We start from the raw sequence: 137144 nt of genomic DNA, 5'->3' as shown, positions 1-137144 counted from the left end.
TATACCCTTTAGGCTAACAAACGCCCTAGCCTCGTTTCAGTCTATAATAAACGAGATCCTAAGAGATCTACTTTAGAAGAAGGTCGTCGTGTACCTCGACGACATCCTAGTCTTCTTAGACTCTAAGGAACAGCACGAAAAAGACCTAAAGGAGGTCTTCGACCGCCTAAAGAAAGCTAAACTGTTCTACTCCCCTAAGAAGTACGACATTAGAGTCAAGTTAGTCACCTTCTACGGGCATTAGATCGAGAAGAATTCGATTAGGCTACTATAAGACAAGATCGACGCGATCAACAGTTAGCCTACGCCTACTAATATATAGTAGATTAGGTAGTTCCTTAGCCTCGTAGGCTACTACCGCCGCTTTATTAAGGGCTTCGCGAAACTCGTAGCGTCCCTCTTAGATCTTCTTAAGGAAAGCGACGAGTCCCTTAGGCGGAAAAAGCGTCGCCTGTTACGATAGAACTCCTAGTACGTATACGCTTTGAAGAGCCTAAAGCTCGCGCTAACCTTAGGGCCTATACTAATCCCGCCTAACCCTAAGAAGCCCTTTACGATTAAGACTAATATATCTAAATAGGCTATAGGCGCTACTCTCTATTAAATAGGAGCTAACAACTAGCTACACCCTATAGCCTTCTCTAGAAGGAAGCTTTAGGGAGCCGAGCTAAATTACCTAGTTTACGAAAAGGAGGGCCTAGTAATTAAGGAAGCCCTCCGAACCTAGGACAACTACGTAGAAAATGGCTATACGGTCACGATCCTAACCGATCACTAGTCGCTTAGGTACCTTAATAGTACTAAGGGCTAGAGTAAGAGGATCGTACGATAGGCTAAAGAGTTTTAGTAATATAACTTAGACATTAGGTATTATAAGGGGGAAGAGGCGATCGTTCCCGATACGCTCTCCCGTCGGCCTAACTTTATCGGAGAAGGACCTACTAACCTAGCTCAGCCGGTTAAGCAACTCGTAGCTATAAGATTTAAAGCTAACGAGACCGACTTGTTCCCTAAACTAATAAGGTAGTTCAAGTTAACGGGATAGATACTAACTTGCGGTCCCTACCTCGAGAGCTTAATTAAGGTACGAGAAGAGGAATTCGAGCTGCTCCTACCGATCGACGAGTCTAAGGAACCTAGATTAGGCTTTATTCTTCTAGACGATAAGGGAACAGCGCCTTTCCTCGTACTAACCTAGCGTCTTGATCTAGTAAACTACGTATACTAGCGATACGGACACTTTACGGCGCCCGGGCTAATAGGTTAGCTCGAGATAAGAGCCTAGTAGCCTAGTATAAGAAAGGACGTACGAAAGTTTATCGAATCCTACCCTAGATACTAGCTAACGTAGAAAAAGAAGCCTAATAAGCCTAAAACACGCGAGCCGCGGTTTTACTAGGTTAACGATAAGCTTAGGCCCTTCGAGAGATAGGCGATTGATGTCGTAGGGCCTTTACCGAATAGTCTACTAGGGAACGAGTACATTATTACGGCGATAGATTGCGCTACGGGTTAGCTAGTCGCTTAGGCCGTTCCGCGTACGGATACTAAAGCGACTATAGTATTCCTATACGAGAGAATCTATTAGGACTACGGGCCACCCCGCGAGCTCCTCTTAGACAATAGTAAGAACTTCCTAAGTAGGGTTATAAGCTACCTAATAAAGTAGTTTAAGGCTAATTATCGTCTAGTATCCCTATATTATCCTATAACGAATAGGAAGGTAGAAAACCTAAACGGTATACTAGGATCAATACTAACGAAGCTATATATTAGTAACGATATTAGGCTATAGGATACCTTCCTACCTAAAGCGATCTACTATACTAGATGCCGCTAGTATATAATAACCTACCTTAGCCCCTTCTACCTTATATATAGCTAACACCTACGAATCCTAGAAGACGAGAACGAGCTACGAGCTAAGAATGTCTTAGATAACGACTATAGGAAGCGTATCGTCCGCGTCCGCTATACGGGTTAGCTCGTAAATAAAAGACTACTTTCTCGAGCTTAGACTAGGAACCTAATAAGTCTAAAGTTACTTCCGCCGGAGGTATAGCTAAGACGTAAAGTCGGAGAATAGGTCTTACTAATGAACCTAGATCCGCGTAAGCTAGAACTTAAGTACTTTAGACCCTATAAGATCCGTAAAGCGAGCTTCCTAGGGACGTATATACTTTAGACCCCTACGGGTAGGATTCTAAGGCATCTCGTCTATAGGAATAGGCTTGTATTAGCCGTGTATAAGGATCTAGCTAAATTCTAGTATCGGTATCTAGCTAGGAGACTTCTAGATAGGTCCGGTATTTCAGAAGATAAGCTAGAACTTAAGGAAGTTCTAGGTACTAGTTAAGACACGAGTCTTGATCTAAAGGACCTTTTAACTATGCCGGAGGCTAGGTAGTTAAAGAAACAAGTTGAACTCTAGACTACGAAAGAACGTAGCTAGCCTTACGTAGGAGCGTAAGGGTTCTTAGTAGGGGAGGAAGGTCAAAGAAGAGAAGCTGACTTGCTAGAGTAAGTTTAGCGAGACCTAAGAGTTACGAAGAATACTTAGAGGAAAAGAAGCGAGCAAAAGACTTTAGCTAAAGCACTTAGGTCTTAAAGGCGATCTCATTAGATTAAGTTAAGAAGAGTAGGCGAGGAGTAAGATCAGGTACATTCCCTACTACTCGAGAAGGACACTTAGGAAGATCGTTAGCCTCTATAATAAGAAAGTCCTTAGGAAGCTATCCCTACCCTAGCTAAACCCGCTAAGGTCCCGTAGGAGATGCCGGTTAGGGAGATTAAAGTGTTTAGCTCGACGCTCTATCCCTAGGCCGACGAAAAAGAGTCAGCCCTACCTTAGGGAACATTACTTAGATCAAGCGTAGCGGACGAAGTTATAGCCGAACCTAAAGCGGCTAATAGCCTTTTAGATATAGACATACCGGACTTAGTAGACCCGGAGGTTAGATAAGCTAACCTATCGTAGTAGCTACTTTAAGAAGCCGAGGTAGTAGCTAAGACCGCTCGCCTAAAGGGACTAAGGTAGCGGATAACGAAGAAGAAACTATAGGAGTAAGCCTAGTTACCGAAGCGGCGCTAAGGGAGTCAGGTCGTAAGAATTATCAATTAGGGTTATTAGTCTATAGTACTCTTAAGTCAGGCTACTCGGCTACCTATCGCTCGTATAAAACAAGAACGTAGTACTAAATTATAAAGTAGCCTCGGGCTTATTATTATCTAGGCTCTTAGAGCCTTACTTCTAACCTAGGAACCGGAAATTGCTAGGCACTACCTCTAGATCCTCTCTATTATTATCCTCTCTATTATTATCCTCTATTATCGGTATAGGCGAACGAGCTAAGGAGCTAGATAGAACTATAGCCCCTCTCGGCCTCTCGGTAATCGAGCCGAATCGTAAAGTACGTCTAGTCGCGATTAACCGCCTAAACCGCTTAGCTACTAGAAGAACGGGAGGACTAGCTATACGACCGTAGACCGTAGGCGAGGTCACGACCGCCTCGCCCTTACCCTTAGAGTCTTCTAGGAGAGGCGTCTATACCGGAATCTTACGGAGCTACCTAACGTAGTCGGAGGTATCGCTTAGACCCTCCTACGGCTTATTACGGTCTAGGGTATAGCGCGGCGATATCTACCGAGGGCTACGCCGAGTCCTAGGAGCCGACTTCTTCTTAGCTAAGGCCGCGGGCTTCTTACTAGCTAAAGATACGGGCTTCTTACTAGGAGGCTTCCTAGGTACCTAAGGTATACTAGCGGACTTACTAGGCTTAGTTAGTAATACGAACAAGCCGTCGTTCTCCCTATCTAAGGTGTTCTCCTCCTAGCTAGGTCTATTCGTATTAGTCTCGGCGTTCTCGCGAATAAAGGCGCGGACGTAAGCTAAGTTAGCCTTTAACGCGGCCTTTAGGCGGCTAGCGGCGTCGCGGGCAGTATAAGGCTTACGACTAACCTAGAAGACTAGACTATATATAGCTAGGGTCGGGGCGTTAATCTAAGCTAGATTACGATACTCAAACTTAGTATTCTAGAACTAACTAGACTCCGTAACCTAAGTAATATCGTAGGCCTAGGGAAGATTAGAGAAGTTAGCTACCTTACTAGGGGTAACTAGGCGCTTAGAGTCCTTTGACCGGGAAGACCGCTTAGTATAGCTAAACTTAGTACGAGACTAGCTACGGTCGTAGGTAGAGTACTTACTAGTCTAGAAATAATTAGTATAGCCGCCGCGCTCGATAAAGGTGAAGTCGCCTATAGTATTAGGCTTAGGATCCTCCTAGTCGCATTTCTCTAGCTTACTACTCGGTAGGCTAAGTTACTAGTACTTAGTAAAGGTTCCTAGCGGACGCTCGGTATCGCCCTTAGAACGGTAGCTTTATACGTATCGCGTAGATCTAGAGCGGCCGCTATAGTAGCTAAAGACGATCGCCGCTAGCCTAGTTTATACGGTATACGGTCTAAAAGCGACAGGCTGCCTTAGAATACCGCCCTTAGGGACCTCTTCGAAAACGTCGAAGTCGGAGTCTAACGCGGCTACTAGCTTTAGAATGCCGCTAAACTAGAAGCGGCTATAGCGCGAAGGGAGTATATAAATTATCTTAAAGAATCTAGCTCCTCCGTCGATCCTTAGACACTAGCGCGCGATACGGGCTAACTATAGCGCGATCTAATTGTCTAGCTTAATAACGTCGCGAGAGAACTAGACTTCAAACTAGAAGGCGTAGAGCCGAGTCTACTAACCGGCTAACTATCCGGTAGGTATATCCGGAAGGCGCGTCTTAGTACGAACGGGGAGCCGCGGGAAGTTATTAGATACGGCCGAAGTATAGGTGACGGTAAGGGCGTCTATCTAAGCTATCAACTCCTCGCCTTAAGGAGAGCGCGGGACAGGAGCTATAGTGAGCTATAAGGAAGAAAGGAGTCTAAAACACGTTAGTATTACTACGTTAACGCCGATACCGCGGCGCGGCTTATATACCTTGATCTGATTAAGAATAAGTTAGCTAAGGCTAAAGAAGGTTAAGGAAGAAGCTACCGAAGGGCGAAGAGGTTGTTAAAGACTTAGTAAGCTTAAAGGTTAATGTTCGTAGTTAGATTAATTTGGAATAGGAGCGTACTTTTATACTTACGTTCTGTACGAGCTACCTAATACTACGAGCTTCTAACGATATAGGAAGGCGTATATACGCGTAAGAAGCTCGCGGCGAGGTCATCTAACGGGGTCAGTGAGCTCGTGGTAAGCTTAGGTAGTAGAGTTAAGCCGCGTAAGGCAGTTATATATACGGAGTGAAGTAAGCTAAAGGGTCGTAGGCTAGGAAGCTACGACGAAGGAAGCTAAAGCTTTAGGATCTCTTTTGTTATCGATTTAAGTATATAGGCGATCAGGCTGGCCGCCTTAGGCTAACATAGGTGTATTAGGGTCTAGTAGGGGAGGATATAACGTTCTTATCCGAACATACCGCCGGCTTAGCGCTTAGCTTTATATTTAGATTTTTCTTAGGTAGCTTTCCTATATCTTAGATTCATACTCGCTAAGGTTCTTACATCTCTAGAGACAATGTCTAATAATAATAAGTATGATGAAGTGGCTTACTTAACTATAGAAGTCTAAGGCAAGTTCCCCTCGTTAGAGTAGTTACTTAACTTTTATACTTTATCCTATATAACTGACTAAAGCTGCCTCTTTAGATCTATAACTCCCTTAATAAGGAAGAAATAGATCAAAGTAGGAGGTAGGTTTTTATTGGCCACTTATATTAGGAATGTAGAGATAAGTAGGAGAGCTAGCAGAAAAGTTGTTTTAGAAGATGTCCTACTTATACCTAAGCTAGGAGTGAACCTGGTTTTATAGAACTAGTTTAGCAAGCAGTTTAGTATACAACCTCTATCATTTTCTCTTATTTCCCCCTCTAGTAAGACTATTGTCTAGACAAAGCTCCTTAGGGGGGTTCTATTTATTAATAAGATTTCTCCTCTCCTATAAGAACGGGCACATTACTCATTATGTACACTACTAATAGAGAATGCCTTTGTGACTGCTCAATTAGAGACCGACCTAAAGTAGTAGGAGCTTTGGTATAGAAGATTTGTACACTTTAGGAAGAATTTGCTCCAGAATCTTTATAAGGTAATAGACTTAAAAGAACCCATTCCTATCCCTAAGGATAGCTTTCACTAGTATAGAGTATGCTTAATAGTAAAGATAAAGAAGTACAAAGGCAAAGTTATAGAGAGAAGACCTAAAAGACTTGCCCTTATATCTATTAATATATGTGGCCTACTACTAATCTTAAGACTAGGATTCAAATACTAGCTTAAGATTGTTAACAACTTCTCTAGGAAGAAGTGGACCTTTCCTCTTAGGAAAAGAGAAGATGCTCTAGTTGCTCTCTAGGACTAGAAGATCAAAGTAGAGAGGAAATTATTAGCGTAGCTAAAAGTAGTAAGACTTAACAATACAAGAGAACTTATTGTATTAGTAAAGTAGTAGGAGAAGGATTTAGGGATTAGGCTCGAGCCGACTAAGGCATACAACTCTCTATAGAATAGACCAGTTAAGAGGTCAATATAAACCTTAGAGGACTCTATAAGGGCAATGCTTAAAGAGGCTAAGATGCCGGTTGAATTTTGGCCTAAAGCACTAGAGGCCCAAACTTATATAAGGAACAAACTGCTAAATGGCCTAGATTACGATAGGTTCAAGGTTTTACTAGATAAGGCTTTTGATAGTATCAAACCGACTATCAACCATTTGAAAGTTTAGGGATATAAAGCTGTTGTCTATATAGACACAAGATCCCAACCTTAATAGGCAAGAAGTGACAAGCTAATAAATAGGGGTAAAGAAGTAGTGTTTATTAGGTATATTGAAAACATAGCTAAAGCCTAGCTCTTTTAGGAACTAGACATAAGAGCTGTTAAACAACACACATATACAGACTTCTTTAAGGACTAGCCTAGAGGTGATATAGGTCTTAATGTTCTAACATTAAATCTACTAAGCAGTGTACTAGCTAGGAAGCCCTTAGGAAGGCCGAGGAAGAACGTATCCTTAGGACAATCTACCTACTATTTAGGCGTCTATTAGAGCCCCCCCCCCGAAATAGATTAGCTAATTAAGAGCCCTAAAGTCGCTTAGCCGAGAAAGCTGTTTGTGTAACTTCCCTAACCTCCGGAGAACGTAGGGGAATTTCAGAAAATCGATTAGCTAATTAAGAGAAGCTCCCTAGATCCCTAGGAAATAGACGTTACTAGGTCATAAGTAACGGTCCCTAAATTATCCCTTAGAAAGAGAAAGGCTAACTATAATGTTAAGGGCTATAACATAAAATAGAAAGCCCTAAAATCTATAGTCCCTAAGCCCGAACTAAATACTAAAGTAGGAGAAGTAATAGACCTCTTAGAGAACCTTGCTACTTTTCACTAAGCTTTCTTTATAGCTATGTAATTAGTGGACAGTTCAATACTATAGGATAGCGAATTCCTAGAAGAAGTTGAGGAAATGGCCTTTATAGCAACTATAGAAGCTATTATATATAAGCAAGAGGTCCTAATTCCAAAATCCTATAAGGATACTATAAATAACAAGAAATGGGGACATCTTTAGAAGGAAGCAATCTAAAAGGAACTAGATGCTCTATAGAGTAACAACACCTAGGAAAATTCTGTTCTACTAAAAGGAGTATATCTAGTTACATTAAGATAGGTCTTTGATATTAAGAGAAGCATTAGTAGAGCTATTGAAAAGTTCAAGGCTAGACTAGTTATAAGGAGCTTCTTATAGAAGTTTGGTGTTGACTTTATAGAGACATTTGTACCTATAGTAAGATAGGACACCCTTAGGGTGTTTATGGCTATTATGTATAAGAAGGATCTTCATCTTCACCAAGTGGATATAAACAATGCATTCACAGAAAGCACCCTCTATAAAGACATCTTTATGTTACCACTACTAGGAGTTGAGCTTCTACTAAACATAGTGTTCAAAATCCTTAAAAGCTTGTACAGACTTAAGTAAGTAGCTAGAGATTAGAATCAACTCTGTGTGTCAAAGCTTAGAGAGATTGTTTTTATACAGTCAGAAGTGGATCTATGCCTACTTATCTATAAGAAGAGGGAGATCATAATCCTTATATATGTGGATAACATTCTAATTGCTACACTAAAGTTGTTAGATGTTCTCTAGTTCAAAAGAGAACTTGGCAAGATCTTCAAGATCAAAGATCTAGGTGAACCTGAAAAGATCCTTGGCATGAGAGTCACAAGGGACAGGAAGAGAGGAATCCTGAAACTTGACTAAGGATACTTTGTTAGGGACAGCCTAGCTAAGATAGGAATGAACTATAAGAAGGCAGCACCTACACACTCACCTATAGACAGCTATAAGGCCCTCAACCCTTCAAGCCATATAGATAAGAGGTGTGACAAGGCAGAGTACTAGAGTATCAATAGTACTTAGATGTGGCCAGTAACAATCACAAGGCTAGACATTACTTTTGCCCTAGGAAGGATGAGCTCATTTGTAAGTGACCCATCCACCTACTACATAAAGGCTTTGAAGAAGATCACTAGGTACCTAAGATCATACCCTGATCTAGGACTTCAGTTCTTAAAGTCTAGAAAAGGACACCTTATTAGATACTATGATTCTGATTATATAATAGACAAAGTAGACAGAGTCTCAATCCTTAGGTATGTCTTCTTCCTCTATAGGGCACCAGTTTCTTAGATGAGCAAGAAGCAAAAGTCTGTAGCAACATCTATAATAGAGGCTAAATACATAGCTATAAATGTATATACGAAGCAGTCCCAATTCCTAGCTTCACTACTAAGGGAAATGGATTGTCTAGAGTTAGTAGGAGACTGTTCCTATTAACTAAGAATCACTAGAAACTAGGAGACTATATCAAATTTGAGACCAGTCCAATTAAGAGGTGACAATCAAGCTGCCCTTACCCTAGTGAAAGATGCAAATGTTTATAACAAGTCAAAGTATATTAACATTGCCTATAACGCTATTAGGAAACTTTAGTAGAGGAGGCTTATTGCTATTAAGTACACCCTAACCTCTGAGATAGTTGTAGACGGGTTTATAAAACCAAAGACTAGTCTATACTTCTAGAGGTTTGTAAGCTAGCTAAACCTATTATAAAAAGGTCCAAGTACTATTGATAGGAAGTGAGTAGACTATAACCTCCTATACGAGATGAGTAGGAGTGTTAAGATGTAGCATCTCAAAGGGAGTCAATAATTAGGAAGTGATCTAGTAGCCTAAGGCATCTACGATAACTCAGCTTATAGGGAGATACCTTCTCTCCCCTTTAGCTTAGATAGACATCCAACATAATCAACACATTAGTTCCTAATATATTGCTATATGCTCGTGCTATTAGTTAGTTAAAGATTGATCTCTTACTCCACTCCGCTACTATCTACCCGTACCTGTTTAATATAGCTCGTAATTAGGGTCCGTATTACCTATAATCTCCTTACGGTCTTCTACGGTAAGGGCATCTATTATCTACTACTATAGGGTGTCGTAGTAGTTAGTAGTGTTATATACTAACTACTATATATTGTCTTAAGTCACGTGATCTGTTACGTACTCGATTTACCGGTCTTTTTAGTTATATATTACTAACTCGCGGTGTTACGGCTAGTATAGTTCTTACCTAAGGAGCTTTTAGTAGGCGTCTCGAGGTTATTAGGTGTATAGCTACTAAGCCTATTCTTCTACCCCCTCGGCCTATACTATGTCTTACTCGTAATAAGCGATATATAGGTCGTAGTATTATTTAGGCTCTTTAGCCGGTTCCGCTATTACGATGTTCTTAATAGGGGTCGTATACCCTACTATTAGGCGTAATAGGTTATAGAACGTAGTCTTATCGAAGAGGACGTCCTTAACTCGTATAACCCTATCTTTTAATAGGTCCTATACGCGGTAGATATTAGTAGAGTCGTATCCTATAAGGTAGCCTATAAGCGCTCTCTCTTAGAGTTTCTCGCTCTTACTAGGCTGATCTGGTCTATAGATAAACACGTATATAAGGGAGCTATACACTACTATATAACCTACGTTTGGAATTCGTCCTATTACTAATTCGAATAGGGTCTTCTAGCCCTTCGACTAGATAGGGGATCGCTAGAGGATATATACCGCTACTATAGTATATTCTAGCTAAAGCTTTTCCGGTAATCGTACGTAGATACGAATAGTTCTACTTATAGTGATGATTAGAGCTCTAGCTCTTTCTACTAGGTCCTACGTAGGCGCGTATTCCGCGGTTACGTACTATTCAATCTTATTGTTATTAATAACTAAGCGAAACACCTTCCTAATAGCGGGCTCGTTATCGCTATAGAAGTATACGAACCTACGACTAATGAAGTTAATAAAGCTTAGTAGGCTATTAAAGTAAGCTAATACCGATTGCTAATCCCTATTCTTAATAGTGAACTAGAAGTGTCTATAGGTATCTAGATCGTAGAAGTAGACGAGGTACCTATTACCGTTATAGGCGACAGTGAATTCTACGAAGTCTATAGCTATATAGCTGTATAGGGTCATCACCCTAATAGGCTAAGACCGATTATATACCTTATGAGCTTTACTAAGCCTATATACTCTATAATGTGTAGTAAGGGGTACGCTTAGACTATCGTTAATAATCATTCCTATTAAATAGGTACGAGTTACGCAGTAGTAGAAGACGGCGGATCACACAAAAGACGAAGAAGGACCTAATAGGATAGCGTGTATCTACTGTTAGGGCGAGAGCCTGGCCTATAAGATATAAGGGTGAAAGCGAGAATGTAGGTACGAAGTGTAGATGTAAAAGGGTATAGTATGATTGCTACATAAAACAAAAGACGAAGAAAGCAAGAGAGGCCTAGGGAAGGCCAGATATTTATACGCGACCCTCGCGAGTGCGTGTCCCCGTATTAATAGGGCTAACCCGTGCGAAGCCGCGCTTAGTAGCTTTGCTCAAAACCTTATTCCAACCTGCCCTACGTTCCGAGTCTTCCACGTGCTTCTTCTAGGGTCTAGCGCAGTCGCGGGTGCTCGCGGGAGTGCCGTAAGTCACATAGTCACGAGCCGAAGTGAATCTGTCAAGGTTTAGTAGAGGGGTGAATTTAGAGGGCTAGGTCCCGTAGTGAATATTACGGGGTATGTGATTCTTAGCGCTCACACACTAAGCTAGACTGTCACTTCTTAACGACTTCTAAGCACTCTAAGGCTCTTCTGTCCCCACCTTCTGTACACTCTATAGGGAGACTATGACAGTAGCCCCCCCCCCCGAATAAAGCTAAGTTCCTACGAAGCCGTAGTAGTTCTATATATCGAGGATGTTCAGCTTTAGTACTAGGCCTAGGCCTAATGTTATAGTCGATACACCATTAGTAAGCCCCGTCGAAGAGCTTAGATTCGAAGAGCCTGCCGATGTTGACTTCTAGGCCGTCTACGCGGGCGTAGTATTCTTCGATTGCTTGACGATTAAAGATGATATGTTAGATAGGTTCCTATAAGGTATCCTACTTAGGGCAACCTTACTATTCGACTTTATACTTGATCGGCGGTAGTCCTTTAACGTCGTTAGGCTCTACGCGGATTCCCCGGATCTTGCGGACGGCATAGTCGTTAGAAGGTAGGTTAATAGGCTCGTCGACTTCTACTTTATCGGGAGGACCTGGTATGTCTTAGTTTTAGTTCGGGAATAGGTCCTTAGCCGACGGCCGAAGGCGTACGGGATAGAAGACGTCGTGGATCTTTATGTTCGTAGGAAGAGCTAGACGGTAGGCGTGTGAACTAATACGCTCGGTGATCTCAAAAGGACCTAGGTTCTTCTAGTTCAGCTTCTTGGAGGGGCGGTCCGTCTTAATGTTCTTAGAGTTAAGGTAGACTATATCGCCTACTTAGTAGTCGGGAGCTAGCTAGCGACGACGATTGGCTTGATCCTCGTAGATTACTTATACGTATACTATCTCGTCGTGAACTTCTTTATAGATCTGTAAGAGTATAGTAGCGAACTTGTCTGCTGCTTACTCGTTTACGTCTTCGGTAGGCGGGAGAGGTTCTTCTAGTTCTATGCCTATACGAGGGTAGTAACCTCTCGTAGTATAGAAGGGAGAGTAGCCAGTAGTCTCCGAGTCCTAGTTACGAGTAGCGAACTCTACCGTAGGGATATGCTAAGGCCAATCCTTCTAGTAGTAGTCGACGAAGTAACGAAGGACCTGCTCGAGGATAGCGTTCGTAATTTCGGTCTGGCCTTCGGTCTGTAGCTAAAAACTAGTCGAGAGGTTATGCTTGATGCCTAGGATAGCACATAGACGCTTCCAGAAGTACGAGATAAACTGGGTGCCTCTGTTAGAGGTGATGCTATCCGGGAGGCCTTGAAAGCGCTAGACGAATTCGTAGAACAAGCGAGCAGTCTCCTTTACGGTCATGCTCTAGCACGGGATCATGTACCGGTCCTTAGAGTGACGGTCCACGATCACTAGAAGGGCCTTTGCTTTCACGCCGCTAAAGGTCTTACCGTAAGGAAGATCGGTAATAAAGTCTATAGTAATGTGCTTCTACGGACGATCAGGAGCCGGGAGAGGGTGCAAGAGACCGTAGGGACGGTGGCGGTTAGCTTTGGCTCTTCGGCAAGTAGCGTAGTTTAGCACGTAGCGGCGGACGTCCTTCTAGGAATACGGCCACTAGTAACACCTAGCGAGGAGCTTGTGGGTCTTAGCTACGCCTAGGTGACCCCTAGAGGCGGAGTCGTGGATGATTTGAAGAATCTCAGCTCGGATATTAGAGCCTTCGGGCTGCGGTACGTAAAGCTTCTTACGGAAGTAGACGACACCTTCCTAGAGCTCGTACTCGGATAGCGAGAAGCCCGGGAATGTCCTCGCGCTAGATCTAAGGGCCTGAACTAACTCTTAGGCGTCTATGTCGGCATCGTACGCTGTTCGTACTCGTGCTATAATGCCTTCGGGCTGCTCCTTATTATCAAACCCCTCAAAGTCTGATTCGGATAAGCCGTCGGTCGTTACTAAGCCCTCTTTATCGTCGTTCAAGTCCTTAGCGTCCGAGGCGTATTCTTTAGGCTCGGATTCATCGTCACTCTCGTTAAGGTAGGCAGGAGCGAGCACGAGAGTAGTAAAGGAAGCGGCGAGCGTAGGCTGGCCGTTCGATAGGTACTCTCGAAGCTCGGAAGAGAGGTTGTGCTCTTTAATGACTTGTTGCCCTACGATTTGCCGGCCCCCTCTTCGATCAACTAGAGAGTCACTAGGGCGGCGGGTAAGGGCGTCGGCTATCGAGTTAGCCTTACCGGGCGTGTACGAGATCACGAAGTTGAACCGGGAGAGGAACTCGCTCTAGCGGGCCTGGCGACGATTAAGCAGCTTGCTCTTTATAAAGTAGACGAGGTTCTTATAGTCGGAGCTTACTTGGACGGGTATAGCAGAGCCTTCGAGCTCGGGGCGCTACTCTTCGAAAGCTTTAACGATGGCGAGAAGCTCCTTGTCGTAGATCTCGTAGTTACACTCCGTGGCGGTCAACTTCTTAGAGAGGAAGGCGATAGGTAACTAGGGGGATTTAGGCGAGCGGCGTTATAGCAGGACACCGCCTACTACGCCGTCGGATACGTCGGTCTCTACACGGGTCTCTAGTTCGAAATCGAAGTGCTATAGAAGCGGGTTCTTAACAAACTTCGCTTTGAGCAAGTCAAAAGCCTCCTAGCATTCGTCGGTCTAGGCGAACTTCTCACCCTTGCGCGTGAGCTTCGTCAAAGGGCGTACTACGCCCGAAAATACGTAGATGAAGCGGCGGTAGAAGTTAGTAAAGCCTAGGAAACCCTAGACCTCTTTGACGTTCGTAGGAGCATCCTATTCGACGATAGCGTCGATCTTCTCTTGGTCCATCTTGATGCCGTCTACGGTAATGATTAAACTAAGGAACTTGACTTCGGTCTTCTTAAACTCGCACTTGTCGATGTCGAGCTGTAAGCCGGCGTCTACGAGCTTCTAAAGGACCTTATAGACGTGCTCGCGGTGCTCCTCCTTAGTCTCGCTATAGACTAGGATGTCGTCGATGTAGGTAGTGTAGAACTAATCGAGGAACTCCTAAAGGATGTCGTTAATGAAGTTCTAGAAGGTACTAGGCCCGTTATAAACGCCGAAGGGCATAACGAGCGACTCGAACAGCCCGTAGCGAGTACGGAAGGCTATGAGATACTCGTGTCCTTCTGCCATTCGTAACTTGTTAAACGCAGCGATGACATCGAGCTTAGTGAAGTACTTGGCCTTAGAGAGGCGCTCGAGCGTCTCCTAAATTAACGGTATTAGGTAGCGGTTCTTCTTTATAACAGCGTTTAAGCCTCGGTAGTCTACGTAGAAGCGTAGACTACCGCCGGGCTTCTTAACGAACATAACGGGACTACTAGCGCTAGAACGGCTCGCTCGAATAAACCCCTTCTTTAGGTTCTCTTCGAGGTATCTCTTGAGGACGATAAGCTCTTCTCGGGACATAGAATATAACGGTCCGAACGGTGTCTCTACACCTTCTTCTAGCTCAATCTTGTGGTCGTAAGGGCGATAAGGAGGCAGCTCGTCTACGGCTTTAGCATCGAATACGTAGAGGATGTGGTGTGCCTAAGGAGGGACCTTCGTAGTAGGGTCGGTAGGTGTACGCTTCTTGTCGAGCTTCTCGAGGGCGATGTCGATATCGCGGAGAGAGGCGGCGAAGACTTGAGCTTTAGGCTACTTAGTAGCAGTAGTGAAGGTAGCGGCGTTCACCTAGAAGATCTTAGTATACTTAGGACCGCGCTGAGGCGGCGGAGAAGGCGGAGATGCCGGAGGAACTTCTAGAGGGAAGCTGACAGTAAGGGAAGTCTAGTCGATGATAGGTCGGTGTCGTCTAAACTAGGGGAGGCCGAGGATAAACTTCTGATACGGTAGGGACGTAAGGAAGCTAGTGATCGATATACGCTTGCCTCCGAGGGTGATTAACGTGTGTACAACATAAGTAATCTTACCAGTAGTAGTCTCCGTGCCGTTAAAGAGTTCAAGGGTGCGAGGGTACTTTAGTTCCTAGGGTTCGAGGTTGAGAGAGGTCGCGAGTTTATAGTCTATAAAAGACTCGCCTAGTACGCCAGTGTTTATAAGAGTGAGATTGGAAGAAGAGAGTTTCTTTAAGCCGATATTTACATTCGTGACGAACGGTTTGTAAGCGTAGTCCTTGCCCGTCTCGTCGTATAGGTCTAGCTATACTGTATTGATCCTTAACTTCTTTCCTCTCTTCACTTTCGGTAAACGTTATTCTTGGTCTTTATCGCGTCGATAAGGAAGACCTAGGCTTTTTCCTACTTAGCGGGAGTAGCAGGAGTAGGCTCGATAGCGCCGACAGCGCCGCGAACCGGGTTACGGGCGTTACGGGTAGCGAGCTACGGACAGTTAGCTACGATGTAGCCTAGACCGCCGCAGTAGGTATAGAGTCCGGCCTAGCGACGGCGAAGCTTCTCTTCGGGAGTGAGCTTACCGTTAACGAGGCCCTAGACTCGAGGGACGGCGGCACTAGCGCTAAGATCTATAGCGTCACCTACAGAGACGGGAGGGAGAGCCGTAGGAGCGGCGGCGCCTAGTAGAGTAGCGAAGTGGCTTCCGGGACTACGAGGCTAACGACCTTAAGAACGGGAAGCGAGGAGAGAGGCGGTGTGTTTCATGTTAGAGTCGAGGCGCTGGCAGGTCTCGACGAGCTCACGGAAGCTTATAGCACCGACGTCCTTATCCTCGAGGGCTCGAAGAAGCTCTACTAACAAACTACGGCGGAGAGTACTCTTCTTAGTCTCTTCGTTATAGCCGGTGAACCCGATGTCGCGGTTGAAGGCCGCGAGGTACTCGGCGAAGCTCTTGTTCTTCTGGAGGAGGTTGTAGATGGCGTTCTAGGCGGTAGCTCTACGGTCTAGATCACTAAAGGCAGTACGGAGGTCCTGTATCAAGGTGAGGACGTCCGGGTAGCCGATAGTCTACGTGGCGTTGTCGATGTAGTGTTGTACCTAAGCCGCGGCGTCTCCCCGAAGGAGGGAGAAGACGTACGTGACTTTGTCCTTCTCTTACGGAAAGTGGTCGGCATTAGCTAATAGCTTAATAGTAAGCTATGTCTCAAATGCCTCAAACTTGCTCTTGTTGCCGTCGAACTCGTCTGGGTCGTTGACCTTCTTAGAGAAGTGCTGGCGGCGGTTGTCGTCGGCGTGCGGGGCGAGGTTCTAGAAGGTGTTTACAATACCTTAAAGGTATGTTGCTTAGTTGTTTACTTGCTCGACCTACTAGGCGGTCTCGCGGAAAGAGGAGACGGTGCGGTTGATGAGAGCGTAGGCGGTGTCGGGGTTGGCGTTTGCCCAGGCACCGAAGGCAGCGGCGTTCGAGAAGGGGATGTCAGTCCACTTACTAAAGTAGAATAGAGTGTCTTAGTTGTCGAGGTTGACACCTCTATCGGTGGCGTGGTCACCCATGAGGATGACTCGAGTGGTTGACGGTTTGTTGGTCTTTTGTGATGTCAGGGCGAGAGCCTGGCCTGTGAGATGCAAGGGTGAAAGCGAGAATGCAGGTGCGAAGTGTAGATGTAAAAGGGTATAGTATAATTGCTACACAAAACAAAAGACGAAGAAAGCAAGAGAGGCCTAGGGAAGGCCAGATATTTATACGCGACCCTCGCGAGTGCGTGTCCCCGCATCAACAGGGCTAACCCGTGCGAAGCCGCGCTTAGCAGCTTTGCTCAAAACCTTATTCCAACCTGCCCTACGTTCCGAGTCTTCCACGTGCTTCTTCCAGGGTCCAGCGCAGTCGCGGGTGCTCGCGGGAGTGCCGTGAGTCACACAGTCACGAGCCGAAGTGAATCTGTCAAGGTTTGGTGGAGGGGTGAATTTGGAGGGCTGGGTCCCGTAGTGAATGTTGCGGGGCATGTGATTCTTGGCGCTCACACACCAAGCTGGACTGTCACTTCTTGACGACTTCTGAGCACTCTGAGGCTCTTCTGTCCCCACCTTCTGTACACTCTGTGGGGAGACCATGACATCTACATACAGTATCGCCGGTGTTGGTGTAGGTAGATGCTAGGTGTCCGGATGTTTGCCAGCCTATAGGCTGGCAAACCCTAGTCACGTGATCTAATCACATGACAGACCCACACCTACATGCTTGTCCTGCGGCCTGTATGTTCTCAACACTCCCACTCAGGCCACATGGTCTCCTACAATCCCTTTACGCAAGCTGGAGCTGCCTTACAAAGTTTTGGAACTGCTGGCCATTGAGGGGCTTTGTTAACCCATCAGCAGCCATGTCCTTTGTATGGCAGTAGTCCACTGCAATCTTCTTCTGCCACCAGAGATGTCTGACATAGTTATATGCAACATCAATATGCTTTGACCTTTTATGCACATGGGCATCTTTGACAAGTGTCAAAGCGGCTTGGTTGTCACCTATGAGCTTGACTGGCCTTAGCTCGTCAACAGTGCCCTTGCTTGCCCTTACACTCGGCTGGAAAGAGCTCTTTCCCACCAGTTCTGGGCACCCCATTTCCCTGAGGACAGCAGCAAGAAATTGTGACTGCTTTGCGGCTGCGTTCATAGCCATGAACTCAGCTTCCATTGTTGATGTTGCAACAGACTTCTGCTTCCTACTCATCCAGGACACAGGTGATCCACAAAGGAACCACACGTATCCCAGAATTGAGACTCTATCCACTTTGTCCATAGCGTAGTCAGAGTCCGAGTATCCCTAGAGATTGCCCCCTCCCTTTCTATACATAAGACCTAGGTCTGGGTACGACCGTAGGTATCGGGAGAGCTTCTTCAAAGCCTTCATATGCTGCTGCGAGGGATCAGCAACAAATGAGCTAATTCTTCCAAGGGGGAATGCTAAGTCTGGCCTTGTCATTGTCATTGGCCACATCCAGGTACTATTGTGGCTCTAGTAATCCTGTTTGTTGCACCTCTCATCCATAGGTGCCGTAGGCACTAAATGCTCGTAGCTCTCTATAGGTGAGTGGGTTGGCGTAGCCTTCTCTCTAGCCATGTTCATCTTGGCTAAGTTAGCGTGGACATAGTGTCCTTGATCAAGCTTCAAAGTGCCTTGGGACCTGTCTCTTGTAATCCTCATTCCAAGGATCTTCGTAGGTTCACCAAGATCTTTAATCTTAAACACTTTTCCAAGCTCAGCCTTAAACCACTGAACATCTGACAGCTTCGGAGCTGCAATGGGTATGTCATCCACATAGGTAAGGACCATAAGGTCTCTATCCGTATAGATAAGTAGGCATGGATCTACCTAGGACTGGGTAAATCCAATCTTCTCTAGCTTCGCAACACAGAGCTTGTTCCAGTCTCTAGCTGCTTGCTTAAGCCTATAAAGGCTTCGTAGGACCTTGAACACCATGTTTGGAGGTGCTTCAACTCCTGGGGGTGGGATCATATAGATGTCTTCAAGAAGGCTGCTTTGGGTAAAAGAATTATTCACATCCACTAGGTGCATCTCGAGATCTCTCTCACATACTACTGCCATGAATACTCGGAGAGTATCATGTCTAACAGTAGGTGCAAAGGTCTCTTCGAAGTCAACCCCATATTTCTGTGAAAACCCTCTTGCAACTAGTCTTGCCTTGAACTTCTCAATGGCTCTACTAATCATTCTTTTCACATCAAAGACCCACCTAGAAGTAATTAGATTCGCACCCTTTGGCGGTACAACTGCTTCCCAGGTGTTGTTGCTTACTAAGGCAATAAGTTCGTTCTCGATTGCCTCTCTCCACATATGTCCCCATTCGGGGTCTCCTACGGCTGCCTTATAGGACTTTGGGATTGGCACTTCCTGCTGATAGGCTATAGCCTGCCCAACAGCAGCAAATGCATGTTCTTCCACGTCGTTCAGAATCTCCTCTACCCAGCTTATTGTAGGGTCTAGATGGAACATCTGGGCGATAAGAGCCTTATGGTGTTTAGCCTCATGCTCTTCAGAGTTATCATCTCCGTCCCCCCTTGACCTCTTGTTGCCTGCAAACTGAGGTGGCGCTAGGTGTTCGGATGGGTCGAACTGAACGACATCTTCTTTTTCTTTCATTGGAGTACCCTGATCTCCAAACTTCTGGTATTCCCCAATGTCCTTTAGGGGAGGGGGAAGTTGTATAGACAGCGGTTACTATAGTGTTAATGACTCGGGTAGGTTCTGTATAGATCCACCGTTATCGGCCTTCGACAGTGTTGAAACCGCCTCAATATTTTCTCCTGGCCTTCGTAACGGTGTCTCTGATAATCCCCTATCGGAAAATTTCGCCCCAAAGGGCTTCCTCCCAACAGGATTGCGCTGTGGCGCTCGACTCGGCTGGTTAGTGAAGGTGATACCAAGATCCATATCTCCCCCCTTCTCATTCTCAAACCAGTCGACGTGACTATACGCTTTTATTGCTTTCATGTCGGGATCCCAGAACAGCCATTGTTTTGTAGTGTTTTCTGAGTAGCCCACAAACACGGCTTCTTTTCCTCGGTTCATCAACTTGTCTCTCCTCAAGCCTTGAGGTTGGGCTCTTGGGTCTACATAGACCACAGCTTTGCATCCCCAGACGCGGAAATGGTCGACTGACGGTACTTGGCCAGTAAAGGCTTCTTCTGGTGAAAGAGCAATACCATCAATGATCGGACCATTAGGCAGTCTGTTTCTGATCACAGTCTGTGCTTGCAAAGCTTCTGGCCAGAACTCAACTGGCATGCCAGAGTCTTCAAGCATAGCCCGGACTGTGTTCTCAGAGGCTTGAATTGACCTTTCCACAGGTCCATTTTGAAGAGAGTTGTAGGCATCAGTTGTGTCCATCTGAGTGCCAAACTCCTTCTCCCACTCTTTTAGCAAGGCGAGAATTTCCTTTGCACCATCACTGCGGATCGCAGACAGAAAGCACCTTGACTGCCGTTCTGCCTGGACCTTCCAATCCCGTAGGGCTGCAGGAGCGTCGCTCCTGGCCTTCAAAGGGATTACCCACTTCTTCCTAGAGAAGTTGTCTACAATCTCAAGCCAATATTTGTATCCTAGCCTAGAGACTGCGCCCTGAAAAGGCCCACAGATGTCAATGGAGATGAGGGCCAGCCTCTCCCCTTTCCTCTCTGTAGCAGGTCCTTTGAACTTCCTCATGTTTGCAAGGGAGCAGACCTTGCAATTCTGGTGTTCAGAAGGAACAGGAATGGGATCTTTCTTGTCAGTGACTCTATGCAGGTTTCTTAGCAGTCCCTTGCCAAGGTGTGCATATCTTCTATGCCATAGCTCCTACTGATCTTCGGACTCAGTGTTAGCCATAGCGGTACCGTCACGTTCTTGAGAGAGTATGCCAGCATGCTGTGGCTCAAGAATTTCCGAGATCGAGTGGATAAACGGTACTCCTCCTCGAAGTTTGGTCTGGACAACGGGTTTACCAGACAAGGATTTTAGGGTGAAACTGGGTGGTTGGACAGCAAACTGTTGGCTGAACTGATTCCACGAAACAAGACTAACTCCAAGGCCAGGAACAAACAGGACATTTTCTAAGACAATTTGCTTTCCAGAAGGACCACCCATTACTGCACTTCCTATATGTGTAGCTTGTAGATAGCCACCCCCAACCTTGATCCACTTCCTCTTTTGAAGAGGCTTCAGTGTCCTGAATAGTGAATCTTGGTCAGTCATATGTGATGATGCACAAGAGTCAAGCAACCACTCGGACGAGGGGTACTTGCCTTTGGCTTCCACAGTGGAATGGGCAACCTCATCAACATCATCATCTTCTAATGGTATCTCAGGGTCTGATGCGTCTTCCTGGGTCGCATGGGCCCTTGCAGGCTTACTAGAGGAGGCCTTTGGCTTGCGGCTCTCCTTCATCTGCTTTGCAAGGTCCGTCATCACCTTGAGGACATCACGAAGGTTTGGTGATGATGACCTCCTACGAGGTGGTGACGGTTGTCTCTTAGCAGGGTAGGTAACCCTAGCTAGTTTGTCCTTGTTCCTAACAGCCTGCTGAGCTGCAGAAAGGTGTGGGCACTTGCTCATAAAATGGTCACTACCGCAGAGATGGCACGTGAGCTTGCCCTAGAAACCCTTCTTAGCGAACATGGCTGTCCCTTGATGAATCATTGATTCTTGCTTCTCCCTAAGAATTGCAAGAATGTCTTGTGGTGAGAGATTCACCTGGGCATCAATTGTATCGCGAATTGAGCCAAATGAGTCTGGCAGAGCTACTAAGAGTTGCTGGATCTTTCTGTCCTCAGTCTTGATGTCTTGGAACTGAGGCGAGATTGAAACAGCCCTCCTTACAATTGAGCTAAGCTCCTACCAGGCGTCATCTATAGACTGGTCTTCTGTCATCACGAAATTGGTGTATTGCTGAAGCAAACTTCTTCTAGTAGCGAGAAGTCTTCTCTTATATTTAGCTTCAGCCCATTCCCACAACTCCTTCGTATGCCGGATCTCGTATGTCATCTCTTGGTCATCTGTCGACAGACAGATGTACATCTCATACAGGGCCGTTGCATTGTGCCGTCTATACGATGCCTTCCTTATCGCTTGATCTAAAGGAAGGGATGACTCCGATGATGTAGAGGGTGTCGCTATAGATAGGGTTGCAGCGGGAATGTCCGTGATGATGTCTTCGAGGACCTAGTCAACCTGCTTTAATACTAGGTGTATTCTCATCAGCTTGAACCATGTTTCGTAGTTCTCTCTTGTCAGAAGAGGTGCTGCTCTCTTTCTTATAAACCTAGTCTCGTTCTCCATTTTTTGTAAGTTGAGGGACAGGTTGGCTGCCCTTAGGTAAAAGGATGTATTCGGTCGTACGCGATCGGATCGAAATGGGATAAACCGAACGCGAGGTTGATAGCGGAGAGGATGGCTATCCGCCGGGAAGAGGAGGAAAGTCGGTCGGTAAGGATCGTGTTAGTGCTGAGACACTGTAGCGTAACTCTCTTAGTAGAGGGGGTTTCTGAGACACTGCGGCTCTCTCAGAATGAACAGTTAGTCGATGCGAACGCGATGTCCGGAGAGCGACTCTTCTTAGTAAGCTCGCCCACTTGTCTGAGGTATTGGCATAGGCTCCCTGACTCGGAGTCTGACAGTGCCTCACTAGGCTCTTTCACGTCTTATATACACCTACAGCACGGCTATAGCTTCCTGTGCAAGGCGGGTGCGGCCTCTAGTCTGCCTTCCTTTTGTTCTGAAGAGGAATAACTCCAATACGACTTTGTCGAGGGTGAAACACCGAGTTGCTAACCCGGGCTTATAACCTGTTAAACAGGTACGAGTTGCGTAGTAGTGGAAGACGGCGGATCACACAAAAGACGAAGAAGGACCTAATGGGATAGCGTGTATCTACATACAGTATCGCCGGTGTTAGTGTAGGTAGATGCTAGGTGTCCGGATGTTTGCTAGCCTATAGGCTGGCAAACCCTAGTCACGTGATCTAATCACATGACACACCCACACCTACATGCTTGTCCTACGGCCTATATGTTCTTAACAATCCCCTTAACTCTAAGCGGCAACTACTTAATACGTTTAGCGCTAATGTGACTAAAGATTTAATGCCACTAGCGGCTAGAGAGCTTTCGGTGTTTAATAGGGGTCCTACTAGACGTAGCTATACCTTTAGTGCCCCTAGTACTGTTTATAACTATAAGAACGGTACGGTTACTATCCTCTTAAGTAGTTAGAGATGCTACGCTATTAGTAGGTTTATCGCCGATGTTTATACCCCTACTAATAGTGCTAATAAAGTGCGCGTTACGCATCTTTTTAGTAACCTTCGGTAGTACTAGGCCCTCTTTTATAGGCCATTAGTAAATGATAGGTGACTTAGGTAGTATAACTACCTTAAAGAAAGGGATTAAACTAGTAGGGCGGTGTAGGTCTATCAATTTAGTGTCGTTGTGCTATATTGAATTACTACGTCCGTACTACTAGAGTCCGGCTCTTTCTATACGTATATAAGAGATAACGTTTATATAAAAGCCTAGGTAGTAAGCTATATCTAGTAAGGTAGATAAATAGCCCCTAATTGATATATAAACACGCCCTAACGCTATAATTAGAAAGGTAGTTGTTCTAGCCTAGATTTCTAAGGTAGTAAGGCGCTCTATAATAAACTCTATACTCTCCTAGTCATAATAATTGATTATATAAGTGTCTGAATAGTTATTATATACCTAGTAATCCCTAAAGTTAACGCTTAACTTGCTAATTGAGCTAGAAAGAACAGTAAGGCTAATAAAGCCCTTATCGCTTAGTAATACCTTCTTTGTATTAGTAATAGCCTTGTCGCGTTCCTAGTCCTTACGATTGTTACAATTTAATACGCTAAGTAGACGCTCGCCGTCGTTACTTAAGTAGTAGTTAATAAAGTTTTTCTAGTACTTCTTCTACTACTCTAAGCGCTAATCCTTTACTAGGCGCTTATCGGGGTTAATTATATCGTATAAGAACAGGCCCTTATAACAGGTGTCCTTAGGCTCGCCGGTAATGTTCTAGTAGCCACTTAGCCTATTGTTATCCTTATCTCTGTTCTTATCGCCGCGGCTACTACTACGACCCTTATTACCGCGGCTATTACTACGGTTATTATTACCGTAGCTACTACTACGGTCACCCTCCTTTTAACTAGTACCTATAGGTGCTATTTTATCCTCTACTAAGGTTTCTCCGGAGAAGGTTACGAAGACTAATCGACCGTTAGTTATTACTAGTATAGTATCGCGTATCTATTCGAGGTAACGCTTAGTAAGCTTTTATAGTAACATTTTGTTACGCTTCTACTTGTTATATAGAGAAGTACCGTAGGCTAGAGCCTACTTCTACTAAATAGTAAGTAGGAAGTGTCTACTAAGGTCGTCGTACTCGGCGTAGTTATACTTAAGTATCTTAGTCTATAAAACTAACTAGTCTAAGTACTAGTTATCGATTCTACGTACGCTAGCCTTCTAAAGCCTAGATAGCTTAAGCGTAAGCTACCGCTTACGTAGTATATCGTCTAGACTATACTGACCCTTAAGAGCCTAGTATTTCGCTCTAAGGGTGTTCTAGCCGTATATTAGCTCTTACCCTAGCTCTATCGCCGTACGGATAAGGTAGGTAATAAGCTTTAATCGCGTAGTAGTAAAGATGTCGTATATCCGTTACCTTCGGTCTACGTCTATTTATCGTAGCTTAATAAGGTCTCTTAATATAGCGTCTCCTACCGTATACGCTTATTAGATTTCCTTAAAGGTTAAGTAAGTAGGCTCTATTAGCTCGTTACTTAGTTAGTAAGGATCTATATACTTCTAGACATTTAAAGACTCTACGTAGAGCTCTAGCTCACGGTCAAACTTGTCCTATTAGTTATAGCTCTTTAGAACTACGGTACCCTAAGGTAGGGTACCGGTAGTTACCGGCGTCTCGGTAGTAGCTATAACTATAAAATAGGTTATAGGCTAGTAAAAGTTCTACGCGGGTTTACTAGGCCTAGGGGATACTACTGTACTAGTTATAGTAGTAGTGCTATAACGATATAAACTCTACTTTAGGGCTTCCTTGTCGTAGCGAATATTAGTAAGCGCTAACTAGGCTTATAACTATTACGTTAGAAGTATAGGAAGTTATTATACGGCCTTATATAGGGTGTTTCAAAAGCAGGTTGTGTATTATATATGTCTATCTAGAATGGACAAGTGTTGCTCTTAAAGAGGCTATAGGTGACTAATTAGTCACCTGATTCCTAGGGTACGTAGCCTTAAGTTTTAATAATAGGATATTACCTATATATACGCTCGGATCGCGATAAACTTGCCTTAGACTTCTACAGTTGAGTAAGCCACTTTATTATACTTATTATTATCAGACATTGTCTCTAGGGATGAGCTATATAAGTCACGTGACTCTTGGGCGGAAAAACCTTTTCTAGTCTTCTTTACTTTAGAGGTATAAGACTAGGCCTAGTTCTTCTAGAGTGATAGTATATTAGAGCTAAGTTTCTTTACTATTTTCTTAAGTTCTTCTATAGAGGACTTCTCTCTTAGTATCCTCCTTAAAGTAGGTAGTAGAGTTCTCTTCTTCTTAATATATGTTATATTCTAGGAAAATAGTAGTTAGGAATAAGATCTAAGGACCTTTCTTGCCTTAGGCAGACTAGGGCAGTCCTTGATTAGATAATCCTTCTTATAGAGAAGGCGGGAGAGTGGTCTTACTAGACCTAAGGGCTTGACCTAGGTAGCTACTATACTATACTTAGCCTTAGAGGGATCTAACCTAGCTTCTTAAGCTTTAAGGATCTTTAAGGTCCTTTTATAATCCATCTTTAGCTAGGTTATAATAGATAGATAGATTTGTCATTCCCCTGTTCTAGGACCCTATCCGGCCTATATAGGTATATATCTATTGTTATATACAAATGGAAACCCGAATAGGTGAAAACCCTTCCCGCCCCGACTACTCCTTATCTAGTTTAGCTTTCCCTCTGAACGTACGTAGTCTATGTCACTACCCCGTTAGCCCCCGCTCCTAGCCGGTCTCGTCGCGCTACGTCGTGTCCTCTCTTCCTATACTACTCCTACTAGGCGGTACTATTCTAGCTAGCCCTTCTCTAGTATCTAGTTCGTAATACGCCGTAGGTCCTTAGCGTTATTAAGAAGTGCCCTAATCGTCCGGTTCCTCGCCTTTGCTATCTACTCCCCCCTTCCTAGCGACTACCTCGGATAGACGAGGAGTGCGTGCCGTACGTTCTAGGAGCGATAGCCGTAGGGGCAGCTAGTATTCGTGTATCCTAGAACCTTCCTCTATAATAGGTACCCCTAGAGGCCGATGTGTTCGCTTCGCAGTTAGGTTACTATACTACTCTATACCCTCGTAAGGCGGTAGTAGATAAGCTTCGGGGGGTACTTGACCGCGGATTTTATAGCTAACTATTCCTTAGGTTGTCCCGCTAGCTAAGGGCGTCTACTATACCCTATAACCTGGTTGTTCCACCTCTCTTTCTATAGTTGCTCTATAAACGATTTCTTACCTTCCTATTATATTACTAGCTATTCGTCCCTTACCCGGTAGTTCGGCTCGTTTCCGGGTCGAATACCCCTATACGCTAGTACTAATTCGCGGGCCCTTACGACTGTACTGGCGATGACCTTCTATACTAGGTACTATGCCGACTTGCCTAAGTAGGAGGTCCGTAGTCCCTAGATATATAGGTCGATCGGCGGTATAGCGGTCTCGTGCTTAAGCATCCTCGTTAGTGTCGACTTATATACCCCGGTAACCTTCCTTAGGCATTGGTTTTGGATCTTCGCTAGCGGCGCGACGAGTCCCTTCGATAGGTAGGCCCTCTCGCCTAAGGACTATACTTGGCTACTATAGGTAAGGACTGGCCGTATAATAGCCGTATATAGTAGTCGTAACTACCGGAAGTCCGCCCCCTATATAGACGTAGTGAGCCTCTAGTATAATGCTATATTCTGTTTAGCTTTCCGTAATATTGCCTATACGTACTTCCTCTACCGTAGCGCCGGGTCCACCTATAGTCCGAGGATCCTAAGCTAATTTGCCGGGTTAGTCGTATGCCCCTATATCTAGATAGAAGCTTATATATTATAGAACCGTGGCCGGCGCGTAAAGTGTATTAGATTGTACTTTTCTAGGGCAAACCGAGCCCCGTGCCTCCTAGCCTAGTCCTCGCAGATCTTGTGCTTCTCTTCTAGTAGCCTATAGTTCTCCTTAGTCGAGGAAGACTACGCTAGGATGTTTGTGTCGTCTACGAAGCCGCTCGTAGCGGTGTTCTAGGATTCTAGGGCTAGGAGTAGCGTCGCTATAAAGAAGAGGAATAGAATAGGTACTAGCGTTAAGCCTTACGGGATTCTAGTATAGACTGCTTGAAATGGGCTTCTATACTAGCCGACTAGGATCGACGTACTACGGTTTTAGAGGTAGGACCGTACGAAGTTAACAAGCTACTTAGGGAGTCCCTTCGACCTTAGGATGTAGAGTAGCCGCGGGTATAACACGTAGTCGAAGGCTCCCGATATGTCTAGGCTAAGTAAGGAAGCCACCTTGTCCCTATTCTTATACTAGATAGCCTTTACCTAAGAGGTGATAAGTTCTATCGCGGATAGCGTCGATCGCTATAGGCGCGCACCTATCTAGGTGTCCGGGAGTAGGGAGTGTTCCTCTACCGCCTCGGAGAGTCTCGTTATAACTAGCTTCTTAAGCGCCTTCCTAAGAGTGTTAAGGAGCGTAATTAGGCGGTACGACTTCACCTACGTATAGTCTTCCTTCTACGGCTTACGTAGGACCACTGTCGTCGATTGTTTAAAAGCTATCGGGTAGTACCCGGTCTATAGGCAGGCGTTAAAGATCGCTATAACTACTAGGGCTAGTTGATCTCTACACTTCTTTAGTAGCTCGTTTGGGATCCTATCCGGCCCCGGGGCTTTCTTCGCCGGCAACTTCCTTAGTATAGCGGCAACTTCTCCCTTAGACACCTCCTATTAGACCGCGATGCTAGGGGCTAGGGGAGTAGAGTAGCTAGTAGACGCGCCTTGGCCTCGGGGTCGCTAACCGGGCTACTAGGCGATTATAGCGCTAGGATAGAGAAGGAGGGGCCCTATATAGGGTCCTATCGGGCCCATTTCGCTAGCTTCTATATCTTCTCTAGCTTGCCGGCGATTTCTTCTACTATAGCCCTCTAGCCGACTGCTTTCTCCCTTCGTATTATAGCTTTCTTCTATTAGTATGCCTCCCTATATACGTTCTAGGCCTCCTCGCTATAGCTGCTCGTCTATACCCGGCGGGCTCTCCTTGCTTCTCTTACTACCGTAGTGTACTCCGGCGTCTAGTATAGTTTAGACTATGTCGTTAGTTAGGCAAGCGGAACGTAAAGTAAGGTCGCTTTTCTTATTTCGTCTATTAAGCCCTAGACTACTTCGTCTATCTCGTCTTTACTATTATATTGCTACTACGCGATCTAGACTAGCCTCTTAGAGTTATCGAGGTACGCCTAGATATTGGCCTAGTAGGCCTTTCCCTAGTTTGGCTTAGGGGTTCTCGCTAGTATACGTTATATCTATATCGTAATAGAGGTCCTAACTAGTATATAGTCTGACGACGCCTCGAGTTTATGTTCGATCCTATAGTAGGTTACCGTATAGTAGTAGCTATCTAAGATCTAGGAGAGGTCGATCGTGCCTTAGAGTCCCCCTCTCTTCTAGGTACCTAGGTCCTTCGGGGTATTAAGGGCAATTACGTTACTCGCTATCAAGTCGAGTACTTTGTCGGCTATAGGGTGCGGCTATATAAGGCTTTCCTAGGAAGGGTAGTGTATATTGAAGTCTCCTACTACGATGTGGCACCCTTGTCTCTTAAGCGCACTGTCTAGGTGTCTGTAGACCCCTAGGTCGCGGCTAGACCTCGATACTAGCGGTTATATATATAGGTTGTATATCTAGGTGCTACCTACGTAGAGGGAGGTAATATCGCCCCCGCCTTCTTCGTCTACGTAGTACACTACCTCCTAGTCGGATTCTAGTATATCCTTGCTAATATAGAAGCACGTGCGGGGTCTACCGTCGCCTCGTAGGCATGTCGTATAGCCTAGTGACTTGTAGGTCGTTAGTCTCTTATAGTACGGATTAATCTATAGCTCCTAGATTGTAAGGACGTGGTAGACGCGCGGGTCCGCCTCGTATAGGAAATAGTTCTAGACTATATCCTTGCTATAGTTGACGTTATACTAGATGATGCTAAGCGTGTCGAGGCTAGTTATCGGCATCGATAATCATTTCCTCTATATCGTCCTATGTCCTACTGCCCTATACGTCCTAGTCTACGCCTATCGGCTATATACTAAAGGGGAGCCGGGCCTAGCTAGATTCCCTCGCCGTAGCTAGTAGAGTACGTAGCCTCCCGTACGCCCTAGGTTACGTATCCTTTATATCGTTCTCGGCCCTAGGGCGCTTATGCCCGACCGCCGCTATTTAGTTCCGGTATAGGCTAGCCTTACGGTCGCCGTAGAATCTTAGGGCGACGGTTCTATTTATAATTGCCTTGTTTTTCGCTAGTTTCCGCTATAGGCATTCCGTACTATACGATAGGTAGTACCCCGGACAGTTCGCGTACCGTCTCGTAGTCGATATACAGTCCCTAGACATATAGTCTCCTATATAGTTCGAGCAGGCCTACTTGTTTATACACGTGTAGGTTTGGTGTCTATACTATTAGCATTTGAAGCATTAGAGGACACGAAAGGATAAGGAGTGCTTTTCTACTATCTTGAGGCTATATTGCTAGACTAGGCCTTGTTCTATCGCTAGATCCGCCGCTTTCGCGTCTTATAGCTATACTATTAGCGCCGAGGCCTTCTTACCTTCTAGCTATTTCCTATAGAGCCAAGTCGCCTTCTAGATTAGAGAGTTAAGAGTGACCGGGTTGTCCTCTTAGAGAGCGCGTAGGTGACCCTAGTTAGTTAGGTCAAACTCCTTAGGCATATCGTGGACTAGGATCGTAAATTGTTTCGTTAAGACCTTCGCTAATGCCGTAACCTTAGATGCCTACTATGGCTATACCTCTAGGTGCCTCCTAGTAGTAGTAGAGCTAGTATAGATCTATAGAGTGCCGTTAGACTATTAGTTCACTACGACTACCCCTAGTTAGTTAATTCGTTAGGCGAGCTCCTTGTTCGATAGCTTCGTAACTTCGGCCTAGTCTTCCTTTGCTATAATACGGATCGTAACTATATCGTACGTTAGGCGGGGGCCTAGTATCGATACCGCGACCGATACCTAGCTATAGGGGTGTTGATTCCGGGTGGCCTTACTAATCGCCTAGGACGTCGTCCTTATTTCTTATTGCCCTCGGTAATACGATAGTATATGCGCCGTACGTAGCTAAGTGATCATTACCTATAGAGACCGGTAAGGGAGCTGATCGTTAGTTTCTATACTTTTTACGTCCTCTATAAGTTGCTACTAGTTGTCTTAGGGGGGCTTCGCCTATAGGGCCGTAGGCGCCGTTAATGCCGTAGCCTAGGCTACTATTACCTAGGAGTTGCCTAATGTAGCTAGGCACCTCCGCGGCGTTTGGAGCTGAAGAAACAGGGTGAAGAGAGCTTCAAGCTATCTAGATTGAATGAGGTATAACTCCCTTAGTCCTAGGGGTAGTGGCCTGCTTTATATATCGTTAGAATGGCCTTAATAAGAGCTTTCGAATGTGTCTTGTTTTGGCGCAGAGATCGATGAGCGTTTTTTAATCTAGCTAGGTTATAATAGTATCCCTAGCTATATAGTAGCTAGGTAGTAGTGAGCTTAAGAGCTAGGTCATCCTTATATTAGCTTTCCTATAATACTAACCCTCTAGGTCAACATTAGCGATCCTTTTTCTAAGAGAAACTAGGTATGTCTATACAGATCTAATAGTGAACTCTTTACTTATCTTAAAGGTCACAAATTGCTTTATAAGCTTATATATATAGGTTAGTAGCACCTAGCTATACTTGTTCTAGAGATATACCTACTTCTTAGTAGCTCTTCTAGATTTATATAAGCCCTTAAGCTCAAATTCATCTTCTTCTATAATCCTACTAAGGATACTAAAGTTGTACACTATATTATATCTTGTCTATATTAGCGTATTAAGGATCTCTTTAGTTATAGCCTCTTCTTAGAGTTTCAGAGTCTTGCCCTTAATATTGTTAAAAGACACTTCTATTAGGTCATTAATTGTAAAGAATGCTGATTAGCTCTCTATCTTATATCTCTAAAGGTTAGACTATCTCTTCTAACTGTCCCTCCTAAGAATTAGGATTTTGCCTCCCTTCTCCTCTATCTTCTCTTAGTATAGATCTATAATAGATTAGATGTAATAAAACAAGGTATGTATATTCCAAAGTAGTGGCTTAGATCCTACTAAGGCTTCTAGTATAGAATAGGAAAGTTCGTAGGTATAGATACTAAGGCCTACTTAGTAAAGTAAAGAAGGAGCGGTATAAGGTCTCGGGGCTAGGACATAGGTCTGTCTCTCCTAGTAGAGCTTCAAATGACTTACTTGAATTCCTTCTTAATAGTATCTCGATACAGTTCTACCTATAGAGTATCTTTAAGGTATTGGCTTTAAGTAAGCCGTATAGAGTCCTTGTCTAGGTTACCTATTACTTAGTATCAAACTAAGCTCCTTAATAGGATAGACGGGGTAGACTTCTGACTCCTAGATGTTTTCTACTACGATAGTAAGGGATATAAGTAACTTATACTAATATAGGTTGCTCTTATTCCTATATAAACCCGGGCTTATAACCTATTAAATAGGTACGGGTAGATAGTAGCGGAGTAGATTAAGAGATCAATCTTTAACTAACTAATAGCACGAGTATATAGCAATATATTAGGAACTAATATGTTGATTGTGTTAGATGTCTATCTAAGCTAAAGGGGAGAGAAGGTATCTCCCTATAAGCTAAGTTATCGTAGATGCCTTAGCCTACTAGATCACTTCCTAATTGTTAACTCCCTTTAAGATACTACATCTTAACACTTTACCCTATTTCTTTAGCTCTGAACGCCGTGGAGGTGCCTAGCTATATTAGGTAACTCCTAGGTAATAGTAGTCTAGGCTACGGTACTACCGGCGCCTACGGCTCTATAGGTAAAGCTCCCCTAAGACAACTAGTAGTAACTTATAGAGGGCGTAAAAAGTATAGAAACTAACGATTAGCTCCTATACCGGTCTCTATAGGTAATGATCACTTAGCTACGTACGGCGCTTATACTATCGTATTACTAAGGGTAATAAGAAATAAGGACGACGTCTTAGGCGATTAGTAAGGCCACCCGGATTTAATACCCCTATAGCTAGGTATTAGTCGCGGTATCGATACTAGGCCCCCGCCTAATATACGATATAGTTACGATCCGTATTATAGTAAAGGAAGACTAGGCCGAAGTTACGAAGCTATCGAATAAGGAGCTTATATAGCGAATTAATTAACTAGGGGTAGTTATAGTGAACTAATAGTCTAACGGTACTCTATAGATCTATACTAGCTCTACTACTACTACTACTAGGAGGCACCTAGAGGTATAGCTATAGTAGGTATCTAAGGTTACGGCATTAGTAAAGGTCTTAACGAAGTAATTTATAATCCTAGTCTACGATATACCTAAAGAGTTCGACCTAACTAACTAAGGTTACCTACGTACTCTCTAAGAGGACAACCCGGTTACTCTTAACTCTCTAATCTAGAAGGCGACTTAGCTCTATAGGAAATAGCTAGAAGGTAAGAAGGCCTTGGCGCTAATTATATAGCTATAAGACGCGATAGCGGCGGATCTAGTAATAGAATAAGGCCTAATCTAGTAATATAGCCTTAAGATAGTTAAAAAGTACTCCTTATCCTTTCGTAGCGCTACGGTAGAGGAAGTACGTATAGGTAATATTATAGAAAGCCAAACAGAATATAGTATTATACTAGAGGCTTACTACGTATATATAGGGGGCGGACTTTCGGTAGTTACGACTTCTATATACGGCTATTATACGGCTAGTCCTTACCTATAGTAGCTAAGTATAGTCCTTACGCGAGAGGGCCTACCTATTATAGGGACTCGTCGCGCCGTTAGCGAAGATCTAAAACTAATGCCTAAGGAAGGTCACCGGGGTATATAAGTCGATACTAATAAGGATACTTAAGCACGAGACCGCTATACTACCGATCGACCTATATATCTAGGGACTACGGACCTCCTACTTAGGCAAGTCGGCATAGTACCTAGTATAGAAGATCATCACTAGTATAGTCGTAAGGGCCCGCGAATTAGTACTAGCGTATAAGGGCATTCGACCCGGAAACGAGCCGAACTACCGGGTAAGGGACGAATAGCTAGTAATACGATAGGAAGGTAAGAAATCGTTTATAGAGTAACTATAGAAAGAGAGGTAGAATAACTAGGGTATAGGGTATAGTAGACGCCCTTAGCTAGCGGGACAACCTAAGGAATAGTTAGCTACGAAATCCGCGGTCAAGCACCCCCCAAAGCTTATCTACTACCGCCTTACGAGGGTATAGAGTAGTATAGTAACCTAACTACGAAGCGAACATATCGGCCTCTAGGGGTACCTATTATAGAGGAAGGTTCTAGAATATACGAATACTAGCTACCCCTACGGCTATTACTCCTAGAACGTACGGTACGTACTCCTCGTCTATCCGAGGTAGTCGCTAGAAAGGGGGGAGTAGATAGTAAAGGCGAGGAACTGGACGATTAGGGCACTTCTTAATAACGTTAAGGACCTACGGCGTATTACGAACTAGATACTAGAGAAGGGCTAGCTAGAACAGTACCGCCTAGTAGGAGTAGTATAGGAAGAGAGGATACGGCGTAGCGTAACGAGACCGGCTAGGAGCGGGGGCTAACGGGGTAGTAATATAGACTACGTACGTTTAGAGGGAAAGCTAATCTAGATAAGGAGAAGTCGGGGGCGAGAAGGGTTTTTATCTATTCGGGTCTCCCTTTATATATAATAATAGATATATACCTATATAGGCTAAATAGGGTCCTAGAATAGGAGAATAACAAATCTATCTATCTATCTATCTATCTATCTATATTTCGATACTTATAGCTTAGCTTCGGCTACTCGCTACTATTCTCGAAACTTAATACCCTCCTTATTCTTTAGATCGAAAGGTATAGGGGCCTTTAGATCGTATAATAACTTAATACCCGTTATTATATCGGGGTCCTATATATTATACCTAGAGATAGGTATATTTGAGTTGCTAGCGTTCTTACGCCTCGGCTTACTACTACTCTTACGCTTACCGTCCTTATTCTTATCGTTATCGTCCTTGTCTAAGGAGTCTAGATCGCCGTTTCCCTTCGCCGGCTTCCGACTAGGCTTACTCTTACGACGTTCTAGCGATTCCTCAGATTTAGTACGCTACGGTAGTAGATCTTACTTTTCTTATACTCGACTATACGCCTCTTACTCGAGTTTAGCGATACGCTATTTAGTAGCTATTTACTTATTTTCCGCGCCCTTATACTATATCCTATTTAAGGCTTTACCTTCCTTAGCCTTCGTTACTTCTTCCTAAGCTTTTACTAGCTTACCTAGATCGATAACAATCGGGGTGCTCTTAAGTCGAGCTACTTCGTCCTAAAGTAACTAGTTAGTAGCCTAAATAGTACTAATCTCGTCTTCGAGTCTATCTATCTAATCTCTCGTATCCTTAACCTTACGTATATTAATATAGTTAGCTATATCTAGTATAGAGATCGTCTTATATACGCGTCGATAGTCTAACTCGATATCGAGTAAGATCTTATATATCTACTATAGGTAGTCGTTAACTTACTTCTTAAACTTGTCCGCTAATAAGCTATTAAGTACGTCGAACGGGCTCTAGAAGTTATTAATCGTAACTCGGCGTCCTATTATACCGGTCCTACCCTTGTCGGTAGTCTCGTCCTCGACGTAGCTATTACCTACTAAGTTAGCTAGGTTAAGTTTAAGCTCGGCCTCGGTCTCGTCCTCTTCTTATATCTCCGCGAGTCGGTCGAAGACCTTCTTATACTACTTATAGTATACGTTACTCTTATCGACGAGTTTCCTTACTACCTCCTCTTCGCGTCCTTAGGTCTACGTCGCGTCGCCCTCGGTTCCGCTATCGTCGCTAGGGTCGGGTAGAAGGGTAAAGAAAGAGGATCTACTAATACTTACGCGGTTAACGCGACTATTAGTTATCTACGCGCCTAGCGCGCCGCCGTTATTATTAACTCTAGCTATCCTACGGTATTAGCCGTATAACCTACTTAATATACGACTCGATCGAGTACGATACCTAATACTTAGTACTCTTTATATACTATCGCGTTTCTCTATAATCTCCTAATCGTAGCTTCTTGTATCTCTCTATATATTAGTAATAATCTTTTTAAAGTGTTATAAGTAGGTATAAGTACGTGGTCGGATAAGGTATAAGTCGAATAGATGTTCTATCTAAGAGAGGCGCGGGGTACGCGAGGTTCTTATACGAGCGCTAAGCCCGCTTATGTAAGTAGGTGTCTAAGCCCGTATACGTAGATTAAGGTAAATGTTCCCCGGTATAGTAATACTCCGCCGCTTATACTTATTATTAAGTACTCTTCGAAGGTCGTTATTATCCTTAATAATAACCGGTTATAAAGGCTAAGATTAAGATACCGCTAGTACCTTACCCTTCTTATTCTTACGCTTCTTAGACGCCGGCTCTTCAGTAGGTATTATAACTATCTAATCGGCTAGCTTATAGAAGTCTATCTAGAGCTCTTATACTTACGCGTAGGTAGTATTAATCTAATTCTACTACTCTTTAGTACCGGCCGACTATATATCTTTAAACTACTCCTACTTCTAGATAGGATTGAGCATTATAGCGGCGTAATAGATAGGTATCTAATCTATGAGTCCGAAGTACTTCTCGGCCTTAGACTAGCTTATAGCGTAATACGCGGAGAGATATTTATAGGAGTCGTTATTCCTTACTTCCTCTTTAAATTACTCTTTACATATATCGAGTATATTAAGCACAAAGTATAGAGTCGGATACTAGTCGTATAGGTGCTTCTTCTCGCCGTACATATCTATCGTGCCTATCTCAAAGACCTAGAGGGTGTTATAGAGGGAATCTAGCTAGGCCTAATCGTTCGGGGAGAGTATATTCTTTTAGGTAGTCGTATCGTTACGGTATCGTATATAAAACGTATCGACACGTTCCTTAATAGTAAGCGCTCGTCCGATTATATAATAGAAGCTGTTCTATTGTATAGAGTTGTCTTAAATAAGCTATAAGATAATAGGTTAGCTAGGAGGTATTTTTAGGGAGATATTCGAAGTTACGAAGTACCGCCGGTAGAACGTCGGAGGCGTTTAAAAGCGGCCGAAAGCTAATAGATAAGCTTAGATAAGCCTTTTACGTATAAGATCCTACTTACCTTTAGCTTATTAAATTCCTCTAATCCTTTACTACCTACTACCTCTAAGAACTTATCTAACCTCTATATTAAGGCCCTAATCTACCTTATTATATTATATAGCTTACTAACCGCTCCTCGCTTTAACTAGAACTCGTATACTACGTCAATAGCGCCGCGTTCGACATCTAATTCAAGCTCCTTAAGCGCCCTTCCCGAGCCTTCTCCTAGGAGTAGCGATTTGGCGTAGAGATTAGCGATATAACCGAAATAATAAAGGCGGCGGCCCTTACGATAATAGGTCTTTATCTCTAGATATATCCGTTATAGTAGGACCTTAATTGCCGTATCGTTATTAGTAGTATTATCCGTAATAAAGAATTCGATCATACCTAAGAGCCGGTACTCCTAGAATACCTTCTATAGGGCTAATACGATATTCTTGCCTATATAGTCACTACGTAGTCTTCTAAAGGCTAAGAGCTTAGTATAACGCTTACCGCTACGGTAGATATAATAGCTATAAACACTTACGATAGAGTAATAGTTAGGCGAGGTCTAGACGTCGAAAGAGATATAAATATCGCTAAGGGTATATAGTAGCTCTACTACTAGCTAAGCCTTCTAATTCTCGTATTTATAGATAACCAACTTTCGAATCGTAGTACTAGCCTTCGGTAGGTATATACTAATCTTAAATAATAAGCAAGATACTAGCTCTCGAAAGTAGGTATTCTCTACTATACGGAAGGCTATATAACAATATATAATCTACCGGATAAGTAGGCGCTTAAATTTATCGAACTTTCGAACTAGGGTGAAGTTAATAAAGGTCTACGACTACGAGCTCTCTTTAGGCTCTTTAATAATATCAATAGGCTCACTACGCTTGTTCATCTAATAGCTCTAAAGATAGACAAATGGACCTTAATTACCGTTTATTATAGGTAGCGATTATAGCCTATTCTCGAGCTTATAGTTATAGTAGTAATACACCTCTCTTAAATCGCTATTACGTACTAACGCCTCTCTATAGGCCTATATTAGAGAGGTCTTCGTACGCCCTTTCTTTAGCTACTAGACGGCATTCTTACGCGTATACGTAACACTATCGACATTGAACTCGTCGAGCCGTAATTTAGCGTCGAACTTAGGCTTCTTAAGGTATAGAGTCACCTTCGTAGTGTTCTTCGAAGGTAAGGTAAATAGCTATCGAAAGGCTAGTATATTAGCGGTAGTGAGGTAAATAGGTAATAAGAAAGAGAGGTACGAGGATATATATAATACGCGTATTTACGCGACTCCGGTAATATACTATTTTAGTAGTGACCTACTACGGATAGCTATCCGACTAGAGCGTAGTAGATACCTTATTTAGATCTAGTTACCGGTACTAGTAAGGTAAGAATACTATACTACTACTACTAGCAACGACGGCGATACCGTACCTACTAATAACCGCGTAGTAACTAGTATTAACTAATAGGATACTATACTCATTCACTTACTATACTAAACGGCCGTTAATTATATAGTATCGAGACCTCGTTAGGTCGAAACTAGGGAACTACTAACGAGTAGCGGAGACTACTTCCTAATAATATAGCTATATAGGCTAGTAAGTATTACTAGGGTCACGGCGATCTCCGAAGTTACTACGGTTACGGCTATTAAATCTACTATAACCGCCGCGTAGTACGGACGGTATCTACTAAGCTCGGTAATCCTATCGAGGCGGCGTGCTTAGGCGATATAAGGTAGGAGCCGCTAGCTTAAGTTAACGTTACTAAGGCTAAACTTCCGTATTATAGACTATAACCTAGGCTAGTAGAGCTTTAAGCTATCGTTACTACGGAGGTACGTATTGTATTGTCTACGTAACCTACTAGATAGGCTACTAATAGGCTAGCGGCTAGTGTCTTAGCGGTACCTAAATATTTATTACCCTCGTAACCTAAGTACGAAGCTCTACTACTACGGGCTTATTACTAACGAATACTATCGCTACCCTCTTAAGAAGGGGGATGTTCTTACTAAGGCTATTACTCCTAGTCTTACGAGCAATAATCTCTATAGTCTCGCGACCGTCTTTAGCTTACTAATACGCCCTATTAAGGGTACGTAGTGACCGACCGCTATTCTATAGAAGCTATAGATATAACTTATAGTTATATAAACCTTACTAGAACTTAAGTACGGCGTACTTTAAGTTAGACTACTAAAGCCGTAATAGGGTAGGCTAGTCTCCTTCTTTAATATTATCCCCGCCTATACGGCGAAGGATCTACGCGGTTCGCTTATAGTAGTTATATAGAGTCTTATGTTCGCCTTACTTAAGCTCGCCGAGCTCGGTTATAGCGTCTTTCTCGGTAACGATATTAGTAGTACGAAAGTATAATTTGAACTCCCTACTAATAATATTAATACGGGCTTCGGAAGTATTTACCTACTCCGTGTCCTTTAGGTATAGCGTAATAATAGGGTCCTTATCCGCCTATACTACTATACGACCTTCTATATATAGGAAGAAGTCTTCCGTCTATATTACTAGTATAGTATCCGTATCGTCTTAAGCCCGGTTAAACCTTATTAACTATCTAATAGGGTTATCTACTAGACGATCCTCTTCGCCCTTCTTAGTTGCCTTAAAAGCCTTCCTCCTAAGGAATAGCTTTATATTAGGCCTATTAAGATCTACGCGCTACGCTATAATAACTAGTATTACTAAACGGCTACTTATTAATAACTCCGAAGATACGAGTACGCTAGAGCCTAATACTAGGGATGCTAGTACTAGACCTAGCGTAGAAGACTTTCTATAAGGAGGGTCCGTAGACTTTCTATAAGGAGGCTTCGAGTCTACTAGTATCGGTAGCGCTATAGTGATTACTAGACTCGCGGTAATATCTAACGCTAGTTTGTAGTTCTAACCGTCGGGCTTATCCTCGTTATCTAAAGAGTGTTCGGACCCTAGCTTACTAAGCGGTGTTAACACCTTAGTAATATTGCTTAATAATAGCGGTAACGCCTTACTAAGAATCTTCCGGCTACGCTGTCGTTCTGGGCTCTCGTACCGATCGAATGTACTAGCTAGTAACGACTGCGGTGTTCGAACGCGGCTTAGAACACTAGTATTATCCTACGGCGTGATCTCTTCCTTAGTAACTAACGCTAGCTCTCGGTGTGTGTCTGCTGCTGCTGCCCACTATTGACGCAAGGCTTCTCGCTCCTGCCTGTCCTTCCGAGCTTGTTCTCGTCTTGCTACAATCTCTGCACTGTTAGTGTAACCTGCTAAGCCCTTCAAATCGTACGTGCCCTGATCTCGCTAAAGCTCGCGTTGAGGACTGGTTGTTAGCAAAGTTGACGACGATGGATCTGGCGTAGGCAATCCGCGTGCTGCGTAGGGCTCGATAACGTAGGGGTGCTAGGGCTCACTAGAGGTCTCTGCTAGATAGTACTCGTTGACTGGGCTGTTAGTGCTAGATGCTAGCGACATAGGCCTAGCGTTGACTAACAATCGCTGACTGCTAGACTGAACGATCTGATGACTGGCGTGGACTCTGCTGCTGATCTGGCGACGTTGTAATGGCTTGCTTGAGGACTTTCCTGATGACTTTCCGGCGTTTGCTGTGATGACTTCCTAGCTTGGTGATGGCGATAGCGACTGGCACGCTGGAAACGAATGGATTAGCGACTTGAGTGCATCGTCGAAGAGAGCCTATATGACGCCACACTTCTCCCTGCGTCGGTCACCAGAAAAGTGGTAGTGATGTCGATGCTATAGAAGTGTCTACGAAGCTGTTCTGAAGATGGAGGTGTCCGGACCCTGAATAAGGTCACGTGACACCGCGTCGATCTCGTGTTTCTGCCAGACCACTTCCCTTAGCACACCTGCCCACCGGGCCCTTCAACCGCTTCTGCCTCTGGCCCTTGATCGCCCTGGCCACTTCCTCCGCGAAACCACCGACAACCAACTCTCTCTTCGCGAGCTGAGGCCAGATCGTCGGCGTGCCTCTGTGCCAGTTCCAGACCGGGGTCTTCGGCTTCGGTGGCTCGCGAACGAAGCATAGCCGTCTCAAGTTCCTCAAGCCAAGCTTCAACATGGCGTCCACGGAGGGGTGGTGGTTGAGGAATGTTCCTGCTTGCTCGAGAGTCGAGAGGGATGGGTAGGTACGGAGCGTGGACCAGATGGGTGAGAGTTGAGCCTTGGGTTCGAGATGGTCGGCCGCAGATTCGTAGGGCACGTCGTCGAGGATCCAAGCGGCGAGGCTGAGCTTCGTGATGAGGCGCTTCCAATATGGAGTGACGTTCGCAGAGAACGCGAGGAACGTACCACTATCTTCGAAGGCGAAGGTGTTGCGTGTGTAGAAGACGTAGGCGCCCTCTTCGTACCATTGCCTACAGACTAGCAAGACCTGCAAATTCTGCCGTCGAGCGCAGAGACAGGGTAGACTCCTCGCCCTCGGGACTGGGTCAAAGGTAGGTCGAACGCGGTCATCGTAGCAGGTGGAGCAGATGTAAGGATTCCTTTGCACGGGGGCCCACTGGCTTCGCCATGGAGAGGTCCAGGGTTCCATGCCGTGCGTTGTATCTCGACGCCACCGACGCCAGTAGCCTCCCACCGAGGTGGCGCAGTTTATGGGCTGGACGTAGTTGCGGCCTGGGATCTGGGGTGTTAGGTCCTCGTCTGAGGTTCTGCGTGGGCAGTCTGGGTTGTGTTCGAGGTCCCATTTGACGGGCTGGACGAGTAAGAAGGCGAAGATGTGGTTTCTGAGCTCGCCCGGGAGGGCGTAGAGGCGGTCTGCTAGGGATGGTGTTGACGTCGATGCTCTGGCTTGAAGGATCTTCTTGTGAGCTCGCTGCACCTTGTGCTCAGAGGACCTCCTTTGAGCTTTGAGCTCTTGTACTGGTACGGCAAAACGCGCCATTGGGTTGGGCTTGTCGGATTGATGCGAAGATGTAATCACGACAACTTCGGGGTGGGGTGAGGGACAGCGTCAAGGTAATCCCACCACGTGCGCGCTTTGCGTCTGTCTCCACGAGGCATCGGTGCGGGGTTCCTGTGTTGGTATTAAAGTCTCCAAGATGCCTCAAGGAGGAAGTGTAGTTGCACCAGACATGCTGGATGCAATATGGATCATATACCTGCGTCGAATGCACAGCCTCAGGCGTGCGGTATGCCATGTTCCACGTGAGTCACTACGCTAGTAACATGAAGTGAAGGAGTCAAGCATTGCGGTGTCTAGTTGCAGTCGAGGCTGTGTGTATGTGTGTCAATGGCTGATGGTCTCTTTGTTATGTGCATCTTGACCGGGATAGAACTACATGTGGTAAGACTGTCGTTGCAACGGTCGGGCAACGGCGCATGCTTGCTTGCTGATGCCAGATGGCCAGGGAAGCCATGTCCCGGCCGTTGTAAGTTGTAACTTGTGCATGCAGCATGACAGGCTCCAGGCTCGAGCTTTGACACGTCACACGCAGCTGCTGAACTTACTGTACATGTACATGCACGTCTTGACCACGAAGGTGGATCTTGTCGTCACCGAGCTTCCCCCGAATCCTCCACACGGCGAGCACAGCTAGAGCAGCACCATGAACATTGCCAATCTCGACCCGTTTAGCGCAATGGATGAAGGCAGTCCGTGGAGTGGTATGGAATGACGGCGATATGACAACCACAGCAGGATTGCATGGCTGATCGGAGTACCAGATGAGCCCTCGCGCTCACACAGCAACCAGAGCTTGGCCAAGCAGGCGGATGATGCGCAAACACCAGCGGGTAGGTGGTGTAGCGCAGACGGAATGGAGCATATGGCTGATGATTGTGGCCTAGCAGATCAGGAAACACCATCAAAGCTCTCCCAGTCCACCCCGAACATCGCTGCAGGCGTCAAACCCGCTCCATCCAAGACTCGCGGCCCTCGAAGACATGGCAACCTCACACAATCGACCACGCTCGAGACGCTCGACGATTCCATGGGACCGCTGGGACCACTGGGAGTCGAGCCTGTAGACGAACCACTTGCCCCGACACCACCCGTGAAAGAGCTCGCATCGAGAACAAGGCAGCCAGTCCACTCACGACCAGGCACGGCAGTATCCGGCGTTTCTTCTCGCAGCGCCGACTACGATGGAGATGGTGGATCGCTCAGTGGAGGGCCTCGTGTGCCTCCTCCTGTACAGCCACCGCAGTTCGACGGACGAGCACGATCGACACAACCCTCCATGTCTGTAGAACAGGCCGCGAAACCGACCTTCAACATCACAGTGGGCGATCCTCATACTGTTGGGAACGCAGCGACCAGCCATACAGTATACAGTGTCATGACAAGGACAACATCCAAGGCATTCATGAACCCTTCTATGACAGTAACGAGGCGATACCGGGATTTCCTATGGCTGTACGAACGCTTGCATGACAACAATCCCGGTGTGGTAGTTCCTCCTCCGCCTGAAAAGCAGCAAATGGGAAGGTTCGATCTCAACTTTATCGAGTCTCGACGGATGGCCCTCGAGCGCATGATGAACAAGATCGCAGGACACCCAGTACTACAACTGGACGGCGACCTGAAGACATTCCTGGAAAGCGAATCGTTCAACGTCGCCATCAAGCATTCTACAGGCAAGGATCCGCTTCTCGGCGCTACTGAATCGAAAGGCTTCATGGGCAGCATTGGTCTGGGAAGTTCCGGTGGCAAGTTCGTCGAGCACGATGACTGGTTCCACGATCGTCGGATATACCTCGACGCGCTCGAGAATCAGCTCAAAGCCTTGCAAAAGAGCACCGACGCAGTCGTTGCGCAACGAAAAGGTCTTGCAGAATCGTGCGGCGAGTTCAGCGCCTCGCTACACAATCTTGCCGCCGTTGAGCTCTCACCCAGCCTTTCCGGACCCCTAGATGCCCTTGGCGATCTGCAACTACGGATACAGGAGCTTTACCACCGACAAGCCCTACAGGATATCCTCACCATTGGTATTGTCATTGATGAGTACATCCGGCTGATTGGCTCCGTGAAGAAGGCTTTCGAACAGCGACAAAAGGCCTATCACTCCTGGCACTCGTCTGAAACGAAACTTCAAGAGGTCAAGAAGGGGCAAGATAAGCTCATGCGCGCTGGCCGCACGCAACAAGACCGCATTGGGCAGATGCAGGCAGATGTCGCCGATGCTGAGAGGAGAGTGCATGCAAGTCGTCTGCTGTTCGAAGATATGGGCAGGCTCATGCGAAGTGAGCTGGACCGTTTCGAGCGCGAGAAAGTCGAGGACTTCAAGAGTGGGGTTGAGACTTTCCTAGAGAGCGCGATTGAGGCACAGAAGGAGGTAAGCCACAGCCTTGATGCAAGCAACGAAGCAATCTTTGACCCATGCTAACATTACACACAGCTGATCGAACTCTGGGAGACATATCTCCTCCAACTCGACAGTGACGAGGATGGACCGCCACTTATGCCGGCTGGTGTCGTCGCCGACGATGTAACGGTCAAATCAGCCGAGCAACAACAAGGAAACGCATCTGATGAGCACACTGCCAGTGACACGCATGATCACGACGAAGACGAAGTGACTCGACTCTCCGGCACAACTGCTCGTGAAAGCGAGGAGGCTTTCGCTGAAGAACGACCCGCGCGTAACTCGGAACCTGAGGACTAAGCGCAAGAGCAGCGCATGTATCATCAAAGACATCACGTCCCAGCTTTTCAGAGACCAGAATCTCGATTGTAGATGTAACTTTAGCGTCTGCATTAGGTCAGTCTTATAGATAGGGTCCCATCCTCCAGAGCAAGATTCACCCCGTCACTTCACCCCGTCACTTCACCCCGTCACTTCACCCCGTCACTTCACCCCGTCACTTCACTCGGCCATTTTCTCCCCATCCTTACCTTCCTTCTTCAGAGCCCTTCTTCTCCGCGTATCCCTCTCGACAGCAGCAGCCTCCTGCACAGCTTTATTCTTCTCCATCCTCATCACTTGTCGAATCACCATCGAATCCGCTCTTACCTGGCTGGGACTTCCCAATGGCTTGGGCGGCGGCATCGGAGGAGGCATCGGCGTTGCAACGCGGACTGCAATTCCAGGACTCGTCTCAGTAGGTGAATGTGGGGCGCAAGGTACGAGTGCTGGAGGACTTTCAATGGCATGTGGCGTCTGCGGACTTGGTAGGGCTGAGGTGTTCAGGGATGGCGCCGTCGAGGCCGTGAATAATAAGGGTGATGGTGGGATGTCCATGTCCGTTGGCGAGGGACTGGTCATGTCCTGTGCGCGAAGGATGTGGGAGGGGAGCGTAGGGAGCCCGGAGGTTGATGGGGATGTACAGGTGGTAGTGATGTGAAGTGTTGAAGCTCGTTCAAGTGAGGTACAAGGAGCAGCCGCCCGTCGGTGTTCGTCCTCGACCATGATCGGCAGCGTCCTTGATCCTAGGTTTGGGTTCTGCATTCTGGTCGAGGTAGGGATCGATAGGGAACGATACTGCTGAGGCGTCGGCCATCGGTATCCTAGTCCTGTGGGTTGGGGTTGATATCGCCTGTCCACAGTCGCTGCTGCGGAGTCGAGGTATCCTTGCAGAGCGCGGTAGTCATGTTCAATGGATTGACGTATCGCCGCTCTTTCGATTTGGGAGGGTGTGCGTTGCAGGATCTCTTCGATGGTGTCTTCCTCGTCTTCCTCATTTTCTTCCTCCAGCAAGGGGCTCTCTGGGGGACCCTCGCCAGCGAAGTTCTTCATGACAATGTCCTCAGCAGACCCATCAGCCTGATGATGTAATTTCGTCCCTTGCGCATCTGCAGCATCTCTCAGCAAATGCTCCAGCTCCGCAACCGACTTTCGCCTCGCAATGATCTCATCAAGACTACCATCAGTATGCTCCCTGGGCCTCCGCTGCGGGTTCGTGGTCGAGATCGCCGACGAAACCTGCGACAGCTCTCTTGCCAATCGTGCCATGACTTCCGCGATAGGCCCTCCTTTGCGTGAGTTCATCACTACCCTCTCAAGACGTCCTCCGCGTTCCAAAATCATGGCATCGAGACCATCGCCAAGATCTCGCTGCACTACAATACCGTCATCGTGACTCTGGTCGCGTTCCTTGGAGCTCGACAATGCTCGGAAGTGCACTGCTCTCGGCTGGAGGTCTGGGGTGGGAGCGACGTTATTCTCGGATGCCGCGTATGTTGAGCTGTGAGAGCTGGTGTGAGATTTGGTTTGTGAAGGTGGGCCAGAGGACGTGGCGCGACGAGTCGACATGGGTGGCTCGACCTCTGCAGAGTCCCAAGAGAGATGGTGGCTTGGGCCTGGATTCTGCAGATCGATCTTATTGCGAGGCTGCTCCTGCAGGCTGGCCGGCGCTGGTCCTCCTTCAATGGGCATCTTTCCACCGTTTTTAATGTCTGACTTGCCGTGGTCGATTACCTGCGTCTGATCATGCCCGTTCGGTTGTGGCGTCTCACCCCTTTGCTGCATTGCCGACTGCGGGTCTGCCTGGTTCGTCGATGGACCAATGTTCTGCGTTTCGATTTGGCGTTGCACCATCGGTTCGTGGTTCACGCCGCTCGTGGGTGACGGTACCTTCTGCGCAACTTTCTGTGCCAGCTCCTCTTCATGTCTCTTCTCATCACTCTTCACCTTGAACTCCTTCCCCACCAAGCTCTCCGTCCCAAAATCTCCCTTCTCAACCAGTTCCTTCCTCTTGATATTCAGCTCAGCCACACAATCCGGACAAGCATCAGCGTTCGATTGAGTCTCGTCTATGAAGCACGTCAGCTTGCTGCAACTGCCAGTATAGACCCAAGGGCTCGTGGCTTCCATCTGTCGTCGCGCTGAAAGGCCGACAGGTATCAACATACCATTTCTGCCACGCTCGCACATGTCCTTTGTCGAGCGTGCACCTTTCGGACTGCGTTGACTGGATTTGCGGCCATGGCGGACGCAGTAGCCTCGTGTGCCGTGGAAATGGGCGAAGGGGTTTATGCGGGATGTCGGGATGGCGGCTTCTAGGTCCTTGCTTTTGGGTTGAGTGTTGCTTCTCTGCAGTGGAGCAGAGGTGGCACTCTTCGCTGACAGAGCTTCGATTTCACGTTGACGTTCAATGACTTTGTTGCTTTTCGTCCTCTTCAGCTGTGCTTTCTGGCTGGTCAAGGTTGCTGGCTCGGTCCTCGCGTCGGATGGTCGGTCAGCCTGCTTGCTTGACTGCTCAATTGCGGACTTGGCAAGGCTTGCTTGTGCGTTCGCCTGCTGTAGTGCAGTCTTTGCCACGCTTACAGCCGCTTCAAGAGGCGGAGGTGTACCAGGGAGCGTCTTTAGTGCAGGTATAGCACGTTGTGGAGATGGGTGATGCATGGTCGTGCCCTCATCGGCCGCAGATCGATAGAGTGGTGTGTCTGGTTTCTGTATCATCGCTGCTGCTTTGCTGTCCCGTCTCTGGAACTTTCTCACGTGTAGTGGAAAGACAATCGGCAACGACTCTTTGTCTTTGCCAGGTGACTCTTCAGCGGCGTCTTCATCGTACACAGCCTTGGAGTGCCTGTGTCTTTTCACAGGCTTCGGGAGTTCGCTATGTGTACCTCTCCGCTCGAAGCCCAGGATTCGATCTGCTACGGACAGGGAACTGGCTGCCTTTCGTCCTGCTGGGTCTGTTCGGGGTCCATCTTGCGCTCTTCCATGCGCCGACTCTTGCGACTGAGGTGTCTCTTGTGTGCCATCAAGCGTGAGCGCAACCGCTGCCTTTTGCTCACATTGAGCTTGTCCACCTTCTCCGTGGCTATCTCCGGCTTGATCATTGGCACATTCGATTCGCGTCGCTTGCGCGGTATAAACTTTGCATGGCGGCCGCGTGACAGAGGATAGACAGTTGGTCGAGCAGGCGGAGACCCGGGGGCAGTCTGAGAGAAAGAAGACTCGCTCCCCTGCATCCGGCGCTTTGTCGCAGAGTCGTCGTTGCTGCTGCTCATCACAGTGGACGGTATTGACGGTGCCAACGAAGCTGCTGATCTGCTCTTGAACAATGTTCTCACAGAAGTTGATCTGGCCCTTCCAGATCGACGGAGTATCGCCGCAATCGAGTCTACATCCGCGTTGTCCGCCGTGCTCGCTGTGTTGTCGCTGGCGTTTGCGGACTGTACTTCGCCACAGCTTGCGGGCGCTGGCGTCGTGCTCGAGGGCTCCGGATCCGCAGTAGGTTTGGACTTCTTCATCGTTGCTCGAGACAAGGCTCGACGCTAGGTGTGTAGGTCAGTGAAGAGCTAGCTGCTGAATGATGCCACTCACGAGCTTCGACTGTGGTACCGTCATGGCTGCTGCTCGGCGGGAAGAGAGGGTGATCGTCCTTGGCCGGAAGAGAAAGCATGTAGGCTGCACTCCGCCTGCGGCGGTGGTGTCGTTACATGGAGATTTCGAGATCTGTGAACGAATGAATGATGTCGTTGATGCAGGTGGACAAATCTCGAGACAAGTCACAAAAGATGCTCAGGGTGCGAGAGGTGTTTTGCCTCCAGCTGTGAGATGAAGGTATCAGGACATGGCGGGTAAGAAGTAGCTACATCGCGTGGCAAGCGTGCTTGTCTGTTCGTCACTGTAACAAAAGGGGAAGCTGCAACTGCACAATCTATGGCATCGCTACTTCTCGACTGTGATGCTCGAAAGGCCGCTGATGGTATACAATATGTACATGCGCAATCTCTACTTGAGGTTGGCTTGCAGACTCTCGAGAACCTGTTCGATAGTTAGTGGAAGAAGGTTCAGGTGCACAGGATGTTGATTCGATACACACCTCGAGCTCAATCTTAGCCTCAGCGACATCCTGCTCGCTACCGCTACCGCCGGCAATCTTCTGTGCCTCAGCGATCAGATTCCTCACGGCCTGTTCAAACATATCAGTGTCACGCATTGCACGAGCATCTGCCCTTCATCACTTACATCCGCGCTGAAGTCCTCGAGTGGGTATCCCTCGACGGCGTTGATGCTCAAGATCGAGCCTGGCTGGACGGTCGCGAAACCACCGGACACTATACACAGCGGTATTAGCCGTTACATCTCTTCATGTCCGACTTTCCCAAATCCAACTCCATGGCCCCAAGCATCCATGCAATGTCGCATTTCTTTTCCGCCTCATTCACTGAAATGGTGTCTCAACGTACAGAAGAATTGCTTGCTGCCACCGCTCTCCTCAATGACCTCAACAAGACCTGGCTTAAGCTGCTCGATGGAAGGAACGTGGCTGGCAAGAACACCCATCTCTCCGGACTCGGCTGGGATGTTCACCTGCACGCTGTATCACCGTCAGCCCTGTATTCTCATGCCGCCAGTCTCGTGTCGCGATATCGCTCTCGTGCTCTCGGTAATGGTTCGGTTCTAGGTGGAAGGGACATACACATCCTGCGACTTGTAGATAGCCTGCGCGCAACTGTCAGTATTTCCCTTCTGCATGTTTTCGTAGGGCCTGTTGCAAGAGGCCACTTTTGCGACTCTGCTCCTCCGAAGTCATGGTATAAACACACCTGGTGCGGCAGAGCCAAAGTCAACTGGATCTTGTCGGGCGCGACATCGGCATATGTGCGCTTCAGGAGCGGCTGGGCAGTCCTGAAGGTGGAGGAACGGGCTCTGAGAGCAGTTCGGGCGACACGGAGGGAGTTCATTGTGGTGGTTGATGTGTGTGCTGGTCGTCAATGCCTCCGGTTACCACAGGGAGAGCTTTGAACGAGGTTCAGGTTCGGAACAGCAGCGCGGATCCTGCCGAAGGAGTGATGGTCTGTGCGCAGAAAGTGTGGACGGGAAGCCTCGACGAATTACACGGAGAGAGCATCATATTGTGCGAGACAGCGCTGATTTATTCATTATCTATGTCTTGCCGCGAGAACAGTAGCTCGGGGTCTGGCTCATCATGGTCATCGTCCTCATGCTTGCGCTGTGGACTTCTGGCCTCATCAAGTCGTGCAGTCTCGAAGCTTTTGTCAAGCCCACGGATATCCTCGCCAGGACTGTCATCCTTGCTATCATGTCCGTTGGCGTCCATCAGGTCGGGCTCTGTCACACCGAGAACGCCGGCGAGAATTTCCTTGCCACGCTTGAGAGCGTCCAGCTCAGCCCCAATTGCAGCCATCAAAAGCGACCATCGGTTGTCTTCCGCCTTCTGAAGCTTGCCTTCTACCGATGAGATGACCGACTGCATCTTGCCCAAGGTATTCTTCAGCTGTCGAGAGTGATCGACTGGCTGGGAAGGCGGCGCATCGTCCCAAGCTGATGGCGATTCCGGAGAGATTGGTCTCAAGCCAGTCATCTCATCTCGAATCTGTCTTTCGAGATCTGTTACCTCCATCACAGTCTCCTTCCACAATTGAGCTCCCTCAACTAGAGCTGCTCTCTCCTGCTCATGTTGCTTGCGCATTTCTACAGTAGACTCACGTTGCTCGGTCCAATACTGCTTCGCCATGTCCAAGTTCCTCCGGTTCGGCGGAAGTTGCCACATAGATTGTTGACCGTCTGACGAGGTAGACCGCTCTTCCCGAGTGTATGGCTTCGCGCTCAGGAATCTCTGCACCTCTTCCTCAAGTAGATGCAAGCTCGATGTGTATGATGCCATTTTGGCCTGAACCGAATTCTCTACTGCCGCAGCTTGCTTGAGCAATTTTCGATGCCTCGACTTCATCTCCATAAGCTGAAGTTCGACCGTGTTGATTTCTGTCTGGAGAGTATCTGCCTCTTGCTTCAGTCGTTGCACCCTGACAGTCTCGCCGCTCTCGTCCACGCTATCGGAAACTTCCTCCAACCCTTTCCGTTTGGCCTCCCAGTCATCGATCTGAGCAAGTGTATTCTCATCATCTTGCAGCTGAGAACAGACATCCTGAATCTCATCGTCCTTCAGCGCCGACAGAGCACTTATTGCATTGTAGATACCCTTTCGTGCACTTCGTAGACCCAGCTGCCGACGAGCAGGCTTACGCGTCCGCCTGGCTGACGCACTCCTTACGCTTTGCGCAGTCGGCGTGGTGCTGCTTGTCGAACTGCGGTCGTCTACAGCGACGTCACCAAGGCCTCGAATCAGCCCTTCAGCTTGTGCATCTAGCAAGAACTGTAGATCTGCCTCCAGTTCCTGATGCCGATCTTCAATAGGTGACGGTCGCTCGATCACAGTCGACTGGGTGGGGGCATTACTAGGCAGTTGGGCGACGCTTTGTACGATGGGTGGTGGAATGATCGATGCAGAGGGCGAAGGAGATGTCCATCGCGGAAGCTCATGACTTGAGTTCGACAGCCGAGCCTTGCTTGATGATGCTTGCGCGTACCAGGACTTGCCGGAAGGCATGTTTGTCAATATAGGCGCGTAGGGTCGAATGTACGCGAAGGTCGAATCTGTAGTCGGGAAGTCGTCTGCCTTCGCCGGCTGTCACGAGGACTGTCGCGTCAGTCATCTGGTTCACATCTCGGCATGTTACGTTTCTGCCTCGCGACTACAATTCACGGCGTATGACTCGTCCCAGGAAGCAGCCTCGATTTCGTTGCATCAACAAGAGGAGAGCACACAGAGCAACAACGATCGAAGCCGTGGGACAGAGACACAGAGCTAGTGCTTCGGTTGTCAGATCCGACCACGGTCCAAGCATATGCTTGACAGGGATGATGTCCTGCATCCTGCATCTCAGCTTCATGTTCTGCTATACTTCTCTTTTCCCGTCATGCCCTGTACATGTCGAGCACGGCCGCACGGTCGCTTCCAGCGCCGTTCGAGTGCTTGTCGTCTAGTCTGTGCTGTGTCGTCATCATCATGCCTCTCTTGGATAGGTTACATGATGCCGTGTAGAAGGTGCCTTCCCTACGGATGCGTGCATACTGGGGCCTGGTAGCCACCTGCACTGTGCTTTGGTAGGCAAGAACAGACAAGTCGTTCGCGAGTGGATCGCTCACTTTTGTGCTTACCTCGACGACTCACTTGAGTCGTGAATCACTGCAGACTCGCGATCTAGGCATCAGCACCAGACATTGCTAAGATCAACGGCACTCGGAGCGTCTCGCACAGGCACACATGGACTTCCAACTCGTACCACCGACAGGCACAGCTGTCCCGCCGAAACCTCCTGTCGCTTCCGCCGGTCCTCCAATATGCATAATCTGTTGCGAACCGGCCAAAGCACTGATACGGGCATGTCGCTCATGTCCTGCGACCTACTGTCGCCAATGTCTGCTCGGCATGTTCCATGATTCTCTGACCGACCCAACAAGGTTTCCGCCACGATGGTAGGCTCACGCGTACTCGCCTGGCTTCATAGCTGACGTTGCCAGTTGCACCCTCATTCAGCTTTACACCGTACTACCCTGGTTCCACCCCGAAGGAACCAACACATTCAGACTCAAGTTCGAAGAATGGCTGGCGATTGATAAGCTGTACTGTCCTTCGCCAGCCTGCTCTGCGTTCATCTCTGAAAAGTAGTGAGTGGCAAAGCCACTGTTGGTGACAACAGGCTAACGTCCTCGCAGCAAGGTCCCGTCAAACGAGCCCATCGTAGAACCTGCGCCATCGAAGCAACAGGTGATGAAAGCTATCTTCCACAAACTCGACACGAGCGCAGAGGCTAGATTCTTTCGAACTGATGTTCATACCATTGAACTGCCGGGCTATACCAAACGCGTGCCGAAACCCATACACCTACAGCGAATACAGCAGAAGATCGACGACCATGAGTACACATCCTCGGCGGAAATGTCCCAGGACGTATTGCTGCTACATGCCAATACCAAACGCTACAACGGCCACCAACATCCAGTGTCGCTAGCAGCGGACAAACTCTTGTCGAAGTACCTTGAGGTACGATGAACCCACGCCTCGATAAGCAGCCACACATACAGAAGCGCACACGCTAATGTTGACAGGTCCTCTCTTCCACCGCCGACCAGCTGAGTGCAGTACGTCGGACTGTACAGCACGATATCTTCGCATGTCCTACCTGCCATATCGCAATCTGCACGTCTTGCAAGCACATCGAACATCGTGACAAAGGAGCTTGCGACACATCGACCAATGACGAAGAAGTCGCCATGCTCCAGCAATTTGGCTACAAGAAGTGCCCGAGGTGTAAGCATGGAGTCCGCCGTATGTACGGTTGCAGCCACATGCAGTGCACTTGCGGCGCACACTGGTGCTGGTGGTGTCTGCGCAGCATTGATGAGTGTCAGGGCGATTGCGCTGGCCCCGGTGAGTCTGACAGGGAGACCGTGTTTTGGTGTGCTGACTTGATAATAGCTGATGACGAGATCGATGACGAAGATGATGAAGACAGTGAAGAGGGTACGTTTCTGAAGACTACCAGACTTCGAGCAGTTGCTCAGACCATGGTGGATCGCGCGAGATATGCGCTGCACGACGCGCTTCATTTACACCACTGCCACGTGGTTCAAGGGGTATCGCTAACGTCCCCCTGTTTGTAGGGGAAAGCGATTCGGACGATGGCGTTGTTAGCAACAACGGCGACACTCCCATGCTTGATGCAGGGCCTCCTGCGCCGATAAATGACCCGACGCGAGTTCTGGCCTCTCCTATCATCCAAGCTGTCAATCTGGACGCTGGAGGATCTCGTCGCTGGGCCGGAGGTGGATACGATTTTGGCGATGAGCCAGAAGACCCATCAGTCCAAGTGTGGTCGTGCGAGCACTCCTGGATCGAGTTCAGAACTCCCACCGATCGTTTCGACCATGGCGACCTGAACTATTTGGAGTGTAATCGCTGCTTTGAGTCACTGCAGCCAGCGCCACCGTTGATGCCCACCCCTTCGCGGCCAGGAACGAAGGATCGACCCAGTAAACAGCCAGATATCGGGAAGGAGGCATGGGACTGCATGCGCTGCCGACTGATTGTGTGCACGGGTTGCAGAGACAAGTACAAATCCAGCGCACGAGCGGCATAGAATGTCGTTACGGTCCAGCCCGAATACCATTGTGATGCTATTTGCAGTGATTGGCCCAAGGGCTCACCACAAAAGAGGTGGTTGCTTGATGCCCGCAGATTGATGCCTCATCAGCGGCGACAATTGTACTGCAGCGCAGCGACTTCTCGCAAAGAAGCGGAAGCATTATTAAGAGCGCGCCTCTCTCCACAATATGACGAAGGCCAATGGTGCTTAGAGCCTCTCGTATAGGCTCTTGTTACTATCGCACTTCGAAGCGCGATGGCCATAATTTTTGTCAGGAGCCCTCGGTCTCAGTCGCCATTTGCTTTTCACCACTTCACCTCCCGGCACTTTAGCGTGCATTCTAGCTTTCGGCCTCAGTTCCGGCTGCATGAAGTGGTGTACGAGTGCATGCAGATGCCCAGGATCTAGGGCCGACCAGACTCGCAGCTCTTTGTTGCATCACTGCATCGCACTCATTCTGCAGCTGCCATGAAGGTAACTGCAAGGTTGCTCTGTGCAACATGCGCAGCGGGGTAAGATACTTCCGGCCTATACATGGAGCTCTATGATTCAAGCTCCTTGAAGATGTACCACATTCCTGCTGCAGAGGTAGGGATGGCAGAAGCGAAGGAGGGCAGTACATGATGTGCTTGTTGCTCCTCCTTTTCAAAGGTGGCGGTCTCTCTCTTACATTGTCACATCGACTCGTCGATGAGTGAGGATAGGCATATTGCTGCCACGATCAGGCCTTACAGCTTGGCCAATTCTTGAAGCGCGTATGCTGATCATACCATAACTCGCAACACCAGTCCACGATCAGATCAAAATGGCAAGCTTCAAACCCAACAGAAGACAGTTCATAACGATCCTCAGCATCATCGTAAGCTCCGTCCACTCCTCCCTGCTACCAAAACCACAACACAAATCTAACACATGCTTACCCACAGTACCTCCTCACCCTAACAATCCTCGCCGCCTACGCCCTCCACCTCAGCAACTTCTACTCCCTTCCCATCCCCAACGTCCACACCGCCCTAACCGTCGCCCTCCCTCCTCTGGCGGGCATAGCCATCGAGCTCCTAACCTCTTTCCAAAATCGCCTCACCTCCAAGTGGCAGCTTCAGACCTCCAAAATCTTCCAAACCGTCAACGTCTTCTTCCTCATCTATGAGACTGTCCTCGCTACTTTGGCTGGCACGCACATTTCTCCTTTGGGAGGGCTGTGGTGTCCACTGCATGATAAGTGGATGGAGATGTTTAAGACCAAGGATGGTGTGAATGTTGCCCGGATTCAGGACGCGTTGCAGTGTTGTGGGTTTAAAGGGGTTCAGGATATGGCGTTTCCATTTCCGGACCACAGTCATGGGAGTGATGCGTGTGTGGTGCGGTATGAAAGGGATGAGGCGTGTATTGAGCCTTGGAGGACAATGGAGAGGAAAGTCGCGATTATTTTGTTAGTTGTGCCGGTTGCGGTGTTCTTGTGGAAAGTTGCGTTGTTTGTGGCGTTGGAGGGAGGGGACGCCGGGTGGTTACCGAGTGCGATTAGGTTGCCGAGAGATGGGGAAGGGAGTGGAGAGGCGAGAATTCGGCCGGCAATCACGTTCAGGGATGTGGAGGAAGAGGGTGAGGCGGATAGTTTGAGGGAGGAGGTGACGAGATTGAATCAGGACAGTAATCTTGCGACGCATGTGGTAGGGAATAGCAGTAGGGTGAGACCCAGTCCGTTGATACAGCAGGAGAGTGGGGAGAATATGTGGGCGAGGGATTGAATCGATGGACGAGCTCAGTGGTAATCGGCGGTATTTGGTTTTGGGTATCTCATGTGGGTGTGACGTTGGCTGAGGTGCTTCTGCCGCCACCTTCTTTTCTCTTCCGCATGGAAATGCTCATTCTGGGTCGGGATCGCTGAGCGTGTTTGGCGACTTTCTTCTGGCCTGCGATCAACCAGGCGTTCATGGGCTGACGTATGCCGATGAACTTGCCTTTTGGTGTGAAAACTTCCACTTCAGGTAGAGCTTCTTTCTCAGGTGAATTGTCGCCGAGCTCAGCAGTCAAAGCATCTGGTATCAAGCTCTTCCGTCGATTTCGCACTTGACAGACCAGCTCTATCCAGCCCACGCCTTCAATCAATATGTCTGCACTGTATACGATGAATGGAAGGTTCTCCGCTTTCTGCTTGCCGGCCGCCCTGTCTGTCAATGGGCCTGCTCGCTTCTTGGTGACATCCCACGCCAGCTGGAAAGTTCCTGCGCTCTTTATACGTCCTTTGGCCTTGTCAGTGGCGATGTTCTCGACAGTGCCCGTGTAGAGTGTGCCATCTTCGTAGAGTCCAGTCTGGATCGCCACAGCCTTCTGGTCGCCAGTGACATGTGCTCTCAGTGGTGTGAATGCATAAGCCAAGAAGGTGACACCTTCAGTCTTCGGCGTTAGTCTAATAATGCCGCCTAGCAGTAGTGATTGACCAGCCTTTAGCGTGTGCTGCTCAGGGATGACTCTGCTCTTCATCACCAAAGCTGGTACGTGCTTGGGCTGAATGTGAGTCTCCATTGAGCTGCGCTGCACCCCCGGCAGATCGATTAGTTCGCCTTTGCCCTTGCCAAATGGAACTCGAATTGGCGAGGCAGTAGTGCCAGGAAGAGCTGATACAATCGGCATTTGAGGATACTGTCTTTCGGGCTGAACAGGCGGGAGCAGAGACGTGCTCTCTTCATCGTCCAGGTCTGCTTCCTCATCAACGTCTTTCGAGATCGTCGCCTGCTCACTCGCCGCAGCTGAGACATCAGAAGATTCCTTGACTCCTGTCGGGCTAATGTCCTCTGTCGGCAGTTGGCGTCCTGCGGACGCAGACAGTGCAACATTCTCAGCCGCAGACAAATCCTGCTCCGCGGCCGCTGCATCCTCAACTTCAGCCTTGGAGGCACCAGGAGCTAACATTGCCAGAAGCTTGGTGTCCTTGACGCCCACCGCTGCACGCCCTTTCGGGAAGACAACCTCGAACAGTGCACTTTTGCCCACATTCACCTTGCCAACAACCCAACCAGCACCGCCTCGATCCCATATTTCTTGCTTGACTTGTGGCGTCCACCATCCTCGCTTTGCGCTGACGCAGCGTACGTTACCCAGCCGCAGGTTTCTTTTCGTCCGACCAAGAGCATCTCGCAGAACGTCCTGCAGATATGGCATCATGCGGTCGACCTGTTCCTTCTGTGGCGCTAGCAGATCAGAGCGCGTGATGATGAATGACACATCTGCTTGACGGCCGTGGGCATGATTCATGGTCTTCGAGCGCCGGTTCTGGGATCGTAGACGGGGAAGTTTCAGGGTGGACATGAGGTTCGGAATGAGCGACAGAGGAAAATCGGCTGCATCGAGTACGTGGTAGATGTGATTGTGCTTGTGTGGACTTGACTCGATGATGGCTTGTATTGACTGCATAGAAGGATGCAGAATAGAGTTGCCTTTCGACTGATGTACGAGATCGTGACATCGATCACATATCAATATGTCTGAGCTTTGGTTCGCATCTCGATCTGGCCTTGTCGGTAGTTCTTTCGCGGATGCATCATCGCCTCCGGATAGACGCGACATTGCCTGCTGAAAGATGCTATCCTCATCTTCGGCCTTCCTCCTTTTGATGTTCCTCTGCTTCTGACTGTAGTAGCCTGGTGCCTCTAGTTCCACAGTCTGGCTCAGACCTCCGCACCCAGGGCAGACAACTGGTAGGGATCTCGCGAATGCGGTCGCATCGTCCCTGATATGTCTTGGGGGCTCAAGAGATGGCGACGGTGCCTCGCTAGTTAAATCCTGTCGCTGGTGCCTCGTGATGCTGAAGCATCGTCTTTCACGTGATGGACATTGTGTTCGCGAATGTAGCCGGAGCAGTCCAAGCCCAGCAGCGCGTTCGCTCGGTAGGAGTCGCTTGAGATTGAAGTGGTGCTGAGCAACACGACACGTCGTCAACATCAAGAGGCCAGTCGATGAGGATGTCGAAGGATGAGGAGAAGCTCTCGAGCACGAGAAGAAGAAGCGGCAGACGGCAGACGGTGCAGCAGACGGAGCTCGTAGGGCTGAAACGGTCCACTTTATAAGATCACGGCAACCCTGCATCAACCACAAGCACCCCGGCTATTTTGGAAACTTGGAACTCCTTCAACGCGAAGTCTAATTGCGATTCAACTCATGGGCAGCAGGAAACACCTGAACTACTTCTGCATTCACACGCATACCACCACCAAGCGCATAGCACCCTTGATCGCGACTCAATCTCTACCAGCACGAATCAGAGCACAATGTGGCCTTAGATCGCCGGACGCACCCCTCTATCTGACCAGGTGTCACGCCCCGTCTCGTTTCGCTCGTCCTTAGATTCTTCAAATACGAGGCGATGCCCGACATGCAGTTCCCATATCCGCGCAAATCGTCAATGCCTCAATCCACCTCCTCCTACACACCCACCCGCGCATCCTCCTACCGCCAGAAGCGCGCGCTCAAAACCTACGGCCCTCCCTTCGTGGGCATAGTCGGCCTGATCTGGCTCCTCATATACCTCTTCAGCGGACCCTCAGAAACAGTACGATGGACACCACCAGGCACACCCGAAGTCGTCATCATCACAACCCTCGATCCAAAACTCTCAGATAAATACAAGGACGCCATCATCGAGAACAGGAGACACTATGCCGCGCGACACGGCTACGCGACGTTCTTCCCCAACACCACAGACTACGACCTTATGGAGAAGGTGCCTTCAAGTTGGAGTAAAGTGCCAGCTCTACGACACGCAATGACCATGTACCCCGACACCCCATGGCTCTGGTACCTCACCTCCACCGCCCTCATCATGTCCACGCAATCTTCCCTGCAAACGATGCTCCTCGAACCCCGAACGCTCGAATCACAAATGATCACAGACCGCCCCATCGTACCTCCCGACAGCGTCATCAAGACTTTCTCCCACCTCAAGGGCGAAAGAGTAGACTTGATCATGACACAGGACAAGGAGGGATTAGCAGGAGGGAGTCTCTTGGTACGGACTGGGGAGTGGGCTAAGTTCTTCTTGGACTCATGGTACGATCCATTGTACCGGAGCTATAACTTCCAAAAAGCGGAGGGCCATGCGCTAGAACATATGGTGCAGTGGCATGGAACAATTCTTGCGAAACTTGCGCTGGTGCCGCAGAGGGCACTGAATAGCTACACGAGAGAGGTTGGGACAAGTACGCCGGAAGGTAAGATATTAGCACGACATCGTGTCTGTTGGAAGGAGACGTGACTAACATCCTTGTAGGACTATACCAAGAAGGCGACTTCGTAGCGAACTTCCACGGCTGCCAACGAGACCCCGCGCGAGATTGCGAACAAGAAATGGGGCCGCTCATATCGCGATGGCGAGAACTTCGAGATCAAGAAAGGAAGCGATAGCCATAGTGGTCGAGGATGTACATCAAAAACATTAAGACGATAACATGCATGGCGTTTGTGGTATTTGATGGTTGACGAGGACATAATCCTCGGATCTGATGGGATCATGTGTAAGAACAACAGAATCAAAACATGCTTGAAAGCATATCCAAGATTTGATGCATCTTCGCTATGATCGCTCTAGTAGCTGGACAGACTGACAACGAGTGGAAGTGCTCGTTCAGGGACACAAAAGAAGAAGCGGTGACAGTCATCCCCACTGCCAGTTGATAGAGTAATGTCGTAGGTCATTCCCTCACTTCACGTTGAGGCCTTGTCACTTTCGCACTTGAGTTGGGTCATACCCAACGCCCTCGTCCCCAAGATCGATCGAGGGAACGTCATCTACGCAGGCCCCCTTCCATCATCATGATAAAACTTCTTCAACAGCGTCTCAACCTCCTTGAACTCCTTCTGTGCCTGCTCAATCGTCGTCTTGCAATTAGCCAGACACTTCTCCACATCATCCACGTCCTTGGTCCCCGTCTCGTCCTTCATCGCGCCGAAATGTTGGATCTTCTCGCACGAGTCCTTGACCTTGGTAAGGCCGAGGGTGGCGGAGGAGCCCTTGAGGAAGTGACCTAGGGCTGAGAGTTGGTTCAGGTCTTTTTTGTCCCTAGTGTGAACTTGTCAGTAGGGTGTGTGCTGGAGGAGCACATAATTGATGCAGGGAAAGGGGTGAGAAAGCGTACAGGTTGGAGTGCATCTTCTCGAAAGTACTGTCCGCCTGAGTGAAGAAGTCGTATACTATGCTCTTGCTGAATTCGCGTTCTTCTTCATCATCGTCCATCTCGAGAATCTAATTATTCACTGATCAGCATATTCCTTCAAAGATGAACTTTCTCGAATGGTTGCGACTCACCTGCTCGAATGTCGTCGAGTCAATGTGCTCTCCAAATTCAGGGAAGGAGCCATCCTCGGACTGCGCATAGTCAGAGCCATCAGTTCCATCAACGCTATAGCAGAAAGATCGCGCTGGTGAGGAGGAATAAGAATAGCAAGACCCCGCGCCGCGACTGAGCTGAGGCTGTTGAGACGGCGAAGGCGAGCAGCAGTATGACTGGCACCTGGCTACTTCCGGCCTGTTTGTCCTCGCGCTCAGTCCGCGATGCGGCTGGTCTGGTGAATCAAACAACGCTGGTGCTTGGGAGGTGGAGCGTACAGTGACATCGTTGGGTTTCGCTGCGGCTGCCATAGTTGTGGGCGGGGGCGGTAGGTGGAATGGCGATTATGGTGTGTGGCGCGGAACAATGATGAACCTGTCGGCGGTCCGACGTAGGGCGTCGAGGTGGTTAGTCTAGCGATACGGGCGTGAATATGCGGCCTGGTGTTGCTGGTCAATTCGAGAGACGGCACGCGTGACGTAAGAAGGTGGTTGGCCGCAAGTACCTTCCAGGCAGTCCAAGCTGGAGTGTGTGTGCAGCACGGCGCGGTGGGAGCAAGAAGGTTGAATTAGGGTAGTTGAAGCTGAAGCTGGCGAAGAGGGCGGCAAGGTGCTCGGTGGCTTCCTGCTGCGGTAGTGCTGAAGAGATGCTCCCAACAAGTCAGGCACGACGGTACGCACGTGTCGGTGTTTCTAGATGAGTTAGGCGAGACGGAGACGGTTTGCTGGGAGACGGGGAGTAGCAGGCGTGCAGTTGTTGATGATGAAGAATCGTCGACGAGGGGTAGAGATTGCCTTGGTGGGTCAATTGGAGAGCACCGACTTCTTGTCCTGCCAGTATCGAACGCTAATAGGTGAGCTCTCCACTCATCCAACGTCCAGCCTGTCGCCGGCACGCTGTCTTTGTGCTGATCTGACGCTGCCGGAGACGACATGTTGTCCTGTTCTGACAACTCCGTCATTCTTCCCGGCTGCTACTGCGACTGGCTTCTCACTGCCGGTGTGGCCTCTACTGAGACGGCGCATTCACTGCATGTACAACTGGCACCTCGCCCCTACATATCTGCTTTGCTACTATGCTATGCACCGCACCGTACGCCCGCCCAGCACCGCACCCTCCCTTGCGACCTCTTCTCACGCGCACAGGACAATTTCTGAAGTCTCAAATGATGTCACAGCCTCCACAAAACCATTCCAAAGTCAAAATCGATGCAGGGTCGCGCTTGCCGATCTTTCGCCCGAAGTTACGCAAACTTAGGGCCTCGACCTTTTCTCCTCCTCTTATAGCTCCGGCATGGCTGCTCCATCTCGAGCTGAAGGGGCATGCAAAGGATGATGCTTTCGAGGTCTCCATGCCAATCGCAGGCCGTGACGTATGGCTGTCTCGGACGTTGAGAGCCTTTTTGGCATGCGCCGGGCCCTGATCAAGACGACATCGTCGAGTTCCAGGGTCATGGAGCTTGCGGGAAACGCTAAGCTTACCAGCGATCTCCGGATATGCGAGTGGCAGACACGTGGATCGGGACAGCTACAGCAGCTCCTGCTACGGACAGAATCACCGCCAAGCATACAAAAACAACCTAACGTGATGAAGTGAAGGCGTGCTGTTATGCTGGCCTCAGCAGTGCTTACAGGAGGGCTTCTCGGCATCACATAGTAGAATCGTGCTTCATTCCGGTATATGGCCTTGGCGGCTAAGTACTTCCACACCCCGCCCGCTAGTCAATGCTTCAAACTATTGTACATCATGCTGCAGCTGTGACTATTCGGTCGTACTGCAAGCTATAGAAGAGTTTTCTGCTTTCCGTAGTGTGCCGTCGGCGGCGCTATTGAGAAGCTGGCTTGGTCGTATCAAGACCGCTAACCAGTGATCTTGTAGACGGCCTCGGCAAGGCGACCGACGTTCTCGGACGTGATGCCAGCAACACTGATGCGACCGTCCTTGGTAGCGTAGACCGAGTGCTCCTCTGCCAGCTTGGTCATCTGCTCGGCAGTCAAGCCGGTGTAGGCGAACATGCCAATCTGCGAGGTGATGTGGTCCCAGTTGTGCTTGCTGCCGAGCTTGGAAAGGTTGTCCTTGAGCAGCGCGCGCATCTTGATGATGCGGTCGGCCATGCCCTTGACCTCACCGAGCCACTGCTTGTTGAGGGCGGGGTCATTCAGGATGGTGCTTGCAACACGAGCACCATGGACAGGTGGGTTGGAGTAGAGTGGGCGAACGAGGATCTTGACCTGCGAGTCGACACGGGCCTTCTCCTCGCTGGAGGCGGTGACGATGGAGAAAGCACCGACACGCTCACCATAGAGACCCATGTTCTTCGCGAACGACTGCGCGAGACATGGCTGGTGGCCCTCCTTGAGGAAGTAGCGCAGAGCAAAGGCGTCCTTGTCGGTGTCTCCTGAAGCGAAGCCCTGGTATGCCATGTCGAAGAATGGGTAGTGCTCGCCCTTCTTGACGGCATCGCTGATGGCCTTCCACTGCTCTTCTGTTGGGTCAATACCGGTTGGGTTATGTGCGCAGGCGTGCAGGAGGACGATGGAGTTCTTTGGCATGCTCTTGATGTCCGCGACCATTCCGTCGAAGTCCAGGCCGATGGTGTCCTTGTTGTAGTATCGGTATTGCTTGACCTCAAGACCGCTGTCAAGGAAGACGGCCTTGTGGTTCGCCCATGACGGAGTGGGGATGTAGATGCTCTTGGCGTGTGGGTAGTGTCGAGCGAGGAACTCTCCGCCTATTCTGAGAGCGCCAGTTCCAGAAATGCTCTGAGTGATGACGATGCGGCCCTCCTTGAGAGGAGCACTGTCTGGGCCGTAGGCGAGGAGCGCAGCTGCCTTGGTGAAGTCTGGCACACCAGTGATGCCGGCATACTCCTTGTCGAGGTTGGCCTGGACGACCTTCTGCTCGGCCTGCTTCACTGAGGGCAAAACGTATGGCTTGCCCTTGTCGTCACGATATGCGCCAACACCAAGGTTGATCTTTTGTGAATTGCTGTCCTTCTTGAATGCCTCGGTGATACCCAAGATGGCGTCTGGTGGGCCCTGAGGCACCTTCGACCAAGCTGAGGCGGCGCGGATGGACTGCTGGGTGAAGGCGCTGCGAGCTGGAGCTGCGGCAGCTCGCTGGAGGGCGGACTTGGCGATCATGGTTGGAGTCGGTCCAAGAGTGTATGGAAGGTTGATGCGGTTGCAATTGACCAAGATGCGATTCGACAGATGTTCGAAGGAACGACTGGAATGATGGGTTGATGGAAAGGAGTTTGAAACGCACGATGAAGGGCGCGAAGCTCCAGACGTACTAAGCAAATATATGGGGATGGGGACCGAGGGGACCGTCGGCGACCCTCGGCGCCGATCCGTGTTGCAGGGATCACGCTAGTGCGGTGAATCTCAGATCGACTGGCCACTTTTGCACATGCCAGCGATATGGCCAAGTGATCTCAGGCGCACACATCATGGCGGAAGTGGAGACGACTGATCTGGTCGGTGCGAATGGCAAGGTCAAAGTACAGCGCCAGCAGAAAAGAGCCGGGCCCACAGCGCGACTGAGTGCAGAGCATGCGGCGTTGAAGAAGAGACAGCAGGAAGCGAATGCGCGGTATGGCAGAGGCAAGGCGGTGCAGACGAAGGGCATCAAGGACAAGAAGCTGCGAGAGACGCTGAAGAAGCTGGAAGGACAGTACAAGGATGCAGCGCTCAAGGCCAAAGATGCCGAGATCCTGCTGGAGCACCAGTCTGGCTTCCTCGAGCCTGAAGGCGAACTCGAACGCACATACAAAGTCCGGCAGGATGAGATCAGATCCAGTGTCGCAGTGGAAACAGCCAAACAGAACTTCGAGCTGAAGGATCTGGGCTTGGGGCCATACACCCACGACTACACGAGAAACGGACGAGATCTGCTGCTGGCCGGTCGCAAAGGTCATGTCGCGACATTCGATTGGAGAAGTGGAAAGTTGGGATGCGAGCTACAGCTCGGAGAGACTGTGCGCGATGCGAAGTGGCTGCACAACAATCAATACTTTGCCGTGGCGCAGAAGAAGAATGTCTACATCTATGATCATCACGGCGTGGAGATACATAAACTGGACCAACACGTCGAAGTCACGCACATGGAGTTCCTGCCGTATCACTTTCTCCTCGCCACAATTGGCAATGCAGGCTGGCTGAAGTGGCAAGACACCAGCACCGGCAAGCTCGTGATGCAAATGGGAACCAAGCAAGGCACGCCCACAGCTTTCGGCCAGAACCCCTACAACGCCATACTGCACGTCGGCCACCAGAACGGCACAGTCTCATTATGGTCACCGAATGTCACAACACCGCTTGTGAAGATGCTCTGCCATCGTGGACCAGTCCGCTCACTCGCTGTGGACAGGGAGGGCAGGTACATGGTCAGCACGGGTCAAGACATGAAGATGGCTGTGTGGGACGTAAGGAACTTCAAGCCAGTTCACGAATACTTCCTACGACAGCCTGGATCGAGTCTTGCTATCAGTGACACAAACCTCACCGCAGTCGGCTGGGGCACTCAGACCTCTATTTGGAAGGACCTCTTCTCAAAGCACCGTTCCGACATCGAACAAGTCAAGGTGCAGTCTCCATATATGTCGTGGGGAGCACAAGGCGAAACAGTAGAGCGCGTACGCTGGTGTCCCTACACCGACACCCTCGGCATCGGCCACAACAAAGGCTTCTCGTCCATCATCGTACCCGGAGCCGGCGAGGCCAACTACGATGCAATGGAACAAAACCCATACGAGAACTCAAAGCAACGACAAGAAGCCGAAGTGAAGTCTCTATTAAACAAGCTGCAACCCGAGACAATAAGCCTAGACCCCAACTTCGTCGGCAACCTCGACACCGCCTCACACGAACAACGCAAGCTGGAAAAAGATCTCGACCGCAAGACCGGCGCCGAAGCCGAGAAGGAGCGCATCGAAGATCTGAAGAACCGCGGCCGTGGCAAAAACAGCAGTCTGAGGAAGTATCTCCGCAAGAAGGGCAACAAGAACGTGATTGACGAGCACAAGATGCGTGTGATGGAAATGCGAGAGAAGCAACGACAACGCGTGAAGGAGATCAAGGAGGGCAGGCAGGCAGAGGAGCTAGGCCCAGCGCTCAGCAGATTCGCAAGGAAGGGTGGATGAAGGGCCAGTGATCTTTACCACTCCCGTAACAAGGCTACATCGATCAAGCGAATTCGGTGGGCAAGACCCATGCTGCCGCTTGACGAAGTCTTGCGTGGAACGTGTATGAAATATGGCCGGTTCCAAGGTCGATGTCTACCCAGCCCACTGGCGTAGTTGCGCGTGGGACGTCGTTAGGCGAGCAGTCGACCGCCATGGCCGCCCTTTTACAAGACATGAGCAGGAGCCAACTAATCTTCCCAGCCACTCGGAGTGGCATGCTGGCTGCACCGGGCTTCAGGATGCAGGGCATCGATGTACTGCTCTGGACGGCAGCCCGCAGACAATGAACTCTTGTAGCTCCCTCAAGCAAGATTCAAGGGCGCCCAACATAGCGTCTTGCTCCCTTGAAACCGCGATAAAGTGCTTGAATGCATATAGCACGTGGAACATGGGGAGCATGTAGAGCGGGCTCATAGACAACAAAAGGGGTATTCTTACATAACACTGAGCTACACTGAGCTCGCACCATATGCTACGGGTCAACGTCATCATCCTATCTGCGTGACAACCACCCACCTCTCCCAGCCAAACCCAGCCTCCAACCCATCCAAACAGTGCGGTGTATCTCACTCGCACACAGGTAGGGTATTCCCAAAGACTCCACAATACGCCAGTGCATGATGCCTCTCTGCCAGATGGGATACGGTCCTTTTTGCTATTCCCTCGTTACGCCATGCTCACCATGCAAAAAGCAAAAAAAAATCTAACATCTCTAGGCTTTGCAAGATCGATTCGTACTGCAAACCGTGTTCCTGAAGAGAATTGAGGGGGCTATGTCCTCTTCGTGTGCTGTCATAAAAACGTGTAAATGTTGCGTGTGATCGGACTTGCGCCCTTTTGCGCAACAGGACTCCGAGGGTCCTCGTCGATCTTTCTCGTGGCATCGTTGCTCGCGGGTTGCGGGGAGGTTGTGGTGATGGAGGGGATGTTCAACGCCAGTGCGAACGGGTTCTGTGTGAACTCTGTGGCTCTGGGCGACATTAATGGTTCGTCCTCCTCTGCGCTCGACTGCGGGTTTGGTAGTGTTCGCGTTGGGAGCGATGCTTCGATCTTGGCCTGCAAGCTCTGAAGCTGCTGCTGTTCTCGCAGACTTGGTGAAGAGATTTTCCCTCGGAGTGGACGTCCTCCATCGGTGCTTGCAGGGTCGAGGTGGCTATCGGGCTGCTTGCTTACTGGCTGTGCCTTTTGCTTTTGGAGCGACAGGGATCTTCGAGGGGCTTGTTCGTCAGGGCCCATTGATCCCATGCCGAGCGACGCCAGCAATGCTGATCTATCGAATGGATTGGAAGCGAACTCAGTTGATGTCGGCGAGAGGATGCCAAAGCTATCAGCGGGATCAGCATCCTCTGCTGGTTTGATGGGTGTCATGGCAAACTCGGCGGAACGTGGTGAAGACACCGCAGGCTCCTGGGTCGGTGGCTTGTTGCGGAACGGCAGTGGTTTTGGTAACGACAATCGCTCGGCAGGTTTCGACTCAGCGTCCACAATATTCAATACTGGCACGACATGGCCTGAAGGATCAACATATGCCGTAGCAGGCTTGACCGAAACAGAAGGTCGGCCTTGTCGCCTGTCGGTCGATGGCCAAGGTACACCCGATGGCGCGGAGGACGGACCGGGTGATAGAGCCGACAGGCCATCAGCGGCCTTGCTGTCGCTGGTTGGCGCTCTTGCTGCTGACAACGGCATATCCCGGGTCGACGCTGGCGAAGCCATGCTTGAGAATGGTCCCTTCCACTCACTCAAAGCCGAGCTTGGCTCTATTGGGCTCAGACCCCTGTTGCCTGACAGAAGGCCGCCACGTGCAAGACTTGACCTGAACTCTTGTAGCTGCATGATGAGGTTCATGTTGGGCCCGATCCACTTGCTTCGCTTCTTGACGGCGTCATATGCTTCCTGGACGCTTAGTGATGGATCTTTGTAGAGCCCATATGCCACGACGAGACTCGCTGAGCGACTGACGCCGCATTGACAATGGATCAAAATACGTTTGCCCTGGCCGACCTTCTCATCAATCAGTTTTACCAGGCCAAGAAGATCAGGGACGATGTCACTGTTGTGTTCCCACTTGATGTGGATATATTCCGGTTCCTTCTCCGCTATGCTAGGAAGGTCCTGTCGCAGGAAATGTTCTTCCAGCGGAGTCGCCTTGGGCGTTGACGGAGAGGTATCGCCGGTGGACGGGGCTGCTATCTGAGACTTGACGACCAAATTGGTTCGTTTGGGCGCGAATTGGATGCCTCCACCGCCGTCTATCCGTAGGTCTGGTTGAGCTGGTGCACAATCAACATGCTCGACCATGGGATTCAGCACCTCACTGGCCACATTCATGACCACATCATACTGTCGGCATTGCTCTGCCGTGGGCTCAAGGTAAAGATCTATCGCTGGCTCGTAGACGCATATAGGTCCATGCGGGTAGGCTTCAGGCTTTTCTTCTCGCGATAAAGGGATTTCGAAATTCTGTTCCTCTTCGTCCTCAACTGGAATGGACTCCTTCTGCTCAAGAGGTGAAAAGATGGTGTCCAATGTCCTCTGTTGCAATATGTGGTTGTTGTGAGGCAGACCCAACCCAGGCACTAAGGGTAATGAGGGGGATGATTGATATTGCCGCAGCGTGTTAGGGCGACCATATCCCGGTGTGGGAGGGATAGTGAGGCTGACTTCCTGCGGTAATTGCTTTGCAGGAGCTGGTGTCAGTATCGTCAGCCCGAGATTGCTGGGCTTCCTTCGAGGAGGTGTGGGTGGCTTGACGAAGGATGGTGATAGTATTGTCGCATTCGCGTCTGATGGGACGTTGAGCGGTAGGCTCGTCGTGGACAATGCTCGGCCTGGTTGTCTTGAGGTGTTCACGGCCAGGTTCTTGAGATTGCGACCTTTCCTGGGTGGAGGATGCTTCTGGAGCTCGAAAAATGCACCTCTATGGTCATCGGCTGTCCTCGGCCGTAACATGCCGACCGAGAATGTGCTTGGAGGCGGTGACTCTGGCGACGAGCCAGGTGAAGGCTCCGTCGCACTAGAGTCGTCTACCGTTGATATCGTTGTCGTTGGCGAAGAGTCGTTGGAGCCGGTTGTATTTGTCGAGTCGCTCAAATTATGGTGATGCAATCTCCTTAGCACGCCGTCATACTCGGACACTGGAAAGAGGCTTCTGGGCGACGCTGATGTCGCAGAATGAGGTGAAGGTTTTGTCAGCTCCTCTGCCTGCGACATGTTGGTTGGCGAGTGCTGATGTGAGAAAATTGATCGGACAGAAAAGAGGGATACTTCTGGTGAGTGGCCATTCATCCTTCGATGTTGCCAGAAGCGTCCATGTGTTCTTTGGGTGATTTGATCGTGATTTGTATCTCGCTGTTGCCAGCTTGGTATTAAAGATCTAGGAGAAGCCATGTTAGCCAGCTAACAATGGACGGGGCAGCAAGCAACGCAGTGACTGAGGTCAATGAAGACGTCGAAGGAAGGGCAAGGACAGCAATCAAGGTGCTCGGTTGCACGTGGACAATCCATGGCGCTTGCAATTGATAGCACAACGTGTCCGAGACAGGCGTCCCAAAAGTGCCATGCTGCAGGTACGAGGTGTGAACGGCGTTCACGTTGCGCAATCGACACAGGGACGTACCGGAAAGCCTTCGCCAGGAAGAACTGTTAGTGGTGAGATGCCAGATCTCAACGGCGCCAAATGCTACACGAGGGAGCGGCAATGCGCCTTTGGCGTCGAGGTTAGATGGTAGAGAATGTATAATGATCCCGGGAAAGGATGGTCGCTGCTTTTCTTAGCACCTCTTCAGCACATGGTCGCGTGGACGCAGGTGCAAGAGGAGAGAAAATCGCTGAGTGGGCAGCAGGCTGCTATGACATGCAGATAGACGCTCGCGAGAGCCGAGCGACAAGAGGTGTAGACGAATGTGAGGCCAGCTGAGGCGCTCAGAAGCAAGCGGCTTCCAGAAGGCGTCTATTCGCTGAGCCAATGGGAGAGCGGCGACTACGCGCTGGCACAAATGGCTGCTAACCAATCAGCACAAGAACAGGCATGGCCACCAGCAGTGGCATCGGTGGTATAAGAGGGGTGACGGATGGTGAGGACAATTTCGAGCTTGACTGTGTGCTTCAAGATTGCTGTTCCGTATGAAGCTCCCCTGCAGTTGGCGTGGCGAACTTACCTGACGTAGGAGGAACCTCGCCGAGCTCGTCTCGATCCAGCTGAGCCAGCCTTGTCCGCGAGCGTGCGAAGCAGTGTGTATTGCTCGTAGCCTTGCGAGGAGGTGCCTTGTTGGATATGCTCGGCTCAGAAGACCGGTCCAGATGCAACGCAGGTCAGCACGCTGCCGATGCTGCCGGCTGCTCGAGTGCAAGCGCTGTGGATCGTGTGGAATGCGCTCGTACGTCTCGACGGTGCGGCCAGAGGAAGTGGTGGAGCTGCGGCGGTCCTCGACGTATACAGGCTCTTGCAGACGTCCAGATGCGCCTCTATTGATTGTGCCGGATGTGAACAAAGGAAGGCCGCGGGTCGTCACACGAGGTGCTGAGCCGCGTGATTGTGTGCAGACTGGCCGCGTTGAAGGAAGAAGCTCGTCCAAGAATAATGTCCAAGAAAGGTCGTCGCTCGGAAGGCGGGAGAAGGGTGTCGTCGTCGTCGTCGTCGTCGTCGACGGAGCTGCCGTGAGCAGCAGAAGGCAGTGCGCAGTGCGGGTATGCGAGGAATGGTGGAAGAAACGCTGTTCGCGGTCGAAGCGCAGCGCAGCCCACAAGCGGCGGAGCGCACGACTCGACCACCAGTGACCACACACACGCACGCACACACACACACACACACAGCACTGAGCACACGCCCAAAAATAGCCTTCGTTTCAGGGTTGCCTCCCGCACTTCTCGATCGCCGAGGCGCCACGACCCTGCAGCAACGCAACGAACGGTGGAAGAAAGTGTCTTCTTCTGACTGTCGCTGTGAACGCCATCATCATTCTACCTACGGTGCATGGCAATGCGGCCTTCTCTCATGTCTGTTGGGCTGTCTGATGGTCCTATTAACGTCCTGAGTATGGGTAAAGTGATCAAACACCCGTTGCTACGCCGTGTAAGCTCATGCTGGCCTTTGTTACTATCTATGGCTCTGCAACAGCTCTAACCGCTGTAGGAACAAATCGGCTTTAGCTGTCACGTGTATCAAACCGCCGTGTGTCGAACCAAACTTCGAATGCATACAAGCCGATCTTCGGCACCAGATTTGCCATTCAGAAGCAGTCATGCCATTTCGTGGTACGTATTTAGCCAGCTATCCCTTTCACAACGGTGGCCACCAATCTTGTGCTGTGCAGACTTTGCTGTGGGCCGTTGTCGGTCGCAGGTGGTCGTACCTCCTACGCAAACAACAACCGCATGTCCCCTCCACTGCAACGTACATACTCCACCCATGCTGCTGCTACTGCACGCGTGGTGACTATCAAGTGACGCGACACACCGCATCAATCAAACATGCTTGCCGCGCACGCGTCTTCATTGTTTCGCCTCCAGCGTTGAACGTCGCTGGCATCCACCTTCGTCGGACAGCATCAATCACTGCTCCGGCACGGCATCTTGGTCTGTTTGAACATCGTTGTCAGCTTGGTTTCGCATCGAGTGTGCCGGTGTTTGGGTTTCGAATATAAAGCCTGATGACAACCGAAGATCAAGGTCGAACATCTCCACCAGCACAACACCACCGATAGCAAAACAGTGTTGACGGTGCCCCCACAGGAAGCCTTCATCTCACACACCTTTCAATATTCCCTCCTTGATCAACTCCTCCTTCTCCGGCCGGTGCTGCAACTTCTTATCCAGAGCATCCGCCTTCATATGCTTCTCCAACTCCTTCTGCTGTCCCTGAATGGCGGGAGCAGCATTTGAATCCGGCAGAACGTTTCTCTCCACTAACTCTTCCCTCTCAGGTCTATTCTCGAGTCCCTACAGACAGAGCACCTTGTCAGCACAACAATCTCCGACACCATCCGGCAGGGGCAGTCTTCATACCTTCTTCAGGTTATCCGTAATCCTCTGTCTCTCCAGCTCAGCTGCTTTGGCCTGGAGCGCTGGAGCCGCAGTAGTGTCCAGGAGGATATGACCTGCCGAATCCAGTCAGTGCATATCGCGTGCAGAGGTGGTCGCCGCAGCAGCTTGCGGTGAACGTACGATCCTTCAAATCCTGCTCCGTCGGTCTCGCTTGCAAGTGCTTCTCAAGACTGTTGCGACGCTCGAGCGTGCTCGGAGACTCGTTCTCAAGGTTGGGAACCGGTGCAGAGGCCATTGTTGCTGTGAGTGGGGGCTTGTGTTTGTGTTCTATCTCTGATGTAGCGGTGTCACTTCTTCGTGCCTCGAAAGAACGTGGAAGGTACTTCCTCCCGCGAGTCACGAAGCGGTCGGCAGGCGCAGCGCGAGGCCAAAACAATGACGATCGTTTCAAGCTGTACACAGTCTTGTTTCTACGACAGCATCGCAACCAATCGCGTAGCAACAAAGCTCAGCTCGAGGTCCTGGTCGCACCGTAGCATCACGACCTGCATTCCTGGAGCTCGACAAGAGATCTCCCCGCATTCAGGTTTCGATCGCTGCACAAAGAGCGGAGGCACGAGCTGAGGTGAGACCGCGCACGACACCGCACAGCCACACACAGACGGGGTTGCACAGCATCAAGTTCATGGACGTGGACATCTTTCATCGCAACCACAACTCCGATTATGCATTAGCTACGCTATTGCACACAATGCCATTGAATGCTGTCGAGCCAATGGCTGGCTTACGCCAGAAGTAGAGCCCGCGGTCCGTGAATTCCTGTCATTTAACCATGTTCGTGCCGGTGGAATATGACCCTCGTGATCGTTTTGCACACAATCTTTTCGTTTCTTGTAGTCTGGTCCATCTACAATCTCATCGCAGGTGATGAGTCAAGCCAGTCATTTGGATTGTCGAGCGATGACTTGCCTCTTGGTGGGTTTCCGGAGTCCATTTAAGCACCCTCGTCATCGTCACCAACACGGATCTGACCCTCAGAGCCGAGACCGTGGGACCAGAAGCCACCAAGGTCAACGTTGGTCTCTGGCATGCTGGCGTGGGTGAACAGGAGCCATGCACCGAAGATTGGCTTGGCGAGGATGTCGAGAACGGCGTAGGCGATGATCTCTTCGTCAACGTTCATGTTGCGGCTGCCGTCAGCAATGCCCCAGATACTTTAGAATGGTTAGCAATTGTAGGACGCATGGGGACGTGTGGCGAGGCTTACATTGGGTAGACGGTCCAGATGATGAGAGTGAAGCCACCGATGGCAGCGAAGAAGTTGCCGACCTTGCCACCCTTGGAAGTAGCAGCAGAGCGACCGTGGATGACGAGCATCCAGATGACAACGAGGTAGGCGATGCAAGCAATGGCGTACCAGCCCCACTTCTGTGGAGTGCCCTCAGTGCCGAAAGCAGCGAAGAGACCGGTCAAGATCATGATGATGTCGGCGACGATGGCGAGCACGATGCTGCCACCGTTCATGCCAGCGAGGAGTGCAAGGTCGAGGAGCAGAAGTGGAGTGGTGAGCGACCAGTCGACGTATCGAGCCCAGTAGACCTGGCGGTAGATGTCGTGCTCGGTGTCTGGAACGTGCTTGTGCGACTCGCGGACGGTGACGTGGTGGTAGCTGACACCGTGGCCGGTGGCCATGGCGAAGTAAGAGAGAGCAGCAGTGGTGGTGATCAGGCCGGTGATAACGTGATAGAGACGCTTGCCCTGGGCGAGATGTCAGCCTCGATGCCTGAGATGGAGGGAAACACCGGAACAGCTTACCATTGGGATGTTCCATGACATGCCAGTGAAGACGATGGTGGCAACAAGCATAACGACGAAGACGACCCTGGGGAGATGTCAGCAAGCTGCGCATTGTCTCTTGTTGCTCTCACCGCCGTTGGATGTCGCGGTGTCTCGCCCGCCGACATGACGATGCTCTTGCTCGACGAAACTCACCAAAGGGTCCTCTCGCCAGTCTCGGTGGCATCCTGGTACTCTGGGAGGCTTGGGACGACGGTTGGTACTGCGATGGCGTTAGATGTGATGTTGTTTGGTTTGAAGCGGCAGCTCGGTGAAGCTCTCGATGACGACGTACCTGGAGCGATGCTCGTTGGCGACGACAGCGGCACAGTTGGGTGCGTCTTAAACGCCTGAACTGGGTCGACGATCATGTTTGCGAGGTGTTCTTGATGGATTCCTCAGTGTGGTAATGTGCTTTCGTCAAGCAGTTGATGTGGTTGTGAAGGAGAGAGAAAGAGTGTGCGTGGTAGAAGAGTCGCAAGGACGGGTGGGGAAGAGAGCTCGTACCACATGAGCACACCTGCCACACCAATAGAGTCTACTGGCTGATGCACGGCCATGCAGGAAGGCGCGGACGTCATTGGATATTCCTGGAACCACTTCAATGGACATGCGCAGGCACCGCGCTCTGCCTCTGCGTCGTCCTCTGTGCTCTACATGCGGCGACCATGGTCGTCGACCAAGTCTCGCTCTCACGCTCGTGCGATGTTGCGCGCAGCACAGCCATCACCGCAGTCTGCCTCTTCGACGGCTGTTCCTCATCTCGCGGCCAGCGATCGTCTGTCTTGGTCTCAAACACAAACAGCTGGGAGCTGTCCCGAGCTCAGCTCTCCCCGCACCCATCCATGCAGATTGCAGCCTCGAAACATTCACATTTGCGGGTGATACAAAGGTACAACGACCTCTATCAAGATCTCGACGCTGCAGTGCTACACACAGCCTGCTTGTTCCGCGGCCGTCCAGCTGCAATCTTACGCTGTCCTCGCCCAAAGTGATTGACCATTTCACGGTCTGCAGACAATTCAATGTTGTTTCCACCATCTCCGTGACCAGCGTATGACGCGCTGGGAAAAGCTGGGAAAAGCTTCCTCGAGCAGGTTTCTGCAAGCCTCCTCCCCCAGCGGAGCCGTGCTCTCTCAGCAACATCAGCGGCTAGCCACCACACTCGCAGCGGCTGGTACGGCAACCAATGCGCAAGTTACAACTATCATACTTTGCCAAGCTCGTTCCTTCTGTCGTGGCTATCAATCATCATCCCCAGACATCACCAGACCTCGCGGCGCATGACAGCTTCCAGTGCTGCCAATGTCGCACCCAGCCATCTGCAAGCTCAGTTGTATGATTGCATCGATTGGCAGATCCTGGTCTGCGCTACTTTGAGCCGGGAGTACTGTCACCGGACCACACCTGCCTGCCGGCTTTGGAGCGGAGATATCTACTTGGCGATGTTTCTGCAGCTTCGCGATCGAGCAGCCGGCCACGGATGGTGATCGAAGCCGGACTGCAGTCCGATCATATGATCGACACAACGATGGCCAAGCATATTGCAGCAGAACATTGGTCCCTAACGAGGGAACTCACATAACTTGCTACATACAAAGCTCGTCAAGAGTATCTGCTTCCTCTCTGGCCAGCAAACGACCCGACGTGCGTCGCTTCGCTGGCTTCAACCTTGGAATGACAATCCACGCAGTCTTCAAAGGCTTCTCTGCTACTGGACTTAGCTCCATGGGACTCACCGACTTCCATCGTGCACGCTTCTTCGCTGGTTGTGACATAGCCAAAACATCAGGTGAGAAGTCTGCCATAGTATCCGGACTAGGATAGGAATCTTCGGCATACCGACTGCTCGGCCCTTCTGCCGCATCTAGAGCTTCGTCTGCAAGTGGTCGTCCTCTAGCAAAACGATATGGTGTAGCAGCAACCCACTCGCAAAGTCCAGCTTCCCAACGGAATCGGCTAGGTCTGCTTCCGCGCAGTGGTGTTTTGAGTATAGCACGATGTTCGGGCTGATGGTACAGCGTCCCGAGGTACTGTTGTAGCAGGACCTCATCTACGTCTTCCTTGGACTGTTTGAGCACTGTGATCACCTGGGTGGACACCCGTCTAAGCAAAGATGTTGCCGGGCATCCTCTCTCGACAACGTCCGAAGCACGCCTTAAGAACATGTCGGCAATATCATTGTCGATGAAAGCTCCTAGTGCAACAAGGTCCTCAGCAAATTCCGAGGCGAAGTCAACAAGCTCATCTTGGAATCTCGAGTGGCAGATGCCGCGAGAAGTAACCTCGAGATATCCTTCCAAAGCAGTGCCGATGTCCGCACTGGCCCCGGGATCAAGCGCTAACAGAACTTGACCGCAGAAGACCGGAGATCCCATAAAGTATCCTGGGGATCGCTGACGAGAGCCTTGCGGTGGACTGATTACTTGTTCAACAGCGAGTTGAAGCATGATCTCGCTGAGTGCCAGGCGGTCATGAACAGGCTGCGGTAGAAGGGCACCTGCTGTGGCCATCACTGATAGCTTGATCAACGCGCCTCGAATTTGCGATGTGATTCTCGGCTTCACACGGCCAGTAGCGCTCAATTGCTGCGTTGCCTCCATGCAAGCATGCAGCAGTCTTAACGCCTCGTATCCAGCAGGGCCTGTGAGAGCGCCTAGTAAGTCGTTCCAGAATCCAGGTAGATCGCACAATTTCCCGAGATTCACTGGTTCATATTGAACGAAAGCTTGAAGTGCTCTGTATTTCGAACTTCCAAGACCATGCTGCCTTGAGAAGCTTCCAAGTCGTTGTAAGCTCTTGATCGATTTCTGATGCCAGACTAATGATGCAGAGAAGTCCTGGCCTGCCGACGCCGCACCGTAAGGACTGCATGTCTTTGATAGCCGCTGTACGACGTCTTCAGACAAAAGACCTTGGCGAATGGCATCTGATATGAGTTGCACACCATGGCTCCAGACGACTTCCCGAAGACCAGACCAACCCGCACCTACTTTCGTACCTAAGCTCTCGAGGTACTGATAGATGTCAGACTCGTCGTCTTCATCACTCCCTTCGTCATCTGACCGTCCAGAGTCCAGGTTGATATACGCAGGGACTCGTCGCAAGCAGGAAGCAAACAGAGACCGTGTTCCGGATGCTGCCGGTCTGTGCTCCTGCTGGGTCTGACGAAGCAGATTGTCGAGTGCACTTTCCAGTCCTTGCTCAGCTTCTTGTGCAGACGAGGCGGGCTTCACTGGTAACTTCATCGACTTGCGCATTCGAGCTTGGACCTTCGTGGGAGACGTGGCAACATCTGGGTTTGCGTTCTCCTTGTCGCATCGTAATGCTCCCATCCGCTTCACGAACGGGGTAGGAAATGCGGAGGACGCCGAGTCATGGCTAGTAGATCGCGCCTGTGGCTTTGGCTTCACTCGTCTTGACTTTGCGGCATAAGTCTGGCCGTGGCTCTTCTGACCCCCAGGTAGCCAGACAGGATCCTTCGTTGACCAGTGGTCCGAACTCGCCTTGCCCGATTTGCCTGCTTGCTGCTCGGGTCTCCTGGGCGCCTGCGACTCGAGGTGATTTGGTCCAAGTTTATGGATTCTTCTTAGAGTATTCAATCGAGAAGTGATGCTCCGTAACAATCTGTTACATCGTGCTGCCGTCCAAGCAATTTCTTCCTCGATCGAGGCATCCTGGTTTGCCCTTTTCCTTTTCGTCCCGGCCTGGCTATCGAGATGGCCATGTTGGCTAAGATACTGTGTGTAAGACATGCTCGGCGGATGTCCAAAGGTGCCGGCTAGTGCAGGTAGAAAGGTTGCGCCCAAGAGATGTACATGTTGCAGCTGAGTTCGGGGTCGCTGTTTACAAACATTGTTGCCGGAGCGCGGAGGCAAGTCCGGCTTGGCTAATCATGCAACTGTCTCCACCAAGCCTCGCAGCAAAGAAGCATGCCTCTCCTTGGACTCCTTCGGAAAGATATATAACTCAAGACTGTCGAAAGCATGCCAGATAGCCACCATCCTCACATGGAGAGTCATTCAGCGGCTTCGCTGCCTTCAGCAGTTCGCCTCACGCTGCCTCGACTCCAATCAAATCTGGCTCCATCAGCGTCTTTGCCCAAGCGTCTCTCACCATGAAAACTGTTACGGGAAGCTGGTTCGGAGAGAACTTGAACATCATGCTGTCGACTGGTGAGTTGAAGCACTTGATCATGGAGTGCTCTTGAGATACCTTGTTTCAGAGCTGACCTCCAGCTGTGCAAACTTGATGCCAGTCTCATGCCACCGCTGGGCAAGATCCTCATACTTCAATATCAGAGGATCATGTGCTCATGTGCGAACACAAATCTATCTGACTCTGTGGACAGCATTGCTCAACATGGGCCTGCGCCTCGAGCAGTGCTACTTCCGCTGGTCCAGCTCGCACGAAGCTCGAAGGAACGATGCAGCCTCATGCAGGCCATTCAAGGTTCAATCTTGGCAGCCGCATGACGCGCTTTTGACTTCGAGGAAGTCGCGGAGCACCGTCGTTGTCATGACCGCCACAAACACGACCTGAACATTTTCGACTCGATTCCAGCCCAACACCCCCCTCCTCGAAGCGTTTATCGAATAGCGTACGCTTGGCATCATCTGCGACGACATACTCAGCATCTTCGACATCAGCACAGAAGCCCATCAACCATGTCCATTGTGTCACCTGCCGAAGCGACTGCGGCATTGGGATCGCACATCCGCATGAAGGCTCTCAAGCCATCTGAGCTGCCACGGCACCGATCTCTAGTATCCCTTCAGACAGCAAATACACCACCGCGAGTTGCAGACTTCGCCGAGACTGTTCTGGAAGAAGCAGAGCTCTTTCTGAATGTGTATCTTCGAAGCATGTTCAAGGAGAAGGCAGAAAAGAAACCTTCACCGCCGTCTGAGGCCCAAGTCACGCTATACACTCATGAAATCAGTGCGCACGATCTTCCCGAGGAAGGCCGAACGATGGGACAGTCAGAGACCTGGTTTGCTCGAAGAAGCTGCCACAGAGATGCAGCAGAGGCTGGCACCGCAAGCTGGCAGGAGTTCGATGACGCATTGAGGGAGAATCACAGCCAGCATGAGAAGGACTACACACCAGACGTCGTGGATGCACATGAGGTTCTCGACTGGGACGACGAGTTGGAAAGCATACAGAGGACGTGGGCAGGCTGGACTAAGATCAACGTCAACTTGATGGAGATGGTGCGCAAGATTCCCTTTCCATTGAACAACAGAGTCTTCAGAGTCATGGTGATCACCGCGAAGAAAGATAGCGAGTTCTACGTGGTTCAGATACCAGTTGATCTCTCCAATGTCCCGGGCAACAAGTACAACAAGGATTCGAAGGTTACACCGGGCATGTACTGCTCGATCGAGCGGTGTGTGCTGGTTGACAAGGGAGACCATACAGTGTGGCATATGGCGACTGCGAGTGACGCTGGCGGAAACCTGCCTATGTTCATGCAGAAACTCGGTGTGCCAGGCGCTGTTGTCAAAGACGTGGGTCTGGTCATCGATTGGATTGAGAAGAGACGTCACAACGAAGCGTGAAGGAAGACTTGAGCCGTGTTTGGCATTATACATCGCACGCGGCCGCCTCCAGGTCCATCACCAAGCAGAATTATTGCGTCCTATTCACCGCGCTGTCAACCGGCGCTGCCTTTTGCTTCACCGCCAAACACCTTGACTCCAGGAAGCCCCGCTCATCAGACTACCGACTAAGTCTCGACGACTGCAGTCTTCGCAGGAACTGGCGACTCGATATTTGGCAGCATCTGCCTCAGCTGCTCGATTTCCTCTTGCAGCCGACCAATCTCTTCTAGGTCTTCTGGATTGTGTATCGACAAGGCAGCTTTGGGCTGTGCTGAAGCTGGGTCGTTCTTCTTCTTGGTGGCACGGAATTCTTCTTCAGAGTCCGAGTCCAACTACAGAATAGTGAGCAAGATGAAAGACATACTCTGCATTACCAACTCACGCATTTCGGCACAAAGCTCGTCGTCTGTACGATTGCAGGGCCGTCTAGCCCAACGCAGAAATGCATCGCAGGGTCGCTGAACAAGTCGCTGCCACATAGGCGTTCTCCGCAGATCTGGCATATCGACATTGGCATTGGTGTACGACTGTGCAGGTGGTTGTTTGTAGTTGACGATGGTGTAGCGGTGTTTCGTGTTTCGTGTTATCCGTTATGGCTGGCAGATGCATTGACTAGAACTGCCACGGCCGGCCTTTTATATCGATTCTACGCTATGTCTACCGGAAGCACGCGGTCTGGTAGCATGACACATTGCGTTGCTTCGGCGGCATGCGTGCCAAGCGAGAAAGCGGCAGGAAGTCTCGCGACTGAACAGGAGATGGAAAGCATTGTGCCACCGACTTGCAACACCAATCTCACGCGCGCATCAAAAATTTCGATTCCGACACTCACTGCGCATCATACTGCGGTGTGGTAGTACAATGCAAAGTTTTAGTCGATGGCATAGACTGGTGGAGACCGTGGCATGCTCGGCCCATGTTATTCACGGGGTATCTATGATGGTCGTAACGGACATTCTATCGCATAAGTCATGAGCTTTGGAGGGTGACAATCACGCCCATTTTCCTAATACGCCCATCAAGATCATACCACAGATGAGCGACAAGCCAGCACCAAACGTCTTGAACAGACCGCTCGTCATCAACTCTCCACCTTCAATCACCCAGTCTCGAGCCCACATGTCGACAACACTGACCCAAACCAGAATGCCTGCCGACAGTGCATCGAGCACACCGAAAGTGAGGACAGTGCTTGGGTTGTTGCCGTTGAAGGAGTTGAGAACACCAATACCAATGGCCATACCGATCGGCGTGATGAGAGTGAACGCAAAGGCCATGGCGAACTTTGCTGGAAAGACCTTGCCTGGTAGTAGTGCAATTCGTGCTCCCAGTGCCATGCCTTCGAAGAATTGGTGGAAGACGATGACCACCAGCAAAGTTCGATAGAAAGAGTCGCCCGCTACGACCAGCGTCAAGCCAATGAGGATGGAGTGGAAGAGGATGCCAGCTTCCATGACTAGGACCGACAACTTGTTGTTCCCGCCACCGTGATGATGATCGACCGCCATGAATGCATTGCTGCGCGACTCTTGAGAGAAGACGTCGTGGTTGGCAGCTTTGTCGCCGCTTGCTGCCTGCTCAGAATACGCTGGAGCTTCTGCTGGCTTCTTGGCAGAATGCCACGCCACAAGTCGCATTCCGATATACTCTACCAAGAAGGAGAGGAAGAGGCCAGCCATGACGACAGCTGATGTGGTAGCTTCATAACCCAGCTCACCAAGACACTGATTCTGGAACATCAGTCCGGCGTGGGTGTAGAGATGGATGAAGGCTGTCGATATGATGACACCAGTACCGAACTGTTTGACGACCATGAGTCCGATGGCGCTAAACTTGCCCAGTGGAAGCTTTTGCAGCAAGATTGGAAGGAAGACACCAATCGCGCTAGTGACCAGGATGACGAAAAGAGTGCCGACACGAAGGCCGATGTTGTAATCTCGCTCGCGAAGGCCACAGTCGACTTCAGTCTCTTCTCCGCCAGCGCCGACGCAGTGCTCTACTCCAGCGTGGAAATGACAGTGTTGGTTCTCCTCGGCAGATGCACCCTCGGCGAGCACAGCAACTTCTTCTCCAGCTGGATCCAGGCAGTATGTCTCATCGCCGTGTGAGTGACAGGCAGTGTATTGAGCTGGGATCTCGCCGGTCGCAGAAGCGCCCACGATCTCGACTTCGGCACCCTCGCTGTTGATGCAGAACACCGCCGAGTCGTGCGAATGGCAATCCGTTACAGCAGAAGATGATGAAGCTTCTCCGCTCGTACCAGTCGCTTCCGTGTGTCCTGAGTCCTCGGCAGTCGCGAGAACGGCAACATCGTTGCCATCTGGATCTACGCAGAACCTGCGACCTGTCAGTACATCTCCTGCGCCAACTTGTCGAGCTATCACTTACATCTCAGCGCCATGGGAATGGCAGCCGGTGTATTGAGCCGGTGCCTCGCCTGTTGGCGTCGCTTCGACTTCTACCTCGGATCCTGCGCCATTGATACAGAACAATGCTGTCTCATGGCTGTGACATCCAGTGATGGAGTCAGTCTGGTAGGTAGCTGTCGCCGTTGCCGTCGCTGTGGCCTCGTTTGTCACTGGTGTCGAGCCGCTGGTCAGCTCTGGAGAGTAAGTGGCACGTGCGCTTTCAATGCCATCCGGTCCGAAGCAGTATTCCACAGCAACACCACTCGTTGTGTCATTGTGGCAACCGGTGTAAGTCGTTTGTGCAAGCGCTCTGCCTGCTGACAGTGCAGCGATAAGGACGGCGTTGTACAACATTGCTTCCTTGCTGCGATTTCAACCTGTTTGGATGTGTATGTTCAACGGGTCAAATAGTTCCAGCCTGGCTGTGCCATGTGGTAAATGCAGGGCCACGCCGTGCAGAACCTTCACGTTGCATCGCCTCTACGAACGCCGAGACGAGCCCAGCAGAACTCTGATGACCTTCTGTGGGATATACCTTGGCTGCAGCGATGAACAAAGCGCGCAGACGGCGATATCGACTTTCCGGGTATAGCGAAGCGAAGCCTGCTCGCGTTGGTTGTCTGCAACGACTGGAGCAGAGCATCCGTCGACAAAGCGACATTCGGTCGTGTAGCGTGGGATACCCGCTGTTTGGACAGATTTCGGGGCTAGTTGACCATCAATGTCCTCCTAGGCGAAGCATCTCGACTTGGCATACACTTGGCTCCGCCCACCGCACCGCATGCTTCTCCTCCTCCACATTCGGCTTCGGAAGGCATGGCTCATGAAGAACACCGTTCGGTGTAGATAGGTCCGGTATTGGCCGATGGGCCATCAACGTGTAGCCACTGCCTATACAGCTCGCGGCTGTGGAAGCGGTCCTCGCTCACTTACGCCGGACTACTGTCCATATCGAACCAGGCCCTGGTCAATGATCACGCTGGTGAATGCTTCTAGAGACAAGTAAGACGGCCCTTGGCAGGATCGGGCCCTTGGCAAGCTTGTTCACCACGAGGTCCACCATCACGGCACTTCCGAACGACCAGCCACTGACCGCTGCCCAGCATGGAGGAACAAACCTTTCTCACGGCGTGGGTTATGTTTTGTCAATCATGCGGCACAGTATGAGTGAAAAGGTCCAAGCACAACCTGGATGGCGTGGAGCGTGGATCGAGCTTGGTCTAGAAAGATCACAAGGTAGCAAGATCATCGTCAGATCCTCGTGATCAGATCTCCCCGGACTCCAGCACATGCTGTTCCTGCCTGATCGAGTAGTGCGCTCGGACTCTAGAACACCCTTGCCGAGCCCCAGGGTCAGTATTGGCGCTGCAACGCAGGCACGTCACTGCATACACCCATCCACATCCTGCGGCTGTGTAGGCGGAAAAATCTTTACGTTGAACATGACTGTGATGGTTTTGCCAAGTCGCATGTTCGACCAACTTGCTGGATCAGGAACGGAATGTCTTGGATGAGGCGACTGGCGGCACCCAGGATCCCACGTGTCTGGGCATGGCATTTGATGCTGTACGAACATGTTTGGTATAAGAATGTAATCTGCCCAAGTCATCGTATCTACCAGCCTTCCACTGCCTCTTTGTGCATTACAATCCAGACAACTCAGTCATCCATACCAGCAAGATGCGTTCAGTCTCCGCCGTTCTTCTTACTGCCCTCACGGCTGTGTCTGCCGCTCCCATCGAGGAGAGGCAAGCACCGTTCGAGGTCACCATGCAAGCAGCATGGAACGCAGGGGCTACTCCTGAGTGGAGGATACACTCCAGCTGTAACGCTTCGCAGCGCTATCAGCTTGAGCAGGGCCTGAACGAGGCTGTCATGCTCGCTGAGCACGGCAGACAACACATCAATCGATGGGGCAACAACAGCGAAATTTATCAGAAGTACTTTGGTAACCGGCCAACCTTTGAGGCTATTGGGGCTCTCGACATCATTGTCAATGGAGACAGGGCTGGCGCTCTATTCAGATGCGACGACCCAGATCAGAACTGTGCGAACATGCCGAGTAAGTGACTGCCTTACATCATCCATTCTTCGCCTTGCTAACCTCGTCGTAGCATGGGGTGGCCACTGGCGAGGCAGCAACGCGACTGGCGAGACCGTCATCTGTCCGACATCATTCTTCGAGCGTCGACCACTCGCAACTCTCTGTGCGTGGGGTTACAACGTCCGCGAATATTCCCGCTCGCTATTCTGGGGCTCCGACCTGCTGCACCGACTCTACCACATCCCGGCATTCGGCCAGGGCTACATTGATCACTACTCTGAGGGCTACGAGGCCATCGTGGAGAGTGCATCTATGAACAGCCCCAACGCAACTCACGACTCCGATGGTCTGCAGTACTTTGCTCTCGAGGCATATGCATACGATGTCATCCTCCCAGGTCAAGGTTGCCCAGGTCCAACAGGCGAGCTTCCATCGACTAGTTCCGCCGCCGCGGCACCGGCATCGACCAGCAGCGCTACCTTGACCGCTACTGCTACCGCTGCTGGTGTATCTGCTACTAGCGCCATGGCCACTGCGACAGCCAGCGCAGCAGCTCAGGACTCTGGCAGCGACAGTGGATCAGTTCCAGAGAATTGCCATACTCACGCCAATGGAGACGTGCACTGCACATAAAGGGAATGAGTCGATTCAGAATGATTATGCTCCCTCCATTGATACCACGATTGCACGAACGAGAAAAGCGACCAGTTCGCAAAATATTACGAGACCTAGATAGACTTATCACATCCCCGATACTACCAATCAATGCTGACGGCCACTATTCACGTTCTCCATGTGAGCCTTGCCCAATTGCGCACAGCAACACAACTCTGAGCACATCGTGAGCAATCGTGAACCATGTGTGACAAACACATTACTAGTCACTTTCCCTTCCTTCACACTTGCGTCGCCCAACCTACCAACATCACTTCCAGACTGCTCCCAAATCCTCGAAGCTCACAGTGTATCAACCTCTCACCAACCACCATGCCCGCCTCAGTCCTCTACCTCAACGCCTTCCCCGGCTCCGGCAAGCTAACAATCGCCAGGCACCTCGCACCTCTCATAGTCAGCTCCAGGATTCTCGACAACCACCAACTCATTGACCCCGTTGAGTCCTACTGCCCTCGCGGCCACCCAAAGTACTGGGACGAGCGCGCCAAGCTTCGTCAGAAGCTCCTTGCAAGGGTCAAAGAGGATCCTGAGACTGTTTATATCTTCACAGATAGTCGAGCGGGATACGATGAGTGTGTGGGGGACTATATGGATTTGGCCTTGTGGCCTACGAACAGGAGGTACGTTCTAAGGGGTGTCCAGACATCGAGCAGTGGCTTAGACTATGGTGGAATTGCACGAATTATGCGCTTCACGAGGCACTCCACGAATACCGTCGTCTTAGACACTACCACGTGGTTCTCGACTATGGCTAAAACTCCTCTGTTTGTAGGTTCTACAGTGTTGTACTGGAGTGCGACGAGGGGGAAAACGTCAGAAGGCTGGAGAGTGAAGGCAGGAAAGGTGGCAAGCTAAGGGATGCGGAAGTGTTGTTGGAGTACAGAAGGAAGTACCACGGTGGCATTTGGAAGTTTGGTGATGAGGATGAGTTGGTGCTTGATGTTACCAATCTCGCGCCAGCTGAGGCGGCGAGGATCATCTTCCAGTGGTGGAGTCCTAGGGAGATGGAGGGACGGTGTCGTGATGGTGAGTATGATCTTTGACGGCATCACAGGGTAATGGTAGGTGGGGGGGGGGGTTGCATCTATTGTGTTTCGAAATTACTGTTCAGGCTTTCTTCCAGGAAAGCCCACTCGTGTGTGTCGAACATGTTGGACCAGGGGTCGTTCCAGCTTTGTGTGAAGTCACTAATATTGCCGTCCATGGTCGGGAAGCATTGGAGCTATGCCATTTGGCAGCATGTCGGTAGAAGCATTCATCGGTATACTGGTGGGGATCGCGGACATATCTGACTGCATCGTCCCCGTACCGTTCGCCGTCGCTCCTTGGCACGGGGACAGCATCGCTTCAAAGATCCTCCTCGTGCGCCTTGCAGCTATGCTCACGTCTGCCTTCTAAATACAAATATCAAGCGAATGCTTTAGCAAGCGTAATACCGACTGCAGCTCCTCTTGAGTCAGCCCAGGTACCGCCGCTCTCCGGCTCTGACACATGAGGAGACATAGCACCATCACCGCCAACAGATAGTCATTCCCTGTGATGCTCCCCAATAACCAGCGATCGTCGTAGAATTGACCGCCAGGCTTGAGCTCTGGGTACATTTCCCAAAAAAATGCACCAACGATTTGCGAGGCTGCCTCGAAGCGTACCCGTATACTCTCCAGCCTGCCGGTGGTGACATGTTTCCGATGCAGGACGCAGCGGCATTTCTGATACAGAAGCTCAATGCACTTCCTGGTGATCACGATGTATGCTGGGTCCGTCAACGAGGTGGATATGCTACGATAATGGAGGACTGCAGGTAACGTTTCATATCGTGCTTGAAACCCCTCAGCGTCAAGTGCGATCAACTCTTCTTCTGATCGAATCGAACCCGCAGCTAGAGCATATTTCAGTATCTTGTCGAACACTGTCATAAGCATGTGCTTTGCGGTGTAGAAAGTCGTCTTCGTTGGCTCGTGTGCTGGGCGCGGCGGTGGTAGAACAGCGCTGTCTTCATCGAAGTCTTCGTCCTTTAAATTCGATGGCGGTCGCGTGTCCCAGCTACCGAACTGGACGTTATTCGGTAGGCCGAGCTGGAAGGATATCAAGAGATCAAGTTGCATAGCAAAGGACCACGTTTTCCGCCTCATCTCGCCTTCGAAAGCAGTCAAAAGTTTGAAGTTGTCAGGCTCGCGGTAATAGCCCACGGTGATAGCCCATGGCATATGCAAGCTGCACAAGCGTCCCGAACAAGATGCCAAGATCGAGAGACGGATCCAGGGTGACGATGACTTTTGCTTGGATGTAGACAGCCAACGCCTCCACAGCAAGTGGCTGTGGTCGGCTGTATCTCCCGATAGCAAGACAGTGTGTGGCTGCCAATGAGAAGTTGTGCTTGTGCCCTTCGTCGGGTGACTCGTCATACAGTCTTGCCCTTCCGACGCCTCGGAATAAGTCTAGAATTGAGAAGAGGCTGGAGATCCATAGTGGCGATACCTAAGTTCGATCCTGCCAGAAATGCTCGTACTGTCGCTTGAAATGTGGTGTATGAATGCAAGGCGCGGCGATGGCTTCAGCTCGGAAATACGCAGCAAGACGTCTGTCGACCTCGATCTTTGGTGGTAAGTGGTTGGCTAAGACCACTTGTAATGGTAGCCGTGGCGTCCCTCCGAACAAAAATGTCAGTCTGATCGACGATTCTCTCACTCGGTGGCGGAGATACTGCTGCTCCCGGCTCTTCTTCGACAAGGACCTGTCGTAGCCATTCAATGTCGTCCAGCATTGCTGAAAAATGTGTTGCACCAATGTAGGTAGCACTGCCGTTGGTGCAGGTGCTGCTCTCATCTTCCTCGGTGTGACTCGTGACATTGTTGACTGCGCCGCTGGAAGCATATATTTCAAGAAGGTCCCCGAGATGTTGCAACCTCTCCTCGGCTCTAGCTGTTTTGCTCTGGTCGGCGTGTTCCTTCCTCACGGGCCTTTTGGCATATGAACACGCCTCCGCTTCGCCTCTCTTCGTACACGAGCTACACGGTATATCTTTGTCACACTTGAGCTTCCTGCTTCTACAAGGGTTGCACGTTAGCGTTTCGCGAGCTCGAGTGATCGTTCGCTTCTTGACCACAGATGCCATGACGGCGACGTCTGGCCTGTCAAGAGACCAGTGTTGGACGTGTACAAACGTAGTGGATGTGTATTGCAGCTGAGATGGAAAGCGCCATGATTTCGTAAGCGGCAGGATTTCGGTTTCGAAGGAGAGCCAATGAAGCTTGATCGATGTGAGTTGGCACGCTCTGTCTGAATCTTCGATGAAGAAGTAAGTATATTGGGTATCTCAAGTCATTACCTACTGTATCGTCACGTCGTTACAAGACGCCTATGGAAGCTCTCAGCCTTCGCTGATCCGCACGCTCTTTCTTACAGTTCTCCGAGGACGTCCGCCTTCAGGAGTTTCTGCCTGAGCGGTATCGCTCGTGGCTTTCGGATCGCTGGCACCATCTAGTGTCTGCGAAGCACCTGCTACTGTTGTCTGGCTCTCTGCTTCGCCAGCACTCTTTGTCGGTTCCGAGACAGATTTCGACAACAGTGAAGCCCTCTTCTTGGCGGGTCCAGCCATTTTTGTCTTGATCTTCTCCTCGGCAGCCGGAGTGGTCTCCTTGCTCGCCTCTTCACTCTCTGGTAGGCTGACAGCGCCTTTGAATGGCAGTCTCACGGCTAGATAGCTCAAGGGCGCTCTCTCGCATCTCTTCATGACATCCTCCATGTGCTTCCGAACCTCATCTTCAGGCTTCACCCACCTCCTAACGCAGTTCAGGATCTCTTCTTTGCCGTACATGACCTCTATCATCATGGTGACTGGCTGCCAGAATTCTTTGTCCAGATCCAGCCCAGTGGTGTCGGCTGCCTCTCTACCCTTCTTTGTGACCATGAAACTGATCAGCAAGTGTTGCGGCGAGAGAGACTCCAGGATGCCGTATTGCGGAAAGAGGAAGCGATCATCGGAGCCTCCGCAAGGAGCAAAGCTCAAGAGGACGGCATTGCTGTTTGGCGCAGGCGGAGTCCAAGCGGGTGGCTGTTGCTGAAAGGTGAGAGGTGGCTGCGGCTGAGGATATGGCGGCGAGGCCACTGGCTGCAGATGGATGGGCTGTTGTGGTTGTATCGGTCGGCCCTGTGCTGGCACCGCCGGCCTCGAGTCCGCTGCTCCGTCATATTGGATGCTGTCGCTGCTTTGTGCTGCCTTCGCCTTGCGATGCTCCTCTTCCTCGTTCTGCTGAGAAATGATGGCGGTGAGCTCATCAATGTGCCGTTGGAAGATGCGCAATTGATCTGGAGTGGCATTGCCGGTAGCTACCTGCTTCATCAGTGCTTTCAGTTCGGCGTCAGAAGAGGCGCGGCTGGCAAGCATGCTAATGACTGGATCTGCCTGCGGCTGCTTGTTGCTCTGCTGCGGAGGTGCGGGAGAAGGGCCAGATGTGGCTTGAGGTGCGCGTGGCCCTGCAGCAGGAGTTGCCTGGCTGAACGGGCTCGCGGACCCGTTCTGCATGGGCTGCGGCCTTCCTGGTTGTAGTGGGGGCAGAGCTCTGTTCTGAGGCTGTTGCTGGACCGGCCGATGGGTCTGAGGATGTAGTTGTTGCTTCGGCGGTGCGGGCTGTCTCACTTGATCTGCCACATAGACGTCCGCAGTGAAGATGTGAGGCTCCAGGCGTATTCTACACTCTCCCTTGTGCTTCATTGACTTCATCTCCGGGTTGCCGGGTGGAGGCGGCTTCGCGTTCCTCCCACTCTCGGGCTTCACCCAATGCTTCTTGAAGATGCCCTCACCTGTCCACTTTGCTCGTGATCGGTCGAGTGACGCGGACAGGACTGCGCTCGCGGCCATGCTCTGGTATTCCTCGTTGGGCAGGGCAAAGGGCTGTGCTTCTGACAAGCTCGGCAGGGGACGGGTGTCGAGCACTTTCGCTGGCAGTCGAGGCTGTCTCCTTTCTGGCGCGGGAGAGTCCACCGCGGGCGATCGGGTGAGTGGCGTCGTGGAGGAGGGTGTCGCCGTGCTTGACAGTCGCTGCTTCTTCGCGGCCGGCGTCGCACTCTTCGGCCGGCTCCCTGCACCGCGCTTCGCGCCCGTTCTGGGCTCTGGTAGAACTATGGGAACCATGATGATCAGTGCGATCGATGCATCTCACCAAAGACAACGTCGCCAACCTCGAGTCGACAGCTTGAGACGCGGTCAAGTATCTACAGCTTCGAAGTTCGACCGCCAGGACTTCCCGGCGGATGAATTCCACGACCGTCAAACGCCCTGGATACAGCGCATTCTCTCACTCAGTGCATAGCAGCCTGGTGTCCAGAAATGACACCGACACAGGTCGCAGCAGCAAAAGTCCCATCACTTTTGGCAATGAATACTTCGGGTCTCTCGGTGCACGGCAAGCTCCATGATTCGTCCATACAGCCTGGCACAGACCATCCACTAACAAATGTGCTGACAGGATGCGATTTTGAGGACAGTCGAGGCTCGAGAGCAGAAGTCGATGTCACACGTGCTGTCGCGTTCAGGCGAGCACGAACTTCTTTCGTTCCTGCCTAGACCGAAGCACATGGGTGTGGCAAAGTACATCTTCCTTGACACAACCTACTATGACGAAGCGACGGCTCCTCGGCGGTACAAGGTGGCAAGATGCCGACGAAGGTCCTATGCGTGGCTGAGAAGCCCTCGATCGCAAAGGCAGTCGCCAATCATCTGGCTGGCGGCGGGCGAGCACAACCTCGAAACATCAACGGCAACGTCTATATCAAGAACTACGAGTTTCAGTACAACTTCCCTCAATGGGGTCTCTGCGATGTCACCATGACCTCGGTCACTGGACATATGATGGAGCAAGACTTCGACAGCCAACACCGTGGATGGTACTCTTGCGATCCTTCTGCCCTGTTCGAGGCGCGCATCGAGACCTCGGTCAAAGATCAAAGTAAGGCCATCGCGAAGAACATCGAGGCTCGAGCGCGATATGCTCACTATCTCTACATCTGGACCGACTGCGATAGAGAAGGCGAGAACATCGGCGTCGAGATCCGAGAAGCTGCAGCCAAGATCAAGCCTGATCTCAAGCAGCCAGGTCGCACAGTGCGTGCTCGCTTCTCCAACATTGAGCGAGCACATGTGATCAATGCCGCTCGGAATCCTGTGCCTTTAGATGAAGCACAAGCCAATGCCGTCTTCGCGAGAATGGAGATCGATCTTCGGATCGGAGCCTGCTTCACTCGCAACCTGAGCTTCACAGTACAGCCTGTCATTGAAAAGCGCGAGACCATTAGCTACGGCAGCTGCCAGTTCCCGACGCTCGGCTTCGTGGTGGAAAGGTACCTGCGGGTTCGCAACTTCGTGCCAGAGACGTTCTGGGGTATCAAGGTGATGCACGAGAAGGAGGGTATCAAGGTCAACTTCAAGTGGTCGCGCAACCACCTCTTCGATCGCATGGTTGTGGTCATTCTCTTCGAAAGGTGCTTGGCAGTACGCACGGCTAGAGTCACAAAGGTGCAAACGAAGCCAACCAGCAAGTGGAAGCCACTGCCTTTGACGACGGTCGAGCTGCAGAAGTGTGGCAGTAGGTTCTTGCGGATGGACAGTCAAACGATCATGAACGTCGCCGAGAAGCTGTATCAGAGTGGTTGGATCAGCTATCCTAGGACCGAGACGGATCAATACGACCGTGGCATGGACCTGCAAGCTCTGGTTCAAAAGCAGACCCAGAGCCAAGCTTGGGGCCCTTTCGCACAAGGCTTGGTAAGTGGCGGCTTCTCGTGGCCTCGAATGGGCCGCAACAACGACAAAGCTCATCCTCCAATCCACCCAGTCAATTTTGTGGCTCCTACGGCGCTTAATCAGCAAGAACAGCGAGTATATGAGTTCGTGGTCCGACGTTTCCTTGCCTGCTGCAGCGCAGATGCTCGTGGCTCTAAGACGGAAGTTAGCATATCGTACGGCTCGGAGACGTTCAACGCCTCTGGCCTGACGGTGCTCCAACGGAACTATCTCGATGTCTATCCTTACGATAAGTGGACCAGCACCCAGGAGTTGCCGAACTTTGAGGAAGGTGAAACGTTTGTACCGACGGAAGCCCAGATTCACGAAGGTCAGACCAGTCCGCCTGGCTACCTCACCGAGCCGGAACTCATTGCACTCATGGACACCAATGGCATTGGTACAGACGCAACAATGGCAGAGCACATTGCCAAGATCAAGGAGCGAGAGTATGTCGGCACAAGGGCTCGGACAAGACAGCCCGGCAACAATAACGACGCGCCGTCTGATGTTGAGCCTGACGATGATGATCAGCCAGCTGCGCGTGGTCGTGGTCGTGGGCGCGGAAGGGCTCGGGGCAGAGGTCGAGGTGGTCGTGGCGGAGCCAATAATCGTGGAAATGGGGGCACGAACGGAGTACAAGAGTTCATTCCCACGACTCTCGGCATCGCCCTGATCGAAGGCTTTGAAAACATGGGTTTCGATGTCAGTCTTGCAAAGCCATTCCTTCGCAAGGAGATGGAACTGAAGATGAAAGCCATCTCTGAAGGCCGTAAGACTCGTAACGAAGTTGTCCAAGAGACGGTCGAGCAATACCGAGCGGTCTACATGCGGACACAGCAGAGACTGGAAGTGCTTCGGCAGGCGGTGCGAAAGTACGTCCTCGGACAAGAAGCTCCTTGAGCCCGTCGTAGAGTATCGAATATCCACATCGGTGAGCCCAGTCTCATTCGTCTTGCTCAATCACTATACGGGTCGTGGCGGAGCTGTCACTGTAGACGCCGTGCCAGTCACAGAGATCATATCCAGCTATCCGAATTTGTCGGCGGACATCAACCAAGTAAAGACGGGCTTGAGAAGATCGAGCGATGTACTGCACGACCCGTCAAGAAGTGCGTCGCCCTGCAAAAGTCCGACCACATGCATGCACCACCTTAGTCGCCTGACATCGCCTTTATGTTTGTACTACCGAGATGTGAGGCATCGAGGACCTCCGCAAGCAAGGACTGTTGCAAAACCGTGATTGGCACTGGCGAAATACGCTATGCTCTGGCAGAGCAATGGATAAGCAGAAGGACCAACAATAGAGTTGGAGGGATCGTCGCGTTGCTTGACGACCCGTACGAACCGAGATCAAAACTGTGAAGTTGGTGAATACTTGCAATGTGTATGTAAGCTACGAAGCAATCGAGATAGCAATGCTCGCTCTGAACGCTCTCACACAATCCAACTTCTCCTTACCATCACTGCCATGCTTTCGATAGTCATCTCATCATACATGAAGTTTGCTCAAAATATCATCACATTGTCGTCTTGCTTGCCGCTGCCTGCAACGGTGGTCGGAAGTTGCATCATAGGTGTTGGAGAACTCCCTGATGATCTGCAGCAGAACGTTCCTTCCGACTTCAGCACTGTCCAGTTGCACCGCCAGCCTTTTAGAGGTGTTGCCTCTTCGCACGAAGTACGCGCTACCGTCGCTGTACCAGTTTGTTTCTACCGTCTCTTTCAGCTGCTTCTCTGTGAAGTTCTTGGTGTCTTGCCATATGCAGTCCGGTGAAGGTGCTACAGCAGGGAGGTCCATCAGATGATCACGCTCGGGGGATGTAAGTTGCGTCCGCAACGCTCGTGCTTGGCTGCGAAGCACTTTCAAATGGGCTGCTAGCTCCTTGCCGGCTGCGGTAGACTGCTCCAAAAAAGCGATGAAAGTGGTGCTTGCTTGGCCAACCATAAGCATAGCTCCGAGCACTTTCAGCGCATGTGCTGAGTCCAGGAGGGTTGACTGACTTAGCACTGTTGCGACCTGCTGGCTTATGCTATGCAGAACAGAACCCAGCGATGTGATGGCCGCCTGAACCATAGCGCCGTCACCTATGTCGATGTTGTAGAAGATCTTGGGCGCAGCTCTTATGCAAGCCTGGAGTAGCAGCACGACAGCGATCCAGGAACTTTGGGTCTCGAAGCTCCGTGAAATGTATACTGTCAGCAGACTGTGCGACATCACCTGCCACAGCGTGGGTAACTGACAGCTCAGCATGTCAACTCCAACCATTGCCGTAGACATCTGGTCGATGAGATAGTCTTGCTGGCCATCGACGAGAGCCCTCTCCATGACAGACTGGACAAAGACAGCAAGCTGCGCCCTGCCGTGACTTTCCTGCAGTTTGGGGGCATAGCTACGCAGCCTGCCCACCACGTACGTGGGATCCCCAGCTGGCAGTGGGAACGCCGAGGAGTCCAGGAAGAAACGATCCACCGGAGAAATGTCCAAGGTAAACTGCTGCAGCGAAGCGACGATCTGCTGTACGAAGTTGACGTAAGCGCCTGTTGCGCCCGCGTCAGCGACCTCTACGTTAACCGTGCTCTGCAGCTCTTGATAGTAGTTCTTCATCACGCTCATCATTTGTCGAAGCATAATACCATATGTGCTGCGCAACTCGGGCGATCTGCTCCGGCTAAAGCGAATGCTGTAGTTGTAGTGCTCCCGCATGTTGCACAGGATTGAGGACACCAATGCAACTCTCCTCTCGCGCAGTTGGGTCAGAGTGATGTGATACTTGCTACCGTCGCGTTCCGATGCGAAAGGTAAGTTCCTGAGTAGTGGCTCATTTGACCAGTGTTCGAGTATCGTTGCAGTCAGCAAGTGCTGGAATTTCAAGGTGGCTTCCCTTTCGACCAAAGACAACAGCCAAGTGGTTAGCACAGCTTGTTTGATATCATCAGATCCTTTCGACTGCTCTACGAGACGCGATAGGAAGTATGTCGTGTATTTGCGCTTGTGGCTGGTATCACGCATCTGGTTCCAGCTGGTCGAGCTGTACTCGTCAACATAGCTGTGCCAGCTCCTGCGATGAGCAACGCTGGTACATCCAGCGATACGAGACCAGGTGTCTACGGTCGTCATTAGCAGCGTGTCGTCCGCTGCCGCGTCTGCCCCGAAGACATTGGACAGGAAGTGCCCAATAGGAGCCAAGAAAGTCCCAGCGAGCGTTACTTGGTCGTCTTCGAGTCCGGTGTCATCCTCGACGAAGGCTTGTAAAGCATCGAAATCTCCGAATTCCTGGCTGTCTTCACTGCCCTCCGACTGGCTGACGCTGTTCGTCGGTCGACTCTCAGCATCCAAAGCTGCGTTGACAATAGCTAAAGCCTCTAGCATAGTACTGAGCAACCGCCGTTGTGCAGGGTCGAATAGCTCGAGTGTAGACATGAAACCTGTGCCTTCCACGAGAGCCTTGGCCGTCTTGACACTACTAGTCGATTGCAGAGTACGCTTGAGCCCTGCTAGGGCATCTAAAAGGGTTGCCGCAATCTGAACTTGATTGTTGGCTATGGTGCTTTCCAATATAGCAAAAGGCATATCAGAACCAGCTTCCAGTGCCTCTGATTGGGCCACCTCAAAGTCACGCTCGGCTTCCGATTTGGCCAGCCGGTATTGTGTGATCGTAGTGTTGACCATATCTGAGTACCAGTCAATCAGGCTGGTGAGGCTGTCAATAGACTGATCACTGGCGGCCTGAAAGGCAGCGACATGAGCCCAGGCCCGCACACTAGCTCGGCAGGCTTCTCGATGGGAACTGCTATGATCGACCAAGTTCTGTAGCAAGTAGACGCTTGGCCTACTTCCGACAGGTGCGGCGCAATACAAAGTGCAAAGAAGATCGTAGTGATTGCGAAGAGCTTCCAGGTCGGCCTTTACCAAAGTTGCGTCCTTCCGGTAAGTGCGAGCGTGGTTTGGAGTCAACCGAAAGACAATGCTTTGTATCTTTCGAAGGGGAATGCTGTGCGATTGCATTCCCTTCAGACTGGCCGCGAGTATCTTCAGGAAGATGTGAAATGATCGATCATCTGGCTGGATCTGCAGGAAAGCTTCCGAGCCGAAGTCCTCGAGGAAGGAAGGAGAGCCTCGATCTTCCTCACTGTTCAGTAAATGCAGGTTTCGTTGAGCGAAAAAGTCGTAAATCGTGCTGAGCGCAAGGTCGGATTGCCAATATCCCCAGGTAACAACCAGAGAGTGACATCTTGAGAGCAGGACCCGTACATAGTCATTGACACTGGCGCATCTCACGGCGCTAGAGGCTTCATACAGGTCAAATACCCGTTTGAGCAGCAGTTGCGGTAGAGTCCATGCCGCGGTCGTGTCCGCGGAAAGGGCGTTATCGCGAGAGATACCATGAGAGTCGAAGGTCAGCGCTGGGAGAATTGTGAACAGGTCATACCAAGCTTTCTCGAGGTGCTTGACCGAGCATGTGGCTGCGTTCTCTGGATTGAAGAAAGCTCTGGCAACAGCCCAGAAATCCACCGTCAATCCAGACGTGTCTTGAAGAACGTTTCGGAGGATGACCATACTGCTCAGTGTAGGCACAACGTCCTTGAAGCCGGTCTCATGATGATCTGACATGTGGCTGTCCTCATAAGCACTACGTAGCTCTCCTACGTGGTTCCTGACTGCATGACTAGCCAGGCGTTGTGCAATGCTTAGCAAGAGTTTCTTGACTCCGGTCTCCATGGCTGCTGGTATTACGCTGTGGTCGCAGAGGTGCAATGCTTGCTTGGCGAGTATTGTCGAGTACTGCATAATGCGTGTGACTGCCATTGCCGCATCCGCGGTAGATTGATGCTCCACAAACGTCTCGGACAAGGTTGTGACAAGCTGACTTATACTCTCTACGCATGTAAGTCGGTCGATCGGATCTGAGAAATAGACACATTGCGCCAAATAGCGAATAACGGATCGCAAGAGGTACGATGCCACCTCTGTGATTTCGTGACTGGAGAGTCTGCTGGCTTGTTGTTCGAGAACACTCCCATGGCCCCCTAGGGTGTTGCCAATTGACGTGGCGATGCGTACAAAATGCACTGCGACCTCGTCTTGCCACACGCCCCAGCTCAGTATCTCAGCCCCAAGGTGAACCCGCATGCATCCTCTTTGCTGGTTAAGGTCGTGCTGGGTTAGGGCCAGAGCATCAGAGAGCTCACCAGAACCAACAAAAGTGTTCTGATCGAAGAACGTCCCAGATTGCAATGGTCTGATGTCGAAGCTGTTCGAGTAGCGAGTACCAAATGGACCCAGGTCCTGAAGAACAGGCCTTGGCGCTTCGTACGGCTCATCCTCGTCCTCCAATGTGATGGCAATGTCGGGCAAAGGCTCACTTGGCTGTCTGTACTCGCGCGCCTCTACGTTGAGTCTACGCGCTTGCCTCTTCCTCGGTCTGTAAGGGATGGATGTAGCCTGGTGAACCTCCTGCGTCCTGGAAACATCTTCAGCTGGATTGTGTGCTGCCTTCATACGCTCACCGGCGATCACATCCAAGGCGTTACCTGTGTGGAGATACCGTTCCAGATGGAAGTTGGCTTCTCCCTGCTGTCTTGCTCGTCGCGCAACTTGTTCGGTCATGCATTGCATACGACGTTCGAAGACAGCAGAGCGATGATTCTGATCGAAACATCTCTCTAGGGACTCAAGCTGAGCGTCACGCAGGCGTAAAGGACGCATGCCTGAGCGCAGTCGTCTCTTGGACGTAGCCTTTGTAGCCGTTTCCACCCCATCTACTGTGCGTAATGCCTGCGGCGAAGTCAGCTCTTCGATGACTTCCTCCCGCCCTGCAAGTTCCCTGGGTCGAAGCTGACGGATGCCCTGGTCTAGAGAGTCGTAAGTCGCCAAAGTGCGCTGGTTCCCGGAGATCTCTGCCAGCGCTACCCGAGCAGCTTGGCCTTGAAAGGGCATGTAGCCGTTGCCTGCGGAACGTGTTCGTTGTCGGCCGACACGCTGGACAATGGCGCTTTCGCGCCAAGCACGAAGGGTAGCCGATGCATCTTCAGTCTCGTCAGCCGTGGCAAGGCGAACGACCTTGTGCGTGGGAGAATGACGTCCTCGATCGTGACGATGACGGGTCTGCCGAAGTGCAAGCCTAACGAATGAGGGCAATTGTGCTTCCCCTGGCTCGGGATCGTCGAAAGCATCTGTAATGCTGAGTCGAACGGGAGCTGGCGGCGAGGCACACGCACGTCGTCGTGTTGTACTCTTCGGTATACCGTGCCGTCGACTTATTGGTGCTTGCTTGCGAGATGAGCGCTCCTCTGAGAAGTCTGTCCTCAATCCTTCAGGAAACGCCTGTGTGATTCGTGGCTGATGGCCGCGACTCTGTTTAGCACCTCGTGAGCGCGCAGGACCTGCTAGCATAGGGTCGACAAAGTCGTTCTCCATAACGTCGTCGTCGAACGTGCTCTGTTGTCCGAGCTTGAGTCGTGTCGAGTTAGCATCAAGCTTCCTCTGCTTCAAACGAGCCAACGACCGCACAGAAGTGCCCGAGTCATTTTCTTCGCCTGATGCGATCGGGAACGCGCAGCCGTCGACGGGGACACTTCGCCTTGAGATTCTGTGGGCAACGCCTTTTTGAGGCTGATGCCGCTCGGGAGAGGTGCTCGGTGACCTTTGCCTTGTACTCGCCGCTGGGACCTCGCGCGGCTTTTGTGCTCTGAAGTCAATCTTGAGCCACGAAGCTGGCAATACGCCTCTAATGCGCTTCTGCTCCCGGCGTATCCGCTTGGCTTCGAGGTCAGACTCGGGCTCTGACTCAGAAGAGACCGTTACCACTGGCGCCTTCATGCGAGAGCGATTGAGGGTAGAGGTTCTTGGCCTTCTCGGAGATGATCCAGGCGTTGAGTCGTCATCTGCTTCCACCCGCGTCATGTCAGAAGAAATCTGAGGCGTTGGGAGCGGTATAGGTGTCATTCGTGGAGGAAATCTGAAACCCGAGGGTGCTTCTTCGCTTGTGCTCAGGTCGCTGCCAGTACGCGGGGGAGACGGAGGTACAGAGAACTCCTCGCGCTGCCCTCGCTGTGCTTCTGTCGAAGCAGCTAAACCAGCTCCACTACCTCGATCCTCCAATCTTCGGCGCTTAGGAAGTCGATGGCCGGAGGGAGTCTCTCTGTCGACAGAGTCAGATGGTACGTCCGAGGGCCCAAGAGCATCGATGCCTCGTGTATCGACAGGTGAAGAGGCAGCATGAAAAGTGCTTTGACTCTGAGATGTGCTATTGTGGGATTGACTTTGACTCTCCTCTTCCTGGAGTTCTTGCTCGACCAAGCGGATCGGCTGCACGCCTCTGGCTTTGCACTGCTGCACATACAGAGCTCTGTCATACTGGTACGGGTTGAGCTGGTTCGGCTTCCGGGCACGAAGATTACGCTTTGCTGCTGCAGTAGAGGTAGGGACTTGACCTTCGATGTGTCCCAGCTCAAGAAGTCCAGTTGCAGCATTATCGATCCTTGTGCTTTCCGACTCCGTCCATTCCAGACGAGATGGCTCTGTTGACGGTAGGAAGACAGCAGGAGGCGACACATCGCGTTCGCTGAGAGGTGACGAAGCAGCGCTCAATGCATGTTGTGTCGGGGTTTCAGGGCGTCGCAAGACCGGTCCTAAGTCCGGCAAACCATCCGAGTCGCTATCTGGTGGAGACTGTGGCTCGGCGAAAAGAAATCTTTGAGTCGCAGGAGGGCGCTCCGCATGTGGGCTCTCTACAGAGATCAAGACACGAGGACTGGCATACTCGCGCCGTGGGGGTGCCTCCGGTGTTCGTGGACGATTCTGAGGCTTTGTTTTCGTCTTTTGACCGTAGGTAATCGCCACCTTCGGTCCAGTCCACGGGTGGTCTGCAGTCTCGTATGGGGTGTCATTCTGCTTGGTTGGTGATATCTGTAAGCCATCGTCCTGTTGGTCCGGCAAAGCATCGTCCCGATCATGTTTTGTTCGCTTTCGTGGCGGTTCTGGGCTTGGGGAAGCAGCACCCAGACTGATCTCGTCGTCTTCAGAATCTTCCACCACACCTCGATCCTGCCACCGCTTCATTTGATACTGTGAGCATGTCGGGTGTTGCTATGGTGTGTGTTGAAGCTGCAGAGATGACTGTCCGCTGAGGTCGTTGGAGTGTGGTCGAAGTTCAGGCGACGCGCCTCGACGCGTGCTAGATTAGTGCTACTGTAACTTCCGCTTGACCTGCCCCGCAAAGCCGAGGAGACCCTTGTTCACAAGTCGTCACCTCTGCCGAGCGTTCTCACATGACTGCTTGGACTGACTGCTAACCTTCAAGCTGTGCATAAACACTCGCAGGCAACAACATCGCGCAGATAGCAGAGTCGTACCAAGCTTTCTAGCTGCGCGCATAGTTGGGCGACCATGGCACAAGACCCGCGGGCACTTTTGCAGAAGGTGGGATCTTTCGAGGCCACGAGATAGCTGGGACAATCACTAACGCACGATGTTGTAGGCGGACAAGGCTGCCGCATCTGCGAGTGGAGGCTTCTCACTGTTCGGCGGTAAGACCGAGAAGCTGGAGAATGCAGTCGAGCTATACACACAGGCAGCGAACGCCTTTCGCATGCAGAAGTCTGGCAAGGAAGCAGGACAGGCTTTCGAACGAGCAGCTGAGATACAATCTGGAAAGCTGAGCGAGCCGGATGATGCTGCGAATACTCTGACCGAGGCCTACAAGGCATACCGAACGGACGAGCCTGAAGATGCTGCTCGAGTACTGGAGAAGGCGATCAACCATTACACATCGAAGGGCAACTTCAGAAGAGCAGCGACACATAAACAGAACCTGGCAGAACTGTACGAGGTAACTTTGGGCGATCAGAAGCGGGCCATGGACGCATACGAGACTGCTGCAGGGTGGTATGAGACAGATAACGCAGAACAGTGGGTTACGTGCGAGGCCGATATAGTTCTACTATATGCTGACATTGAACTCTAGACTGGCCAACAAGCTATACCTCAAGCTCGCCGACATCGCCGCGCTGGAAGGCGACTACCTCAAAGCGATCTCGAACTACGAGCGCATATCGAAATCTGCCATCAACAACAACCTCATGAAGTGGTCGGTGAAAGAGTATTTCCTGAAAGCTGGAATCTGCCATCTTGCGAGTGGCGATATGGTAGCAGTGAATCGAGCTCTGGATTCATACCGAGATCTGGACCCTGCCTTTACACAGACCCGAGAGCATCAGCTGCTCGTTGACCTAGCTGGGGCGGTGGAAGAGGGTGACCAGGAGGTGTTCGCCGACAAGCTGTTCCAATTCGACCAAATGTCGAAGCTTGACAAGTGGAAGACCACATTGCTGTTGCGAGTCAAGGAGACGATTGAAGGCAAGGAGGAAGACTTCGCATGATCAAGCGCTACGCCGAGCATTGGGACGGCGTTGAAGGCGTTGCTGTTGGTAGCAGCTCCCTCAGTACAGCAAGACCAGTGGGCTGGCCTGCAAGAGCCGTGGTTGCCCTTGTGTCTGCACGTTCGAATAAAAGGTCGAACAGAGCCCAGCACCCCAGCTTTCTGTAGCGTGGCGAGGCAGGACTTGTTCCGAGCTTGTCCAAACCAGCAAATATACCCTCACTTATCATCTCGCTTTTGATCGACTCCGTGCGCGGGTGACGATTGTGGCGGAGGTGTCGATGTCGATGTTCCAGCTTGTGGCTTACTATTGAACCATTTCCTGATGCCCCAAGCGAAGCCTTCCTTAGGCTGCAATGCTAGCGCCTCCTGTCTTGCCTCTTCAAGGTCACTTCGAATTGCGTTGCTCAACATTTTGTCTCTATCTTCCTTGGACTGGTGCTCTTTGGAAAAGGTGCCCAGTTTCTCCTGCCGCTGCTTGTCAAGTTCGGGCTGGAAGGTGCTGTATGCTGTGCAGATTGATTAGCGCAAGTCGTTCTGTGTGACAGGTCTGTTTCATGTACCGACGAGGACTCCGAGTGCTGTGGCTAGTACCGGGCTAAGCACAGCTCCTCCCTTCATGATTGAGGTCAATCAATGGCTGTAGAGAAAGATGAAGACGATGCGGGCGACGGGCTGCTCAATGAGCGCATCGAGTCGCGAGACTGCGGAGAAAAGCCGGAAGCTTGACACGAGACTGACACGCCATGCAACACCTGCAATGGACACCAACATTCACCTGCGCACATGCTGATACGGCAACGCGCGCAGTAGGTGCTATGATACCCAAGAGCCTGTTCAGAGCAGGAGTTCCAAGCAGTAGAGCCGTCTATCGTTCTCTGGGATGGAGATCGCTTAGCAGTTGCCCAGCACTGTACTCACAGTCCAGCTCGAACAAGATCAACGTGGAAGAGTTACTTGCGACGCCGTCATGGTCCGCCGCATCACTACTGCCCTTTGATCAGACAGCCTCCAGCACACCAGGAATCACACCAAAGCAACTGCACCACCTCCTCCGTCTCTCCGCCCTGCCACCTCCCAGGGACCAAGAAGAAGAGGACAAGATGCTCTCCACCCTGTCCTCCCAGCTTCACTTCGTCAAGGATATTCAGCAAGTCGACACCACTGGAGTCGAGCCACTCCGGAGTCTACGAGATGAGACAGCGCAAGGAGAGAAAGAGGCTGAACTGGGCATGGATGCGTTGAAAGAGGCTCTAGACAGGGAAGAGATCAGAGGCAAGCATCACAAGCGCATACGGAGGCGGCAAGATCTATTGCCGGAGAAGAGGGAAGAGAAATGGGACGTCATGGGGAGTGCGGCGAGGAAAGCTGGGAGGTATTTCGTTGTGGAGGGTGGGAAGGACCGACGAGATTGAGCTGGCCACCCGGACGTGAGACCCATATGCTTGAGAGACCATAACGTTCGAAATCTGGAGCCTATACGCGGAGTCGATGGCTCAAGGCATCATGCAGGACTGTTGCTATCAGCACGGCTGTGACATGATCACCTGCTGCTAATTACCCTTTCGCGGGATTTTATTAACGCTCGGACGGGAATCCGGGCAACATGTGACAACAAGGTCTCATCAGATAGGTCTGAAGGATCTGCAAACGAAACCCGTCGCGCGAGCCATGATCAATGATTTGGTGCGAAACGTCGAAAGAGCGGTCATCACGACTAATCAGGGTCAACACCACTTAGTGTCTACGCAAGATGACAAGATACTGTTCGTGTTACTCCTCCCGGCATGCACGAGACATGATAAATGCAGTTTTCCGTGGACTGGTCTGGCGACACAAACACAGAACGTTTCGGCGCAGCTCTCGCGCGTGTTCATGCCGCCTGCCGCTCGGCTAGCGACATTACCGAATCTCTCTACAGACTCCACCCGACACCTCTGTGTACTTCAATCAGAGCGAAATAATCCGGAGGAATTTTTACGGAAAGGTATTGGCTTATACTGAGTCCAAGTGTTCCACAAGCAACGGGACCGCACGCGCGGCAGCACGAGCCGGTTCAGACACGTTCTCCGTTGTCATCTCGCTGAGACCTCGTGCAGCCACGGTGCCGGTTCTCATGTTACTCGACGATGTCTTGACACCGCCCTCTGATTACTTCTCGACTATAACTGCACTTCGGTTGCACACCGTTGTTGGTGTGTTCAACGGACATACGGCTTTGTTTCGGGTGCAGATTGCAGGTCAGACTGGACCATCGCCGTGGACGCCTCGTTCCTAATGCACGCTTTCAATAGCTGCAGTGAACACAACGTGCCAAGCATTTCAGGTGGACCTATTACTTTTGAGTGACAGCGACCCGATAGTCTGGCAAGCAACCAGCAAGCTTGTATGGAGTGCAGCACGATCGCCGTGCAGCGGTGTTCCCGAACGTACGCTCAAGCGATGGAGTATACTGACGATAATGAGCTCATCGCTGCGTCGCACAACACGCTCACAGAGTTGCAGAGAGGTGTAACACCCCACTGGACCGGTACACTCGTGTTGCCCAGGCGAGAATGCCATGACTCCATGACCTCCTGAAATTCCAGCTCTAATCACCAACGAACGGCCACGGATGTGCGGCGTCGTTTGTCCACATTGTGGCAGCCTGCATTTCTTTAAGGGCGCCTCCTTGCATATGCTTACCGCCTTGGAATGTGTCTCATTGACGCTTGGCCGCTTTCGGCCCGCGAGAAAGAACAAAGAACTTGCACAGTATCGACTCCGCTAACAATTGCACGGCGCGAGGCAGACCCCGTCATCGGACATAGAGGCGCATACCACAGTAGGCTTGGGTTATAGGCACACAAAGAGCCTCCTCGTCGTTGCAATAATGGAAGTACTTGATTCGCCACGCCTTGTCATTGGTGCTCTGGCCTCTCATTGTTAATCGGGTGGAACAAGAGAACTGTAAGACCCTGTCATCTCATCTTTCGATGTCTACTGCCCATCAGCCATCACTGCCGTCGCTGCCTGCTCACTGGACGTCGCCGCACACTGGCATACAAACGCAGCCCGCAAATGAACCCGCGCGCATCGTCTTCACACGACAGCTGTGGCAGCGAACCATGCCAGACGGGAGCCGGAGTGATCAGGTTGTCTTGAACAGGTTTCACCCTCAGGAGAAGTCCGACGGCACTGTCGTCGCCGCTAGTTCCAGTAGGCGGACTTCTTCTGCGTCGTCTCGGAGGCGTTCACCCAGTCCGCTGCGTGCGAAGACGCCTTTGACACCCGAGGAGAGTCCCCCTTGTAGGACAACAAGGAAGCGCACCGCCGGTATTGTCGAGGAAGAGGACAAAGACGCGGATCTTATAGAGCCCACCTCTGCTCATACGAGACAGAGTAGTGGTGACAGTGCTGCTCACGTTTGTATCTGCCAACCAGATCCGAAGATACCAAGACCGCGAAACGGTACGTTTTCGTCAACGATACTGACTTGATAACATTTGCTGATATGTAATAGCTTTCATCCTTTATCGACAACACCACCAAGCGAACGTCATTTCACAGAATCCCGGTCTAGCGAACCCTGAAATCTCGAAGATCATCGGCGAGCAGTGGCAGAACCAGCCTCCTGAAGTCAAGAACAAGTGGAAGGCCTTGGCCGAGGAGGAGAAGATCCGTCATCAGCAACAGTACCCGACTTACCGCTATCAGCCCAAAAGAAGCGGACGTCGCAATAGTCTGTCATCTGACGGCCTTGCGAACGCTGAAAAGCCCAGGTGTACCAAGTGCGGAGGAAGAAGTATTCTGGCACCATCGACCCCCTACAGTTTGCAATCCAGTGGGCTCAGCCCAGCATCATCACAGCACACACCTGCTTCTGCCATCACACCAGTCTCGAGAACACTTCCAGTCTTGCGAGACTTGAGTCTGCAGTCTCCAGCAGCTCGTCGCATGGTCAAGCAATGTCCTGGAAGCAACATGTCACCAAGTCATCACGGCCATCCAGATGAGAGAGATGAACTGGGTCCTTTGAGCCCAGACGCCAAGCGTCGTCGTTTCAATGGCGATCATCCTTCATCAATGGCTCGTCCGATGCCACCGCGATACGTAGTGGCGCCGCCTCCTGGGCCAGCTGTTGGACCAGGAACGCCATTCCCTTTCGGACAACAACAACCACACCCTTACCCACCAGGCGCCGTTCATGCACGACGCGAAAGCTTGCCAGGTATACGCGGTGTCGTCAGCCAACCTGGAACAATGGCGCCGCCTCCAAGACCTGGGCCAGGTTACCAACAACACCGCCTGTCACAGGGCCACATCACACACGATCGATCTTTGACATTACCGCCGCTTCAGACTGGAAATTCAGGCGGAATCGCTGTTGCTCTCGCTACACCTGCTCTCGGCAAGTCCGCGAAAGATCAGATCATGACCATGGATTTCAGCCGCAAAGTCGCTATCCTTCGACGCGTCGCTCCTCCGGGTATCATCAAGAAGTCAGCTCCTCGCGGTCCATTCGTGGCCATTGAAGGTGATACGCCCGAAGCTGTCAAAGACCTTGGAACATGGCTGAGTGACACCCTCCGAAAGGATGACGACCTCGGCATCAGTCTGCTCGAAGGACCAAAGCTTTCTACTGGAGGCACAAAGGAGTCACTGATGTCGCAATACCATCGTCTTGTAGCAGACTGGCTGACCAAGAGCGGCGAGATCAGAGAATCGCTTTCAAGCAAAGTAGGATCGCCTACAGATTCTGTCATGGTCGATGCTGTACCCACACCAGCATCGAAGCCGAAAGGCAGAGAAATCGACGAGGACTACGACGACACTGACTCGTCATCTCCAAAAGAGCGTGTAGTAGCCGGCGCCGATGGCGAGTACCACGGTCGGGAGAGTCGAAAGACTTCAGATCCATCAGCAATGGATGTCAGCACACCTGTCAAGACCACAACCGACGGCAGCAATAGAGATACTACTGCGACTGGCAAGCCCGTCAGCATCATCGCCAACTACTCCCTCCACGCCAGCAACTTCTTCGCATGTCACATCCCCATCGGCTCGAATGATCCTTACTCGGCTGTGGACCACTGGCAATGGACCGCGTCGCAGTGGCGTGGGATTATAGGGCCTGATCTGACCATCTACATTCGCGATGCTGCGGCAGGCGACATGGGAAAGCAGAGCGTTGATATTATCGAGGAGGGCAATTTGTTTGTTGTGAAGAGAACGAAGGCCGAAGGCAAGGAGACGTCGGAGATTGAGGCCAGTACTTTGAGGCGTTTGGGATTCGAGGTGAGCGAGTGGGTCAGAGCTTTTGGGGCGAATGCTGTGGCTGAGTAGAGTGGATCAATTGATGATTGTTGTATTCTTGTTGTACTTAGTGAACATCTTGGAGGATCTGGTGGGAAATGGAGAGAGCAGTCGGATGTATCTTCTCGCTCCAGTCACTCACAGTTCTGACATGTCCCACCAACTTTCTTCACTACGCTCAAGCCTGCCGAGGATGGCTTGACAGCCAATCGATGTCGACTCCGTAAGCAGGGCACGTGCAAGATCGATCTTCACATGTCAGACAGTGCAATAGTTAGACTCAGGTGGTCACGATGGACGCCCACGCTGATGCTGGCTCTTCCATGTTTCGTTCCTTTGTTGTTCTTTCTTGCAACAGTGACTGCGCGGGTAGGCTCTGAACTCTCCTTTCTTGTTTCTTCTGTTACGGTCACCGCGCATTTCTTAGCAGAACCGGTGGTAGCTGGGCGAGTTGGTGGTAGTTCGTGTGGCTTGGTTAGTGTTCACGGGCGTGGAATAGCATGTGGGAACCATGATAGGTATGTTGCAGATGCGATGCACTGCTTGCACTCGATTCTCACGCGATGTTAGACCACATCCTCGGACGCCCGTCCACCCGGTTTCGCAAATACCAAGTCTTCCTCGTCGTACTGTTATGGAGTACCTATCTCTCGAAGTTCCAAAGACATGGCCCACCCGGCGTCTCACGACTATCGCGATGGCTCTCGAAACGCTTCACAATGCACCAAGCGCTCGTCGTCTTCTGCGTCTCCCTCTACGTCTCTCGAAACTTTGCAAGAGTTATAGGTCTTGAGTCCCCGGAGCCGTTGGCGAATCTATACGATCGTAGCTTCTTCCGGGCGACATGGGTAACCACTGCATTGGATGCTGGGTTCTGGACAGCGATGCGGATACGGCCTGCGTGGCTTAGGCGAACGTGTGAGATTGGGTTCACGCTGTACTACCTCGTGTGTGCTGAGCAGGCGGATGAGATGTGTCGAAGGGTAAGAGGAGACTTGAGTGTGGAACATTTGAGGGTCAGTTGGAACAAGCCGAATACACCGATTCTACGCTTCTTCACAACGCTGTTGCGACCGAAGTTCATGAAGTATGAGCCAAGAAAGATCATAATACCACGACCGAAGAATAGTGACTACAAGCGTCCGATAGAGGCATGGCTGTACTTCGACGGCCCAGAGAAGGACTTGAAGAACCAGGACAAGATGGTGCTGGACATACCAGGAGGTGGCTTCGTGGCCATGGACCCACGTTGTCATGATGATAAGTTGATGGCTTGGGCGGGAAAGCTGGGCCTACCTTTGCTGGCATTGGACTACAAGAAGGCACCAGAGTATCCATATCCTTATGCTCTTTATGAGTGCTACGATGCCTACTACCAGCTTGTTGCGACGCGTGGTACATGCATTGGACTTTCTGGAGAGCTCATTCCGAAGATCATCGTAAGTGGTGATAGTGCAGGTGGTAACCTTGCTTTCGGCATGACTCTGCTTCTCCTCGACACGGGCTCACCGCACTCTACTTGGGAGCCTGGAGCACGCGGTCACAATACACTACCAGCTCCTGAAGCGATTGTCGGCATATACCCAGCTTTGGAGATGAGTATCGGGAACTGGATGTCTGATGAGCAACTAGCCCTGTTGAAGACACCTTCGCAACGACGAGAAAACAAGAGGATCCTGGATCGCAAGGCGGACGACTATCGACGGCTTACTCCAGGAACGCCATATGCTTCGGACGACGAAGATGACGAGCCAAGTACGAAATCACGATCAACGAGAAGTGAATATGACAGAAGGCCGAAGACGAGACTTGCTATGAGCAGTATGATCTCGTACTTCAACGACCGCATCATCTCCCCAGAAATGCTTCGAGCGATGATTTTGCTATATGTGGGAGAACACAATCGGCCAGACTTCGCCACAGATCACTTGCTGTCGCCGTTGAGAGCGCCCGAGGCGTTACTGGCAAAATTTCCGAAGTGTTTCCTACTTTGTGGAGAGCGAGATCCGCTTGTAGACGACACTGCGATCTTTGCTGGCAGACTTCGTCAGGCACATGGCACTGCATTCAAGCAAAGGCAAGAGCTCGGCATCGAGTCGGAAGATGCGGTGTTTGATGACAAGAAACATGTCGAGGTCGTTTTGGTCAATGGTGTCAGTCATGGCTTCTTGCAGTTTGTCAGCGTATTTCCACGAGGCTGGGAATACATCCACCACTGCAGTCGCTGGATGCGAGCTGTGTTCGAAGAGAGCGATGCAAACGAGCCCGCAAGCGTCGCATCGAATGGCAATGCCGCCGACTATTTCAGCTACCCCAAATCAAAGTCGAGAAGAGGTTCCGAGACGGCGGAAGAGAAGCCACTAATGATACCTTCGAAATTACGAATGACGCAGATAGACACCTCGAGGAGGAAGTCGAATGGCCATCTCACGAATGGTGCTCCCAATAGCTCGAGTCGACACAGAGGCCGGATCATGAGGAATAGCATGTCTGGAAGGAAGAGTCCTGCAGAAGCTCGCAGTGTTGCTATCGCGAAGCTGAGCTCGACGGAAGACCTGTTGGCGAGGAGGATGCATGGTGTTACAGAGAATGTATTTTCGAGTTCTAGAGATAAATCATCATGAGTGATGTGTAGAAAGGAAGCAAGCGATTGCATAGTCCACGCATGTACGCTTCCGCCGATAAGAAGACAACTGAATGACGGCGGCCTCACACCAAAGTCCACATTGTATCATGATCTTGTATGCCGTTGCTACAGTACGATTTCATGTTCTCGAGGAAATACTCATGTTCTCGAGACAATACAATCGCACCTTCCGAAAGTTGTCGCGTGCCTGCCGAAGTTTCACCGCGGACAGGGCCTAGCGCGCCAAGGGCGATTCTGCACCATCTCTGGAATTGCTCGACCTCCATCTTCGAACTTTCTTGCTTCAGCGTCCGAGAGACATTCGTCAACAACTACACGCCCAACATGTCTCACAGGAAGTTCGAGGCGCCTCGCCACGGCTCGCTGGCTTTCTTGCCACGAAAGCGCGCATCCCGCCACAGAGGAAAGGTCAAGAGGTACATATGCGCAGAGAGACATAACTACGGCGGAGGAGAGCATTGGCTAACGACTATGTCGCGACAAACAGCTTCCCCAAGGATGACCAGAAGCAGAAGCCTCACTTGACTGCTGCTATGGGCTACAAGGCCGGCATGACCACCATCGTGCGCGACCTTGACCGTCCAGGTGCCAAGCTGCACAAGAAGGAGATCGTCGAGGCCGTCACGGTCATCGAAACTCCTCCGGTACGAGAGCTGGCGCCAATACCATTCATGGCATGCGCTGATCCGTACATTCTCACAGATGGTCGTTGTTGGTCTGGTTGGCTACATCGAGACTCCCCGCGGCCTGCGCTCGTTGACTACTGTCTGGGCTGAGCATCTTTCCGACGAGGTCAAGCGCCGATTCTACAAGAACTGGTACAAGAGCAAGAAGAAGGCTTTCACCAAGTACGCCAAGAAGCACGCTGAGGAGGGCGGCAAGAACATCACCCGCGATCTCGAGCGCATCAAGAAGTACTGCACCGTCGTCCGCGTCCTCGCACACACTCAAATCCACAAGACCCCTCTCAAGCAGAAGAAGGCACACCTTATGGAGATCCAGGTCAACGGTGGCTCCATCGCCGACAAGGTCGAGTTCGGTCACGGCCTCTTCGAGAAGCCAGTGGAGATCGACTCCGTCTTCGAGCAGGACGAGATGATCGACTGCATCGCCGTCACCAAGGGTCACGGATTCCAGGGTGTCACCAGCAGATGGGGAACCAAGAAGCTTCCGCGCAAGACGCACAAGGGTCTCCGCAAGGTCGCTTGTATCGGTGCATGGCATCCGTCCCACGTGCAGTGGACTGTCGCCCGTGCTGGTCAGATGGGTTACCACCACCGTACATCCGTCAACCACAAGGTCTACCGTGTTGGCAAGGGCACAGACGAGCGAAACGCCACCACCGATTTCGACCACTCCAACAAGCAGATCACTCCGTATGTTCACAATGTATGCCTCGCACTTAGAATAAATGCTAATTTGCTCACAGTATGGGTGGTTTCGTCCGCTACGGTGAGGTCAAGAACGACTTCGTGCTCCTCAAGGGCTCTGTCCCAGGTGTCAAGAAGCGTGTCATGACCCTCCGCAAGTCCATGTTCATCCACACATCCCGCCGCGCACTCGAGAAGGTCGAACTCAAGTGGATCGACACCTCCAGCAAGTTTGGTCACGGTGCTTACCAGACTGCTGCCGAGAAGAAGCAATTCGTCGGTACCCTCAAGAAGGATCTTGTCGCCTCATCATAAGCTGCTAGCGTTTTGGGCATGGGTGATGGCGTTCTACAGGGCCTTCAGGGAGCAGACGGACTCGCTGGCCTTGAAAGGCATTGAGGATAGTTAGTTCAAAAGATACCAGGAACTTACTGTCTCCATTATGATTCACGACTTGTGTAGTACCTTGTTCTTCCCTTTCCGCGTATCTCTCTGCTTCACCGTGAGGCTAAAGTGAGTGCAGGCCAGTAAACGGTGACCTTCCGCGGCCACTTCACGATGAAACGCACCTTACTGCCTGACCCCGTTTGCCTCACATACTTGCATGTGCTGCCTAGATCCTTGAGCACCGCCATGCCATTTCTACGTTGCGAGACTTCTTAAGACTAACATTGAATAGCAACTACACCACCGCTCACCATCCACCATCAAACACCACCACCACCATGGCAGTCAACCTACCGCCAGGCTGGACCGCAATCCCTCGCCCACAGCCAAAAGAGCTCATCACCCGCATCAACAACACGTTCCACGATTTCCTCGACAGCTCCACTAAGCACGTCAAATACGAGGTCGAGTACGCCTTCATCGCGGATGGCGGCTACCGGCGCCTCTTGCTGGTGGTGTTGAACGAAGACCAATTCCCGGAGCAAGTCGAGAAGGGCCAAACCATCACCCTCCGAGATGACGCGTCAGACGGGGTCGTCAGGTATGAGATTATTGGCACCATCAACGACGCGGAGATCGTCATGACTTGCGACGATGAGAGGTTCAAGACGTTCTTTGACAATACTGGAAGGAAGTTTGTCAAGGACGTGGTGGTGCAGGACTTGGTCGGTGAGAGGGTTTTGGAGGGGCTTTATGGGGATGTGAAGGCGGTGCAGGAGGAGCGGGCGGAGGCGAAGAGGGAGAAGAGGGAGAGGCAGAAGGAGGTTGATCACACTGACTTAGTACATAGAATCTGTGGGAAGTGCTAATGAGGTTTGCAGGCAAGGGAAGAATCAACTAACGCCTCAATCACAACCACAACCACAGACCAGTCCAGCATCGACCCTGCAGCAGGGGAGAGGAAGTGAGAGAAAGCAAGGAAGAAGCGACAGAACCAGAAGAATAACCGAGCAGAGAGGGAGAGGGCGGAGCGGGAGGAGAAGGAAAACGAGAAGCGGCAGCATGAGATGAAGATGGAGTACATTCAGAAGAGACTGGATGAGCAGAACCTGGAGGGAGAGTTCGTGGATCCTAATACAGAGGAGGGACAGCGAAGGATCGAGGAGATGGTGGCGAAGGGCGCGATGCTCTGCACCGTGCCGGAGTAGACGAATTGGTCCGCCTCACTGCGTGTACTGTTCGGTCACGCCTTTCCCTCACGATTACTGGCTACAGCACGGCGGCGCAGTTTCAGAGCAGCAGAGCCGATCTCGCGCCATCAGCAGTAGCACCGCCGGTGAGACGGGTTCACTCAGAGTCGCCCAGGGAGAGCGCTTCCGACGGGCTACGCAAGATGCTGTGCTGCGCATGAGCTGCGTCATACGAAAAGGGCCACTGCTGTGATGGGGGTCGCTAGCATATTAAATGTCATGGCCCTGCCCTATGTATGTAGGTAAATTGCTTCATGGATCGTACTCTACACGCCATCAAAACTTTTCGCCCTCACAAGATCCCTCGTACTCTCACTCTCACTCCCCACTCTCGTCACGGATCGTCTCTGGGGCGAACCTAACGGCCTTCCTCATAACGTCGTCACCACTTGATTTCCTTCCAGCGGTAGCCCCTGCGACATCTCATAATCCTTCATCTCGAAATCAAAGCTCCCATTATCATTCCTCGTATACGAACTTTTCTGTTTCGCCCTCCTTAGGCCCTTCTCCTGCCCATCCAATGACTTCCCAAAAGCCTCCAGACTACTCGCACTCTTCCCTGTCACTTCATGATTGCTAGACCGGTACGGCCGTAACGCAGTCGTGGAAGATCCCCGCGGCCGCGTCGAAATTCTCACAGTCGGAAACTTTGGCGTACGCCCTCCAGAGTCTTCACCACTCCGCGAGAGGGAGATGGAGACCTGCGATCGGAATAGGCGAGGGAACAGGACCCGGATTGTGGGCAGACAGGAGCAGGTTAGGGCGATGTTCATTTCGACGTTGGACCATATTGCCGCCATGGGGTTCTGCCAGCTGATGTTGGTAGTGCGGGAGATTACGTAGAGAGATGGGAGGCGGAGGATTGCGGCTATGCAGGCGACTGAGATGAAAGTCAGTGGATGGGCCGGGATACGGGGAGGGTGTAGTCTTACAGCCTGCGAGACCGAAGACGATCATCAGCGCTCTTCGCTGACGGGACGGGAGCTCGAGTTGTTTGAGCACCGGGACCGGGAGTAGGGAGGCTGCAATGTCAGTCGCGATGTTGATACCAGCATTCGTGAACCTTCGAGATCAATCAGCAACATTCCTCTCCTACCAACCCGATTGAGGAAAGGTCCCAGACTCACCAGATCGCAAACCGATCAAGACACGTCCCACCCTCCACAGTACTATCCCAAAAATATCGTATCGGTGAACAAAGGAATACCGCCGTGAAGAATGTATAAAGGGAGTACACCACCACGATCCCGAGGAGCGTATAAGCGCATATCCTGAAAATCCGTTGGGGGAAGATCCGGAGGTATTGGAGGAGGATGCTGATCTTCGTGCATGAGAGGCTGAGATTGTAGACCCAGATGGCGACGTAGAACTGTAGTTCCATCAATTTAGCTGCACTCCAATCTAGTACATCATATATCGTGAGGAAAGGGAGAATCGATACTAACAGCTTTCAACTGCATCATAAACTCCGCCGGCGATATACTATCCTGATGTGTTCCCATACCGTATTTGACCTGCAACACCTGCCAAACAGAATGGTGTTAGCTATACTCGAGAACCACGTGGTAATGTCTTAGCGGATGGCGCCAGGCATGTCTGAAACAGACGATGCCTTCTACCCTTCAGTACTTACCATCGTCACTGTAGTCGCAATCGAGAACAACTATACCTCAATTCATAAGCCATTCCCATCCTCGCACGTTCGAACAAGGACATACATACCATCGCAAAAGCAATAAACAAATCATCAAGCCCAGCACTCCTCCCGATCACCAGCCGTGCGTACATGCGCCCCACAAAAGTTATGAGCGCAAGTATCGTGAACGTCAAGGCGATTGCCACGACCGCTGCGCCTGATGCATGGCCTGATAGTCCCATTGTTGTCGCTCGTGGGCCTCACGCGGGTGTTTGCTCTCCAGTGAACGCTGACATCTGTCGCTGCTATGGTGCCATCGGAACGCTCCTCGAGGTATTGTTTCGGCGGCAATGGTTGCGACGGTTGTGCTTCCCTGCCCGTGCTCCGGTGGATTATTTTCTTGCGAACCTATAGCACGATAAGGTGATAAACATCGAAGGAAAAAGCGCTAAGGACGGTTGATAACTGAAAATGAAGAAGCAAAACAAACGGGCTGTGCGCCGGACTTCGCGCCATCACATTTCAGGTATACCAAGTACACGACCCCAGTCGTCTTGTGATCGAAGAGGCCACAAGCTTCGCCGCACCCCAGCAATCGCCGCACCCCAGCTCGGATTCTCGCGTTCCGACACATGGTGTTGCTGGCTTGTATCAATTGCCACACACGCTCAAAATACACGATATGTAGCTCAAATTGCTCAGAATAGCATCGCGAATACAGAATTTGAGAGCCTGTGGGCACTATAGTGGGCTCCATGGTGTGTTGTTGTATGTGGTGAGGTGGTGAGAAAGCAAGAAACGCGTGAATCTCGACACGGGCGCATGAAGCTTTGGTGGGGCTCTCACCAAAATCCCATGCCGAAGCGTCAACACCAACCTCTCGGCAACACAACGTGTTTTTACGCGATATGAGTATGCAGAGTATGGAAACAGATAGCTGCGAACACATTGGGAAAAGAATCAAGTTGATATGAGCAATATTGGTGGTGTTGATGATAAAAAGTCACTGGGGTGCGGCGAAGCTTGTGGCATCGAAGAGGTTGATGGCATGGATGATGCCGAAGACGTACCCTGTCCATCACATTCGGGACTTATTGTTGCTGGAGCGCGTGGGCCATGACTCGCACTTGGCAGTCGTGGCGTCTGCCTCACGCGGGTCGTTCGAAGACGTGAAGTCGGAGTGCACATTTGTACGTTAGTGCTATAGTCGCGTGGCTGGAAGCATACAGCGTCTCCTCGCAGCGGAAGGTTATTTCCCTTCCGCAACATGGATAACACTGCCATTCTTGGTAAGGACACTATGCCACGATTAGGAGGTGTATAGGGTGTCGCGATCCGAGCGTGCACATGGGCAACATCCCATCATCAAGACTTGAGGCCACGTACGCTAAGAATCAGGTGACTGATTAGTCACCTGCAGCCTCTTCAAGAGCAACACTTGTCCATTCTAGATAGACACATGCAATACACAACCTGCTTTTGAAACACCCTATATGAGCCCGTACAATAACTTCCCACACTTCTAACGTGATATAGGGGCCCCTAGCATATCGTATGCGTAGATCGGCCACTTAGGCGTATAACCGAGGCTTCTCTAGAACACATATTCTCTTACTATAGCTCGTAGTAAGATAATATAGTATAAAGACTTCGTAGTACTCGGATTAGCTAAATTAAGGCTATAATCTAAGGTATTAATACTACTAATAACTCGTAATATAAGTAGGGGTTACCGTAAGCTATAATCTAATAGTCTCGTATCTATAGAGCCTTAACTTATAAGGTTATAGATAGCTTACTATTGTATATATAATATTAGCTTATTCTTAATCGTTATAGTTACCCTATATATATATGTATATATATATAGATAACTAGAACGTAGGCTACTACCCCTAGAATTAAGGGAGTTCTACCTTATTCAAGTTAGATAGCTTAAAGTTCTCTTTACCCTATTTCTTTAGCTCTATAGCCCTAAACGCCGCGGAGGTGCCTAGCTACATTAGGCAACTCCTATAAGAGCGCGCGTATTATAGGGTCCAAACGAGATAGTTGTTATTCTACGAAGCTACGAAAGAGGAGCGCGAGGCGCGGCGAAGTTATAAAGCAAAGCTAAGCCGCGCTAACCTAATACGGAAGGTCCGCGGTTTAGCCGGGCCGACGTAGCTATAGTAGGGGGTCGCGGGCTACCCGTGATAGTATCCCCCCTCCTAAAATAGGCCTTAGTCCTCTAAGCGTTATCTACCTTATAAGGCTACTTACCTATCGAGCTCTATAATCGCGCGAACGCCTAATTATCCTCTAATACCCTATCGTTATCCGATAACATCGTATTCGCTCTATTAAGACTATCCTCGACCGGCTTCCTTCGAGAAATATATTACCTAGTTAGCTAGCTTACCCTAGACCTACGTCTATCTTCGGCTAGTACTCGCGTATAATCCTTATAACTAAAGTAAGGTATTATTATAGGCTCTATAGGCTCTACTCGAGTATCGAATATATACGGAGTAGATTCTATTAGAGGTAAGGCTCGAGGCGACTTATTCGTAACGGTGTCTTTCGGAATGACCCTAATCTTATTGAGCCCGAGCACCTTAGTAGCTAGTAGGGACTAGTCAGATAGAGCTACGAAGCCTATAGGCGTAGACAACTCCGGCCGGTTATAGTAAAAGTCTATAATAGCGGCGGCCGCGTGTTTAAGTATATCCTCTATAGGTTACTAGGTCTTACTATCCTCCTCGTTCTAATATCTAGCCCATTTCACCTTATACTATATATCTACCTTACGCTTATGTCCCTTCTTTACCTTGCCTACCCGCTTACGGGTATATATATTAAGGATCTTTCCTACCTCGTATATATACGTAGGTGCTACTACTATATCGGCTACTATATTAGCCTCGGTAGTATTAGGTTCGATAGTTATCGGTAGTAGCGGCGCTAGATACTACCCTTTAAGTAGTAGGAAATCGGGGTGGTCGGCTCGTTATAGTAGTGAGGTATAGAAGTAGTTATTAAGTCCTACTAGAGCGTCTAATAGTTTTAGTCGATAAGAGAGTCTAGCCGGTATGACTTCCGTAATCTAGTAAGGGCCGGCATATTTCCTATCTAGCTTCTTAGATAGTCGAGTCGTACGGATGTTCTTAGTACTAAGATATACCTAATTACCTACCTTATAGTCTAGAGGAATGCTTTAGTAGCGGTTTGCTACTTCTACTTAGAGAGCTTATAACATTCGTATATTCTCTTAAAGGTGCTTATAAAGCTCGCAAATTCGACGTATAAAGGTTTCTGCTAATTGCGTATCTAGTTGCTAGAGAGTAGTTAGTCCTCCCTCCTTTCTAGCGTTCAGGTCAACTCGCTCTATAAACTTAGGGTTATAGCCTAAGGTAGCGTAGAACGGCAATATACTAGTAGTCTCGGACAGGTGATTGTTAATCGCAAACTAAGTAAGGTATAGCCATTCTACCTAGTCATCCTATACCTTATTAGTAAATATACGAAGATACTGTTCTATCGCCTAGTTAGTGCGTTCTGACTGTCTATTAGTTTCTAGGTAATACGAAGAACTTAGCTTACGATTTGTACGGAGCATCTTATAGTGTTTCTTCTAGAAGGTAGCAACCTACTACTTACTACGGTCTGATATAATAGTATTAGGAAACCCGCGCCGATAGAACATATGTTTTAGGAAAAGCCTTGCCGCATTCTATACTATTATTACGCTAATAGGGATTAGCTCGACTTCCTTAGTAAGCCTATTAGTAACGGTCATAATGTTATTATAGACTATGCCGTTAAGAGTGCTATCTAGGAGTCCGATAACGAAGTCGACTACAATATATTTCTAAGGCCGATCTGGAATAGGAAGTGGCTATAATAATCCTAGTGGCTAGGAGTATAGAGATTTTGTTATACGGTAGGTACGGCAATTCGCGGTGTATCTACGTACGGATCTCGCTAATCTAGGCCAGTAGAATTTACGTACTACGAGTTTATAAGTACGAGCTCGTCCTAGATAGCCTACTACTAGAGCGTTATAGTTTATCTTAATTATCCTAGTCTATAAGGCTTAGTCATTTAGTACCTATAAGCTCTAGCCGTCGTATTAATTTCGAATATATAGTAGGTCGCTATCTACTTTATAGTGTACTAGGTGAATCTTCGCTCTCTATAGTAGTATAGGAGTACGGTCTTTCTATAGGTCCTTAATCGCGGTCTTAAGCTCGTTATCGGTTACGTACGCCGTCGACATTCGATACTCGAGTTCGGCTTCCCGTTAACTTTTACGCGTCGCCGGTTATTTAGTAGGCGTATCTCGTTCTATAGGCATGAACTCTTTAGCTTTAGGGTCTAGCTATACTAGTTCCTCTTCTTCCGGCGTATCTTCTACTATTGCCTATAGTAAGGCGATCTTAAGGAATCGCTTAGGAGGTAGTAATGTCTAATGCTAATGCTAGTTCCGAGGGTCGTTTACCCCCTACGGAAGGTCCTAGCTACGTCTCGTTAGGCTATCTAGCTTTATACCTTAAAGTCCTAGACGGTATATTATCTTGAAGTTGAACTATAATAAGAACTTAGCCTAACGCGCTTGTCGCCGATTCAGCTACTTTGTCTTTATAAAGTATTCTAGGTTCTTATGGTCGGTATAAATCTTAACTAGCTATAAGTCCTTATTATCTACTTCGTAGGCGAGCTCGGGTCTCTATTTCTTAAAAGCCTTAATAATAGCTAATAGTTCCTTGTTATAGATTTCATAATTGCACTCCTATAGACTCAACTTCTTCGAGTAGAAGGCTATAGGATGTAGTATACCCTTCTCGTCATACTACGAAAGCACGCCGGCGTTCACAAAATCTAAAGAATCTGTCTCTACTACCGTTTCCCTACCTAGTATATAATGTGCGAGCATACCGGCTTTACTAAATGCAGCTTTCAAATTGTTAAAGGCTCGTTAGCAATCTAGTAACTATTGAATCCTTCTGTTCTTATAATTGCTTAGTCCGTCCGACTTGGTCAGGTTTGTAAGAGGAGTAGCTATACGCGAAAATGCTTCGATGAACCGCCTATAGAAGTTAGTAAATCTAAGGAAGGCCTAGACATCCTTTAGGTTCTTAGGAGCTTCCTATGTCTGAATATATTCGAGTTTCTCGGGGTCTATCTCGATGCTATTAGGGGTTATAATTAGTCAAGATACCTCACCTTCTATTAGTAGAATTCGCTTTTATCGATGTCTACTATAAGTCCTATATCGCGTAGCTTAGTAAGAACCTTCCGTACGTGTTCAATGTGCTCCTCTAAGGTGTTACTAAAGATAAGTACGTTATCTAGGTAGGCCGATACAAAGTCGTCTAGGTGTTCTTATAAGACCTTATTAATATATAATTAGAACGATGCTAGTCCGTTATATAAGCCGAATGGCAGTACTAGACACTCGTAGATGCCGTATCGTATCGTAAACGCCGTTAACTACTCGTGCCCTTTAGCTATCCGTAACTTATTAAAGGCTGCTATAATGTCTAGCTTCGTAAAGTACTTCTTACCGTATATACGGTTAAGCGTCTCTTATATTAAGGGAATCGGATACCGGTTCTTGATAGTGATCGTATTCAATCCTCTATAGTCGATATAAACACGTAGCCTACCTCTAGGCTTACGTACTACTAGTACTAGTATAGGAGACTAGCTCGTCTTTTGCCCTACTTTCCGTACCTTCCCTTTAGATGTTTGCTCGTCTAGCCATTTCTTAACTACCTCGTTCTCCTTCTTAGCTAGGCCGTAGGGCTTGCGGTATAGTGGCTCTTATAGACTATTAGGCTTAATATAAATCTTATAATCTACGCCTAGTCGGTAAGGTAGGAGTCCTTTATAATCCTTAGCTAAGAAAGCGTCCGTAATATCGTAGTATATCGGCGGTAACTTCTCCTTCGGGTTGTAATTAAACTGCTTGTTTAAGAATTGGTCCAGATTATTAGTAGCTATTACACTTAGCTTAAGCTCTCCGTCGTCGCTCTTACGCCTAGTAGGCATAATATAGAAGCACTTAGCCCTAGGCCGGTACGCGTACATTCCCTACGTACGTTAAGAAACGCTCTAGTAGTCCACTTCTTTATCGTCTATGTCTTCTAGGTTATATAGATAGATAGATAATTCATTTACCCGTTGTGGTGCCCTCCGGCCCATACGGGTTTATGTCTATATATGTTACTGCATAAGGTAGGAAACCTATTCCTAGGTAAAAACCTCCTCTCCTTCTCTAATAGCTTCCTTGCCATGAGTTCTCAGTTTTCCTTCCATTAGGGTGCACTAGTGTCATGGTGGTTAGCCTCTGACTACCTTGTCTGCAACCCTAGAGTTGTCCCCCTCTTCCTGCTCTCCTCCTCCTTCTTTCTCTCCTCAATCCATCTCTCTGTTTCCCTAGTAAGAGAGAACTGCTCCAAAAATCCTTGGTGGATGATCCACCTTGTAATTCTCTGGAGGTCTCCCTTATTGCTGATCATGGCTTGGAAGTTTCTGTTCCTTGCCCTTGCCCTCCATTCACCTCTCCCTGTACTCCATTCTTTGCAAACCAGAAGTCTATGTTCGACATTCTGGGACAGGTAGCCGCATGGGCAACTCTTGTCTTCGATACCTGGGACTTTTCTCTGATGCAGGTATGCCCTGACTCCGATGTGTTCAGAGCGGATTTGTATTGCTATGCTTGCTTCTGACCTGGTCAGGTCTGAGTACAGTAGGTAGTTGTGGCTACCAAACTGTTGGAGTGCCTTTGGGGTTCCTGGCCTCTGTGGGGTTCTTGTCCATTCGGTCTTCCAGAGGAGTCCTGCCATCCTTTCAGCTAGAGACTGTTGCTTCTTCCCTTGGCTGGCTGCTGATCCTCTCCCTTGAGCCCTTCTGTCCTGTTCCTGCTGGGCTAGGTGCAGCTGTTCTGTTAGTTCTTTGAACTTCTGCAGGTCCTGCTGCTTCTGTGGGGCTGGATTGGGTCTTGCTTGTCTGTGCCTTCTTGTGCACTGGCTCCTGATTTTGTTGACTGCCTTCTGGATTACTAGCTGGGCTGGGTATGCAGACGTCTTTCCTGCATACTGGTATCTCAACCCTTGAAGGTAGAGCTTGGCTGGTGGGGAGCCAGACTCCATTTCGACCACCCTTGTTGGAGTTGACTTGTATGCTCCAAGCACCTTTTTCAGACAGGAGGCTTGGGCTCTGCTGATGGGATCTGCAATTCTCTTTGGGATCTTGTCTTGGGCTGACCAGATCTGGGCTCCATATAGCATGGCTGGCTTCACAATGGCCTTGTACATAACCTTTGCTTTCGCAAATGTGGCTCCCCATGTGGAGGCTGTAAGCCTGTCAATTGATTGCCTGTTGTTGTCTGCTCTTGCCTGTGCTTTCTTGACCTGTGGTCCCCAGCTGAGCTTTGGATCCATCCATATTCCTAGCACCCTTAATTCACTTGAGGGTTCTGTTGTGTGTCCCTGAATAGTGATTGGGGCTTGCATATTGTGTCTGTTTCTGGCTCTACTGAAGTGGATGAGTTGATACTTCTCTGGGGCAAATCTGGCTCCATGTTTCCTGGCCCATTCCTCACATTCCTTGTGTTTCTTCTGCAAGATTCTGCAGTTCTCTTCTGTGCTGTCTGACTAGGCTAGGATGTTTGTGTCATCTACAAACCCTGAGGCTGATGTGTTTCTGGAGTTTAGCTTTGCTGGCAGGTCTGCCATAAAGAGGAGAAACAGGATTGGAGACATTGTTGATCCCTGTGGGATTCCTGTCTCTGTAGGCATGCTGTCAGATTTGTATCTGCCCAGTCTTAGTCTTGTGGTTCTGCCTCTGAGGAAGGACTGGATAAACTGGACTGTCCAGTTGGGGATAGCCTTCTGTTTCAGGATGTGGATCAGCCTCTGGTGTGAGACATTGTCAAAGGCTCCTGATATGTCTAGTGAGAGGAGTGTGGCTGCTTTGTTGTTCCCAAAGTGCCATAGGGTCTTGATCTGCTCTGTGATAAGTTCCACAGCTGTTAGTGTTGATCTTTGTTTCCTGCCTCCCATCTGTTCTTCAGGAAGGATTCCATGTTCTTCAGCTAGGTTTGTCAGCCTTTCTGCTATGATCTTTTCCAGGAGTTTGCCTAGTGTGTTGAGCAAGGCAATAGGTCTGTATGCCTTTAGCTTTGTGTAGTCCTCTTTCTGTGGTTTTCTCAAGACCACAGTCAGTGACTCCTTGAAGTGTTTAGGGCAGTGTCCTTGGGCCATGCACTGTGAAAAGATGTTTGACAGTGCAGGGGAGATCTGGTCCTTGCATGTCTTGATGAACAAGTTTGGAATCCCATCTGGTCCCGGGGCCTTGTTTCCTGAGAGTGTCTTAATGATGCTCTTGATCTCTCCCTCTCCCACTGTGCAGGATTTCTAGGTTATATAATAAGACGTTTAGCTCCGCCCCTCCTACTATAAAGCTCGCTACTTCTCTAGTAAAGGGCTCTAGTCCGTACCGTACTAGTGCCTACTTCTTCTTCTCGCGATAGTTTAGGGATTATACTGTTATCGATGTCTTATTCTATAGACAGTGACTAAAGCAGTAATCCGATCTAAATGCCACCTCGCCTATCTCCTAGAAGATGTTTAGGTTGTACGCTATAAGCTACGGTAGGCTAAAGACGATGTTATATTCGAGGTCGGTGACGTAGTATAACATTTACTCGTAATAATCGCCAATAACTACGTCTATAAGGGCCGCGTATATAATCTACCGTATAGTAGCCGTTCTATCTCCTAGTATTAGTCGTCGGCTTTACGTCAAAGGGATTAGGGGTATTATGTATTTACGTGTGAATTTCTAGTCAAGAAAGAGAGAGGTAGAAGCAGAATCTATAAGGCCTCGAGCCTTTCTATATTATATTATTACGGGTAACAATATATAAGGGTGTATAGCTAGCTGTTATTTATCTAGTGCGTATACCAATATCTTAAGCTCCTTACTATAGTCTATTACCGTCTCTTATATTCCGTGTCTCTTAATCTTATACTCTTTCTGTCCTAGGAAGTTCGGGTGACCGCTATCTACTACGCTTAGGTAGCGGTTATACTATTTCCCTACTACGAATCGGCGGCTAGGAAACTAAGGTTCGCGTTTAGATTCGGCGTAGTATTACGTAGACGCGGTGGGCGATAGTCGCTATCGTACCTATATATTAGGCATTTAGGGTTAGTCGATACGTAAGAACCTATACGGTAGCGGTAGTACTTACCCTACTTCTTAAGATCTTTACGCTACTTACGGTTAAGCGTAGGCAGGTTCTATAGATATGTCGGCAGATCCTCCTTCTTCTTAGTACTAGCGTACTATAGTAGGCGCTATACTAAGGCACCTGTTGAGAACATACAGGCCGCAGGACAAGCATGTAGGTGTGGGTGTGTCATGTGATTAGATCACGTGACTAGGGTTTGCCAGCCTATAGGCTGGCAAACATCCGGACACCTAGCATCTACCTACACCAACACCGGCGATACTGTATGTAGATACACGCTATCCCATTGGGTCCTTCTTCGTCTTTTGTGTGATCCGCCGTCTTCCACTACTGCGCAACTCGTACCTGTTTAACAGGTTATGAGCCCGGGTTAGCAACTCGGTGTTTCACCCTCGACAAAGTCGTATTGGAGTTATTCCTCTTCAGAACAAAAGGAAGGCAGACTGGAGGCCGCACCCGCCTTGCACAGGAAGCTACAGCCGTGCTGTAGGTGCATATAAGACGTGAAAGAGCCTAGTGAGGCACTGTCAGACTCCGAGTCAGGGAGCCTGTGCCAATACCTCAGACAAGTGGGCGAGCTTACTGAGAAGAGTCGCTCTCCGGACATCGCGTTCGCATCGACTAACTGTTCATTCTGAGAGAGCCATAGTGTCTTAGAAACCCCCTCTGCTAAGAGAGTTACGCTACAGTGTCTCAGCACTAACACGATCCTTACCGACCGACTTTCCTCCTCTTCCCGGCGGATAGCCATCCTCTCCGCTATCAACCTCGCGTTCGGTTTATCCCATTTCGATCCGATCGCGTACGACCGAATACATCCTTTTACCTGAGGGCAGCCAACCTGTCCCTCAACTTACAAAAAATGGAGAACGAGACTGGGTTCATAAGAAAGAGAGCAGCACCTCTTCTGACAAGAGAGAACCACGAAACATGGTTCAAGCTGATGAGAATACACCTGGTATCAAAGCAGGTTGACTGGGTCCTCGAAGACATCATCACGGACATTCCCGCTGCAACCCCATCTATAGCGACACCCTCTGCATCATCGGAGTCATCCCTTCCTTTGGATCAAGCGATAAGGAAGGCATCGTACAGACGGCACAATGCAACGGCCCTGTATGAGATGTACATCTGTCTGTCGACAGATGACCAAGAGATGACATACGAGATCCGGCATGCGAAGGAGTTGTGGGAATGGGCTGAAGCTAAATATAAGAGAAGACTTCTCGCTACTGGAAGAAGTTTGCTTCAGCAATACACCAATTTCGTGATGACAGAAGACCAGTCTATAGATGATGCCTGGCAGGAGCTTAGCTCAATTGCAAGGAGGGCTGTTTCAATCTCGCCTCAGTTCCAAGACATCAAGACTGAGGACAGAAAGATCCAGCAACTCTTAGCAGCTCTGCCAGACTCATTTGGCTCAATTCGCGATGCAATTGATGCCCAGGTGAATCTCTCACCACAAGACATTCTTGCAATTCTTAGGGAGAAGCAAGAATCAATGATTCATCAAGGGACAGCCATGTTCGCTAAGAAGGGTTTCCAGGGCAAGCTCACGTGCCATCTCTGCGGTGGTGACCATTTTATGAGCAAGTGCCCACACCTTTCTGCAGCTCAGCAGGCTGTTAGGAACAAGGACAAACTAGCTAGGGTTACCTACCCTGCTAAGAGACAACCGTCACCACCTCGTAGGAGGTCATCATCACCAAACCTTCGTGATGTCCTCAAGGTGATGACGGACCTTGCAAAGCAGATGAAGGAGAGCCGCAAGCCAAAGGCCTCCTCTAGTAAGCCTGCAAGGGCCCATGCGACCCAGGAAGACGCATCAGACCCTGAGATACCATCAGAAGATGATGATGTTGATGAGGTTGCCCATTCCACTGTGGAAGCCAAAGGCAAGTACCCCTCGTCCGAGTGGTTGCTTGACTCTTGTGCATCATCACATATGACTGACCAAGATTCACTATTCAGGACACTGAAGCCTCTTCAAAAGAGGAAGTGGATCAAGGTTGGGGGTGGCTATCTACAAGCTACACATATGGGAAGTGCAGTAATGGGTGGTCCTTCTGGAAAGCAAATTGTCTTAGAAAATGTCCTGTTTGTTCCTGGCCTTGGAGTTAGTCTTGTTTCGTGGAATCAGTTCAGCCAACAGTTTGCTGTCCAACCACCCAGTTTCACCCTAAAATCCTTGTCTGGTAAACCCGTTGTCCAGACCAAACTTCGAGGAGGAGTACCGTTTATCCACTCGATCTCGGAAATTCTTGAGCCACAGCATGCTGGCATACTCTCTCAAGAACGTGACGGTACCGCTATGGCTAACACTGAGTCCGAAGATCAGTGGGAGCTATGGCATAGAAGATGTGCACACCTTGGCAAGGGACTGCTAAGAAACCTGCATAGAGTCACTGACAAGAAAGATCCCATTCCTGTTCCTTCTGAACACCAGAATTGCAAGGTCTGCTCCCTTGCAAACATGAGGAAGTTCAAAGGACCTGCCACAGAGAGGAAAGGGGAGAGGCTGGCCCTCATCTCCATTGACATCTGTGGGCCTTTTCAGGGCGCAGTCTCTAGGCTAGGATACAAATATTGGCTTGAGATTGTAGACAACTTCTCTAGGAAGAAGTGGGTAATCCCTTTGAAGGCCAGGAGCGACGCTCCTGCAGCCCTACGGGATTGGAAGGTCCAGGCAGAACGGCAGTCAAGGTGCTTTCTGTCTGCGATCCGCAGTGATGGTGCAAAGGAAATTCTCGCCTTGCTAAAAGAGTGGGAGAAGGAGTTTGGCACTCAGATGGACACAACTGATGCCTACAACTCTCTTCAAAATGGACCTGTGGAAAGGTCAATTCAAGCCTCTGAGAACACAGTCCGGGCTATGCTTGAAGACTCTGGCATGCCAGTTGAGTTCTGGCCAGAAGCTTTGCAAGCACAGACTGTGATCAGAAACAGACTGCCTAATGGTCCGATCATTGATGGTATTGCTCTTTCACCAGAAGAAGCCTTTACTGGCCAAGTACCGTCAGTCGACCATTTCCGCGTCTGGGGATGCAAAGCTGTGGTCTATGTAGACCCAAGAGCCCAACCTCAAGGCTTGAGGAGAGACAAGTTGATGAACCGAGGAAAAGAAGCCGTGTTTGTGGGCTACTCAGAAAACACCACAAAACAATGGCTGTTCTGGGATCCCGACATGAAAGCAATAAAAGCGCATAGTCACGTCGACTGGTTTGAGAATGAGAAGGGGGGAGATATGGATCTTGGTATCACCTTCACTAACCAGCCGAGTCGAGCGCCACAGCGCAATCCTGTTGGGAGGAAGCCCTTTGGGGCGAAATTTTCCGATAGGGGATTATCAGAGACACCGTTACGAAGGCCAGGAGAAAATATTGAGGCGGTTTCAACACTGTCGAAGGCCGATAACGGTGGATCTATACAGAACCTACCCAAGTCATCAACACCACAGCAACCGCTGTTTGTGCAACTTCCCCCTCCCCCAAAGGACATTGGGGAATACCAGAAGTTTGGAGATCAGGGTACTCCAATGAAAGAAAAAGAAGATGTCGTTCAGTTCGACCCATCCGAACACCTAGCGCCACCTCAGGTTGCAGGCAACAAGAGGTCAAGGGGGGACGGAGATGATAACTCTGAAGAGCATGAGGCTAAACACCATAAGGCTCTTATCGCCCAGATGTTCCATCTAGACCCTACAATGAGCTGGGTAGAGGAGATTCTGAACGACGTGGAAGAACATGCATTTGCTGCTGTTGGGCAGGCCATAGCCTATCAGCAGGAAGTGCCAATCCCAAAGTCCTATAAGGCAGCCGTAGGAGACCCCGAATGGGGACATATGTGGAGAGAGGCAATCGAGAACGAACTTATTGCCTTAGCAAGCAACAACACCTGGGAAGCAGTTGTACCGCCAAAGGGTGCGAATCTAATTACTTCTAGGTGGGTCTTTGATGTGAAAAGAATGATTAGTGGAGCCATTGAGAAGTTCAAGGCAAGACTAGTTGCAAGAGGGTTTTCACAGAAATATGGGGTTGACTTCGAAGAGACCTTTGCACCTACTGTTAGACATAATACTCTCCGAGTATTCATGGCAGTAGTATGTGAGAGAGATCTCGAGATGCACCTAGTGGATGTGAATAATGCTTTTACCCAAAGCAGCCTTCTTGAAGACATCTATATGATCCCACCCCCAGGAGTTGAAGCACCTCCAAACATGGTGTTCAAGGTCCTACGAAGCCTTTATGGGCTTAAGCAAGCAGCTAGAGACTGGAACAAGCTCTGTGTTGCGAAGCTAGAGAAGATTGGATTTACCCAGTCCCAGGTAGATCCATGCCTACTTATCCATACGGATAGAGACCTTATGGTCCTTACCCATGTGGATGACATACCCATTGCAGCTCCGAAGCTGTCAGATGTTCAGTGGTTTAAGGCTGAGCTTGGAAAAGTGTTTAAGATTAAAGATCTTGGTGAACCTACGAAGATCCTTGGAATGAGGATTACAAGAGACAGGTCCCAAGGCACTTTGAAGCTTGATCAAGGACACTATGTCCACGCTAACTTAGCCAAGATGAACATGGCTAGAGAGAAGGCTACGCCAACCCACTCACCTATGGAGAGCTACGAGCATTTAGTGCCTACGGCACCTATGGATGAGAGGTGCAACAAACAGGATTACCAGAGCCACAATGGTACCTGGATGTGGCCAATGACAATGACAAGGCCAGACTTAGCATTCCCCCTTGGAAGAATTAGCTCATTTGTTGCTGATCCCTCGCAGCAGCATATGAAGGCTTTGAAGAAGCTCTCCCGATACCTGCGGTCGTACCCAGACCTAGGTCTTATGTATAGAAAGGGAGGGGGCAATCTCCAGGGATACTCGGACTCTGACTACGCTATGGACAAAGTGGATAGAGTCTCAATTCTGGGATACGTGTGGTTCCTTTGTGGATCACCTGTGTCCTGGATGAGTAGGAAGCAGAAGTCTGTTGCAACATCAACAATGGAAGCTGAGTTCATGGCTATGAACGCAGCCGCAAAGCAGTCACAATTTCTTGCTGCTGTCCTCAGGGAAATGGGGTGCCCAGAACTGGTGGGAAAGAGCTCTTTCCAGCCGAGTGTAAGGGCAAGCAAGGGCACTGTTGACGAGCTAAGGCCAGTCAAGCTCATGGGTGACAACCAAGCCGCTTTGACACTTGTCAAAGATGCCCATGTGCATGAAAGGTCAAAGCATATTGATGTTGCATATAACTATGTCAGACATCTCTGGTGGCAGAAGAAGATTGCAGTGGACTACTGCCATACAAAGGACATGGCTGCTGATGGGTTAACAAAGCCCCTCAATGGCCAGCAGTTCCAAAACTTTGTAAGGCAGCTCCAGCTTGCGTAAAGGGATTGTAGGAGACCATGTGGCCTGAGTGGGAGTGTTGAGAACATACAGGCCGCAGGACAAGCATGTAGGTGTGGGTGTGTCATGTGATTAGATCACGTGACTAGGGTTTGCCAGCCTATAGGCTGGCAAACATCCGGACACCTAGCATCTACCTACACCAACACCGGCGATACTGTATGTAGATACACGCTATCCCATTGGGTCCTTCTTCGTCTTTTGTGTGATCCGCCGTCTTCTACTACTACGCAACTCGTACCTGTTTAATAGTACCTACTATACCGGTAGCGGTACTAGTAACTATATTACCGTTATTCTAGTTGTTCTAGCCGCTGTTACCGTTCGAGTTACTATTGCTACGGGGACGCTCCTTCTACGGGTATAGTCGATCTGTCTCGTAGAAGCTCTCGTCTAGTACGGTACACTCCTCGATAACGTCTTATATACTATCTAGGCGGCGGTCGACTTCGCGGTCGCCGAAGGTCTTAATAAAGTACTTACGGTTTAGTCGATTACGAAATAGTATAAGCTCGGTCTTATCGGTCTATAATATCTAGGCGCGTAACTTCGAGTAGCGTATATAGAAGGCTATAAAGGTTTCGCCTTGTTCTTACTTATAGGTAGTAATATTAACTATAGCCTTAGTTCCTTTATTACGTATACTATATTAGCGTATCATCTAATCTAATAACTCTTCTCTAGTCTTAAACTCGTTAAAGGACTACTGTCTAGGTATAGGGATCCTCGGCTTAATGCTTCGCTAAGGATAACCTTACGTCTACCTATATACGAAGCGTAGACTATCTGCCTTAGTACGGAAGGTTACTATAGTTAGCTTTAGGAGAACGCTACTATACTAGCTATCGAAATTAGGGTCATTATCGTTCTTAAAGTGCTTAGGGTTAGGCACACCCTTACCGATCTCTATACCGCGAGTAAGGGTACGGTTAATAGTAAAGAGACGTTCTAGAAGGTCAACTAGTAGTGTCTAGGTACGGGTGTTACGTATTCTCGAGTTACGACTATTGTTAGGTCCTAGTCGCGGACGGTCGTTATTACGTCCTCGGCTATTATTACTACGGTCATAGTCGTCTCTATTGTTATTACTACTACCGCTACCGCCACCTCCACTAGTAGCTTCACGATACCTACGTAATAGCTGCTCGAGTAAGGTCTCGCGTAGGCGGGAACGAGAGGGTCGGCGGCCTAAGCGGCCCCTACCTCCGTTCTATATAGTGTCTCCTGCCTTAAGCCGAGCCTTTAGGTCATCGACTTCTTATTATAGAGCCTAGTTCTTCACCTTAGTATCTTGTGCCTTCTTCTTCTCCTTCTCGTAGATCTCGCTAAACTGCTTATATAGGTTGTTAGCTTCCTTATATTTCTTCTCTAGCTCTTATAACTTAGCTAGGTCGTAATCCTTCTTACTCTTAAGATCTGCTACTATTTTCTGTATAACAAGCTCTTCACTTCGTAGTATCTTGTAGATACGGTCGTATTCGGTATATAGCGTAGTATACTAGGTGTTCTAGAGGTCGTTAGCTCGCTCTATTATATCGAGTTATCTACCCTTAGTAATCGCCGTATTAACTACTTATAGTACGAAGTCGTAGGTGGTCTTCGGGTGTTAGGATATAAGGGTCGTGAGGTTGTCTAGGGTGATATTCTAGTATTCGGATACGAGAATATATTCTACCTCGTCGAGTAATAGATATACCTTGTCTAGGTCGCCGCCTAGGTTCTCTTCGAGCTTAAACTCGAACAGTTCTATAAAGTCAATCTTACTACCTTCTTCTCGCTCGAAGGCCTTCTAGTAAGCTTTATTAATCTCTTGTTATAGCGCGACACCGGTGTCTAGTATAACCCGCCGGTTATCGTCCTATATCTAACTCTAAGGGACAGAGGAGAGGTCGGGGAAAAGAGATATACGCTACTTACTTTTGCCCTTAGGCTTAGGTAGCGGTAGTATACCGCCGTTTGCTATTTATAAAGTTATATTATCTAGGTTCGGGGGAGGCGTAACGGTGCCTATATCCTGACTATCTACGAGCGCGCGACTACCTACTAATAATATCGCTACGTTACGTTCTCTAGGTATCTACGCGCTATACGCCTTACCGTGTTCTATATTCTAATACGACTCTACGCGTTCTCGAGTTCTACGGTTCTATCTATTCCTATTGTTACGCGTCCCTTACCTAGATCCGCGATCTAGGTAGGGTAGTAGAACAAACTATAAGGGCGCGCGTATTATAGGGTCCGAACGAGATAGTTATTATTCTACGAAGCTACGAAAGAGGAGCGCGAGGCGCGGCGAAGTTATAAAGTAAAGCTAAGCCGCGCTAACCCGATACGGAAGGTCCGCGGTTCAGCCGGGCCGACGTAGCTATAGTAGGGGTCGCGGGCTGCCCGTAACAAATATATAAGCTTCTATCTAGATATAGGGGTATACGACTAACCCGGCGAATTAGCTTAGGATCCTCGGACTATAGGTAGACCCGGCGCTACGGTAGAGGAAGTACGTATAGGCAATATTACGGAAAGCTAAGTAGAATATAGTATTATACTAGAGGCTTACTACGCCTATATAGGGGGCGGACTTTCGGTAGTTACGACTTCTATATACAGCTATTATACGGCTAGTCCTTACCTATAGTAGCTAAGTGTGGTCCTTAGGCGAGAGGGCCTACCTATCGAAGGGACTCGTCGCGCCGCTAGCGAAGATCTAAAACTAATACCTAAGGAAGGTCACCGGGGTATATAAGTCGATACTAACGAGGATACTTAAGTACGAGACCGCTATACCGCCGATCGACCTATATATCTAGGGACTACGGACCTCCTACTTAGGCAAGTCGGCATAGTACCTAGTATAGAAGGTCATCGCTAGTACAGTCGTAAGGGCCCGCGAATTAGTACTAGCGTATAAGGGCATTCGACCCGGAAACGAGCCGAACTACCGGGTAAGGGACGAATAGCTAGCAATATAATAGGAAGGTAAGAAATCGTTTATAGAGCAACTATAGAAAGAGAGATAGAATAACTAGGTTATAGGGTATAGTAGACGCCCTTAGCTAGCGGGATAACCTAAGGAATAGTTAGCTACAAAATCCGCGGTCAAGTACCCCCCGAAGCTTATCTACTACCGCCTTACGAGGGTATAGAGTAGTATAGTAACCTTACTACGAAGCGAACATATCGGCCTCTAGGGATATCTATTATAGAGGAAGGTTCTAGAATATACGAATACTAGCTACCCCTATAGCTATTACTCCTAGAATATACGGTACGTACTCCTCGTCTATCCGAGGTAGTCGCTAGGAAGGGGGGAGTAGATAGTAAAGGCGAGGAACCGGACGATTAGGGCACTTCTTAATAACGTTAAGGACCTACCGCGTATTACGAACTAGATACTAGAGAAGGGCTAGCTAGAATAGTACCGCCTAGTAGGAGTAGAATAGGAAGAGAGGACACGGCGTAGCGCGACGAGACCGGCTAGGAGCGGGGGCTAACGGGGTAGTAATATAGACTACGTACGTTTAGTAGGAAAGCTAATCTAGATAGGGAGAAGTAGGGGGCGGGAAGGGTCTTTACCTATTCAGGTTTTCCTCTATATATAACAATAGATATATACCTATATAGGCCGAATAGGGTCCTAGAATAGGGGAATAACAAATCTATCTATCTATATACCGCGATAACCTTCCGCCTGAACCTTCTAACTACCGAGCCGCTATAAAACACCGCTTCTACTAATAGTATATCGAAGCTATAGCTAAGGAGTTTACTAAAGCCCTAGTAATAGGTACATTTAGATAGGTAATAAAGGAAGAGAAGGATTAGGATACTTAGTAAGGGGAGGGACTTTAGCTACTCCTATCGCTAAAGTAGGTATATAAATATAACCGAGACGAGTACGGTATACTAAAGAGCTTTAAGGCTAGGCTATACGTAAGAGGCGATTTATAAGGAATATACTTAGATATATACGCCGCTATACTACTAGTAAGTATATTCCGCCTTATATCTACTAAACTAGTAGACTATCGATCTCTACGCTAAAACATAACATATTCGAAAGCTCTTATTAAGGCCATTCTAACGATATATAAAGCAGGCCACTGCCCCTAGGACTAAGGGAGTTCTACCTTATTTAATCTAGATAGCTTAAAGCTCTCTTCACCCTGTTTCTTTAGCTCTAAACGCCGCGGAGGTGCCTAGCTACATTAGGCAACTTCTAGGTAATAGTAGCCTAGGCTACGGCACTAACGGCGCCTACGGCCCTATAGGCAAAGCCCCCCTAAGACAACTAGTAGCAACTTATAGAGGACGTAAAAAGTATAGAAACTAACGATCAGCTCCCTTACCGGTCTCTATAGGTAATGATCACTTAGCTACGTACGGCGCTTATACTATCGTATTACCGAGGGCAATAAGAAATGAGGACGACGTCCTAGGCGATTAGTAAGGCCACTCGGAATCAACACCCCTATAGCTAGGTATCGGTCGCGGTATCGATACTAGGCCCCCGCCTAACGTACGATATAGTTACGATCCGTATTATAGTAAAGGAAGACTAGGCCGAAGTTACGAAGCTATCGAACAAGGAGCTCGCCTAACGAATTAACTAACTAGAGGTGGTCGTAGTGAACTAATAGTCTAACGGCACTCTATAGATCTATACTAGCTCTACTACTACTAGGAGGCACCTAGAGGCATAGCTATAGTAGGCATCTAAGGTTACGGCATTAGCGAAGGTCTTAACGAAACAATTTACGATCCTAGTCTACGACATACCTAAGGAGTTTGACCTAACTAACTAGGGTCACCTACGCGCTCTCTAAGAGGACAACCCGGTCACTCTTAACTCTCTAATCTAGAAGGCGACTTGGCTCTATAGGAAATGGCTAGAAGGTAAGAAGGCCTCGGCGCTAATAGTATAGCTATAAGACGCGAAAGCGGCGGATCTAGCGATAGAACAAGGCCTAGTCTAGTAATATAGCCTTAAGATAGTAGAAAAGTACTCCTTATCCTTTCGTGTCCTCTAATACTTCAAATGCTAACAGTATAGACACCAAACCTATACGTATATAAATAAGTAGGCCTACTCGAACTATATAGGAGACTATATATCTAGGGAGAAGTTCTTCTATAGAGGACTTCTCTCTTAGTGTCCTCCTTAAAACGACCCATCTCGGGTACTAGGACGAGGACCATTCAATCGATAGCCCTTATCAAGACGAGCAATCTACTCAAGTAGTAGCGACCCGCCTACGCTAGCGGCGGCGCAATTGTGATACAAAAAAACCCCAAAACCGAGGTCCCCTTCCCCTGAAGGCAGACCCTAGAATTGCGGAGTTGCGGAGGACAACTGCCCAATTAGGAAGCGCGACCCCGAGCAACAGCGAAGGATGGCAACTAACGAGAGCCACAGCCTTACGAACATTCTGTACCAAGAGTCAAACCGGGGAACAAACCAAGAAAAAACCCAGGACACAAGCCAAGGCCTACTATACAGAAAGCAGAGGCCAACGACAAACAACATAGCGTGGACGACCCTATATACGGAGGCGGAGAACTTACTAGGGGATGACGAACACCTAGCCCGGGCATATAAGAACACTATAGTACAGCTACTAGGAGCGCTAAAAGCGCTATTATACCAAATCCCGAAGACAATCTAACAAGTAACATAGAAGGCAGCCTAGAAACCAACTATATAGGCAACAGTAGTAGCAGGCAAGAATCAACCCCCTCCGAAGGCAAGTAAGGCGGTACGCCTATACATTACTAATCCGGCGGAGAAACAAGAAATCGCAGCCCTAACAAGCAAGGAGATTGTCGACAGAATCGGCCAAAAGGAGGTAGTTGGGGCGAGGGTAGAGGCAACAGGCGTAGTAAGACTCTTTACCGCATAAGAGTCTAATAGACGAAAGCTGGAGACCTATAAGGAGTGGACTACTAAAGTCGCGAAGTCGGCACGAGTCTCCTACCAACAGTATACCGTCATCGCCCACGGGGTCCCTAGGACATTCAAGGTCGAAGACCTTCCCCACCTCCAAGTACAGAACCAGAACACCTCCCTAGGAGTACGACTAATGAAGGCGGCATGGCTGTACAAGACAGTAGACCGAGAAAAGACGCATTCATCGCTTATTATTTGGGTAGAGACAGCGGAACAAGCTAACTAGATATTAGACAATAGGCTATTCTGGAACTGCGAGAGAATGGACACGGAGATCTATCAGAGCAGCCACAGGGTACTACAATGCTTCCAATGCCAACAGTACGGTCACATAGCCTCAAAATGCGGGGAGAAGACCCCAAGGTGTCCTCACTGCGCAGGCCCACACTAGGGAAGGGAATGCCCAAAAAAGGAGAGCAGGTGCGTATACTGCGGCAGAAGGCACCCAGCGTATTCAAGCCAATGCCCGGCTAGAATAGCAGCATAAGAACGAGCGAGACAAGCAAGGATCTCTACACTAGCTAGGTACCCCTAACGACAGCAGGAGGGACCTACCGTGTACAAGGGCTTCGAGCCGAGCAAAAGGAAGAGGGCAGAAGAGACGAACAAGGGAACCTAACCGCAAACGCATCTACCTCCCGGTAGGCCTCGACACCTTAACCGGGCTGCTAACGAACTAGGCCAAATGCGAATCTTTGGGGCGCCCTAGCGGCCCTAGGGCCAGCCGGACAGCGAGATATAGGCTCAGGAGACACAGCAGGTTAGCACGGAAATGGACCTTACGGATAACGAATGATACTATACGACGACATCACTATCGTACAGTACAACGTAAACAAAAGTAGGGACAAGGTCCAGCGCCACTTTCTACAAGAGCTAGACCCGCTACGGCACTACGTTATTGCGGTACAGGAACTATAGATCAACCCCTACGTAGGACTCCTAGCCACTTGTAATGACCGGAGATACCACACCGTAATCGCGGGCCAACGAGGCGTCATCCCGAGGACATGTATATACGTAAGCAAGACTATAGACCTTGAGTCGTAGAAGGTTATACTACCGTAGCAGGGCAACCTAGGAGACATAACATCAATCCAGATCGACACGACATAAGGCCCTATCCAGATCCATAACGTTTACAACCCGCTACCGCGGGGTCGGACGAGTAGGGAACTAGGAACCCTCGCCCACCTAGAGCGGACCCTAAGCCAAGACACGAAGCAAGTACTCCTCGGCGACTTCAACCTCTACCACCTACAGTAGGGACTCGAATTCACTCCCCCGCACGCATTTCTAGGGGGGAAGCTACTGGACATAACCGCACGCTACGGAATGGCCTTAGTAACACCAAAGGGAACAGAGACGTGGAAGGCCCGTACTAGTACAAGCACGATCGACCTATACTTTCTATCACGAGAACTTGAAGAGAGACTAGTCCAATGCCGACCGAACTACGCGCTAGAAGCCTCCTTAGACCATATCCCTATCCAAACGACGCTAGGGGTGAAGGCGATAGAGGAGCTAGCAAACGAACCACGCCGTAACTAGAAGAAGGCACGCTAGGACGACATAAGAGGCTTCCTAATAGCGAACCTACTATAGTATAGAGAACTCGAGACGATAGCTTAGCTAGATCAAGCAGCGGAACAGATTACCTCGGTTATATAGCAAGCAGCGGAGCAATACACGCCGTTACTCCGGCCCTCAACGTAGTAGAAGGCCTTCTAGACCCCTGAATGCTCTACGAAGGTAAGGGAGGCTAGAAGGGCAAGGCGACAGTGGACGAAGGAGCACACCTAAGAGACGTAGGAGCAATACTGCCACGCGACACAAGAGAAGAAGGCACAGATAAGACGCGATAACCTGTAGGACTAGAGAGCGACGATCGGGCTCGTTACAGAAAACCCGGAACAGATGTAGAGACTTGCTAAATGGGCACGACTACCTGAAGAGCAACAAGCCCCTCACTTCCCCCCAATCGTAGACCGCGAAGGGATTGCCTAGGCTACGCCCCGGGGCAAGGCAAAAGCGTTAGCCGACCATTTCTTTTCGACGTAAGTAGAGGCAGACCTTACGGACATCGACCCGAGCATATACCCGGAACCCCTAGACATAGATTGGGCGGTTAGCTCTAACATAGTAACAGGAGTTATAAGTAAGCTAAAGGGACGAAAAGCCCCAGGCCTAGACAGGATACCAAACGTACTACTAAAAGAGTATAGAGAAGAGATCGCGCCGAGCCTTGTAAACCTATTTACCGCGTGCCTACGGCTAGGGTATCACCCGAAGCCGTACAGAGAGTCTATAACAGTAGTGCTACGCAAGCCACAGAAGGAAGACTATACTCAGCCCAAGTCGTACAGACCAATAGCACTTCTAAATACGATAGGGAAGGTCCTAGAAAAGATAGTAGCCTAGAGACTTACGCAGCTTGCCGAGGACAACCACGTACTCCCAGCAACACAGATGGGGGGAAGAAGCTAGCGATCGACACTAACAGCAATAGAGCTAATTACGGAGCAAATTCAGACCCTCTAGCACTACGGCAGGAACCGAGCGGCGTCCTTACTATCCCTCGACATCGTAGGGGCCTTCGACAACGTCTCACACCAAAGGCTAATACATATCCTATAGCAGAAAGGCATCCCCTAGTAGGCAACGTCGTTCGTCTTCTCCTTTCTCTAGGAACGGACGACATACCTAGTCCTAGGAAGGTACACGTCCGACCCGGTGAAGGCAGAGACTGGAATACCTTAGGGATCTACTCTCTCCCCTATCCTGTTTCTGATATTTATGTCGGATCTAATCCCCCTACTCACCTCTCCGTAAACCTTAGCATCGGGGTTCGTAGACGATACAAACATCCTAGCCTGGTCAGACTCGACAGAAGAGAACTGTCGCCTCCTTGAAGATAGGCACAAGAAATGCGAGGAGTGGGCAAAGAAGCATAGTGCCCGGTTCGCCCCTAAAAAGTACCAACTTATACACTTTAGTAAAGCGAGAACACACCATAATATAAAGGCGGCGGTAAGAATCCAAGGCTACGAGACCAAGCCATCAGCGGAGCTACGAGTACTAGGGATCTAGCTCGACCCGAAGCTAAGCTAGAATGTACAGATTAAGAAAGCCTAGAGTCGAGCGCAAGTCAATGAAGCCTCGATAAAGAGGCTTACGGCATCTATATAGGGAGCAACATTCGACAAGGCAAGAGTAATGTATAAGGCGATCGTCAGACTAGCTATGTTGTACGGGGCATAGATTTGGGGAATAGGAGGCGTAGGCAAGCCGATCCCGAAACGGATAGAGCAACCCCTAAACAGGACACAGGTAGGGAACCTACGTAGGGTACTAGGCGTATACAAGACAACGTTAACAAGCACGGTAGAAATGGAGACAGGAATACTACTAATCGGCCAGTACATCCGGGGAATAAGAATTCAATACGCGGCAAAGACGACAGGTTACCTAGCACAAACCACGATCTAGGAGGCAAAGAATAAGATAGAAAGCCGCTACCGGAGAGGGGCAGGATATAGGACAAGCCAAAAAGAGGATGACCTTACTACCTTTACGGCCGTATAGACAAGCACCGAATAGCTAGCACGAAAGGAGGAGGAGCGTAGGACTCGCCAGGCCGGCGGGAGCAAGGCCAAGACCCAAACCCTAGCGGAACAGATAGCGAGCTGCCTATAGGAGCAGGACTGGAAAAGGAAGCCCCCTAAGACAACAGGCCCGATAGCGCTCCGAGCCTTCTAGAGACACAATTACTAGCTATATAGGGACCTGACAAGGGCCGAAGCAAGCATAGCGATCCAAATCAGGTCCGAACACATTGGATTAAGGGCCTACCTGTTTAGGAGACGCGCACTAGACATCTATAGCCCAGCCTGCCAGTGTGGCTACCCATCGCAAAGCCCAGAATATATGCTACTACGATGCCCGTAGTGGGCGAGAGGCAGGAGAAATTGGAGGCACCAAGCGGGAAGGAGAGACTACAAGTCAATTATTAGGGACAAAGGCAATATTCGCCGAATCTCTCGGTAGATACTATAGTAGGGATACCTCTAGCAGTTTAGCCTCGCGAGCGAGACGGAGGAGTAGATAGACAAGAGGCGGAAGCGAGGGGGGTTGCAGATAGGGTAGTCATCAGGGCAGGCCCATGACACTAGCGTACCCCTAACAAGGGAAATTTAAGACGACAACGAGGAGGAAAAGACAGGCGGGAAGGAGGAGGGGTTTTCACCAATACGGTTTCCCCTCTATATATACAAAAAACAAGATAGCATAGCTATATAGGCCAAAGGGCACTACAACAGCTTAATGAAATATCTATCTATCTATCTATATATCTAGGGACTGTATATTGACTACGAGACGGTACGCGAACTGTCCGGGGTACTACCTATCGTATAGTACGGAATGCCTATAGCGGAAACTAGCGAAAAACAAGGCAATCATAAATAGAACTGTCGCCCTAAGATTCTACGGCGACCGTAAGGCTAGCCTATACCGGAACTAACTAGCGGCGGTCGGGTATAAGCGCCCTAGGGCCGAGAACGATATAAAGGATACGTAACCTAGGGCGTACGGGAGGCTACGTACTCTACTAGCTATAGCGAGGGAATCTAACTAGGCCCGGCTCCCCTTTAGTATATAGCCGATAGGCGTAGACTAGGACGTATAGGGCAGTAGGACATAGGACGATATAGAGGAAATAATTGTTAATGCCGATAACTAGCCTCGACACGCTTAGTATTATCTAGTATAACGTTAACTATAGTAAGGATATAGTCTAGAACCATTTCCTATACGAGGCGGACCCGCGCGTCTACTACGTCGTTATAATCTAGGAGCTATAGATTAATCCGTACTATAAGAGACTAACG

The 137144-nt window shown here is 50.0% G+C and overlaps 33 protein-coding genes across 33 annotated transcripts; 15 read left to right on the top strand and 18 right to left on the bottom strand.

The window, feature by feature from the left end:
- Positions 1-39802: 39802 nt before the first annotated feature.
- On the bottom strand, positions 39803-40894 carry CLAFUR5_01346 (uncharacterized protein; the record flags this gene model as incomplete). The annotated part of the gene is made up of 1 exon (XM_047900494.1): positions 39803-40894. One exon carries the CDS (start codon positions 40892-40894, stop codon positions 39803-39805), a length of 1092 nt encoding a protein of 363 aa, XP_047756166.1.
- Positions 40895-41558: 664 nt separating this feature from the next.
- Positions 41559-43616, top strand: CLAFUR5_01345 (Vacuolar protein sorting-associated protein vps5; the record flags this gene model as incomplete). The annotated part of the gene is made up of 3 exons (XM_047900493.1): positions 41559-41616; positions 41677-43286; positions 43350-43616. 3 exons carry the CDS (start codon positions 41559-41561, stop codon positions 43614-43616), a joined length of 1935 nt encoding a protein of 644 aa, XP_047757248.1.
- Positions 43617-43817: 201 nt separating this feature from the next.
- CLAFUR5_01344 (uncharacterized protein) lies at positions 43818-47246 on the bottom strand (the record flags this gene model as incomplete). Its single annotated transcript, XM_047900492.1, has 4 exons — positions 43818-45703; positions 45803-46634; positions 46691-47173; positions 47223-47246. 4 exons carry the CDS (start codon positions 47244-47246, stop codon positions 43818-43820), a joined length of 3225 nt encoding a protein of 1074 aa, XP_047757247.1.
- A 387-nt stretch (positions 47247-47633) lies between these two features.
- CLAFUR5_01343 (ATP synthase subunit delta, mitochondrial) lies at positions 47634-48589 on the bottom strand (the record flags this gene model as incomplete). The annotated part of the gene is made up of 6 exons (XM_047900491.1): positions 47634-47666; positions 47725-47814; positions 47871-47959; positions 48092-48222; positions 48325-48347; positions 48452-48589. 6 exons carry the CDS (start codon positions 48587-48589, stop codon positions 47634-47636), a joined length of 504 nt encoding a protein of 167 aa, XP_047757250.1.
- A 191-nt stretch (positions 48590-48780) lies between these two features.
- CLAFUR5_01342 (Autophagy-related protein 28) lies at positions 48781-50256 on the bottom strand (the record flags this gene model as incomplete). Its single annotated transcript, XM_047900490.1, has 1 exon — positions 48781-50256. One exon carries the CDS (start codon positions 50254-50256, stop codon positions 48781-48783), a length of 1476 nt encoding a protein of 491 aa, XP_047757249.1.
- An 882-nt stretch (positions 50257-51138) lies between these two features.
- Positions 51139-52849, top strand: CLAFUR5_01341 (uncharacterized protein; the record flags this gene model as incomplete). Its single annotated transcript, XM_047900489.1, has 6 exons — positions 51139-51185; positions 51231-51377; positions 51426-51753; positions 51819-52140; positions 52189-52233; positions 52374-52849. 6 exons carry the CDS (start codon positions 51139-51141, stop codon positions 52847-52849), a joined length of 1365 nt encoding a protein of 454 aa, XP_047756173.1.
- Positions 52850-53660: 811 nt separating this feature from the next.
- On the top strand, positions 53661-54603 carry CLAFUR5_01340 (uncharacterized protein; the record flags this gene model as incomplete). Its single annotated transcript, XM_047900488.1, has 2 exons — positions 53661-53714; positions 53782-54603. The coding sequence occupies 2 exons, from the start codon at positions 53661-53663 to the stop codon at positions 54601-54603; spliced, it is 876 nt and encodes a 291-aa protein (XP_047757251.1).
- Positions 54604-54652: 49 nt separating this feature from the next.
- Positions 54653-56797, bottom strand: CLAFUR5_01339 (uncharacterized protein; the record flags this gene model as incomplete). Its single annotated transcript, XM_047900487.1, has 1 exon — positions 54653-56797. One exon carries the CDS (start codon positions 56795-56797, stop codon positions 54653-54655), a length of 2145 nt encoding a protein of 714 aa, XP_047756254.1.
- Positions 56798-57218: 421 nt separating this feature from the next.
- On the top strand, positions 57219-58255 carry CLAFUR5_01338 (uncharacterized protein; the record flags this gene model as incomplete). The annotated part of the gene is made up of 2 exons (XM_047900486.1): positions 57219-58062; positions 58122-58255. 2 exons carry the CDS (start codon positions 57219-57221, stop codon positions 58253-58255), a joined length of 978 nt encoding a protein of 325 aa, XP_047756255.1.
- Positions 58256-58639: 384 nt separating this feature from the next.
- CLAFUR5_01337 (Multistep phosphorelay regulator 1) lies at positions 58640-59489 on the bottom strand (the record flags this gene model as incomplete). Its single annotated transcript, XM_047900485.1, has 4 exons — positions 58640-58910; positions 58987-59093; positions 59157-59216; positions 59457-59489. 4 exons carry the CDS (start codon positions 59487-59489, stop codon positions 58640-58642), a joined length of 471 nt encoding a protein of 156 aa, XP_047756245.1.
- Positions 59490-61037: 1548 nt separating this feature from the next.
- Positions 61038-62321, bottom strand: CLAFUR5_01336 (Aspartate aminotransferase, mitochondrial; the record flags this gene model as incomplete). The annotated part of the gene is made up of 1 exon (XM_047900484.1): positions 61038-62321. The coding sequence occupies one exon, from the start codon at positions 62319-62321 to the stop codon at positions 61038-61040; it is 1284 nt and encodes a 427-aa protein (XP_047756246.1).
- Positions 62322-62629: 308 nt separating this feature from the next.
- CLAFUR5_01335 (putative U3 small nucleolar RNA-associated protein 7) lies at positions 62630-64321 on the top strand (the record flags this gene model as incomplete). Its single annotated transcript, XM_047900483.1, has 1 exon — positions 62630-64321. One exon carries the CDS (start codon positions 62630-62632, stop codon positions 64319-64321), a length of 1692 nt encoding a protein of 563 aa, XP_047756247.1.
- An 834-nt stretch (positions 64322-65155) lies between these two features.
- Positions 65156-67576, bottom strand: CLAFUR5_01334 (Tyrosine-protein phosphatase pmp1; the record flags this gene model as incomplete). Its single annotated transcript, XM_047900482.1, has 1 exon — positions 65156-67576. One exon carries the CDS (start codon positions 67574-67576, stop codon positions 65156-65158), a length of 2421 nt encoding a protein of 806 aa, XP_047756248.1.
- A 2340-nt stretch (positions 67577-69916) lies between these two features.
- CLAFUR5_01333 (Myocardin-related transcription factor A) lies at positions 69917-70643 on the bottom strand (the record flags this gene model as incomplete). The annotated part of the gene is made up of 4 exons (XM_047900481.1): positions 69917-69942; positions 70117-70303; positions 70370-70461; positions 70529-70643. The coding sequence occupies 4 exons, from the start codon at positions 70641-70643 to the stop codon at positions 69917-69919; spliced, it is 420 nt and encodes a 139-aa protein (XP_047756249.1).
- Positions 70644-71342: 699 nt separating this feature from the next.
- Positions 71343-72555, bottom strand: CLAFUR5_01332 (Opsin-1; the record flags this gene model as incomplete). Its single annotated transcript, XM_047900480.1, has 5 exons — positions 71343-71562; positions 71616-72106; positions 72164-72230; positions 72341-72407; positions 72480-72555. The coding sequence occupies 5 exons, from the start codon at positions 72553-72555 to the stop codon at positions 71343-71345; spliced, it is 921 nt and encodes a 306-aa protein (XP_047756250.1).
- A 1218-nt stretch (positions 72556-73773) lies between these two features.
- CLAFUR5_01331 (uncharacterized protein) lies at positions 73774-75939 on the bottom strand (the record flags this gene model as incomplete). Its single annotated transcript, XM_047900479.1, has 1 exon — positions 73774-75939. One exon carries the CDS (start codon positions 75937-75939, stop codon positions 73774-73776), a length of 2166 nt encoding a protein of 721 aa, XP_047756251.1.
- A 912-nt stretch (positions 75940-76851) lies between these two features.
- Positions 76852-77745, top strand: CLAFUR5_01330 (uncharacterized protein; the record flags this gene model as incomplete). Its single annotated transcript, XM_047900478.1, has 1 exon — positions 76852-77745. The coding sequence occupies one exon, from the start codon at positions 76852-76854 to the stop codon at positions 77743-77745; it is 894 nt and encodes a 297-aa protein (XP_047756252.1).
- A 167-nt stretch (positions 77746-77912) lies between these two features.
- CLAFUR5_01329 (uncharacterized protein) lies at positions 77913-78304 on the bottom strand (the record flags this gene model as incomplete). The annotated part of the gene is made up of 2 exons (XM_047900477.1): positions 77913-78119; positions 78170-78304. 2 exons carry the CDS (start codon positions 78302-78304, stop codon positions 77913-77915), a joined length of 342 nt encoding a protein of 113 aa, XP_047755139.1.
- Positions 78305-78779: 475 nt separating this feature from the next.
- CLAFUR5_01328 (Zinc-regulated transporter 1) lies at positions 78780-80549 on the bottom strand (the record flags this gene model as incomplete). The annotated part of the gene is made up of 2 exons (XM_047900476.1): positions 78780-80124; positions 80176-80549. The coding sequence occupies 2 exons, from the start codon at positions 80547-80549 to the stop codon at positions 78780-78782; spliced, it is 1719 nt and encodes a 572-aa protein (XP_047755138.1).
- A 1326-nt stretch (positions 80550-81875) lies between these two features.
- CLAFUR5_01327 (Major allergen Asp f 2) lies at positions 81876-82872 on the top strand (the record flags this gene model as incomplete). The annotated part of the gene is made up of 2 exons (XM_047900475.1): positions 81876-82257; positions 82310-82872. 2 exons carry the CDS (start codon positions 81876-81878, stop codon positions 82870-82872), a joined length of 945 nt encoding a protein of 314 aa, XP_047755137.1.
- A 354-nt stretch (positions 82873-83226) lies between these two features.
- Positions 83227-83957, top strand: CLAFUR5_01326 (uncharacterized protein; the record flags this gene model as incomplete). Its single annotated transcript, XM_047900474.1, has 2 exons — positions 83227-83534; positions 83687-83957. The coding sequence occupies 2 exons, from the start codon at positions 83227-83229 to the stop codon at positions 83955-83957; spliced, it is 579 nt and encodes a 192-aa protein (XP_047755136.1).
- A 41-nt stretch (positions 83958-83998) lies between these two features.
- CLAFUR5_01325 (Fusarisetin A cluster transcription factor fsa6) lies at positions 83999-86029 on the bottom strand (the record flags this gene model as incomplete). The annotated part of the gene is made up of 7 exons (XM_047900473.1): positions 83999-84101; positions 84199-84308; positions 84351-84623; positions 84660-85128; positions 85169-85369; positions 85424-85617; positions 85649-86029. The coding sequence occupies 7 exons, from the start codon at positions 86027-86029 to the stop codon at positions 83999-84001; spliced, it is 1731 nt and encodes a 576-aa protein (XP_047755135.1).
- Positions 86030-86284: 255 nt separating this feature from the next.
- Positions 86285-88048, bottom strand: CLAFUR5_01324 (uncharacterized protein; the record flags this gene model as incomplete). The annotated part of the gene is made up of 1 exon (XM_047900472.1): positions 86285-88048. One exon carries the CDS (start codon positions 88046-88048, stop codon positions 86285-86287), a length of 1764 nt encoding a protein of 587 aa, XP_047755134.1.
- Positions 88049-88570: 522 nt separating this feature from the next.
- CLAFUR5_01323 (DNA topoisomerase 3) lies at positions 88571-90598 on the top strand (the record flags this gene model as incomplete). The annotated part of the gene is made up of 1 exon (XM_047900471.1): positions 88571-90598. One exon carries the CDS (start codon positions 88571-88573, stop codon positions 90596-90598), a length of 2028 nt encoding a protein of 675 aa, XP_047755133.1.
- Positions 90599-91187: 589 nt separating this feature from the next.
- Positions 91188-97760, bottom strand: CLAFUR5_01322 (uncharacterized protein; the record flags this gene model as incomplete). The annotated part of the gene is made up of 1 exon (XM_047900470.1): positions 91188-97760. The coding sequence occupies one exon, from the start codon at positions 97758-97760 to the stop codon at positions 91188-91190; it is 6573 nt and encodes a 2190-aa protein (XP_047755132.1).
- Positions 97761-98087: 327 nt separating this feature from the next.
- CLAFUR5_01321 (putative vesicular-fusion protein sec17) lies at positions 98088-99079 on the top strand (the record flags this gene model as incomplete). Its single annotated transcript, XM_047900469.1, has 3 exons — positions 98088-98120; positions 98179-98618; positions 98665-99079. The coding sequence occupies 3 exons, from the start codon at positions 98088-98090 to the stop codon at positions 99077-99079; spliced, it is 888 nt and encodes a 295-aa protein (XP_047755131.1).
- Positions 99080-99297: 218 nt separating this feature from the next.
- On the bottom strand, positions 99298-99699 carry CLAFUR5_01320 (uncharacterized protein; the record flags this gene model as incomplete). The annotated part of the gene is made up of 2 exons (XM_047900468.1): positions 99298-99587; positions 99642-99699. 2 exons carry the CDS (start codon positions 99697-99699, stop codon positions 99298-99300), a joined length of 348 nt encoding a protein of 115 aa, XP_047755130.1.
- A 125-nt stretch (positions 99700-99824) lies between these two features.
- On the top strand, positions 99825-100493 carry CLAFUR5_01319 (uncharacterized protein; the record flags this gene model as incomplete). The annotated part of the gene is made up of 1 exon (XM_047900467.1): positions 99825-100493. The coding sequence occupies one exon, from the start codon at positions 99825-99827 to the stop codon at positions 100491-100493; it is 669 nt and encodes a 222-aa protein (XP_047756182.1).
- Positions 100494-102053: 1560 nt separating this feature from the next.
- On the top strand, positions 102054-104403 carry CLAFUR5_01318 (Repressor of filamentous growth 1; the record flags this gene model as incomplete). The annotated part of the gene is made up of 2 exons (XM_047900466.1): positions 102054-102528; positions 102581-104403. 2 exons carry the CDS (start codon positions 102054-102056, stop codon positions 104401-104403), a joined length of 2298 nt encoding a protein of 765 aa, XP_047756183.1.
- Positions 104404-104884: 481 nt separating this feature from the next.
- On the top strand, positions 104885-106997 carry CLAFUR5_01317 (Hormone-sensitive lipase; the record flags this gene model as incomplete). Its single annotated transcript, XM_047900465.1, has 2 exons — positions 104885-104891; positions 104944-106997. The coding sequence occupies 2 exons, from the start codon at positions 104885-104887 to the stop codon at positions 106995-106997; spliced, it is 2061 nt and encodes a 686-aa protein (XP_047756190.1).
- A 347-nt stretch (positions 106998-107344) lies between these two features.
- CLAFUR5_01316 (60S ribosomal protein L3) lies at positions 107345-108705 on the top strand (the record flags this gene model as incomplete). Its single annotated transcript, XM_047900464.1, has 4 exons — positions 107345-107436; positions 107508-107664; positions 107723-108396; positions 108450-108705. 4 exons carry the CDS (start codon positions 107345-107347, stop codon positions 108703-108705), a joined length of 1179 nt encoding a protein of 392 aa, XP_047756191.1.
- A 410-nt stretch (positions 108706-109115) lies between these two features.
- Positions 109116-109985, top strand: CLAFUR5_01315 (uncharacterized protein; the record flags this gene model as incomplete). Its single annotated transcript, XM_047900463.1, has 3 exons — positions 109116-109601; positions 109659-109741; positions 109796-109985. The coding sequence occupies 3 exons, from the start codon at positions 109116-109118 to the stop codon at positions 109983-109985; spliced, it is 759 nt and encodes a 252-aa protein (XP_047756188.1).
- Positions 109986-110398: 413 nt separating this feature from the next.
- On the bottom strand, positions 110399-111905 carry CLAFUR5_01314 (Satratoxin biosynthesis SC1 cluster protein 4; the record flags this gene model as incomplete). The annotated part of the gene is made up of 6 exons (XM_047900462.1): positions 110399-110907; positions 110960-111090; positions 111155-111396; positions 111473-111550; positions 111661-111690; positions 111750-111905. The coding sequence occupies 6 exons, from the start codon at positions 111903-111905 to the stop codon at positions 110399-110401; spliced, it is 1146 nt and encodes a 381-aa protein (XP_047756189.1).
- Between the last annotated feature and the right edge of the window lie 25239 nt (positions 111906-137144).

This window comes from Fulvia fulva, chromosome 1, assembly GCF_020509005.1.
Source record: "Fulvia fulva chromosome 1, complete sequence".
Taxonomy (NCBI): Eukaryota; Fungi; Ascomycota; class Dothideomycetes; order Mycosphaerellales; family Mycosphaerellaceae; genus Fulvia; species Fulvia fulva.
The sequence above is the reverse complement of the archived record's forward strand: the minus strand, read 5'-3'. Positions and strand labels throughout refer to the sequence as shown.